The 125,102-nt window shown below is 46.9% G+C and overlaps 4 protein-coding genes across 10 annotated transcripts; 1 reads left to right on the top strand and 3 right to left on the bottom strand.

Moving 5' to 3' along the window:
* Positions 1-16,053: 16,053 nt before the first annotated feature.
* On the bottom strand, positions 16,054-82,588 carry tmem63c (transmembrane protein 63C). 3 transcript variants are annotated; one of them, XM_018764236.2, is made up of 24 exons: positions 82,369-82,588; positions 45,099-45,316; positions 42,394-42,473; positions 40,697-40,729; positions 38,911-38,998; positions 38,692-38,729; positions 38,040-38,182; positions 36,944-36,995; positions 36,030-36,138; positions 35,067-35,140; positions 34,179-34,259; positions 33,885-34,005; positions 33,373-33,506; positions 32,530-32,652; positions 24,258-24,411; positions 23,157-23,263; positions 22,548-22,634; positions 21,707-21,772; positions 21,305-21,467; positions 20,178-20,283; positions 19,229-19,396; positions 18,851-18,966; positions 18,660-18,734; positions 16,054-18,351 (listed from the first exon to the last, which is right to left on the bottom strand). In XM_018764236.2, the coding sequence occupies exons 2-24, from the start codon at positions 45,285-45,287 to the stop codon at positions 18,127-18,129; spliced, it is 2,532 nt and encodes an 843-aa protein (XP_018619752.1). In that variant the 5' UTR covers positions 45,288-45,316; positions 82,369-82,588; the 3' UTR covers positions 16,054-18,126. The 3 variants fall into 3 exon arrangements, with proteins under 3 accessions (XP_018619752.1, XP_018619753.1, XP_018619754.1); XM_018764237.2 differs by lacking the exon at positions 40,697-40,729 and having other exon boundaries at positions 18,651-18,734; XM_018764238.2 differs by lacking the exon at positions 40,697-40,729 and having other exon boundaries at positions 18,127-18,351.
* Positions 82,589-82,651: 63 nt separating this feature from the next.
* On the top strand, positions 82,652-87,977 carry zdhhc22 (zDHHC palmitoyltransferase 22). 2 transcript variants are annotated; one of them, XM_018764240.2, is made up of 4 exons: positions 82,652-83,291; positions 84,839-85,396; positions 86,001-86,281; positions 86,744-87,977. In XM_018764240.2, exons 2-3 carry the CDS (start codon positions 84,841-84,843, stop codon positions 86,273-86,275), a joined length of 831 nt encoding a protein of 276 aa, XP_018619756.2. In that variant the 5' UTR covers positions 82,652-83,291; positions 84,839-84,840; the 3' UTR covers positions 86,276-86,281; positions 86,744-87,977. The 2 variants fall into 2 exon arrangements, with proteins under 2 accessions (XP_018619756.2, XP_018619755.2); XM_018764239.2 differs by having other exon boundaries at positions 86,001-87,977.
* Positions 87,978-88,656: 679 nt separating this feature from the next.
* On the bottom strand, positions 88,657-94,508 carry cipca (CLOCK-interacting pacemaker a). 3 transcript variants are annotated; one of them, XM_018764070.2, is made up of 4 exons: positions 94,449-94,508; positions 93,232-93,396; positions 91,853-92,016; positions 88,657-91,700 (listed from the first exon to the last, which is right to left on the bottom strand). In XM_018764070.2, exons 1-4 carry the CDS (start codon positions 94,453-94,455, stop codon positions 90,834-90,836), a joined length of 1,203 nt encoding a protein of 400 aa, XP_018619586.2. In that variant the 5' UTR covers positions 94,456-94,508; the 3' UTR covers positions 88,657-90,833. The 3 variants fall into 3 exon arrangements, with proteins under 3 accessions (XP_018619586.2, XP_029114448.1, XP_018619587.2); XM_029258615.1 differs by lacking the exon at positions 94,449-94,508 and adding an exon at positions 94,168-94,433; XM_018764071.2 differs by lacking the exon at positions 94,449-94,508 and having other exon boundaries at positions 93,059-93,309.
* A 3,183-nt stretch (positions 94,509-97,691) lies between these two features.
* Positions 97,692-120,109, bottom strand: pgfb (placental growth factor b). 2 transcript variants are annotated; one of them, XM_029258677.1, is made up of 7 exons: positions 119,952-120,109; positions 102,278-102,317; positions 99,289-99,485; positions 98,959-99,038; positions 98,671-98,700; positions 98,288-98,353; positions 97,692-97,998 (listed from the first exon to the last, which is right to left on the bottom strand). In XM_029258677.1, exons 1-7 carry the CDS (start codon positions 120,033-120,035, stop codon positions 97,977-97,979), a joined length of 519 nt encoding a protein of 172 aa, XP_029114510.1. In that variant the 5' UTR covers positions 120,036-120,109; the 3' UTR covers positions 97,692-97,976. The 2 variants fall into 2 exon arrangements, with proteins under 2 accessions (XP_029114510.1, XP_018619632.2); XM_018764116.2 differs by having other exon boundaries at positions 98,288-98,350.
* Positions 120,110-125,102: the final 4,993 nt, after the last annotated feature.

Raw genomic sequence — 125,102 nt, 5'->3', positions numbered from 1 at the left:
TCAAAGTCAACTTTATCGTCATTCCCACAGTATGTTTAGAACATACAAAGGAGTGAAATAACATTTCTCCTGGACCATGGTGTGGCATAGAGGACAACATATACAGCATACACTATTACTACTACAGCATATACTATTACTCCTACGACAATTTACGATGATCGGCTAGCGAGCTAAAACACCATGGGATGAAGTGCAGTGGTGCAGTTGGTACGATAAATAGAAATGTAAACAGATTTAAAAGTGGTAGTGCAAAAAACTGAGTTTTCGTGGAATAATTCTTTGTGGAAAAGAGGGTTAGTGTGACCTAATGTAGGTTGATGTGGAATGTACTGAAGAAATACAGCAGCTACACTTGGGATGGACACCAATTTACATTTATTCATTTAGCTGATGCTTTTTCCAAAGTGACTTACAGTGTTAGTCTTCCTACAATTATTTACCTATTTATACAGCTGGGTAGCTTTACTGGAACAATTCAAGGTAAGTACCTTGCTCAAGGGTACTACAGCCGGAAGTGGGATTTAAACCTGCGACCTTGAGTTCAATCGCATCACCTCTAACCACTACACTACCAGCTGTCCCCATTAATTTAAGTGAGATTTCAGCAGAGACTGTGTCATGGCTGGGTCTGGAAGGAAGCGGCGGACCCAAGTGCAGAGCAGTATACGTGATGTCTTCGGGGAAATCCAAGAGAAGAGGTCAGAGAACAGGCAAATGGTCTTCGAGGTGCGAATGTCGTAACAGGGAGAATCCAAAAGGCGAGGTCGGTACACAGGCAAGAGGTCGATGATCATAAAGAGGTACAGGATCGTGGTAACAAGGGACGGGATCGGGGAAAGCGTTCGGGAACAGGAAATGGCTAGAAGGTCGCAAACGAGGAGGCTGAACAAGGTTCCGCATCAGCTGCTGGTCTGACGCAGCCTTTTATGCTGCAGTCTGCATTGCGTCCCAGGTGTTTCGTGTCGGCTCGGAGGTGTGGGCGTGGCAGACTGTCAGGGACCTGAGAGGGCAATCTCTGCAGACCATACTGAAATGGCTGGTGTCATTCTGGTTGGGTGGGTGTGGGTGCGGAGGCCAAAGTTCAGGATTCTGGTATGTAATGGATGGTTATGAATGCTAGAGAGAGTTCAGGATCCCAACAGCTTGAGGGAAAAAGCAGTGAAAGTCTGGTGGAGTCGGCTCGTATGCTCCTGTATCTCTTCCCAGATGGCAGGAGGCTGAATAGACTGTGGGGAGGGGTATGTGGGGTCACCCACAATTCTGGAGACTCTGCTGGCATGGCAGACGTGGTAGATGTCCTGCAGGGAGGGGAGTGGGGTCCCAGTGATCTTCCCAGCTGTAGTCACCATGCGCTGTATGGTTTTGCAGTTGGAGACATTGCAGTTTATACCATGCAATGATACCACCATGCACCCATACCATGCAATGATACAGCTGGTCAGGATGCTTTCAATGGTGCCCTGTAGAAGGTGTGCATGATGTGTGGTGGCACTCTCGTCCCCCTCAGCCTCCACAGGGCTTTCTTGGCCAGTGACGCAGTGTTGGTGGTCCAGGAGCGATCACCGATGACGTGCACCTCCAAGAATTTGGTGCTGCTGACTCTCTCTATGGGAGAACTGTCAATGGTCAGTGGGAGATGATGGGTATGGGCTCTCCTGAAACAAGTAAGATTAAAAATAAATTGGCATCCATCCATTTTCCATCCCGCTTGTCCTAATAGGGTCACGGTGGCAGTAGGGAGAGCAGAGAGGCCCAACCGCCCCTGTCCCTCGCAACGTCCTCCAGCTCAGCCTGGGGGATCCCCAGCCATTCTTAGGCCCACTGTGAGATATAATCCCTCCAGCGGGTCCTGGGCTGACCTCGGGGCCTCGTCCCAGGTGGCCGTGCCTGGTATACCTCCAAAGGAAGGCGCCCAGGGGGCATCCTTACCAGATGCCCGAACCACCTCAACTGGCTCCTTTCAATGCAGAGGAGTAGCGGCTTTACTCTGAGTTCCTCCCGGATGGCCGAACTCCTTACCCTGTCACGGAGAGTGAGTCCCAACAGCCTGCGGAGAAAACTCATTTCAGCCTCTTGTATCCACGATCTTAATCTTTCGGTCATTACACAAAGTTCATGACCATAGGTGAGGGTAGAGACGTAGATCGACCGGTAAATGGAGAGCTTCGCCTTATGGCTCAGCTCCCCCTTCACCACTACAGACCGGTACAGCGACCGCATTACTGCTGCTCCCAGTCTGCGGCCGATCTCATGGTCCCTTCTCCACTAACTCGTGAACAAGACCCCAAGATACTTAAACTTCTCCACCTGAGGCAAATTCTCTCCCCTTACCTGGAGGGGGCATGCCATCTTTTCCATGAGAGAACCATGGACTCAGATTTTGAGGCGCTGATCCTCATCCCAACCGCTTCACACTCGGCTGCAAACCGTTCCAGCACATGTTGGAGGCAACCATGTGACAGTGCCAAAAGGACATCATCATACGCAAAAAGCAGAGACGTCACCTTCCCACTCCCACACAGAATGCCCTCCTGGCCTCGACTGTGCCTTGATATCCTGTCCATGAAAACCACAAACAGAAGCGGAGAGAAGGCACAACTTTGGCAGAGGCCAACACCCACATTGAACGGGCTTGAGCTAATGCCGAGTATGTGGACATAGCTTTCGCTCCGTATGTACAGAGCCCGAATGGCCTGCAGTAGTGGCCCCGGCAGCCCATACTCCCTAAGCACCTCCCACAGAATTTCCCAGGGAACACGGTCAAAGGCCTTCATCAAGTCCACAAAACACATGTAGACTGGATTAGCAAACTCCCATGTCCCCTCAATTATCTGTGAGAGGGTGAAAAGCTGGCCCACTGTTCCACGGCCAGGGCAGAATCCGCATTGTTCCTCTTCAATCTGAGGTTCAACTATTGGCCGGAGCCTCCTTTCCAGCACCCTGGCATAGACTTTCCCAGGAAGGCTGAGAAGTGTGATGCCCCGATAATTAGCACACACTCTCCGGTCCCCTTTCTTAAAGATAGGGACCACCACCCCAGTTTGCTAATCCAAAGGCACTGCCCTGGAGGTCCATATAACATTGCAGAGGCGTGTCAGCCATGACAGCCCTACAACATCCAGGGCCTTAAACAGTTCCAGGCAGATCTCATCCACCCCCGATGCTTTGCCACCGTGGAGCTAACCAACTACCTCAGTGACTTCCACCAAGGAAATGGACTCTGACAGCCCGGAAGCCTCTGGCCCTAACTCCTGTAAGCGAGCCATATTATCACTTGGGTTTAAGAGTTCCTCAAAGTGCTCCTTCCACCTCCCTACAATGCCCTCATCAGAGGTCAGAGTTTCTCCACTTTTGCTGAGCACAGCCTGAGCGAAGCTCCTCCGACCCCTTCTGAGCTGCAGGATGGTTCTCCAGAACCTCTTTGAAGCCAACAGATAGTTGCTTTCCATGGTCTCTCCAAACTCCTCCCATGCCCCGGATTTTGCTTCTGCAACTGCAGCCGCTGCTGCCTTTTTCGCCTGCCGGTACCTGTCTGCTGAGTCAGAAGTCTCCATCCCCCGAGCCAACCAGACCCTAAAGGCCTCCTTCTTCAGCTTGACGGCTTACCTCACGACCGGTGTCCACCAATGGGTTCTCGGTTTGCCACCCTGGCTGGCACCAACAAGCTTTTGGCCACAGCTGTGCCTGGCTGCTTTCACAATGGAGGTTTTGAACAGGGTGAATTGTGTAAACACAATATGTGTTCAGGTAGTCAGCATGGTGGTGCAGCAGGTAGTACTGGAGCCTCATAAAGCCAATCTGGCTCTGTTTGTGTGAAGTCTGGGTTTCCTCTGGGTGCACTGCTTTCCTCCTAAAGATGTGTTTCAAGTGAAACGATCCTTTGAGTGTGTGTTTGTGTGTGTGTTTACCCTGCGGCAAACTGGTTCCTGTTCAGGGTGTACCCTGCCTCATGCCCGATGCATCTGCAATAGATTCCAGACCAACTAATCCGGCACTGGTGCACGTATCAATAATAAATTAATTAACAAAATGTATATATTATTCATGCAGCATACCCTATAACTGAAGCAGGAAGAGAAAATCAACACCATAATATGCAAAAACAGGTTATAAAAGACGTTTACCTCTTTCCGTCTGTCCATTGCTGGATCAGTTATGTTCGCTAATGTTCAGTAGCCAAAATGTGATCCGATATCTATTGAAAACTACCCCAAGCTGGTGTGAGTTTGTCACAAATCACAACACTGCAAAAAAAATATATCTATATTCTGTATTTTTTTGCTATTTTAATTTTTACTACGTCTACGTCCAAAAATATTGGTAATTACATATTATACCTTTAATCATATTTTACTGAGTTCAAAGCAGGGCTGACTTTGAAAATACAACCAAGCAAACCTAAAGAAAAATCTGGTTTTGAAATATAAATACATGCAAATACATTTGAAAAATATTTTCAGGGTTATTTAGTTAGTTACTGCCAAACTGGACACAATTAGTAATAAATTGTTATTTTTTTTAATGTCTGAAAAATAATTCAAATGCAGAAAATATATATTTCACGCAGGTCTGATAAATAGCACAAATGCCTTGTAAGCAAGCGTAGCATCTGAAGAGCTAAAGGGTTGCTATAGAAACCATAGCATAGAAATGTTTCACCAGTCACAGAACTGGCTTACATGCCTACTATCTCGCAAATACAGGAGGCACTGATGTTTATGTCTGATCCAGATCATGGTGACACACACAAAGACATCTCCCGCTTCTCCTGCAACACCGAACATCCCAGTCAAAACGCTGAGACATACTGCAGTGACTTGTACGTTACTCCTCACCCCGAAGGCACTCATAGGTGCACACACGCTCTCACGTGGGTCTCTCAGGGGGATAAGAGGCACCTTTGAGTTTTATTGGAACATGCGCAAATGACAAACTCACACAGACATGCATTATTTTTAGAAGTCTGCAATGCATTTTGGGACACGGGAGACTAGGCGTTTCTATGGCAACCCCCGTACTTGTTGAGGTGCGGGGTGCTGTTTGTTTTGTAGGTGCATGCTCCTGTGTCAGGCAGCAATATTGAATTAGCGGGGTCTTGGGGGAGAGCGGAGGGGTGTCAGTGGATGGTGTGTGTGTTAATAAAATGATGAGGTCAGTGCTCCACAAGCGTGTATTTCCATCTGTGGAATGGAATGAGGTGAAAAGAATGTAAACTACCTTAAGGTGGCATTATCTTACGCCATCTAGTCATCACCGAGTCGTAACAACTAAAAAAATCTAACATCATGTGATAGACGATAAATTTTAATCTTTCATTTACTCAAAAAAAAGAAAAATCTGCAAGGATTTGTGTGAAAAGTTATGGGAGAAAAAAAAAACTGAGGTTGTTTGTCAGTTTGGGAAGTGATATAAAGATGTTTCCATACAGTATTAACTTTATCGTTGCAATTCACAAAGTTGAAGGGAGTTATGAGGAGTGGGCAACCCAGATTATTTACTGTAGGATCAGATCAGAAGATGCTCGTGACCTTACGGCCATGAAGAACAAAAAGCTACATCTGGACATCTAAAGGCCGCTGTCAGTGTGCAGAACAACTGAGTTCATTATTGTAACATCAGCAAAAACGAAGAAGACCGTTTATTGAAGGGTAGCCATGAACTGCTTGTTGTCTCCAAAAAGAGCAGTTCTGCCTGGGTTAGATTTGCAAAAGAACACCTGAATGAACCACGACACAACCACAGTGGACCGCAGTTCTAAAATCAATGTCTTTCAGTCACTGGCTATGCAACTGAATGTTCCTCCTAATTCTAAGTGATGTTTTCCCTTCAAAATGGCAAACTGGTTTTAGGTATCTTTAGGTATCTTCTCCTCACTCCTCATCTTAATCATCTTCTAAACGCCAGCTGTTGGCCAGGAAGGAATAAGGTTAAAGAAGATCTGGCAGCATGAACCTCTCTACACTTACTTCAGTATTGGTTAGAATTAATGCCATGAGGATGAATATTTTGTCTCATCTGCTACAAATACTCCAAAATTCACCTTATAACAATGTCAGTCGAATTTTTTAAAAAGTGTAAATACCTCAATGTCAAGATCTTTGTGTAACAACAAAGGGCCCCGAATCAAACTGTACAAACTTTGCTAACTCTAAGAGATGGTTTGGCCTTCTGTCCTGAATATATGATTGTACTATTGCTTTGCACAAATTAAGCAGATGATGAATTGATTCTAGTTGTAGCTGGACATTCTGTGCAACGGTATGGAACTTGCTTCATGTTACTCAAGGCTGTTAAGACTTCTGCCTTTTATTTAGAAGTGTAACAATACATACAGATAGTCTGGAACTGCTTGTCCCAAGCAGGATCGCGGCAAACCGGAGCCTAACTCAGCAACGCAGGGCATAAGGCTGGAGTGGGAGGGGACACACCCAGGACAGGACAGGACACCAGTCCAACGCAAGGCACCCCAAGCAGGACTCAAACCCCAGACCCACCAGAGAGTAGGACCCAGCCAAACCCATTGCACCACTGCATCCTCCAGGGTAACAATATGCCATTTTTACTTAAAAATTGTTTTCAACACTCGTATAGTTTGGAGAGACATCAAGAAACACCTAAGGATCTGAAATGGACAATCATCATGGTCTTCTGTAGTTCTCAATCCACCTCTAAACCGACTGATTAGTTCAACTGGGCTTCTGGTTGTCTAAAGGGGTACTGGACATATCATATTTATTTTGCAGATGAAACAACGGTAAGTTTCAGCCACCTAAGAAATAATTTTATACACTTTATACAATAAATGATATTAATTGTATGTATTATTATAAAAATGAAAGGGAGGCACGGTGGCGCAGTGGGTTGGACCAGGTCCTGCTCTCTGGTGGGTCTGGGGTTCGAGTCCCACTTGGGGTGCCTTGCGGCGGACTGGCGTCCTGTCCTGGGTGTGTCCCCTCCCCCTCCGGCCTTACACCCTGAGTTGCCAGGTAGGCTCTGGCTCCCCACGACCCCGTATGGGACGAGCGGTTTGGAAAATGTGTGTGTGTATTATAAAAATTAATTATACAATTTATTTTATAAGTATAAAAACATTTATTCTATTTAATTTCTATTTTAACTTATTATTTATCTTATAATTTTTATAATATTATATACACACACATACACATACACATTTTCTGAACTGCTTGTCCCATATTATATAATTTTATACAAATTATAAAAACTATACCAAAACAGGTTGATACAAATACTGACAGCTACGTCATTTTATTGCAGCCCTAGAAAAGGAGAATAGACTATGGACAGAATTAAGTTCAAGTTGTTTTTATTGTCATTCCTCTATATATTCCTCTACATACAGTGGAACAAAATGTTGTTTCTCCGGAGACCATGGTCCAACACAGAACAGAGTACAAGACAGTAAATAAATACACAGGGCAGGACGTGGACGCGGACACGGACATGGGCTGTGAACTGTAGGCAGTTTGTAGTGTATGGCGTAATGCTAGGTTGGCTGTTTGGCTGTACCAGGTGAGGGTTGGGAGGCAGCAGGGTGTTGAGTAATCTGACTGCCTCAGGGAAAAAACTGTTGCGGATTCTGCTGATGGTGGCGCGGATGCTCCTGTACCTTCTGGCAGATGGCAAGAGGGTGAAGAGTCCATGAGAGGGATGAGAGGGGTCATCCACAATGCTGGTGCAGATGCACCGGTTTTTTTGTATGGTGGGTAGAGGGTCTCTTTTGATATTTTCAGTGTGTTTTTACAGCTCACTGTAGGGTCTTGTGGTCAGAGACTGTGCAGCTCCCGTACAACACGGTGAGACAGCTGGTCAAGACGCTCTCTATCGTCCCTCTGTAGAAGGTGGTGAGGATGGGAGGGGCGGAGTTTGTCTCTCTTCAGCCTCTGTAAGAAGCAATATATGAATCAAATACAAGAGGTTTAGAATGACCTCAGATGAATAGTTGTTGAGCCTCCTAAGACTGAAAAGAGTTAAAAAAGGATTTTTGAAAAACAGGGCCTCCATCAGCAGTTGATGCGAGTGGCACTGCCCCCTCACAGTGCTTGTGTGGTATGAGAGAACGTGGGTTAGAGTCCTTGCTCAGTCTGTGTAGAGTTTGCATGTTCTCTCTGTGTGGGTTGGGTTCCTTTGGGTTTTCCCACAGTCCAAAGACATGCAGTTCAGGTGATTTGGTAATGCTGAACTCTCAGTCATGTGTGAATGGCTACCCTGTGGCGGACTTGTGTCCTATCCAGGGTGGACTTACGCTCAGCCTTGCACCCAGTGCTTCTGGGATAGGTACCAGATCACTGTGACCCTACTAGGGGATTGTTTGAACTTGAACTTGACTGATAGATGCCCATCAATCCAATTAACTGAAATTGAGAAGAAGTTTGTTGTTCTGAATCTCTGAATTATATACTCTTTTATCAAGTTCTGGTTCTGGTTATTATGACTCATTGAGGGAGACTTGGGAAGAGAACCTTGACTTGCCATGAATTATCATGTATAAGTGCCAAAATCTTCCCTTCCTGCATTTCCCTCAGCGTCCAGGAACAAAAACTTCAAACTCATTCACAGAATTGACCTTGCTCTAGTCTGTCTTCATTGGAAGTTCCTGGGGCCATCTCGGATTTAAAATGTAAAGTCGCTCTTTAATACATTTATTCTGTATCTGCGACGTGTCAGTACACAAGTTTACTGGAAAGGGGTTAGGGTTAGGGTAAGAGCCCATGAGAGGGGTGAAAAGGGTTGTCCGCGATCCTGGTAGCTTTATGGATGCAGCAGTTTTTGTATGAGGTGTCGATGGTGGGTAGGAAGACTCTGATGATCTTTTCAGCTGTTCTTACAACTCGCTGTAGGGTCTTGCGGTCAGAGGTTGTGCAGTTCCCGTACCACACTGTGGGTGAGACAGCTGGTCAGGACACTCTCCATTGTCCCTGTAGAAGGTGGTGAGAATGGGAGGGGGAGTTTGGCTCTCTTCAGTCTCCATAGGAAGTGGAGGCACTGCTGGGCCTTCTTGGCTAGATGGGTGATGTTGAGGGTCCAGGAGAGGTCCTCCACCATGTGCATGCCAAGAAACTTGGAGCTTTTTACTCTCTCCACAGTTGTTCCATTGATGTGCAGTGGTGAGTGGTCTACTTGAGTCCTCCAGAAGTCAGCAATTATCTCTTTAGCCTTATCAACATTGAGAGATGGATTGCTGTCTTTACACCATTCTGCGAGCTGGTTCACCTCCTCTCTGTATGCTGACTCATCATTGTTGCTGATGAGGCCCACAACTGTAGTGTCATCAGCAAACTTGATGATATGATTTGAACTGTACTTTGCAGCACAGTCATGAGTCAGCAGGGGAAACAGCAGTGGACCGAGCACACAGCCCTGGGGAGGAGTTGCCGATCCTGACGGACTGTGGTCTCCCAGTCAAAAAGTCAAGGATCCAGTTGCAGAGGGAGGTGATCACACCCAGAGGCTCAGTTCTGTAATCAGTTTCTGAGGGATGATTGTGTTGAATGATGAACTGAAGTCTGTGAATAGCATCCTTATATAGTTGCCCTTTTTGTCGAGATGGGTCAGAGAATGGTGGATGGACGTGGATATGGAGTATGGATGGAATGACAGGGAGGAACAAGCTTTATGTTCTTTCCCTTTCCTGAAAAATCGTGACTTTCAGGTACAGTTTATTGTACAGGCTGACACATCAGCGAAAGGGGTTTGGCGTTTTGTCATAACCTTAGGATTGGAACTATAGGATCGGAACTATAGGATCAACACCCAACGGTGTACCTGAGCTAAAATCACCTCTGAAGAGAAGAGAGCTGAGGTACTCGTGGACTGAGAAGCAAGCCTTGGCAATCTCCTTTGGACTTACCTTCACCTTGGTCACCGATTATGCACCCCCTCAATGAAGAGCAAGGCACTGGAGCTTTAACCCTTGCCTCTGTATTGTGATTTTTGTCTCTTCTCCTTTCAGGTTCTTCAGAGGAGAGGGTGACTGCATTGGAATGCTGAAGGCCTGTCTCAGACCGGGTCACAAAGACCAACGAGGACCTGCTGAGGGGGGTGCCATGTGACCTGAAGAACACGACTACATCATCTAGAACAGCTCCGGATAGCGGGTTGTGTCAACACCAGGAGCTGTCCAGTTGCTACGCGTTTTAGGAGGATTCCGCGGTTACCCTGTCGTGTAAGAGAGCACAAGGGAAACAACGTGAGGATTCAGAAAAAGCATTTTTCTTTCCTTTCAAGGAACAGCACAGCTGGTACACCAAAGGCAGCAGTACTTTTATTTAGCTGATGCTTTTGTCCAGAGCGATTTATAGTGTTAAGCTATCTACAATTATTTACCTATTTTTATAGCTGGGTAATTTTACAGAACAATTTATGGTAAACACCCTGCTTAAGAGCACTACAGCAGCAGGCAAGATTTGATCCAAAGGCAGCAGGTCTAAGCAGTGAGCTATCACTTGCCCGAAAGTGGGGACTGCTATACCAGCAGCAGTAGACAAGTAGGCACCAAAGGAGACGACTATATCTCACTGTGGTGAACCAGGAAGGCACAGGTCCACACAGGACATTGTGGGATTGTAGTACAGACCCCTCTACTTACGTAAATATGACTTATCGTACGTAAATCCGGATTTCCGTAAAAAATTCCCGGCGTGCACATTATTTACGGATAGCCCTATTATTTTACGCAAAACATCCGAAATACATTAAGTGCAAGTCGGTGTAGCCAGACAAGGCAGGAAGCTGCATCTTCCCAGTTCCTGCGTGTTTCGAGCCTTGAACGCATCTCCTCTCCTTAGGGTAGTGCTTTTTTCCCATATTTTTTACCCTTTTCGTCATTCATAATGCCTGGTGGCATTATGATTTTGAGATGAAATTGAAAATAATAAGGCAGTACGAAGGTGGACATCGTCTATAGAATGGGAACCCGGTTTAGCCGTATCGACTATAAATATGATAGCGAAGGATGCTGCATGTATAAAGGAGCACGTGAAAGGAACAGCTAGTGTGGAAATGGCGATAATAATATGACAGACATCTAATATGTCTAACATTTACTAGAGAATTATATTGTAATTTTTTTTATACCTGTGTTTGCAACAAATTCCTAGACGAGGGTAGGGTAGCCTATGTTGAATGGTGGGGGAGGAGGGGGAATCTGACATACGTAACTTTCGACTTACGTAAGGGGCTGAAGAACGATCTATTTGCGTAAGTCGAGGGTTGTCCGTGCTTTGCATTTGTTGAACTCGGCCTTTCTTATGTTGTTTTCTGTAGGAAATTTTGCGGATCCCAGATTTTTCTTACCAAAATCCTGAAATACAGACTCTGGTCCTTTTCAGGGGACATTAATGTTGTCACCTCAAACCAGTTTAATGTCCTTGGTAAATAACAAACTTTCGAATGAATTTCTGAACAAGCTGCTAAAATGAAAATAAAATTTAAGATACAAATCAATAGAATTTTTAGGTGATTAGGTACCGAGCTGTAAATGTGCCTGGGTTTATAATGACAAGAGCGGTGCAAAGTCAATCCAGATGGGGACATTAGGACTGCAACCTCAAGGTGCTTCTGGAGAATTCATACAATGAGCAACAGGTGTTTGGCAGGAACGCAGGTAGTAAGACGGCGGGAATTTGCTCCTGCTATTCCTCTTTGCGCACCTTTTTACCACCTGGTACTGCCCACGTCTACCCAGACATTTATGGCTGAGGACATCGATTTCCCATTGGCCTAGAAAGGACAGATCCATGTGTTCTGACCCTTTAAATTGGGCGATGATCAGTTGGAATGCTGAGGACAAACACAAAAGGTAATCACTAATCTTGTTAAAGGAAGCAAAAAGGACAAAGCCAAACAAGTCACCGACGATCATTAGGACACTTTTTAAAAGGAAAAAGCAAATGGTCTAAATTCCAAGGCAAGTGTGGATCCTCCTGTAAAAATGACACCTTGTCCTCCATTGAGCTTTTTCGCTTTTTTTTATCGGGTAAACAGTGTAGACCCATTAGGCTCCATTAGCTTAGGCAATAATGATCGCAGCTGAGCATTAGTGGGATGTGATTCAACACGAGAGAGGATAGACACCAGGGGAGTGGCGAAGCATTTCACTGGGTCCACCTTTCACAAAGTAGGGCTCACTTGGGAGGGGGTCATCTGTCCCTTCTGCTACAGGTCGGTACCGGATGGACCAGGGCCAGTTTCTCCTGTTAGGTTGTCTCTCACTTATAACTTGACTACCTGTGACCCCGTATGGGACAAGCGGTTCAGAAAATGTGTGCGTACATAGATTTTGTGACTCATTCAAAGACTGTGAATACTTAAAGTAAGAAACTTGGTACAAAGACGCAACCCTAATGGGCCGAAGAACTCGAGAAATAACCATGAACGGTGCAGGTGCAAATTTCCTCTGCAGCCCATGCGGCACCACTCATGCAGCTCTTTGTATGCACATCTTCCAACAACTTCCATCTCTATATTTTGGATGTTGAATATATTTGTTTGAGTGGCACAGTGAGTGGCACTGCTGTCTCTCAGTGCCTGGTTGGTGTGAGAGGACATGGATTTGATCCCTGCTCAGTCTGTGTGGGTCTCCTCAGGGTGCTCTCGTTTCCTCCCACACTCCAAAGACATGCTGTTCAGGTTCCCCCAGAGAGAGTGTGTGTGTTCCACTGATCTATGGATGAGTGATCCATTGTAAGTAGTGTATCTAGCAGTGTAAGTCACCGCGGTGAATAAAGTGTGTGGGCTGATGACACTACATAGAGTTCATTGGAAGTTGCTTTGGAGAAAAGCGTCTGATAAATCAATGTAACTGTTTATTTCTTTTTCTGGAACTTTTGCCTTGCCGACTCCTAAGTGCAATGCATGTAACATCTGGATGTGAAATGGGCACAGGTGAATTTTACTGTAAGGTCTGTACACAAACATAGGAAGCAATGATCTCAACAGCAGAGTGTATGTCGAAGAGCACAATGGAAACCGGGAAATGAAGTGCAACGGTGACAGTGAACAGAGAATAAAGAGACGCACGGAGTGTTCTTACAGTAAGCGAAAGGAGTTTACGTGGACACAGCCAACGCGCAGAGACGAGGCGTGGACGGAGTTGGAATGTGGGATCTGGACAGAATTACACAGGATGGATGCAGACGGGATGAGAGCACAGGGCTTGGAACAGAAACACGCTGGAAAAGAACTCCGGAAGCAGGTCGGAGCAAACATCGCTAGGGAAATTGTAGAAAAGCAGTAAAGAACTGATTAATAATCCGCAAATCAGTGATGTAACTTGAGCCATTTTACCCAACTGGGAGCCGGTCAAGCGGTCAACCGAGGTCATGTGTGTCGATGCAGTTAGATTCACGGGACGTGATAACTCTGATGGACATCAGGGACTTCACCTTCGGGGTCATGACACTGTTCAGGGTTGTCATCCAGGGTGTTTGGATGGCAGAGGGACTCTTATTATTTGTCCAGGCACCGGCATTTGGAGCGGCGCGCAAAGATGACAGGAGTAGGAGACCTTCGGAAAGCTCCACTCCTTTTTTTGACCGAGAACTCTGAGTCTGCTGGATGACTAAGTTCTCACCGTGCACGCAAACCGCAGCGAACAGGGAAAAAGACATCTCCACCGGCCACGGGTGCGTGGCACCAACTCTCGTTTTTGACTGAGCTCCTTGACTCTTCAAAGACTCCCCCCCCAGAAAACCGATCCCCGGTTCGAGAGCGGTCATTACCGAGGGCAGAGCCCTTCAATCTCTGCCCTGCGTAAAATCCGCATTTAGGTCCAAATGACAGAATGTTTGTTTTCCTTTATTCTTCTGGGGGGGAAAAAAAAAGATTCAGCTGAAACTATAATTAGGATTTCAAGCAAGACACTTGCGCCCTCACCAATTTCCCGCAGGGGATAAAAATAAAGGCCGGATGAGTTTGAAAGGCAAGCAGTAGCAGGGAAACACAAGCGAATCACTGAGATAAACATTTCACCTTTAATTGTTCATGCTGGCAACAATTTGGTGTTTGTGGTATCACAGTTTGCTGGCCTGGCTCGCATAACCTACAATCTTAATATCTGAATCACAATTTATATATTCAGCCTTGGTAATTGTATCCAACTTAAAAACCTATTATTTGTTTATGCAAGACCACAGAGAAAATTAGTATTACCAGATAATTGATTTAATTGTGTTTAACTTTTTTTTTTATGGGCACAGTGTCTATTTCCATTGCCAGTTTCAGTAGATGGCAAAATATTTGAAAAAAAGCCTTAGTCATTTTTATTTATCTCTTGCATATATATTTCTACAAAGATGTTCTGAAATAGACTTTATTACTGTTTTTGGCAGCCCACCGTTCTGGCAGTCATGAAACGGAATGGATTTGCTGGAGATGAATTTTAACATCCACACAATAACTTCTGTGGGAGAAGTCCTAAGGACGAACACGGGTAGAAAGCGATGTGGGTTTTTGCGACAAAATCTGCGTCGAGTGCGTGCCTTTTAAACAGACTCCTGTCCGCTGTGGCACTTTGTCATTAGTTTCTCAGATGGCAGGAAAACCTAAGAATAGAAGAATATAATTTACTTTTTGAGGGTGTCTCTGCCCTAAGGAGAGCAGGATCTGGGTTCAATTCTAGTACCAGTGATTATTTCTTTAAAAACCCTTTCCCCCCCAAGAAACAAGACCCGAGCAGCATGCTCAGGCAGCATGGTCTAATTTAGCAAGCTGGCACACGAGTGCCGAAAGGAAGCAAGAAACGCAACCGAAATCTCCGCGCTCCACTTGGCAGCTGGAGTGCGAACCAAGAAGAATTCATTTTCTGATGTCCCTCCTGGGTCCAACAGTCTTAATATATCTTCAGGAGTTCAACGAGGTCTACCTGCTGTATTTCAGCTCACTTGTCTTTCCCATCCATTCTACACAACATTCTCCAAGTGAGGCTCACAGAGACTGGTTGGATGAACAGAATGCTCCCGCTGTACATACAGTTGGTGCCCAACTGAAACTTTTACATAACGTTTTCCAATCAAACGTTTCTCGAGAAAGTATCGAAGCTGACGAAGCAATCAAACCGTGCGCGGAAGCGTCACTTAGACGTGACAATCGGTGATCACGAACAGCAAGTGCTGCTTTAAGTTTTTCAATGAAGACAAGAAGGTGGAGAAGCAGCACACAGGAGAACAAGCTTTAGATGATCCTATGCCTTCTCCACCTACCACTTTTGAGCCCATCAAATGAAGTACCGGCGCTCCCTCAACCTCCCCTCCATGTAGTACTTCCGGCTCTGAGCCGATGTCTGTCGGCATTGCCTGGATCTCTCCCATTTGTGCTGTAGATGAGCACTAACACTCTAGCCCTATTTACACTGTGTCCTAAAGACTTCTTCTAGGGGACTCAACATGAATAGGTGCACGCATGAGCTGTTCCAGGAGAAATGGCTGTGCGCTCCAGGACTGTCCACGAGCTGCCGAATGGGAGAAAGAAACATGCCCCGGTGTTGCTCTATTCGCATCCCAAAAAATCCCCGCTCTTGCCTCCCCCCCCCATCCATTTAGCAGATGCTTCTATCCAGTGACAGAAAACTCGGCAAACAGAAGTTTAGAGTTTTCTCCAACAGAGAGTTATAGATGCAGACACGCAGTTCTCAAAGTAGTCACTTAGTCTAACACAAGCGTTTTTGCCGGTTGCGTGAGCGTACGTTACATTACACGAGTGTGCACATTAAAAGAGCAGCTGCATATATATACACGAGTGGCATGATGGCACAATGAGTAGCGCTGCTGTCTCACAGCACCTGGGTGGTGTGAGAGAATGTGGGTTCGATCCCTGCTCAGTTTGTGTGGAGTTTGCATGTTCTTTCTGTGTCCGCGTGGGTTTCCTCCAAGTGCTCTGGTTTCCTCCCACACTCCAAAGACATGCTGTTCAGTGTAGTGAGTGAGAGAGTTCCACTGATGTATGGATGAGTGACCCAGTGTAAGTAGTGTATCTAGTAGTGTAAGTCACTGCGGTGAATAACGTGTGTGGGCTGATAACACTACATAAAGTTTATTGGAAGTCACTTTGGAGAAAAGCATCTGCTAAAAAAAAAAAAAAAATCCAAATATAGACTGGATAACAAGCAACTGGTTCTCTTCATTCTACTTTCAAACTTTTTGAGTAAAGAGCTGACTCCTGGACAGATTAAGGTCATAAGATGGGGATCAGCTGTGCCCGAATTGTGAGCGGACTGCAATGAGTTCTTGAAGATGCACAGCTTGTTAGACCTTTGCAGATGTTGCCCTGCACTATGAGTGTTGAGTGGATAACAATAAGACAGATACACAGAGGAGAGCTGGAATACCGGGGGGGAGGAGATGCTGCCTTTTCCTTACCATTCTGGAAAGGTGCTTTTCTTACCTCTTGCTGTAAAACCTGAAAGGGGTGTATAAATCAATCTCCTGCATAATGCAGGCGATGGTAAGTTAAGAGAAGCTGCAGTCTAGTCATAACAAGGTGGAGTGTTGCGTGAGATCGGCCCCTCGTTCCCAGCTCCGTAAATACAGTTCATGCAGCATTTGTCAGGCCATGCTGGATTGTCAGACGAAGGACACATTTTCTTCAAGGCACAGCAAGAGAGCATAAGGGAGAATACAAACCCAGACCAGTTTACATTCATGTTTGAGGGAAGGTGTCCGCCTGCCCCATAACAAATCCCATGGCGTTACAAAAACAGAGCCACGACAGAGGCAAAAGGATCAGAGTTATAGAAACGTATACGAACTTTACGCCGCAAAGCACTGGCACCAGTGAAAAGGACAGGGGAGGAAGGGAGTATGGCTTTATGGAGAGCCTACACACTGGGAGATGTCTTTGCGTGACTGGACTTCATACTTTCTCAAGCGGCGGTAGCATGGAGGCCGACAGAGCTTCCCCGTAAAGAACATGCAGCGGGAGTCGGGGATCTGCAAAGAGTTCGGACTTTGCGTACTAGGGAGCGGCGGGGATTCGTGCCAGACCCGGCGACATGCGAGGTGGTACCCTACGCTCGTAATTTTTCTTCCACATCAGCATATGGTGTGCATCGTTTTGGCTTGGTTTTGATGCCTTCGAAAGCATGTCTTTGCCAGAACATTCTTGGTTTGACTTTTTTTTGTACAAGTTCTTTAAATTCCAGCTCATGCCTTTTGTGTTTTGTTTACAAGATGAATACTTCACCACTGACATCACATATCACTGGTAATAATAATAATAATAACACAACATTAGTTGCAAGTAAAATATGGAAAAAACATAACACAACAAAGCCGCTTAAAGCAGTGGGTATCTCCGTTCTCTTCCTCTCTGCAGAGCGTCGAATATGGCATATTCCAACCACCAGCCACATTTTGCCCTATAAGGCCACTGTCTGTGTGCATGTTCTCTCAGTACAGATGGCTTCACAACCCTCAGAGCTGCTTCTGACAAGTGGTAAAAGACACACTTCTCTAAGTGCTTTGAAGCCCGGTCCCCTCGCCTCCCAGAACCCGGGGAAGGAGGGGGAAAAAAGTGTCCTTAAAGTAGCCTTTTATTCCACACATCTGCGCAGACGCTGCAGTCAGAACCCAAAGTGGCACGTAACTCGACACAGCTGTCCAGGCACCTCCATCACAGACTAACAGATGTCCAGATTGTCCTCTCCATAGTATGACGTGATCCCCAATGGGGTGGGCTTCCGAAGGGCAGAACGAAAGAAAAAGACGAAAAGCAAAGAGGCTAGACTAGGGATGAAGGAGACCACATGATGTGGTGCGGCAGAATTATCTATGAAAGAAGCTGATGTTTTTGAGACCTTTGACCGTTTTTTGGTCCTGAATCTGGATCTGGTAAGACCAGGCTTTCTTCCTCCCCTTGGTCAAACTTTCGTTGGCTGTGGCACCAAAGAGCTCAGCCTTGGGTCCAAGAGGCTCCATCAGCGGCCCAGCAGATGGTCCTTTGCATTAAGCTGTACTTCTTAGGTTTTGAGGCAGCAGGGGCTTGATTCTGAGGTTGGAGGAACGTGGCGGCATACTGCTAATTCTTTCTTCGGTGCGTCAGTTTCGGGGAGCTGCATGGGGATGAGGCTCACGCAGAGGGTGAGGAGTGGGTGGCAACTGGAAAGGCTTACTGGTAGTCTAACTTGCTGTCCATGAGGGGGCTAGAAGCAAAGGCATCCTCGGGGTCCTGGGGGTCCTGCAGCTCAGTCTCGTAAGTCTGCGATTGAGCTTCCTCCTCACCTCCACGTGCCGAACCCCGCCGATTGCCCATGGCGCCATAGCTCAGATGGGCTGGTGATGCCATGGGTGTGAGGCCCAGTTCCGGCTCTTGGAGCACAGCTGCCACAAACAGCTGGGAGAATAAGGAGGAGAGGCAGGCAGGGCAGTCAGAGCCGAGCAGTTCCAAACTCATTCGTGCCACATTAACAGTACCACTTTTCTCATTCCATCTCATTCACCTTGAGCAAACAGGCATTTTAGTACACAGCCTTAAAAATTAGTCATTAATATTGCAAAGACCTTCACTAAGGGTTATTAATCCCCCAAGGTTTCAATAGCATACATCTGCACTGAGTGTTAATTGTAAAGGTTCAAATGTGAAGACTCTCCCACAACTCTTAAAGTCAGGAAAATGCACTGTAAAGAAGTTACTGTATGTACGTTGGAGTTCGGGGTAGAGGAAATGCTGCCCCTCTCAGCGTCGTTGAAGACCCCCTCCGCTGGCTGGTCAGACATCTGGAATGCACAGAACCACTTGAGACTCTTAAACACATACAGAGAAACTGCTCTGGAGCTATAATTCTATCAGCCCTACAGTGCATTATTGGCTCTCCAAATGGTCCACGGCTGACCTGGTAACTGGTAGGCTTGGCAGGCTGCAGTTTCCTTAGACAGAGGCCAAACAGGGAGAAGGCAATGCAGAAGAGCAGAGACACAAAGGTGAAGAGGGTAACAGGGCGCAGGGGACCTGGGCAGGGGAAAAAAAGACCTTCCATTAGTGGACCGGTCAACAAGGAGATGGAGGCTAACCGAAGAGCACAGGGTTCCCTACAAGCAGTGGCTCCCACCCCTTGGCCCCAGAAGATCCTAATGGAAACTTAGTTTTTCCTACCAGACTATTTCATTAGATGCCAAGAACCAGACATTTCTTCTGAAGCTGGTAACCACACATGCCCATAACCAGTCTCACAACAACCAATTGCATTAGAAAAAGAGGAGGCAGGAAGTACCGAGCCTCAGTACGGAGAAGAAGAGCAGCCAGAACATGCAGAGGATGGGTGCCACGACCACTTGGCTGACTGCAGCATAGTGTATGCGCTGGTTGAGTTTGGTGGGCACATAGGCGTAGTAGATGTTGTAGCGGTCAACCATGTGCTTCAGGACAAGGTAGAGCAGCCCTGGTGGTAAAGAGATACAGTCAGTCTGAGAAAAAGTCTTCTCAAGCTTAGTGTAAACACTGACAAGCCAGTGATGATCAAGCTAATGATCAACATAAAACATAACTTTAATTTGTGTCAATATGTTTTCACTGTGCAAGTGAGATCACATATTAGTAAGGGTTGTTTCTGGAGAAGTGTGATCCTAGAAGCCAAAGGCTCCTCAGAAGGTACAAAGAGCACAGCTTTGGAAGTAAACGTGGTGTTGCCCCAGCTGGGAGCACTCAGAAGTAGCACGGGCAGTATGGCTCTCAGCAAATCCCACTCGGCAAGAGGAGGGGGGTGGATGTGTTGAGGAGATTCCACCTGTCTCCACATGGACTGCCACTCCTTCCCATCCTTACCCTGACCTCAAGGTCTTCTGATGACTCTGGACCTGGTGGATTTCTTTTCAGAAAGATGCCCCTGCTCAGCTAGAAGGTTTACCAGGTGCATACGAACAGCTCCAGCTCACCAGCTGTCCTACACAGGTAACAACTAAAACTGCCCTCATTTTGTGCTCTCAATAGCAATAACTGTGATTACGACATTGTTCAAGGTCAGCTATGGTCAGAAAGCTACTGTGCAGAAGATCCAAGAATGATTCACACGTTGCGAACGCAGTGAAATATCCGGTTATGTATCTGACAACCTTGCTCTCCTGTCCACAGACCTGCTCATCAGTTGATCGAGCTACAGAAAGACAACAAAGACACCGAAACTCGAACTGACGGATATTCTCCTCTCAATGTGGGAAGCTCACCAAAGGGCACGATGATGGGACAGGTGATGCTGTAGGTCATGCTCACAGCGAAGATGCACATTGTCCAGGCGTACTCCAGGCCAAACTGGAACTCGTAGGCTTGGTTCTGGAGGGCGGGAAGAGCGGAATTCAGTGTTCGTTGTGTCATTTATTCTTCTGAATAGCTATGGCCCGATACGGTTTCATGGCTCCTTCAGATTTACTCCTCGATCTCCAGTTATGGAGCAGATTCCTCAACTGGAAATACTGAGGCGACAGCTGAATAACTTCGTCCCCTGAGATGCACAGAGCTGCTCATGAAATGGATGTTTTTACACTTTGCCGACATTGATACCCCGGACAGTGGCAAATGATCGTAATAAGACAACGGAAGTCTGAAAAAAAATAACTGTCCACACACTTGCGCTGTATATGTGGTGCAGTCTTGTCCTGGAGTAAATGAAATACAACGTAACTGAGCCCATTGATACTTCACCAGTATTTATAGCGGTGCTTGAATGTTTGTGAACCCTTTACAGTTTTCTCTGTCTCTGCATAAATACGACCTAAAACGTGATCAGATTTTCACTCAAGTGCGAAAACTAGATAAAGGAGAATAAACAAACGAGCAAGTGTAATGTTTTTCTCTCATTCGTTTAATCGGGTTGTCGATCTAGTTTTAGGACTTGCGTGAAAATCTGATCACATTTTAGGTCATATTTATGAAGAAAATTTTCAATTTTTTTTTCAAAAATCAATTTTTAAAAAAAAAAAAAAAAAAAATCTGTTTTTCTTCAAATTTTTTCAAAATTTTCCCTCCCGATTTTTCAAAATTTTTCTGAAATTTTTTTTTTTTACGCACCTACTCCTGTGATGAACTTTGGTTCATATGGTGGAAAGAAACTACCTGCACTTAATCACGTGTTGGCGTCTAAGTGTCTCTTCCTGCTAATGTAATGAACACGTATTTTCTATGAGATGTTCGTCACTTTCGAGAAAAGCGTCTGCTAAATGAGTACATGTAAGAAATAGAGAAAATTCTGAAGGGTTCACAAACTTTCAAGCACCACTGTGATTTAAGATCAGGCCTGTGTCAGGCTGGGTAACCCGCAATGGGAGCAGGTGCCGGGAGTCAACAAGAGGCCTACCCTCTTGACGTGGATGCGCTCGGCCTCGGACTTGGCAAAGCAGAGGCGCAGGGCGTAAACCATCAGGGCGGGGATGCGCAGCAGCTCCATAGCAGTGCCGATCAGGCTGGAGGTGATGACGTAGTTGACGAAGAAGGCTCCGTTGTCAGGAAGGAACACACACCTAGAGGGTTTAAGTTGGATTTCACGCACTTCTACAGTGTATTTCATGAAATTACACATTCTTGGAGTATATTGCCGTCTCAAGATATTGATGTGGCACAGGTCAAGACGACTTTCACACCCATACGGACATACGTACTTACGTGTATCTGAAGTCTAGAAATTCAGTTCTTAATGTCAGAGCACCCTGCTAAAAGAACTAGAATGACACAGAAAGCATTCAGACCCGCCAAGACTTACTGGAACTTCACATCTTTTTCGTCGAGGAAGTGAAGATCAAACAGCCATCTAAAGAATAAATCCAAACTACGGGAAAGGGAAATAGGTGCTTAATAAAAATGTTAATTATGAATGATTTATTACATTCACGTTACATTAATTTATTAATAGATATTCATCTCTAATAACCTTATCAACTTTGAAAGAATCTCCTTTGTGACAGGTCTCTTAATTCCGCTCTAAGTGGATTCCCCCCCCCCCCCCCCCATGAAATCAATATCATGCTCCAGTTTGAGAAATTGGGAATAACAGTAATGAAAACAGTAAATTACCTTTACTCTATAATTACTATGCACTCAAATTACACACAATAAAATATATTTTAGATTAACAGTGAAGAACTGGCATCCTGTAGGGTGCACCCTGCCAAGCCTAGTGCCCTATGCTTCGGTTATAGGCTCCTCACCACTGTGACCCTTCATTATGATAAGAGAATGAGAATGAGTTAGGCCTGCTCTCTCGTAGGCCTGGGGTTCGAGTCCTGCTTGGGGTGCCTTGTGACGGACTGGTGTCCCGCCCTGGGTATGTCTCCTCCCCCTTCAGGCTTGCGCCCTGCGTTGCCGGGTTAGGCTCCAGCTCGCCGCGACCCCGCTTGGGACAAGCGGTTTCAGACAGTGTGCGCACGCGCGTGCGTGCGTGTGTGTGTGTGTGTGTGTGTGTGTGTGTGTGTGTGTGAGAGAATGAGTTAGTAGCTGTGGGACTCAAAATTGAAAAAATAAATGACATCAATCAAAACAAAAATATCTTGACTGGTTACATATGTTCCCGATGCGGTTTTGAGAACTTCAAGACGTCTACTTACCTTGAAAGGCCCAGCGAGGGCAGAATGATTACCATGAAAATCAGCAGCAAAAAGCACTTGTGCATCGTAATCTGGTTCTCGCTGGACCTGCAACGCAAACACACGAGTGTTCCCGGAGGGCAGGGCCTGACCAGACAGTGTTCCCCATTCCCCATGTCACACAGTGTTTTTTCCGATGGATGACACTATGTGTCTCATCACGGGCGTCCATGACCGATGAGCCACGGAGCTGACTCAATGTCCTGCTTGATGTATCCGACCCAACGTCCGCTGCCACACAAGCCAGAAGCGCTCCGTGATGGAGAGGAACGCGCGGGGCTGCTTACATACACACATGCTGCATGGCGACCGCACCGCATCTCATTATCCCTGCGTGGGGATCGCTATGACAACACAAGCACATGGGAGAGGGAGGATGAAAGTGGAGAGAGGGAATCAAGAGGGGGAAGAGAACGAGAGCAAACAAAACGGATGCAGAATACAGAGCAGGACAGAGTGCGGCAGGGATGGGGATGGCTGTCAAGCGAGGAGCGGTGGCCACTGGACAGTGCGTCTGACCCCGAGTCTGAGGAACGGAGCAGCACTAAGAGCGTGGCTGGCTGCCAGTACCTGGTCCAGTGAGATTCGAAGAATGCCGAGTAGTACACGATGAAGGGCAGCAGCACAGAAAATGCCCAGAGGAGCAAGGTGGGGAAGAACTGTGTGACGACTGGGTTCTGGAAGGACAGAGAAGACAAAAGCATCCATCACCACACAGACAGTCCCAAGAGAATTTTCAAAAATCCTCTGTCAAGGAAAATTGAAAAATCATGTTCTAGTTCTGGGAACCCAACGGACTTCTTTCTTTGCAGCAGCAAGCATTTCGTAGAACCAATCAACTGGATCACTATTGTCTTGTTCATATGTTCATCTTTCGCACTTGAAGCTTTTTTGTTTTCATTTCCTCACTTGCCAGATTGCCAGCTTCACTGTTGTTCATTAGCAAGGCTGCGTCGCTTGATACCTACTTTTAAACAAGCACTGAAGGGTCGAAGGGCCACAGAGGTGGAGCAGGGAAAGCTGGTGTCTCGCTGTAGCTCAACTATTCAGTCAGTGTGATTTTGAACTGAGCTCAGGGACTGTGGAGTTTGAATGTTCTTACCACGTTTGCCCTCCACGAACATAAATAATAACAACAACACATATGTTGGCTTAACATATTCTATGCAAAGCACAGATTTATGTTAATTATATTTAATACTGGTGCAGTAGTGGTTAGTGGTGCCTCTTTGTACTCGAGGCACTAATGTTTAAATCCCAAATCCCACCTGTTGTTGCAGTAGCCTGGAGCAAGGTACCCCCCCTTACCCTGAATTGCACCAGTAAAAATTGCCAAGCTACATAAATGGCAAAAGTGTTGTAAGTTGCTCTGGAGAATTTTCTCAGCTGAACAAACGGAAATGTTTGACACGTGTTGGATGTACTATTCGTACTATTAACCTGTAACTCCTTCTGAGCATCTCCTGAATGAATGAATGAATGAATGTAAGACTGATGTAAATGTTGGTCATCTGTGAAGAAGCAGAGCTGCACACCCATTGGCCCTCCAGTGCCAGGACTAGACACCCCTCGATCCAAAATAAATGCTTTGAGTGTCACAGTATACTGCAAGGTCAATAATTCTTGGTGCATGCAGAGTCCTCGATAGTGGAAACGACGGGAGGCACCGACCCGGAGGCTCTCCACAGGCCGAGTGACATTAAACTTGTCCATGGTGTTGACAATGATGGCTGGCGTGGTGAGGAAGAAGAGCAGGAGGAAGAGGAGAATGTTGAGCAGGGCACAACGGAGCCACCAGTGAGAGCCACGCACCGACAGGTTTTCCCTGAAGGAGGTCAAAGACAGTGGGTGACTCCAGAAATGCACAGTGCCCTCCCCAGAACACACACAGCACTCCAACACATTTAGAACACACTTCCATCTGTATCACAAGGAGGTGAGAAGGCCTAGTGTCACCCCCCAACAACAAACTAGTGGACACTCCTTGTACATATCCCCCCTCCTCATCTCACTCCATTGGCTTCCAGTAGCTTCCAACATAAAGTTTAAGTTCTTATTACGGTCCACAAGTCCCTAAACAGATCTGCTCTCTGATATCTACACCATCTGATCACTCGTTACACCCCAACCAGACTGCTACGCTCCTCTACTTTCGCCCTGTTGGTGGTCTCATGCATAAGAGGTCCAAAATAAAAAAAAAAACACAAAGGTTCTCGGTTCTGGCCTCCCTCTCTCACTCAGAACTGCTGAATCCTTCTTAATGTTTAAGACACATCTCAAAACATGTTTCTTTCAGTATCATTTCTTTCCTGGTCTGCTATCTTCTCGACAAATTTGCATTATAGCGTTGAGTATTTCCTACCAGATGCATATGATGCTACTCATGTAATACCACTGTTACCATTCTGAAATTTTCAAATCAGTTCTACAAGTAGTTACCCATGTGATTTATGATTATTTCTAAGCTGACTTCAGACAAACTGTTAACATGGGCAAAAATTCTAAGAGTCCTTGCCCAGAAGTGTTGGCTAAGTGAAAAAATTGCATAAAAAGCCACATTAGAACATCTGAACAACATTCATAATACATGGTGCTTAAATAAATGTAATCTGAGACTGTACACTACAACTGCAGCAGCGGATATGAACGTAGTTTTCATTACATGTACATTTATTCATTTAGCAGACCTTCTTCAAAGCAACATACATCTCATAGAAAATACAATGTGTGTGTGCTACATTAACAGAGAGACATAGATGCAGACGAGTGATACTTAAGTACAGTTAGTTTCTTTCCACCATATGAACCAATGTTCATCACATGAGTAGCTGCATAAAACTTCAGAATATCCACGATTCCAAATCACCTTCCTAGTAATACACACACACACACACACACACACACACACACACACACATTTTCAGAGCCGCTTGTCCCATACAGGGTCGCGGGGAGCCGGAGCCTACCCGGTAACACAGGGCGTAAGGCCGGAGGGGGAGGGGACACACCCAGGACAGGACGCCAGTCCGTCGCAAGGCACCCCAAGTGGGACTCGAACCCCAGACCCACCGGAGAGCAGGACTGTGGTCCAACACACTGCACCACCGCACCTTCCTAGTAATATTTTTTATATATACATTTATATATAAAGATGGAGTGTAGGGGGCTCTGGATAGAGGTAACACCTTTGTTTTTCGACAGCTGCATCCTACTAATAGGATGGACAGAAACACTGGTGCCCATCCATCTCCTAAATCTCTCATGTGTTGGCTCCGATCGCCACACCCTGGGCAATGGCTTCAGCTGGCTGGCCAAACCATGTGAGGGAGAGATGCCAACGCTGCATCTCCGGGCACATGATTCTCCACGATGAAATCACCGGAAGGGTGAAAGGGACCCACAGAGAACTCAACGATCAAGCATTCGTAACCAGGGCGCGCCACCAGTTAACAGAACTGTAACTATGGCCTGCCAGCTATGGTTGAAATAGGACAGGCAGACCTCTTCAGCTTTGGTCAGTAGTCTGCCTAGGAGAGGGAAACTCTGACATAAAACCTATGGCCTGAGGACCTCGTCGTCACTGTCCCAGCTTGCTAGGCAATGGCAGATGAACCTCCAGCTTAAAGGGTGGGATCAGTTCTGTGCACGCTGCATTCCACCTAAAAGGTCGTTTGCGCAGGCTTTAAGATACATCCACGACTCCTTTAATTCAGGTCCTGTAGCGATGGGAAAGAGGCAAAAACGGCAGGTGGAAGATGTCACTAGAAGCTGCAGTCTCAATCCTGCATACAGGCGGCTCAGGTGTATGGGCCGTTTGACGTTGACCCAGAGATGACACGATCACCCGGCAGCACCCTGACCTACCAAGCAGCCTTCTTCAGGGACAGCACTGCTTGCTCCACATGGAGATGGACCTAGGAAAGCTAGCCTAAACAAAGATAATCTGCCAAACACCCAGTTAGCTTACCCTGACCAACGGGCATCTTAAACTGTGGTCAAAACAAAATAAAGAGCCATATTCCACCCAGAGGTGGAAAGGGACTCAAGCTCACTTGCTGGAACATCAGAACCATGCTGGACTCGAAAGACAGCAATCGTCCAGAACGTCGTTCCGCCTTAGTTGCACTTGAACTTGCCATGCTGGATGTAGACATAGCTGCTCTCAGCAAACTCTGAGGAAGGTAGTCTACGAGAACATAGTGCAGGTTACACCTTATACTGGTCAGGAAAACCGGAAGCAGAAAAACATCTATCCGGCGTCGGCTTCATGGTCAGGAACTCCATTGCCATAAAGCTTACAAACCTGCCATCTGGTCACCTTCAGGCAGACCCTGTAGAAAAAGACAGATTCCATGATAACTTGTGCGGTCTGTTACAGAAAGTCCCTGCCAGTGACAACGTAGTCATCCTTGGTGACTTCAATGCCAGAGTGGGCCGCGACTCCGAAGGCTGGAAATGCGTGCTTGGTGAACATGGAGTAGGTAACTGTAACAATAACAGGCGCCTACTTCTTGAATTCTGTGCTGAACAACAGGTCACCATGACTAACACCATTTTCCAGCAGAAGGACAGTCTGAAGACCACCCAGATACATCCTCGGTCAAAACACTGGCACCTGATAGACTACATTCTAGTCCGCCAACGTGACCTGAACACCTGGACAACAGAATGATGCCCTGTGCAGAGGGTCATAGAGACCACCGTCTCATCGGCTGCAACCTCAGCTTCAATTTTAACCCTAAGCCAAGGAAAGGAAGCATCCTAAGGAAAAAATTGAAAGTAAACTGCTTCCAGAATACTGAAGTCAAGGCACAGTTTTAAGAGAGCCTACATTTGAGACTTGAAGACTCAAGTTGCGCAGATGACTCATCTCCAGAAACTTCTTGGAACTACATCAAGACTGCCATTTTGCAGACTTCAGAGGAAGCACTTGGCTTCAGCACAAAGAAAAACAGAGACTGGTTTGACGAAAATGACCATGAGGTGCAGGCACTGTTGGACTTGCATGCAGCACCCTACAGCGAAAGCTTAGAGACATCCAAAACGCGTGGTGGACAAACCTCACAGTCAAAAACCCAGCTCTGCGCTGACACTGGCGACTACAAGGGTTCCTACAAAGCCTTGAAAGTGGTCTATAGACCATACTATCAGATTCAGAGCCCACTGTCGAGTACCGATGGAAAAGAGCTGCTGACTGACAGGAATCTATACTCAATCGCTGGAGAGAGCACTTTCACGCTCTCTTCAGCACCAATCGCACAGTGCAAGATTTAACTCTGGACCGCATCCCTTAGCAGCCAGTGAAGCATGAGCTGGACGAACCACCAACACTGGAAGAGACCATGAAAGCCGTAAAGCAGCTAAATGTGGAAAGGCCGCAGAAATTGACGGCATTCCACCTGAGGTTTGGAAGGATGGTGGCTCAATGTGGCACACCAAACTTCACAAACTTTTCGTCCGCTGCTGGGAACAGGGAAACCTCCCCCAAGATCTATGAGACGCAGTCATCATCAGCTTGTACGAGAACAAAGGGGAGAAGTCAGACTTAGTAGTTCGAACTACCGTGGAATAACCCTTATCTCCATTGCTGGCAAAATCCTTGCAAGAATACTGCTGAACAGGGTGTTACCAACTGTCTCAGAGGAACATCTCCGAGAGAGCCAGTGTGGATTTAGATCTAATCGTAGCACAACTGACATGGTGCTTGTTCTGAGAAAAATCCAAGAGAATTGCCAGGAGCAAAACAAAGGACTATACATCACCTTTGTTGGCCTGACCAAGGTGTTTGATACCGTGAGCAGGAAAGGGCTCTGGCTAATCCCGGAAAAGCTAGGTTGCTCACCAAAGTTCCTGGAAACGATTGTGCAGCTCCACAAGGACCAGATCGGCCAGGTCAGACATAGAAACAACATCTCGCAGCCTTTTCCAATCACAAATGGCGTAAAAAAAGGTTGCGTCCTTGCCCCCATTCTGTTCATCCTGTTCTTCAGCATGATGCTCCAGCAGGCTGTCCAAGACCTCAATGACGATGATGACTTCACATTCGGTTCCGCACTGATGGCGGTCTATTCAACCTGAGGCGACTGCAGGCTCACACCAAAACCAAGGAACAGTTGATCCGGAAGCTTCCGTTTGCTGATGATGATCCCTTGTTGCTCACACTGAATCAGCATTGCAGCGCATATCATCCTGCTTTGCAGTGGCTACCCAGCTCTTTTGACTGGAGGTCAGCCTCCAAAAGACAGAAGTCCTCCATGAACTCACACCCAAAGAAGAGCACAAGCCCCCCAGCATCCTCATCGGGCAGACAGAGCTAAAATCAGCCCAACAGTTCTGCTATCTGGGGTGTGTGATATCCTGTGATGCAAAAAATTGACAAAGAGGTGGACAACAGACTGGCCAAAGCCAATAGTGCTTTTGGCAGGCTTCCCAGGCATGTTTGGAACAACAAAAACCTGAAAGCCGACACAAAGTCAGGGTGTACAAAACCATCGTTATGACTACCCTGTTGTACAGCGCTGAGTCTTGGGTAACTTACCATCGCCACTTGCGACTTCTTGAGGACTTTCATCAGTGCCGTATCCGCACCATTCTCAATATCCGTTGGATGGATTGTGTCACCAAAGTCCTTAAAAGAGTAGAGTGCACTAGCCATGCTCCTCAGGATACAGTTGTGGTGGGCAGGGCATGTTTCCAGGATGGACAACCATCACCTGCCTAAGAGTCTACTCTATGGCGAATTCTCCACAGGCTATCGTGACCACGGGGCACCATGGAAGCGATACAAGGACACTCTGAAAAAGTCCCTCTCGTTCTGCGGTATAGATCATTGTCAGTGGGCATCCCAGGCTGCTGACAGAGACTTGTGGCAGCGGACAGTCCAGCAGGCTGCTGCATAGTTTGAGATAAACCGCAGGGCCAGCACTGAGAAGAGAAGAACGCAAAAGAACCCTATTCCCTCAGCACCAACCATAAACCAGTCCCTCCCATGCAGCATCCGTGGCAGACTGCCTGTCTCGCATTGGCCTCATCAGTTGCCAGCGTGCCTGCATCAGACGTGGATCCTATCCTTCTTAATCTTCGTTCACAAAGTCAAACCAAGAGTGTGAGTGTAGGTATGTGTGTGTGTGTGTGTGTGTGTGTGTGTATATTTACATGTATTCCTATAGCAGATACTTTTCTCCAAAGCGACATACATCTCAGCAAATATAAAATTTGTGCATTACATTAAGAGAGACATGGCTACAGAGATGCGATTCTTAAGAAAACCTAGTTTTTACTTTCCACGTGATGCACCGGTGTTCATCACTCGAGTAGGTGTTTTCTTTCCATATGTCCTTATAATTTATGTCATAGGCTGCTGAGAGGATTCACGGAGTAAGAATTTCATTGTCTGGTGTAACAAACTGCTTACTGTACATGTGACAAACTCTTGAATCTTGAATAAAACTCAGGATAGATGAATCCTGATAACCTTCCTACAAGAATTTTTTTTTGTAAGGTACGCAAACATTTACATACAATGCAGGAGTAGCATCTGTATAAAGGCTTATCTGGAGATGATCATAAAGTTACGGTGCATGAATATTTACACCATACATGAGCTGGAGAGATCTTGGGCAAAGTGAGTCTGGAAAAGGTGAGTTTTCAGACCCTTCTTGAATGTAGACAGAGTTTCAGCAGTTCTGAGTGACAGGGGAAGGTCATTCCACCACAACGGAGCCAGAACCGAGAAACTCTATGCTTTACTTTTCGTAATATATATATTATTATAAGGCTGGAGGGGATGGAGACACACCCAGGAAGGGACGCCAGTCCATCACAAGACACCCCAAGCGGGACTTGAACCCCACACCCATCAGAGAGCAGGACCCAGTCCAACCCACTGCACCACTGCCCCCCCCCCACAACACACACACACACACACACACACACACACACACCATTTATGTTACATTACAGGAGTAGCTGTGTAAAGGTTTATCTGGGCATGATCTCAAAGCTGTAGTGCATGAACAATTTTCACATTAGATGAACTTAGATCTTGGGAGAAGTGAGTCTGGGAGAAGTGAGTTTTAAGACCCTTTTTAAAATGTGGATAGAGATGCAGCAGTTCTGAGTGTGTGTGTGTGTGTGTGTGTGTGTGTGTGTGTGTGTGTGTGTGTGTGTGAGAGAGAGAGAGAGAGAGAGAGAGAGAGAGCGCGCTTGTCATATGTACAGTAAACAGTTTGTTACACCATACAATGAAATTCTTACTCTGTGAATCCTCTCAGCAGCCTATGACATAAATTGTAAGGACATGAGGAAGAAAAAACACAAGGCATAAATCACAAATTTTCAAAAATTACTATTAGCGCAAAGAAGGAGAGGTTGTTCCACTACAGTGGAGCCAGAACCGATAACCTTTGTGCTTTTTGTTGGATGTATGTAGGGTTTGTTAAATATGAAATGCACATATTGCACATCGCTTACAGTAATTAAATGAGCACAACTTAACAGGCAGACTCAAACATAAACAGGTTGGAAGGGTGTTTAGGGCAGGGGAAGTACCACTCATATGTTCTCACCTCATCACAGATCTGCCCACTCTGGTCACATACACCGATCAGCCATAACATTAAAACCAATGAGAGGTGAAGTGAATAACATTGATTATCTCGTCACAATGGCTCCTGTCAAGGGGTGGGATATATCAGGCAGCAAGTGAACAGTCAGTCCTTGAGTTTCATGTGTTGGAAGCAGGAAAAATGGGCAATCGTAAGGATCTGAGTGACTTTCACAAGGGCCAAATTGTGATGGCTGGACGACTGGGTCAGAGCATCTCCAAAATGGCAGGTCTTGTGAGGTGTTCCTGGTGTGAGGTGGTCACTACCTACCAAAAGTGGTCCAAGGAAGGACAACCGGTGAACCGGCGACAGGGTCATGGGCGCCCAAGGCTCATTGATGAGCGTGGGGAGCGAAGGCTAGTTCGTCTGGTCCGATCCCACAGAAGAGGTACTGTAGCACAAATTGCTGAAAACCTTAATGCTGGACATGATAGAAAAGGTGTCAGAACACACTGTGCATCGCAGCTTGCTGCGTATGAGGCTGCGTAGCTGCAGACCGGTCAGAGTGCCTATGCTGACCCCTATCTACCACCAAAAGCCCCTACAATGGGCACGTGAGCATCAGAACTGGACCATGGAGCAACGGAAGAAGGTGCCCTGGTCTGATGAATCACGTTTTCTTTTAGATCATGTGGACGACCGGGTGCGTGTGCATCTTTTACCTGGGGAAGAGATAGCAGTAGGATGCATTATGGGAAGAAGGCAAGCCGGTGGTGGCAGTGTGGTGCTCTGGGGATGTTCTGCTGGGAAACCTTGGGTCCTGGCATTCATGTGGATGTTACTGTGACACGTACCACCCACCTAAAGATCGTTGCAGACCACGTACACCCCTTCATGGCAACGGTATTCCCTGATGGCAGTGGCCTCTTTCAGCAGGATAATGCTCCCTGCCACACTGCAAAAATTGTTCAGGAGTGGTTTGAGGAACATGACAAAGAGTTCAAGGTGTTGACTTGGCCTCCAAATTCCCTAAATCTCAATCCGGGATGTGCTGGAAACACAAGTCCGATCCAAGGAGGCCCCACCTTACAGGACTTAAAGGATCTGCTGCTAACGTCTTGGTGCCAGATACCGCAGGACACCTTCAGAGGTCTTGTGGAGTCCGTGCCTTGATGGGTCAGAGATGTTTTGGCGGCACTAGGGGTACCTACACAATATTAGGCAGGTGGTTTTAATGTTGTGGCTGATCGGTGTATGTTTTCACATGTTCTCACATGCATGCTACGCCCCCGGTGTTGCTCATATGGTGGCCAGAGAATGAACCACCATACTTTCCTGTATCCACATGTGGGTGATTCTGTGGGGCCAAACCTTCCCTCACACACCCTGTCCCTTACCAGATGATGTCACTGGGGGCAGGGGCATAGTCCACCTCCCACTTGTGAGACTGGACCACAGTAGTGATGCTGGACTGCTGGGGTCTCCGGCGGCAGCGGGTCCGGCTGTAGTCCTTCACGATGCTGCTGACACACACACAGACGCACACACACACACACAGAGAGAGAGAGAGGCTAAGTGCGTGGAACCTCTGACTCACCGCTTGGATTGTATGATCGAGGCGGCACCCTTTGTTAAATAAAGGCAGTGGATTTTTACTATGGCCAATTTACTCCTGCGGTGAGGGCAGTCTGACTTGTTACCCACATTGCCTCCTCAACCAAGGATATTCATTCCTGGTCTCTGAGGGCAACCACCCCAACTGTTTTTTTTTTTTCTGGGCGGGATATTGGACAAGGACCATAAAGACATGCCATTTCAGCTGTCTTTAGGGTACGTTTCCCGTGCTCGGGATATGAATACACAGCGTTTAACACGGGGAGGTGGGGGGGGGGGGGGGGACTGCACCCTTTTGCTGTAATCCAGTCCATAATATCTAGGAGCACCGTCTGTTTTCCATGTCAGAAGCCCTCAAAGAGTTTCCAAATCTCATTACCTCTTTTCCATGCCCAAGTCGGGTTGAGGCAAAATTAGATGAAGCCATTAAAGGCAAACGAAGCGTCGCACTGACACGGTGTTTGCGCGAGAGACAGAACGTACGACACGTCGTGTGTCTCCGAGACAGCGAGGCCCGGCAATTTCTGCCGCAAAAGGGCTGTATCCAAATGCAAAGTGCGGTCCCGGTGCAGAGAAAGCGGGGCTGTGCCCCGCGGTCAGAACCGAGGCGCGCTCTTGGGTCTTACACGGCGGTCATCCGCTCATCTCGGAACGTGACGAAGGCTACGTCCAGCTTCTTGAGGGCGATTCGGTTCTTCTCGGCGTTGAATTCGTCCGTCAGCTTCTCCTCCAGCTCACTGTAGTACTGCTCGGCGTCCACCTTCGAAAAGCAGCGACAGGCACAGCGTGACCGCGGTGGTCCTCGGTACGAGAAAGGCCACCAGACGCGTGGGGAAAAACGGCAGGGATCGTCACGACCGGTCTGTTACGGCTCAGCCGCGCTTCCAAATGACTTCGCCCAACTGCGTTTTGCGTTTCGTGAGAAAAGCACAAGTCAGAACAGACGCATGAGGGGAAGACACTTTGGCTGCAGCTATTTAACTGCAGTGCACAGCGCCCCTCGAAGGACGCGTGCCGCAATTACAGCAACGGCATCGAGACATATATTCTCCGGGCCGAATCGGCTTTGAGCTGCTCCATTATTTCACACGTAGCCAAAATGCAAATGACAACGAGATCACGTTCCCCACTGCAGTACCTGCTGAAATTCACAGATGTCGCAGCAGAATATCTGGGCGCACGGGTGAGTCTTGATCATGATTTTTCCCTCTTTCTGGGCCTTGCCAGTAAAATACAGCCTGCCCTTCATTGCCTTCCGCCTGCAGCGAACCACGTTAGTACTTTGCACACGGTTTGACGCCACTGAGGAGCAAAATGCTGGACAACACACAACTGCAATATTTTGAGAAACGTGTTCAATGAGAAAAATTCATTTTAATGAAAGCCTTTTTAGACGAAGGATATGGACGTCCCTTTCGAAGGGTCTCCTTACCTTTCGGAGTCTAGTTTCATGAGCTTCCGTACGTCAAAGCAAAAGCGGATGTCTGTGACCGTACAGCTGGGGTATGCTTCGCTGGGAGGAGGAGGAGGGGGAATACGTTTTCACTGTACATACCGACATCTCTGAAGAACCGCAGTCGATAGTTCACAGCCACTTAGATACTGTACTTACTGTTTCGAAAAACCTCCGTGCGGCCTTCCGCTTTCGGCCAGGTCCGCAGTCCCTTATCCGAAACCACTGGCATTAGATGTGTGGGAATTCGTAATTTTTGGGTTCGAGAAAGGTAATATGGCACACGAACGGTACATTAACGCTCTCGGGGCCAAATTAATACTGGCAGTCGGAAAAATAATTACCAGCTCACACTAATCCGCAACGTCTGCCTGGAAAGGGTTAAATAACATCTCCAGCGTGGTCCGGGCAGCGACCCCCACCCCCGTAATCGAACGCATTAATATTTCTGCAGCGAAACATTTCAGTGTTCACGCTAAGTGGCATAAATGAAGACCATAGATAGTATTACAGTTTATTGACAGTTTACGTGAAAGCTTTCGACTTTCGGAGCTTTTCAGATTTCGCCATTTCGGACAAGGGATTGGGGACCTGTAGCATAAATGTACCGAATGGCTGGTTTAATGAACTAATTGAGACAGGGGTACTCTGGGAGAGTCGAGCCGGTGTTTAATGAGCTCAGCGGTCACGCTTGGCCGGAGCTCGTGACCGGAGGTTCCGGCACAGGTTCTGGCGAAGCGCGTTCCAAGGCGAAAAGGGTCACGTGACCATGAGCGTCTCAGGATGGAGAGAGGGCCTGGATCTCACCATTGTGCCCGCTTGTATGTTTGCTGAGCAAGCAGAATGGCCCAGCCTAGTCCTACTCACTGGAAGTGCTTGGTGATGAGCCCTGGGTCTGAGATCTCCTTGGGAATAGAGGTGACCATAAGTGTCCTTGCAACCTTCAGAAAAGCAGAGGGGAGAAAACCAGGTCAAGGGGGCGATTATCACACGCGAGGAAACATTAAAGGAGCCGAAAGAGCGGCTTTAGAGGCTTTGACGGAAATTCGGTGCTGCCCCCTCTAGCTTTACAAGAGTTCAAGCAAACCGACGTCGCCATTCTTCAACACAGCGGGTCCTCTGTACCCAATGGAGTCCGAGAACAGATCCGTGCCGGAGTACCGTACCGGCATCGGTACCACACGCGGCCATTGCGCACCTAACATCGTACGCGACCGGTCGGCGCACTAACGGTGCCATTTTCGGAGCACGTTCACTAAGGCTCACTTTCGGGACCGCGCTCATCACTACGTATTCATTAAGGCTCACGTTAATAAATGAATCGACGCCGTAGTGAAATATCCACATGCTGATATTTCCCAACCGCGTCCGAACCGAAACGGAACTGGCGATCTCGCAGAACGAGGCGTGAACGGGGGACGGGTGCCGTTACCGGCAGCGCTCAGTCCTTAAGCCTCATTTTAAGCAGGCGATGACCGTGCTGTGCGGGTGCACAGTATTGTAACAGTAACACGGCGAGGGTCAACCGCGCACCGGAAAAGTGAACCTGCTCTTAGTTATTATTCAGGGAAGGACTGGCGGATGAGCAAATTATTGGATAACCAACGCGCTGGATGCAGAGGACCAGGTGCGTTGAGGCGGAGTCACCGCGCAAGCAGTTATGGTTCGATTCTGTGCGTGTGCGCGAGTGCGCGAGACAGAGACGGAGTGTGCGTTTGCTCAGCTTTTTATACATAACGCTTGGGCAAATGCATGACGGAAGAGCGCTCCAGTGCCGCGCGACTCGGAGAAAAGGCGGGAGCGGACGCGCGCGTGGGGCACAGGACCCACCTTCTCGTCCTCCCTGTACTCCAGCCGTGAGGAGTGATGCGCCATGCACAGTGCGGTGATGATAAAGTAGAGCAGGGCAAAGACGCTGTGCAGCCACAGGAAACTGTCCCTACGGGGGGAAGAAGCGCAACAGGGTGCGTCAGCCGCCGCGGAGGGGACACGTGCCGTGCGACGACCACGGGGACGCTGTGCGGTTAAGGGCACCGTACGTTCGCAAAGAAGGTGCGGGTGTTGACCAGCGGGGGGAAAAATTCAATTTAATTCCATGTATTTTATAGGGCTCTTCTCACGCAGTGACACAGAGCGCCTGAACGCAGGCTTTAGGAAAGGAAACAAATACATCAACAAGGAAACAAAGAAGAAAGCTGACTACAGCCTAGAGTAACATAACTCTAATAACTGCATGGATAATATAAGTATGCCTACTGGTCATGGAGGAAAGGAAGAAAAAATTCCCAACTGAAAGTCAAGGGAGGGAGAAAAAGGCTCTGGGGGTCCAAGTGCCAGTCTCTGCCCACCCCTCCTGGGCATTCCAGATTAAATAAGAATTCTAATTCAGTTTACAGGTAACAGTGGCACTGCAGTGGGATGGGAATAATTGGGGGAAAAAAGTCCCAAAAAAAGCAGAGCGAGACCTAGATGAGTAAGTCAGAGCTGCGTAAACAAGTACTTCCCCACACTCTCACTTTTTGTCGAGCTGCAGTTCCATCAATGCACACTAATAACGCTCTTTGTGGATATATTTTTTCGGAACACCTTATAGGGGTCTTGTAAAGAGCTCTCCATCAATAACGCTGGCCATTAAATTTAAAAAAAACTCCGAAATTACTTTGCGGAAACTGTGAATAATGCACTCGACAAATTCCATCCCCGGGTATAGAAGAGGAAAAGAGGAAACAAAACCGTCGACCTACTCGGCAGGAACATTAGCTACAGTTATCCTCCCGAAATTCGTAGGGCTGTCCTCTGGAAGAAAGGAAAACAGACAGAAAGCATGAGCACACCGGGATAATGAAGTGACTTGTCTGAGAAGTTCAGACAATGCGTGGTGAGTGAGTACTACTGAAATAATATCAAATACAGGCGGTCCCCGATTTACGATGGTTCGAATTGCGATTTTTTTCGACTTTACGATGGATTCAGTAGAAACTGTACTTCGAATTTAGATTTTTTCCCATGGTAAATGATATCTGGAGCGATACAATCTCGTGACGCTGGGCGGCGATCCGCATCTCCCAGTCTGTCACCCGGAGGTGTGTATCGGGTCTATTAAATGCATTTTCGACTTACGATATTTTTGCGTTACGACGGGTTTCGCGGAACGTAACCCCATCGTAAATCGGGGACCACCTGTGCGCTTGAAATATTTACATGACGGTGCTGCAAAGATTTCCATTTAAAAAACAGACTCAAATGCCAACAATATTTAGATTGTTTTACATTGAAAATTTTTGCTCTTTAGAGATTTATTGTCTATATGAAAACCCCCAATATGAATCAGCTGGCCTGTGATGTCATTGAATCCTTTAACTGGCTAAAAAAAAAAAAAAAAAATCATTACAGCTGACTGCTGCAGGATTAAAATAATGCCATTGACGTTACCGGTTTACCGTAGTTCTGTTTTAATGTCGCACCTCGTTAAGAAGATTACAGCAGGTTTAAAGACACTTTAGTAAGTGAGACGGGTTTGTCGGTTTACTAACGGATGGGTGAGGCAGCGAGCGACCCTCATGGAGCTGCTGTACGCCAGCACGGCTCGGGCCTTGCGCTAAAGCTCTCGGCGCTGTCTGGTGTCTCACTTTGGGACATGAAGTCAGTGCTTGTGACCACAATCGCTTCAACAGGTGCTCTTCAGCTGCAACCCACACAGCCCCAGGTCTGAGGACAACCTTGGCAGAACATGGGTGCGAGGTCAACGTGTGGTCGTCGTGTGGGCTGCGCGAGTTTAAGGCAAGCCCCAGACCCTACGTCAACGGCCAACGGACCAGCGGGCCCCAGGCTCAACATTACCCAGCAGGTTCCCGGAGAAGTTGATGGGCAGGATGACGGCCACCGACAGCAGGCACAGCACCACCATGAGCAAGATGATGTGGCGCTGGAAGGACAGATAGGTGGTGGCGTCAAGGCCGCACTTGCTGCGAATCTCTTCATCCCTGGACGCAAACAAACGAACAAAGGGAAGAGGCTGGAACGAGGAGCCCAGACGCGACGCCGCCCTCGGCACAGGAGGCGAAACCGCACGGAAGCCCAAGAACACAGCGGGACGTTGGGGAAGGGTGGAGTGGCGGCATCGGGAGCGGACACAAAGGATCTGCGGCCGGTGGCTTCGTGGTGGCCCACCCAAGGTGACCCCAGGGTTAGGGAGCCCTCTTTCCCAGCAGCCCACAGCAGTCAGGCCAACCGCTATCATTCCCAACCCAAAATAACAGTGGGGCAAACCGAGGAAGCCTTGCCAGCTACTACTTCCCTGGAGTTAAAACCTGCCATCTCTTGAACGCGTGCCCAGGCTACGTGGAGCGTGGAGGAGAAACCGCGGCGCGTATCATCAGGAAAATGCACATTTTTTAACTGCTTAATGAAGTTTAACGTGACATCAGCGTCTAGGTGCGGCGTGGTGAAACAGGACGTGGGGTGGGCGCTCTCTGCCTTGCGCCGCACTCACTTCATGTGGTACAGGGACGTCAGCCAGGAACAGAAGCCCTGAAGGAGGAGAAACGTAAAACATTTAAGCTGCCTGCTTGAGACAATAAAAGACACGTGCGAGGACCAGAAGGATAACTGAGCCACGTTCGAGGCGCCCCCTACAGGCGGGCAGGCACAGACCGCACTTTAATACGTCGCGTCAGGCGAAGACCATCAAGCGACCGTGAGGCCGACTCACCACGTCCTTGTTTTCCGCATCTGAGGGGCTCGACTCCGAGGGCGACTTCTCCTTCTCGCTCTGCTCCCCGTAGAACAAGGATGTGAGGCTGCAAGGGACGGGGGATGGGGGGGGGCAGGGAGTAAGATGTGAGGGCAAAACCAGGTATTTTATATTGCTAAAGATCATTAGTGACATTTGGCATGATGAGTAGGGTCATCGTGGGATGTAGATGTATGGATACTAGCTCACTGGTAGGGTTAATATCAGCGGAACTGGTATTAATAAAGTTCTCTTTCTTTTTTGTTTAACTCCCCAGTTGTCTCTCCTTCCACGCCTACTCGTCATGCTGTTGCACTTCTTCTGCCTTGGTGTTCATTCACAGCAAACCCAAGAACATTCCTTCCTCCAGCCTGAGAGCAGAACACACCCGAGGAGAAAGCCCAGCGTTCCAGCAAGGGAACAGACAGGCAGGCAGGTGAAATTGCACGAAAGCAACAAAGCGAAGCCCGAAAAGATCGTCGTGAAGGCTCCACAAAGCGTAGAACAGTCCACCAGGACACCTGAGACAAGGCTCATCAAAGCCCACCACCCTCACTCAGCAGGTGCATCTCACGGAGGAGTGCGAGGCCTCCGGCTTCACGCCAAATCAACGGCGATGTTGGGCTTTTCTTGAGCCGCATCTTTCAGCTTGGCGGTCACTGCGCCGACCAGAAGGAAGCGAGACGAGAGGCAGAGCATCGGGGGTGGCCCAAATCGCTCGTCCTGGCTATCGGTGGACGACAGCAAGCGGACCCCATCGCAGAAGTTCAGCACAAATTCACGGTCCCGGCAGGAGAAGGAGCAGGAAGGTGTACTGCTGGTACCTGAAATCACTGATCATCCCTGTCACTGCAAGTGTCAAACCAATACAGGGTGTCAGAATAACACTTAGATTCATGGCCCACCTCCCAGTCCATTACCCAGCTGAGTTTGTGGGGACAACTTTAAATTTTAATTTTACCTCTCCCTCTGCTAATGCGAGCTTGGGACCCCTGCAGAGATGTGACCTCTTTCAAGTGGGAATCGCCTTTAAACGATTATTAAGACTGTCCCCGTGGATCCGGATGAGAGCCCAGCGACCGCGGCACAGGGGTCTACGCACACCATGCCAATCACGCCTAGAGCTCTTTGCTTTCCCCCCCACCTTCAATCACAGCATCCGATAAACTCCTCCCAGGAAACAGGCAAACCTCACGTCTGTCTTAACGGCCTCCGTGGGAACGGCTGCTGCGGGCACTATGGAGAAACAAGGGGCCCCTTTAAATCACTGCATCACACTTACATATCGCACTGTATTTTGTTGCAAAGCCAGCATTGCTTCGCAGTTTGACACATTAATCCGTACACCCAACCGCTATTAGCAGCCACTCGTCAAGCTGAGGGTTGCAGTGGTCCAGAACCTATCTTGGAGACACTGGGCTGTGTCCTGCCAATGGATGCCAGTCCACTGAAGGGCAGGACACACACTCATTCACTCAGACATACAAAAGCAGTCACCGGTCGAAACACACATCTTTGGACATATTTACATGGCTGGATGTTCCAGGGTAAGAGGTGCGTCTAACCGCAATGTCCGGCCACTGCTTTGTGACTTCAGCCTACAAGTCAGTCTCTGAACTATGCTGGTAGCTGGCCTGTATGGGCCAAAATTTAATTTTTGGGTTTCAAGTCTGGCGTCGCAGTTCCTCGGTGAAATGCAGTCTGCTGAGTGTCGGATCACAGTCCAACTGAGGCCCAGAACCACAACAAGAGAGGGGATGGTTACTCATAGGAATGCAGCCGGCGATGGTGCGCAAAGCTGGTGGAGGGAGGGCAAAATAAGAGCATATTAGAATAATTTCTACAAGTTGAATAATTAAGAATAAAGAATAATTATCTACAAGACAACAGGGGGTGCGGTGGCGCAGTGGGTTGGACCGCAGTCCTGCTCTCCGGTGGGTCTGGGGTTCGAGTCCCGCTTGGGGTGCCTTGTGACGGACTGGCGTCCCGTCCTGGGTGTGTCCCCTTCCCCCTCCGGCCTTACACCCTGTGTTACCGGGTTGGCTCCGGTTCCCCGTGACCCCGTATGGGACAAGCGGTTCTGAAAATGTGTGTGTGTGTGTATCTACAAGACAACAGGGGGCGCGGTGGCGCAGTGGGTTGGACCGGGTCCTGCTCTCTGGTGGGTCTGGGGTTTGAGTCCCGCTTGGGGTGCCTTGCGACGGACTGGCGTCCCGTCCTGGGTGTGTCCCCTTCCCTCTCCGGCCTTACGCCCTGTGTTGCCGGGTAGGCTCCGGTTCCCCGTGACCCCGTATGGGACAAGCGGTTCTGAAAATGTGTGTGTGTGTGTGTGTGTGTGTGTGTGTCTACAAGACTTGATCAACTGCTACACCCCAACTGCTATGCTCTTCCACATCTGCCCACCTGGTGGTCCCGCGCACAAAAGGTAAAGCCTGGCGGTTCTCGGTTCTGGCTCCGCTCTGATGGAACGACCTCCCCCTCTCCCTCAGAACTGCTGAATCTCTGTCTACATTTAAAAAGGACCTTAAAACTCACCTCTTCCATACATCACTTCGCCCATCATCTTGTAAGTTCATAGTGAATATTCATGCACTATAACTTTAAGATGATGCTCGGATAAACCAGCTTTACACAGCTACTCCTGTAATGTAAGGCAAATATTTACATGTAGCTCAAAAAAGAAAGAAAAAAAAATTCTAGGAAGGTGATCAGGAATAGTGGATATTTGGATATAGTTTTATGCAGCTACTTGTGTAATGAACTTTGGTTCATATGGTGGAAAGTAACTAACTGCAGTTCAGAATCATGCGTCTGCAACTACGTCTCTCTTTTTAAGGTAATGAACATATTGTATTTTCTATGAGATCTATGTCACTTAGAAGAAAAGCATCTGCTAAATGAATACACACACACACGGAGCCTAACCAAATAACATAGGGCGTAGGGCTGGAGGGGGAAGGGACACACCCAGGGTGGGACGCCAGTCCATCACAAGGCACCCCAAGCGGGACTCGAACCCCAGACCCTCCAGAGAGCAGGACCCGGCCAAACCTGCTGCGCCACCGCACCCCCCGTTAAATGAATACTTGTAAATTTAAAGTCTACTTTTCTGCCTGCTGGTCTGCAGACACTACCTCAGTACGATATCATACTGTACAGTACGAAGGAGACAAAGTGTGTTAATACATGAGGACTGCAGGCTGCTCAATTAGTGAAGGCCACACAGTGGTGCAATGTCAACTGCATCCAGCAGAGGGCAGCACTGAGAAACATTTTAAAGCAACAAACTGCTTATTATCTGAACTCAGCTTTTCATATTGAAGGTCAAAGGTGAGAAAACAAATAAGGCATTTATTTTAGTAATAGTCTGCATGTTTATGGGTTGTATCTGTGGCTTTCTTTAGCCCTAGTGCAGATGAACCGACAACAAAGTGTAATGTTAGTCTATGAGGGCCGGTCTACCTGTCGTTGTCCATGAGCAGTGCCAGGCGTCCATAGTCCCAGGCGGCTTTCCGCAGGCAGGAGAAAATCAAGAGCAGGAGCTGCAGCAGAGAGTGCACAGCAGAGGTCACTAGGCTGGGGTAGTGCTCTTTACAAAGCACACAAAACGCATGTTAGCATCTGTAAATAGGAGATGGGACAGCTGGTAGCGTAGTTGTTGGAGATGCTGCCTGTGGATCCAAGGGTCGCAGGTTCGATCCTCACCTCCGGCTGTAGTACCCTTGAGCAAGTACTTACTCTAAATTGCTCCAGTAAAATTACCCAGCTGTATAAATGGATAAATAATTATCTTAACATTGTAAGTCGCTTTGGAGAAAAGTGTCAGCTAAATGAATAAACGTAAGCACAAATAGAAACAAATCTTAGTATGGCGATTAGGGTGGTCACCTTTTACATAAAGGATCCAGGTTTGAATCCCATGTGCTTTTGTAATGCCCTTGATCAAGGTACTTACCCTGAATTGCTACAGTAAGAATTACACAGCCATTTTAAATGGGTGAATCACTGCAAGTAATTCAGTGTATAAACTTAACATTGTTAGTCACTTTGGAGAAATGCATGAGCTAAATTAAATAATAACAGGCACACACACACACACAAGCATGCAAGTCAGATGCATGTCAGCATCAACAAAATGAAATAGGCATAAGACATGCACACAAACATACACACAACTGTACACGCAAACACTCTAAGATCGTAACAAGCATACGACATTGGCACAGAAAAAAAATAAATCCTATTCAGTATAAAGATCACAATAAACCCTTAATGGATGCAGCCAGACATCCTGTCCTCGTTTTCCCTTGCTCAGACCTGGGGCACAAATGAATAACGTTAAAGAAAAAAATAAACAAACATATGCAAAAAGCATGCAATAAATAAATAGACACCCAAAAACTTAGATACTGCAACAAAACCCTAATGAAAATAAGGCTGACAAATCAACGTGTGCGGTGTTTCCTCCGATATTGGCTCTGCTGTGGCTGTCCGACTCCCCTTCGCTGCACCCCAGTCAGCAGCACTCAAACCTTTTACAGATTCAGCATGGACCAGGCCGTTCTCCCAATACTGCAGTATGAGGTCCAATTTCACCATGGTCAATTAGCTTTTAATTTAATCACAATTACCCAAAGCAGACCTCTCTTGACTATTCCATACGCCTGTGTGTTTGCAAAGAAAATCACCTTCAATAGTCTCTTTCATGGAACACGCTGCAGCGTTTTGGTTCACCGGGAGGTACGACCACGCTTGTGCAAACTATTTTTGTTGACATAACAACAGGCACGTCATAAATAGGAGCACTGGGGACAGGGAAGAGAAATTTGAGACACCAAGTCATGGTAAACAAATATATGGAAAATGAGGGAAAACAAGGGCTGTGGGGTAACTCACAATAAAACAGAGTAAGACACAGTAAACCATAGTAAAACACAGCTCACTCCTATAGAGCTGGGTCCAGAAACAGCCAAGGAACATCTCGTTGGCAACTGCCGAGTGGTGAGTTGTTGCCATGGAAACTAACTGGGAGAGGTCACGCGTGCGCATGTGCTGAGGAAGAGCTCGCTGGCAGGGGAACGTAATGAGATACAGAGCTGAATCTGAACCGCATGGGTAAAGTGGCTTTTACACCCCAGTCTAAACCTGGAGAGAGACAACGTCAACCGATGACACGACGAATATAATAATGTAATCGGCTCCATGCCTCCGTCAACGCAAGGCAACAATAAACCTCAATGTGTGCTGTTACTAAAAATTAGAAGGCATAACGACTTTTTAATTACTTCCTTACCGCCAATATGATAACAATGGTCAATGTTCCAGGTAAGGCCTCGGAGTCAAAGTGATGGCCAATTATCCCTGACCCTTCTACCTCTTTCTGTCCTAAATTTGCATTGCACAGTAGGATCTTCTTGGCTATAAATGCTGATTCATTGGCTTACCCAACACAATGGTCAGAGAGTCAACAGCAGACACATCCCAAACCACACAAAGTTGACAGGTAATTAAGACCTGCCCGTCATCCCCACTGTCATGGCAGTGATGCATGGTCAGTGTGGCTGAGCCAACTAAAACATTGCAAAATGCTGCGTGAATGGCAAGGTGATGCTGTTTCCAAGATGAAGGCCAGCACACAGTGTACCGTGGAACGAATGAAGACATCGGGTTGAGGGATGGCAGGGACTTAATTCACTCATCCTTCTTGGCATAAAGTAACAGGCAACGGCACACCAGCACATGCGTTGTCCTCATCCTGCCCTTCGATGGAGGTGTGTTCGAGGACAGACATGCTTACTATGGAACGGTAAGTAACCTACAAACTGGCAGAAGGTCTGCATATGAGCAGGACAGAGACACACAAGCAGCTAACAGCTTTACACCCTCCTGCAATAAACTGGCATAAGGAAGGAGGATCACAGAAGCACAGAAAGGAAAAGTATAAAAAAACATCCAAAATAAAATAAAAAGGGCTGAAAGAGAAATAACACGGCAAGTAAGAAAGCAGAAAAACAGCAGAACGAGAAAAGAAAAACAGAGAAGCTTAGGGAGATGCTACAGTGAGAAGAATAACCATACTGATGATATGGCTTCAAATTTTCACCTCATCTGCCATATGGCAGAGGGAATATGGCAGGAGGATGGTTTAGGGTGGAAAGATCACTCACCAGCCACATGACGACATTGATGGCAAGGACAGTGGGCACTCCCCCGAAGGGAAGACCTTGCAGGACACTACTTCGTGAGTGGGAGTGGTAGCAGCGCTCAGCTGTGGTGTTGTTCAGCCCCAGCGTGTCCAGGAAGCTCCGCACATCCAGTCGCGTGCCGCCTTCCAAGCCTGCCGTGAACCCCCTCATGCCTTCGGACTCAAGTCATACAGCCTCTGCTACGGAAGAAACCAGTTAACCAGATCAGCAGATCAGTCAGCAGCGGCAACCCCATGGATACCAGTTTCATAATTGCAAAAAACACTCTTAAGGTTATTATAATGCCAGTAATGCATATCTGGAATACCATGTCGGCAATTTGTTACTCTGCACTGGTTTGTCCTATAGTGCATTCTACCACCCTAGCTGGTGTACTATACTACACTCTGCACAAAGAAGCCTCAGAAAGAAGAAGAAGGAAAAAAAAAAGCCATACAAAACCAGCCTCAACTGGATCCAAATTTTAAGACGTCAGATTATTACAAACTACTGTTGGATGAATTCCTGTCTAGATTTGACATTTTAAGATGTGCAGCCACTTTAAGTCATCACCCCCTGTTGATTTAATATAAGGAAATTTATTAAAGCAAAGTTATCTTTAAAAGCCAGAAAAATACTTAAAACCACATTTCGCAGCAATAACAGTTTGAGATTTTTAGGGGTAACCAGCTCTGAACAATGTTCTAGTTTTGTTTAACATGATACTTAGACCTTACTGATGAAAAGCACCCCACGGCATGATGCTGCCACCACCATATTTCACAGTATCCGTTGTGCTTCTTAAGGAATGGGCTACGTTAGGTTTGTGCCACACGTAGCGCTTTGAATTTTGGCTATAAAAGCTCTGTCTTGATCTCATCTGACTATGAAATTTTTTCCCCACATCACAGCTTAGTAATGCTCATGTTTTTTGGCAATGACAGTTGTGAGGTGGTTCTTTCTGAGTAATGGGTTCTTTCGTGCCGCTTTCCCATAGAAAACAGTGTTATGCAAAGCTCTTGATATGGCTGAGTGGGGCACCATTGCTCCACTCTCAGTTGCTGAGCTCCGCAGCTCCTTCAAAGTGATTACTGACCTCTCCGAGGCTTCTCTCTAACATATATTTTTCTTGTTTGCTCACTGTCTTTTGAGGGACAGCCTTTCCTAGGCAGTGCCTACATGGTGTCATATAGTTCTCAGTTCCCAACAGATGCAGCAGTGCACACTGGGACATCTAAACATCTTGGTATCCAACACCATTTTCATAATTTATCCATTTGTTTTTAAATGAAATGCTCTATATTCTTCATTTTCACAACTTCCCTTTAGATTCCCAATTTAACTAATGATCCTTTAACAGCGGCGGTTTTTGCCCAGAAAATGTGACCGTTGGTTTAATGGTTTCCAGGGTCTGAATGCTACAAACAGTATATTTCATTTTTTTCTTAAGAAAAAGAAGAACTTTCAACATAAAACAATATCACATTAAAGTGCTGAATTCTGAGTTTGTGTTTTGAAGTAAAATTTTATCTGCATTGTACTGTATCCTTTGCAATTCAGTAAAATGAAAGAAGTAATCAAGTGTGTGAATACTTTTGGGCTGCCCTTAACTCAACACAGAACACAACAGGTTTTCTGTAACAGAACTCTGTAGCGGGGCTCCGGTAGTCCTCGTTACCCCACATCACAATGAAGGATCTTCTGATGCTCCACTGTGCTCGCCCCATGTCGTGCAGCGAGTTAAAAGCAACAGTGGCATCACTAGGGGGGAGGTGCAAACCGCAGACTGCACCGGGTGACACCAAAATGACTGTCTAGAAAATTGTGCAATTTTTCAGTAGAAATGTATTTTTTTTATAAAAATATTCCTTTAGTTATAAGAACAAAAACATTTTCGTAATAAAGCCCAGTTTACATGTATCAATATACCTACAAGGATAAAACTCTGTGCCCATTTACTTTTTGAACTTTTTACTAACATTAAAATAAACAAATTTTGATGTAGCCCTTAAATGTTTTTGCTTCGAATTCTATTGTTTTCTTACCGAATTTTCACTTTAACCACATGAAACTATGTAAATACATTTAGGCTGTGCGTATGATATTGTAATTTAAAGGTGTAATTTTAATTTTGATAGTTGTTTATGCTACTGCTGTTGCCGTTACATTCAATGATATAGCTACGGGAATTATGATTTACGAGTAACATTAGTAGAAAAAACATGACTAAGGATTCTGTACGGTCTGGTACGGGAGGAGGTCCATGGGGGGGGTGACAACAACCCTAGTGACGCCACTGAAAAGCAAACAGAATACTTATCAGTAACCCATTAAACTGTCAATGTGATGACACTTTAGAAAACCTTTCCAGCTATTTAGGGATCATTCTGAGCAAAGTGCTTTATTAGACCTGGAAGAGGAGAAAAAAAATAATAAAAAAATCAAGTTCAGAGGAATGGGTTTCTTATGAATTAATAATCCCTGTCTATTTGTGCCAAGATTGCGTAGTGAGTCGCACGGGAAAGAAGTACATCCTTCCTCTGGCTTCAACAGTCAGACACAGGATAATGAAAGATGTATTGTGAGCCGGTGGGCAGTGATACTGTGGCAGAGGGGGCAGGATTAGTGTGATGGACCGCTCCCTGGTACTGACCCCTACCAGGCCCTAACAAAACAATGACGGTCAGCTGCTGCTAATTGAAGGGAATCAGGAAAAATTTAAAAGCAGCTTGCTGAGGACTTTGTGAAAGGACTGGGAGGGTTATTTGTATTTCTGGTCTCCCTGAAAGGGGCCAAGTCCCTGTCTTGGATTCTTTTGCTTTAATGTAAAAGCAGTTTTCTTCGATCGACCTGTTGTTCTGTGCCTTAATGCCCATGTGGCCGCCTCTGCGCAACCAGCCACATTATTTACAGCCTGATAAGTGGACCGAAGGATTATTACGTTTTCTACCCTTTTAGCTGTAGGATATGGCAAAATGTCAGCAGTAACTGAAATGTGATATAAATTCATGTAATACCAGTTCATCCAAGACTGAAGCGCATCTGTCTCACCTTGACAGATTTCTGGGTGGATGATTTAGAACAAATTCAAAGATCAGACACCACCGAGTGGCCCAGGCCTCTTTTCACTTTTCTCCTGGTGTCTCAGACACATCCATTCAAAAGGACATCGAAAGATGTCATCACGGTCAACACTGGGCAGTCAGTCTAATAAGGTCATAGACATTTCATACATGGTGAATTAAGGAGAGCACAAGCTTAGGTGACCACCTCAGAGTGTGTTCAGGAAACCACCAGCACTCCACACCACTCCCTGTACTCCCTTTGTCTAAAGATCACAATGGTGCTGACAAGTGTCTTCCATGCAGCTCTGTTTCCATGGTTTCCCCCATCCCTCCCATCCCCAAGAACATCATATTTCTCACTGTTTCCTTATTATACTTTCTGGACAACTCTAGTACCCACACTTCACAAGCTGATATTCCAGGTCTGGTTCCCAGCATCAGCGATACCATGCTGAGAGTCGATCCTGCAAATTCACGTTGGTGAAGTCGCCTTTTATCCTCCATTGATTTCTCTCTGTACGACTCAGCTTACATGCAGTGAATTTCCAGTGGTGAAAGCAGCCTCCGTTCAGTCCATGGACAAAACACGACTCCGAGAACTACATCAAAACTGTAGATAAACAGTTGACCAACACACAAAATATTTAAAAAAAACTCACATATTCACAAACATTGTGAGCATATCAGTATCAAATATTGGCGTCAATTTCCATAGGTCTTCATCTAAAAGGAAAAAGTAAGACAACTGGTATCCAGAGAAGCTTATCAGCTGAGGAAAGGGGCAACACTTGACAAGGGAAATTTGGCCCTTGCAGTCCGCGATTCCGACTGTCAGCCCCAGCAGGCTCCATAAAAACCAATTAGCAGGATATGGCTGAGGTATGAGGACGACGTAACTGGTTTAAAGGTGAAGTATTACGAGGCATTATTTCTCAGTGACGCCATTCAGAGTAGCTGTGAAGCTGCAGACAGGGCATATGGCCCATACTGAATGAGCCTTGCAGCCCTCTTTAATGCTGCAATCAGACTGGATAAACTGGGTACTGTGCACCAATTTATGTTAATGATGCAGAAATTAACATAAACCTCCATTCCATCCATCCATCCATCCAGCCATCCATCCATTTTCTAGGCCACTTAGTCCTTCTAGGGTCACGGTGGCTATAGGGAGAGCAGAGAAACCCAGACGTCCCTGTCCCTTCCTCCAGCTCAACCTGGGGGATCTCCAGCCGCTCCCAGGCCAGTTGGGAGATATAATCTCTCCAGCAGGTCCTGGGCCGACCTCGGGGTCTTGTCCCGGCTGGCCGTGCCTGCTATACCTCCAAAGGAAGGCGCCCGGGGGGCATCCTTACCAGATGCCCGAACCACCTTAACGGGCTCCTTTCAACGCAGAAGAGTAGCGGCTTTACTCCGAGTTCCTCCCGGATGGCGGAACTCCTCACCCTGTCATGGAGAGTGAGTCCCAACACCCTGCGGAGAAAACTCATTTCAGCCGCTTGTATCCACAATCTTATTCTTTCGGTCATTACCTGAAGTTCATGACCATAGGTCAGTGTAGGGACATAGATCGACCGGTAAATGGAGACAAGACACAGCCTTGGCAGAGTCCAACACCCACATTGAACAGACTTGACTTAATGCCGAGTATGTGGACACAGCTCTCACTCCGTGTGTACAGAGACCGAATGGCCCGCAGTAGTGGCCCTAGCAGTCCATACTCCTGAAGCACCTCCCACAGAGTTTTGAGGAACACGGTCATAAACCTTCTCCAAGAGGGTAAAAAGCTGGTCCACTGTTCCACGGAGGGAACGGAATGCGCATTGTTCCTCTTCAATCTGAGATTCAACCATTGGCCAGAGCCTCCTTTCCAGCACCCTAGCATAGACTTTCCCAGGGAGGCTGAGAAGTGTGATACTCCGATAGTTGACACACACTCTTTGGTCCCCTTTCTTAAAGATAGGGACCACCACCCCAGTTTGCCAATCCAAAGGCACTGTCCCCGAGGTCCATGCAACATTGCAGAGGCATGTCAGCCATAACAGCCCTACAACATCCAGGGCTTTAAGCAATTCCGGGCGAATCACATCCATCCTCGGTGCTTTGCCACTATGGAGCTTTCCAACGAGCTCAGTGACTTCCACCAGGGAAATGGACTCTGACACCCCGGAAGCCTCTGGCCTTGACTCCTGAAAGGGAGGCATATCTCTCGGGTTTAAGAGTCCCTCGAAGTGCTCCTTCTACCTCCCGACAATGTCCTCATTTGAGGTCAGAATTTCTCCATGTTTGCTGAGCACAGCTTGAACGATGCTCCTCCGACCCCTCCTGAATGAAGATCCAGACTAACACAATCCAAAAAACCTCTATGACGAACGTAAACAAGTCAACGTTTACCCTGCCCAGACTAGGGTCACAGGGACCTACCCTTGCAGCCAGGCCTGGGGCTAGTCCTCACTAGCCCCAGGCCTGGCTGCAAGGGTAGGTGCCAGGGCTCAGCCTGAAAACACAACGTGGGGAGGCCATGTGGGCTCACTACCTACAAGGTCCAGCATGGGAGTCAGGTGCAAAGCCTTTCAGGCAGCAGGAGGGGGCAGGATGACATGGCAGAAACATAAACCTCATTAAGAGTTAGTACTGTAAGCCAGCTGTCTCCTTCCAGGGTTCAAGAATGTTTGCATCGAAACCAGAAAACACCTTCAGACAAGATTGTTCCATCGACGTCTTACAAGAATAGGGAATGTTGGGAAGGCTGGCAGAGAAAAGCCACACGGCGGCATCACTAGGGGGGTACGGATTGCACCGAGTGACACCAAAATGACCGTCTATTAAATTATGCAACGTTTCAGCACAAATGCATTATTTTTTTGTAAAAATATCTCTGTAGTTAGTTATAAGAACAAAAACATTTTTCATAATAAAGCCCAGCTGACATGTATCAATATATAAAACTCTGCGCTCATTGACTTTATGAACGTTCTAATGCGCTCCGCTCACAGCTCTCATTATTACCCAATTACAGTGACGCGTCGAATCACGTGGTTTCATCTCCACGCGCTACAAACACGCGCTCTTGTTTCCGTCGCTGATTTTGTCACAATTTTCTGGTATTAGCTATAATATTGTGGTAATTATTATTTGTGAACTTATATCAATAGCGCTAAAATAAACATCATTTTGATGTACTTCTTAAATGTTTTTACTTTGAATTCTATTGTTTCCTACCAAATTTTTCACTGTAACCACAGGAAACTATTGTATTTAAATATATTTAGGCTGTGTGTATGATATTGTAATTAAAGGTGTAATTTTAATTTTGCTAGTTATGTCACTACTATTCACTATTTCACACATTCAGTGATATAGCTACAGGAATTATGATTTATGAGTAACATTAGTAGAAAAAACATGACTAAGGATTCTGTATGGTCTGGTACGGGAGGAGGTCCATGAGGGGGGGTGACAACAACCCTAGTGACACCACTGAAGCCACACCACTGGTCCAGCTCACAAGTAGTGGAACATGTGAGAAACACCTTGATCTGCCTGAATTCAGCTACAGTGGTTGGCTTTCCAAGCGGTGAGCTTTCTGAAAGTGTCTGCTGTCTGTCGATGTGGCAGGCTTTCCCTCTGTGTAACGCCTCCCTCGCTCCTTCCCAACCCCAACGGTTTTAGAACAAGATCATGTGTTGAGAGGTAAGCTTAAAGCTTAATATGAGCGAACAAACATTAAAGAGGATACTGAGCACAAGGAAAGCTGATGGAATTCATTTCAACTGCAGCACTGTTATTCGCAGTGGAAAGCATAGGCACTAATGAATGAAATATAGCGATCCAGCAGGGGGGCAGGGATGAACAGAGGGTGGTGCTGCTGCCTCACAGTACATATGCTGTGGGTTCAAATCCAGCTCAAGCTCTCTCTGTATGTACTATGGATGTTCCCCCTTGTTTGCATGGGTTTCCTCCAGACACAGCGGTCCAAAAACACAATTTAGCTGCCTGCAACTGCCCCTATTAAGTTCAAGACACTGATTATGACCTAAAAGACCATCATTCTTAAAGACCTACGGGACCTGATCACTTTAAAATTGTAGAAACGTTATTAGCTGGGGCTAATCACTGACAATATTTCTTCCTCCGGATTCAACAGTGAAAGAGAGACGGAGGAGGAGAGCAGGAGCGAAGAGACGAGCACAACCCAGATCACGACCCCGGTACCGATCCCGACCCCGTGCACGACGCCGACGAGATCATGTCAAATCCCGTCTACCCATTTCCGGTTCCCCCGTTTCCCCGCTTTGCCTCCTCGCTGTTGACGGGTGAATAAAAGATGCCAACAGGCGAGCACTGCACCTACTGCCTCTGGCTTTGTCTGCTGCAATGAGCCATTACCAAAAAGTGTAATAACACTCAAACCTAAAAAGGTGAAAACACTTAACCGTCTATCTTTAGTTAGTGTATGCCTTATTATTATTATTTAGTGCTGTACAGGTGTCTGGGTGAGTGATTACAGCCAGTTTACTGTAGTGTATCTAACACCGAAAGTGACTTAGGAAAAAGGTGTGATCTAAATACTAGCCATTTTAAGCAGCATTGGAGAAAAGAGTCTGAGATAAATGTAAATGTCTCGTGCTGCTCAGCTGTCAGAAGGTGCACTAAATCCCAACTCGGTGCTTGTAAACTCAAAAGAAATCCTTTGGAAGCGGAAGTCGGGGTATTGCATTATTTACTTAGCAGATGCTTTTCTCCAAAGCAACTTCAAAAAAACTCCACATAGTGTTATCAGCCCACACACCTTATTCACTGCGGTAACTTACACTGCTAGATACACTACTTACACTGGGTCACTCATCCATACATCAGTGGAACACACACACACACACACACACACACACACACACACACACACACACACACACTCTCTCTCTCCCTCTCTCTCTGTCACTCACACACTATGTGTGAACCTGAACAGTATGTCTTTGCACTATGGGAGGAAACCAGAGCACCCAGAGGAAACCCATGCAGACACAGGAGGGAACATACAAACTCCACACATACTGAGTGGGGGTCGAACCCATGTCCTCTTGCAACCACCCAGGTGCTGTGCAACAGCAGCGCTACTCGCTGTGCCACCATACCACCCGTGCTTAATAAAACGCTTTGAAAAGTCAAATTCTAGTAAGAGGAATGGGCCTATTTCGGGGGACGACTATAAAGTAGCCAGGAAAAAAATACTTCAAGCTGTGGCCCCTATGGTGCTTTAAGCGCTCAGATAGTGGCCCACCTCTCTAACTGACAGGGTGTGTGAATATAAGAAGATTAATTTGAGTATGGCAGATGGTGATCCTGCCCATTAGGGCTTGATAGACTTCCTGCTAAAGCCCTGTTGCTTCCTGAAAGTTTGACTTCACCACTATCTCTTCCGTGCTCTGTGTACTGAAACCTCACAAATATTTTATAGCTGCAACTAAGTGACTGAAGTCCGGCCTTTTCCCACATAAAGGTGTTCATAAACCATCCGGACACTCCACGAGTCCAACGTTACTGATTAAAACAATACCGCTTCGACGCAGAATTCGGGGCTTGGTCTTACTCTCGGTGGACAGAGTTTCTAATAGACATCACCATCTACGATGGATGTGGGGTCAAAGATGACAGCGAGATTTCTCCAGCTACCACTGAGGGACTACAGGAGAGCCCATCCAATAAAACTCACCCAAACCAACTGACCATTCAGATAAGATAAAAAAAAAAAAAAAAAACGATGCCAAATTAATGAATGCAAATGCACTGAATGAATCAAAAAAAAAAAAAAAAGGCAGTGCACAGCAGACGGATGCAAACTCATCGGTCTGATGTCATCACCAGGATGTTAGTGTTTCGACAAGGCCTTTTAGCCCCTGGTTTATCTCATTAAACTAATGTCTTTGATGAGTTTATGCAAACTTCATGTTACCAGACGCAGTGGGCGTACGGGAAAATCAAATCTGCAGTGTAATTAAAATGTACTAATGGACAGAACTAATATCTACAGCCAGGAATGCGTCACGCTGCTCGTCGCAGTTGGCCAACATTTAAAAGATGAAACTCTTTCCTTCAATCACCATTATTGCTTGGGCAAACCCACTTTGGCCTAGAACCATGCTGACCCGGACTGAGCCGTGATGCTGAGCCATCACTCCACCGCAGACGCAGTTGGTGACGTCACTTCCAGAGCAGCACTTCTGGGCACTTCAGCCCAGGCTCCGTGCCAACGCGTCCCTCTGGCTCACTGCAGATTCTCCGCTACTATGGCTCTGCTGGAACTGCGGAAGACGAGGGAATGTGCCCTCCTGTTTTCTTGAGGTGCTTCCAGGAACCTCTCTTAACCTTAAATGGCCTTTGCGGAGCGGAGCTGCCCCGATAGTGGCATATTTGCTGCGTCAGAAGGCTGCCACAACATCAGAACGGCCCAGGGAGGTCACAGCCACTCGGAGACAGAGGCGCGGTCAACCGTGATGAAAGTGAAAAAGAATTAGACCCCTCAGTCTGTGGCTCTGTTTGACGTTGCACGTGCTACTAATGCAATCGTATGCCATGGAATCAAGGAAACACTAAGATTTGATATAACCATGATCCTGTCTACTGGAGTCGGGAGCCTGTCTGCACAAGGTGCCCAAGGGCATTTTGCTGATTTTCACAGTAGAAGAGATGGGGCACACCAGGAGAAGGGCTCCCTAGAGTCAAAAGTTGTCAGCGAGCTGGAGAATGCGAAGCAAGTTGGGCTCCCAACCCACCGGTCCTCCATGTAGACAGCGTGTGTGCTGGGGAAGTAAGATGACAGTAAAGAAAAACGACCATACCGGAACAAGGCATCCTTAGCCATATAGTCACCGAACACTTTATTAGGGACACTAATACTGGGTAGGGCTGCCCTTTGCTCTCAAAACAGCCTCATTTCTTTGTGGTATAGATTCCACAAGATGTCGGAAAGATTCCGTTGATATTCTGCTCCATGCTGACATGATTGCATCACGCAATTTCTGCAGTTTTGTTAGCTGCAAATTTATACTGTTAATCTCCCCTTCTCATACATCCTAAAGGTGTTCTATTGGATTCAGATCTGGTGACTGGGAAGGCCACTGAAGAACATTGAACATTATCATGCTAGAAGTAGCGATTACAAGATGGGTAAATTGTGGCCATAAAGGGATGCAATAATACTCAGGCTGTGGCAGTGAAGTGACGAGTGACTGGTATTAATGGGTCCAAAGTGTGCCAATCAAACATTCCCCGCAACATTACACCACCACCACCAGCCTGGACTGTTGACATAACGCAGCTTGGGTCCATAGACTCATGTTGCTGATGTCAATTTCTGACCTTACCACCTGTGTGCCTCAGCAGAAATTGAGACTCATGAGACCAGGCCTCGTTGTTCCAGTCTTCAACTGTCCAGTTTTGCCGCACCTGTGCCCACTGCAGCCTCAGCTTTCTGTTCATGGCTGACAGGAGTGGAACCCGATGTGGTCTTCTGCTGTTGTAGCCCATCCATCTCAAGGTTCAACGTGTTGTGCATTCTGAGATGCTTTTCTGTTATCCGAGTTACTGTAGCCTTCCTGTCAGCTCGAACCAGCCTGGCCATTCTCCTCTGACCTTTCTCATCAACAAGGTGTTTCTGTCTGCAGAATTGCAGCTCACTGGATGTTTTTTGTTTTTCCACAGCATTCAGAGTAAATTCTAGTGACCGCTATGGAAGAAAATCCCAGAAGATCAGCAGTTACAGAAATACTCAGTCCAGCCCGTCTGGCTCCATCATTCCACGGTCAGTCACTGAGATCACATTTTTCCCCATTCTGGTGTTTGATGTGAACATTAACTGAAGTTCCTGATCTGCATATGCACGATTTTATACATTACCCTGCTGCCACATAATTGGCTGATTAGGTAATTGCATGAATAAGCAGGTATACAGGTGTTACTAATAAAGTGCTCAGTGAGCATATGATTAACTGCCACCGAGATGCTAAACAGATAGATCCCTCCTCCACTCTTCATAACGGCGTATTTTCTTGGTCTTGCACGCACGCACGCACGCACTATAACCTTGAAGCCTTCACTTCCAAGTGGCGTCAACGCCTGACTGAAGCTGAATAGTGGGGCTTGATGATCTTTCGAATCCAGCTCAGTCTGTATGTTCTCATTGTGTTTGCGTGGGTTTCCTCCTAGAGACCAAATACATGCAGTGTGAATTGGTGATGCTAAATAGCTTGTAGTATGTGTGTATGGCTATCCTGCAATGGACTGGTGTCATGTTCAAGGAGTACCCCTTCTAGCCTAGCGCCCAGTGACTCCACAATAGGCTGTGGACTGCTGGACTTTCCTGACCCAGATAAGCGTTTAACAAAAGTGAATGATAATAATATTAATTATAATAACACAAATTACCTAAGATGCATTATTGTTCTTGAGAACACAAGAAAATACAGTACGAGCTACAGATCATGCAGTGGTGAGGATTTTTAACCTTATATACAGACAGTCCCCGACTCACGATTGGGTCACATTCCGATAAACCCATCGTAAGTGGAAAATACATTTAATACAGCTAACCTAACAAACATCATCGCTTCTTAACCTTTAAGATCGTCGAGATCATCGACTGCGGAAGTCGAAGCTCACGTGCAATGGCCATTATGGGCTGGCTGCCTTCATGCTGGGCAATTATCTTGAGTTTCTCCTCAAGAGTAACTGCCTTCCACCTCTTCTTCTTGCCAGTAGCAGGAGACACAGATGGAGGTTTAGTAGACATGATGGACGCACAAAACACAACGTAGATACGGGGGGGTATCCAAAAAAACGCTTGAAACACAGAACACTGTAGAGTATCAGTTTTATGCACTAGTGACCGCGTGGCAGATTGGGAGATGCTGATCACTGCCACTGCCCAGCATCACGAGACAGTATCGTACCCCATAATGCTTGGCCAGGAAAGAAAGAAAAATTCAAAAGTATGGTTTCTGCTGAATGCGTATCGCTATCGCAAAGTCGAAAAATCGTAAGTCTGCAATTCCTAACTTGGGGACCGTCTGTATACACGCAATAAGGATGAATGCCACATACAATAACTATGTATGCTGTATGTCAGCAATTGTTGATTTCATCACTAATGTTGATAAACTTTTAAGGAGACTGCAGACTACTTCCACAGCATGTACATTTAATATATAATTATGGTTGAGTCTATGATCTGTATTTGGCAGCTGAAGACCTTCCATTATTTTTCCATCAGTGTATGCAACGATGTGTTGGAGTCTTTCCTGTGAACAGACCCCTTTCCCCCAAGGGTGCCTTGGACAATGCGAAATGCATCTGGCTCATCAGCCTCGTTGCCACAGGCAACAGCTCCAAGAAACCCCACCCCCGCCACCCTACCCTGCAAAGCTGTATTTTATTCACCTAATGGCTTGCAACATTGTGCTGAAGTCAGAGTAATTTTCACAGCAATGAACTGTGAGCTGAGTGCAGCACGGTGGTAAAGCATGTAGTGCTGACTTTTCACTGCTCCTGGGTGGAGGGCGTGGACCTGGGATCGAAACTGGCTCCAACCGTTGAGTCCGCATTCCCTCTTTGAGTGGGTTTCCTTCAAGTGCTGTGGTATTCCCCCAGTCCAGAGACATGTTTGGTGAACTGGTGAATCTAAAACTGCTCTTAGAGTGTGCTCATGTGACCGACTGAGGACACCGAAAAGAACTTGCTTATCATCACTGATGTGTGCATATGGTCTTAATATACGGATCGAGTCCTGTCAACTGGATGTCTTCCTGCAGGTTGCACACTGTTATGGACTAGTCCTGCCTATCGCTAGTTCCCTGGGAAAGAGGTGATGGAGACTTCTAATAGCATCAAGTAAGGACTCCTGGGTGCCGTGACGCATCCGATAGCCGTGAGCGAACCTATGACTCAGAACTTACAAGTATTACACTCCTTTCTGACACTTCAGGGCATCCTAGATAATATGGTAGGAAGGCCTAGAGGGTAATTTGGAGAACCGGCAGACTGCGGGAGTCGGGAAGGACTTCTGTTACAAGTCTTGTGGAGAAGGCAGGTGGAACACATCTGTTGTGTGCATTTCTCCTCCAGGTGCATGAGGAATGGAAAGTGCCATCCGTGATAAAACCGAGGCCAAGCTTGATGATCCGCAGTTGCTGAGCTCCGACAAAAAAAAAAAAAAAAAAAAAAAAAACCTTTGCAGAAAGCATAAGCTTTTAAAGGTTGTGGGAAGATAAACAAAGCTGGAGAACAGCAGGAGAACTGAGAACAGAAGAGACCAGGATTCCCTCCCACTCCAATGTTTGAAAACTCTACGTGCGAGAGACCTGAACACGCTAACCCACAGAAGAGTCTATATACCAGCTGATTAAATCCCAGTTGGACTTACAGGTGGAAAAACACAAATATACATGAATCTTTCTCTCTACCTCAATCTGTTTTGCAGAACCCAGGTCTGGACTTGAAGGAGACACCTATGGGATGCAACACATGTGAAATTTGTGTAGCACTCACTGCATCCAGTCAGATTTCCTAACAATCATAGTAAAAACCCAAACACATCCATCCACCCATCCATTCATCTTCAGTAACCGCTTGTCCTGAGCAGGGTCACAGTCAACCGGAGCTTATCTCAGAAGCATTGGGTGCAAGGCTGGGGTGGGGGATACACCCTGGACAGGACGCCAGTCCATCGCACATTCACACATTCAGCATCACCGAATGACCCAAACTGCACGTTCTTGGACTGTGGGAGGAATCCCACACGGACACGGGGAGAACATGCAAGCCCCTCGCAGACCGAGCTGGGATCGAACCCACGTTCCCTCGCACCACCCAGTAACACACAAACTGTACAGTGAGGCAGCAGGGATAAACCCCAAACCACACTCATATATAATGGTAATAAGCCTCAGGAGTTCATGCAAGTCCACAGATCATGAAGAAACTACAAGCTAAAAGCTTTATATCAGAACTATATGTCGCCTAAGGAGCCAAAAGATTCCATGAAGAAAAGAAATTCATTCTAGCAGAACTTTCAACCCTTAAAGATTCAAGAGTTTGTTATGTGTACAGTAAACAGTTCGTTACACCATAGAATTAAATTCTTACTCTGTGAATCCTCTCAGCAGCCTATGACAAAAATTATAAGGACATAAGGAAAGAAAACACAAGGTGTAAATCACAAATTTACAAAATTACTATTGGTGCAAAAATCCAAGAAATTAAGGTATATGCATATATAAAGTGTGCAGTGTGCAATGTAAACATGGAAGATGTACATGTGCAAAGTCCTGCAGAGGTAGATTGGGTCTATTCACAGTTGAAAGGGGGTGTGTGTTTGTGTGCGCAAGGTATGCGGAGGTAGTCTGTGGTCTCTGTTATTGGCGTTGTGTTTGTGTGTGTGTGGGAAGGATGGGGTAGTTCACATCTCTCAGGCTGAGTGGGTAATCTGTGTCTGCCGTGATGGGTGGAGAGGCAGTGGATGGGTGTCATTCACAAGCCTGATGGCCTGTGGGTAAAAACTGTATTTCAGCCTTGAAGTTCTGGCTTTAACACTCCTGTAGCGTCTGCCTGATGGTAAAGGTATGAAAAGGCTGTGCTGGGGATGACTATTGTCCTTGATGTTAGTGGCTCTCCTGATGGTTCTGGCCTGGTAGAGCAGTGGCTCTCCAGTGGTGGTAAGGACGTTCCAGAGATGGTTTGAGCAGCTTTCACCACTCGCTGTAGCGCCTTATGATCCTGTACTGCGCAGCTTCCAAACCACACTGTGATAGACCTGGTGAGGATGCTCTCGATTGCACACCTATAGAAGCTTCTGAGGATTCGGCTTGGCATGCCAAATTTCCTCAGCCTTCTCAAGAAGTGTAGATGCTGACGTGATTTCTTGACCAGATGTGTAGTGTTGTGAGATCTTCAGTAATATGAACACCCAGGAATCTGAAGCTGCTCACTCTCTCCACCACTGTCTCACCAATATGCAGCGATGAGTGTTGCTCCCTCCTTCACCGTGGATCGACTATCAACTCCTTTGTTTTGTTGACATTGAGGGAGAGATTGTTGTCGTGGCACCACTTCACTAAGTCAGCTACTTCCCTCCTGTATGCAGACTCATCTCCTCCCGTTATCAGTCCAATGACCGTCGTATCATCGGCAAATTTGATGATGCTGGTGTTCTGGGAGGCCACACAATCATAGGTGAAGAGTGCGTAGAACATGGGGCTCAGCACGCAGCCCTGTGGAGTTCCTGTGTTTATGGTTATTGACCTGGATGTGTGGTTCCCAATTCTAACGGACTGGGGTCTGCCCATTAGAAAGTCCAGAACCTAGTTGCAGAGGGTGGGTGGCACACCAAGATTGTGAAGCTTGTTGATGAGCTTCGAAGGTATCACTGTGTTGAACGTTGAGCTATAATCAATAAACAGCATTCGCACATACCTGTCCTTGTTTTCCAGGTGGGTGAGGGCAGTGTGTATTGTTGTACTGATGGCGTCCTCTGTGGATCTCTTCCGTCTGTATGCGAACTGGAGAGGGTCCAGAGCATCTGGAGCGATGGTCTGGATGTACCTCATGACGATTCTCTCGAAGCACTTCATCACTATTGGAGTCAATGCAACGGGTCGGTAGTCATTGAGGCAGGATACTTTATTGTTTTTTGGCAGCGGCAGGATAGTGGTCCTCTTTAAGCAGGTGGGAATTGAGGCTTATGCAAGGGACAAATTGAATATATCCGTAAAGACATCAGCTAACACCGATGAGCAGGTTCTAAGTACCTGTCCAGGGATGTTGTCTGGGCCGGCTGAGTTCCGTGAGTTTGTTTTCCCAAAAGTCTTGCCACAACTGCAGATGTGACCATGAATGGTGGGTTCTGTGTGTTCCCACCAGTCAGTTTAATACCCAGTGGTTCGTTGTTGAGAACCTCGAAACGGGCAAAGAATTCGTTGAGTTTGTTAGGTGTGATGCGGCTGTCAGTGATCTCACACCTGCTTCTGCCCCGATAGTCTGCGATATTCTGTAATCCCTGCCACGTGTGCCGGGTGTCAGCCGTAGTGTAATGACACTCCAGTCTCAGTCTGTATTCCCTCTTGGCAGCCCTAATGGCTCTTCGAAGATCATACCTGTCCTTCTTGTAGTCGCTGGCATTGCCTGAGACGAATGCAGTAGAACGGACACGCAACATGGATCGAACTCAACAGTTTATCCACGGCTTTTGGTTGAGGTATGTCCGGATCTTATTTGGTGAGCGCAATGTTCTCGACGCAGGTGCCAATGTAACTGGTTACTGCCGACGTGTAGTCATCAAGGTCAACAGTACAGTTCTCGCGCATGGCAGCATTTTAAGACACCTCCCGATCAATGCAGTCAAACCAGTCCTGAAGCACATCATCAGCAGGGGCGTAGCCAGAACTTTTTCCAGGGGTGGCCAGGTAAGACCCAGTGATTTCATTGGGGTGGCCAAAAAAAAAAAAAAAATAAAAAAATAACTGATTATGGCATGCTGTACCAAAAGCAAATTCTACAGACAGAAATTCTATAAATAGTACAGAATTTATTACAAATGTACACAAGAAATTAGTGACAGTACTTAGAAATGTCTGTAAAAACATTATAATATCATTTGATACAATCCTTATTCTACATTATTTGTATATTTAGATGCTAATGACGCAAATTGGGCATCGGAAATTTTTTTTTTTTTATGTTTACAGATACAACTTATGTAACCTACATCCCTGGGCAACGACTGACTACATGAGTGTTTCTGCTCATCTCCGATTCTGGTCTGATGTGTGTTGTGTCTGTAGAGCTTCTCCGCAAGCTCCCTCTCGGACTGTATCTCTGCTCCCTCTTCGTCCGTCTTAGCAGCACACGTTTCCCCTGCTTCTTCATCCGTCTCTGTAGCATTCGTTTTCCTGCCTCTTTGTCATTTTCAGTTTTACTGCTACTAGTCCTCTTTTGTGGGGAAAAAAAAAAGGAATGTATTTTCCCATCTTCCCCTGCTTTCCTTTTCACGCTCTCTACAGTTTAGACAAACACACCTATCAAGAAACGCTTCTTAAAGTGAATAGCTACTTACAAAAAACAGTGACAAGACTGACAATGTAAGCGTATCATGATGTAACGTAATTTTTAAAAATTAGCTAGCTAGCCGTTGCAGTAACTTTAGCTAACGTTAGCTAAATTACGCGATATTAACGGTAAGCTAACATCGCAGTACCTCGACTACAAACTCTCACGAAATGAAATGTAGGTAAACAACACTGATTTTACTCTCCCGAACAGCGTATCCTCTTGCGTTGCTCGCTTGCGCTGGACTTTGTACCGAAATTGAATTTTGCCGCTCTACTCACCCCTCCTACACACAGAGGTTTGTGCCGTTGGGACGGTTCGCAGCTCTTCAGCCCAATAGCGCCGCACACCATGTGCGTCATACGAGTTTGAGCGGCGAAAAAAGTCACCTGTCAACGTGGTCAGAGTGCTTTGCGCAACAAGGGTGGCCGAGCTTCAGTCAGGGGCGGCCTTGGCCACCCACGGCCACCACGTAGCTACGCCCCCGTTCATCAGATTCTTCAGACCGCACTTTTACGGTTTTCCCGAGATGTGATCGGACTGTCCGAATTCGGGGCGGGGTGCAGCCTTGTACGTGCCCTTCACGTTACTGTACACCTGGTCCAATTTGTTTTTCTCCCTTGCAGGGAAATTAACATGTTGGTTATATGTAGGGAGTACATTTCGTAAAGTACAGTGGTTAAAGTCGCCTGCGACGATAAACACAGCGTCCGGATGTGCGATTTCTTGCGCGTTTATGGCGTCGTGCAGAATCCCGAGCGCTACCGTGGCCTGTGGCCGGGAGAAATACGGCGGGAAACTCCCTCGGCGGATAAAAGGGCCTGCATTTCACTACTGAAAGTTCCAAATCACTCGAACAGCGTTTGCTGACCGTCCGAGCAACCCTAACCCTAACGCAAACGCACGTTCCTCCACCTTCACGTTTTCCGGACGACCGGCGTCCGCGCGTCTTAAACGTCACGAACCAAGCCATTTGGCAAGAACACCTCTGAGCACACCTCAGCTGCTCAGCATATCTGAATGTAGGGACGTACAGCTCCGATCCTCGCGGGCCGAAGTTCTCGCTTCCGTCGTCTCAGATTCAACACGCCGAAGTCGAAACAACTACACGGTCGAGTCACATTATTATGACCACCTCCTGCATTTGACGTCGGCAGCGCGTAGCCCATGAAGCTGGCTTGGTGGGTATAAGGCATGCGATAGGCCGTCTGCCCACAAATCACTCGTTGCTGTCGTGGGTAAAAGGGGCGATTTAGCAGAGTTGCAAAAAGGGATGATTATCGGCTTTCGGGCCAAGGGTGGCAGTATTTCTGAAATGTCCGACAGCGGTTGGAAGAGCACGACGAAGACTTCCAAGTACTTCCCTGGCCCCCTAATTCCCCAGACTTGAACCCAATTGAGCATCTGTGGGACCACCTCGATCGTCGCGTTCGCTCTATGGATCCTCCGCCACGCAACCTCCAGCAGCTGTGGATGCACTGCTCACTGCGGTCATCATGGCTCCAGATACCTGTGACAACCTACCGGCACCTTATTGAGTCACTCCCAGCCCGTCTAGCTGCTGTCCGTGCTGCACACGGCGGTTACTCTGGATATTAGCTGGCGGTCATAATAATGCGACTCGACCGTGTATTTATGGCCAGTGAGGTAAAGCCACAAGTGTGACGGTAAACAGTCTGAAAGCAAGAGCAGAACCACTTGGACAAGGACAGCCCAGACTGCGAAAACACAGGTGTGTGTTTGGCCAGGGCTGCACTTTGAGACACACACTCCAGGTTTTAGTCTGGTGATATGAACCCCTGTCTGCTAGCAGCCTCACCAGAGGCCTCGGAGGGATGGCGGGAACTGCTAGATCTAACAATACACTTTCAATTAAACACCTGTCCCCCGTAGGGGCACGCCGAAGATCTCGTCGAGATGTCACCTTATCCATATTTATCAGCAGCGAGACTGGTACGGTTGTCTACTTACCATTCCATTCATCATTGATATGCTTACAAGTGTTGCGAACACCAGTCATTTGGAATCGAAACACCTCCAAGGCCTCGTTGCCCATGAATAAACATGAGCGAAGCAACTTGTTAAGAGACTGCTTTAAAGAGACCTTTCCGAGCAGCGCTGGAAACAACGAGACATTTGGAACGAACGCAGAAGTTTGTCTTCCAGCACTATCAGGACAAGCCGTTGTACGGGTGGCTCTTTGGTGCCTCGCAGTCCCAGGACACGTTCTTCCGGCGAATGCGTGATCGTTCATGTGCGTTGCAACTTTCCCATGGAATGGAATCCTGTCCAGGGTATAGCCTGCGTAACTTCGCGCCCCATGTTTCCAGTAAAGACCGGAGCTCCGCAACCCCGCCCAAGACGAGTGAGAGATTCTTAGCTTAAGGCGAGAATTAATTGTGGCGGCTTACCTAGCAATGCCACTCAAAATCATGAACATTGAGAAGTTTACAAAGACATTTTATGCATGATATCTTTCGAGCAGAACTTTCCAGGCAATATGTCATCAGTCCCTCGCTACTCCCTTGCACACACATTCCGCTTGATCCCAGGTCATTACAACATGTTTACAGGCACCAGGCACCGCGAGCGAGAGTTTCTTCACCATGAGTCAAGAGATGAACTTGAAAATAATCAACCTTCCTTCTGCAAACGCAGACAAAATAAATTACATCACCAAATCATTTGGCTGGCATGCTGTCAGGAAGGATGACATATAGCCAGACAGCTAAAGGACAATACCTGGGCATAAAGGTCATCTGTTACACCCCAACCGGACTGCTACGCTCCTCCACCTCTGCCTGTTTGGTGGTCCCATGCACAGAAAGGTCCAAAAGCAAAAGCACGAAGGTTTTCGGTTCTGGCTCCGATGTGGCGGAACGACCTCCCCCTCTCACTCGGAACTGCTGAATCTCTGTCCACATTTAAAAAGGGTCTTAAAACTCACCTCTTCCAGACTCACTTCGCCAATGATCTAAGTTCACGTAACATGTAAATAAATGTTCACGCACTATAACTTTGAGATCATACCTGCTGAACAATGGATAAACCTTCACACAGCTACTCCTGTAATGTAAGTGTTAAAAAAAAAATTAATTAGGAAGGTGATTAGGAATCGTCGATATAGCTGTATAAAATTTCATGCAAATACTTGTGTGAAGTACATTAATTCATATGGTGGAATGTAACTAACAAATTATTTTAGAATCACGCATCAGCATCCATTCCTTCCTGCTAATGCATGAATAATGTAAAGATTGTACATCTCATAGAAAATACATCGCTTTGAACAAAAGTATCTGCTAAATGAATAAATGTAATGTATAATGTAAATAAGGACATCATACTATGACGGGGGGGGGGGGGGGGGGGGGGGGGGGGTGTGTGCCACGAATACAGAAAGAAGCTTGACCTTATGGCATAACCTGCTGTCTAAAATGAGACAACATGCCCTTTAACACAAGTGTTAAAACTGTAGTCTGAAATCCCTGTAGTTCAGAAACAATGTACGTGAAAATCAGTGCAGAGAAAAGCTCAAATTCCATCATGTAGCGGGAAAAAAAAAAAAAACTGTAGGTTATAGAATTCATTTATCTGCTGCCAGACAAGAAAGAAATGAACGAAATAAAATAAAAGGTACAGCGCAGTGGGTTGGACCGGGTCCTGCTCTCTGGTGGGTCTGGGGTTCGAGTCCCGCTTGGGGTGCCCTGCGACGGACTGGCGTCCCGTCCTGGGTGTGTCCCCTCCCCCTCCGGCCTTACGCCCCGGGTTAGGCTCCGGCTCCCCGCGATCCCGTATGGGACAAGTGGTTCAGACAGCGTGTGTGTGTGTGTGTGTGTGTGTGTGTGTGTGTGTGTGTGAGCGAGCATAACAAAATGAGTGAATTATATAGTTTCCTTCATTTCTATACCTTCTAACTGACGTCACCCTGAAACCTTTATAACAACAAGTTCCAGTTTCTTAGGAGACGTGTGGAAAAAAGCCACGTCCTGATTTCCACCAATGTTTGACGCCAGGATTTTCATGTTTTCTAAGGATCTGTGACAAAGGCCAAGTCTCCGCTATTAAATACAGAGTATTTTTTAAGCATTTTTCACCTCGCACGGAACTAGATCGCACAGAATTGCTTACGTTCATCCACACCGTGCCGAGACCCTTCGAGGACGACATCGGTTCAGCGCTGCGTGCGCAGCCTCGGCGCAGCGTAAACGTGCCCTGCGGTTCGCTCATCCTACCTGGACCACGTCCGCATCATTCCCCAAGTGCTTTGCCGACAGTTTAGTACCATCTGATATATCTGAACTTCTTTCACTTTTATTGAACTTTCAAGCATTTTTTTGAACTTATTATAGGGTGTTCCCCTATTTACTTTTTATTTTGCTTACTGTGAGGGTGCAGCTGGGGATAGTTCGCTGTAGGAGTAGGTTGAAGCAGTCTCCACCTGGCACCTGCACGTCTCATCGTACCTCGGAAGTGGATTTGGGGTTGGGACTGCTGGGGTTCCTGCTCAGATTTACTTTCTTTCCTCTGCTTTGATATTCCGCTTTCTTTCGTTTCTGCTTCGCTGGGTCACTTCTTTGTTTGGGTGGCTACCCCACACACACACCATCTGAAGCCGCTTGTCCCATACAGGGTCGCGGGGAGATGGAACCTAACCCGGCAACACAGACCGTAAGGCTGGAGGGGGAGGGGACACGCACCCAGGAAGGGACGCCAGTCCATCACAAGGCAATCCAAGCGGGAAAGCAGGACCCGGTCCAACCCACTGCGCCCCTGGTGGCTATTATGCCTACATTTATTTATGTATCTGATGCTTTTCTCCAACATGACTTAAAATGTTGATCTGCCTATAGTTTTTTACCCATTTGTACAGCTGGGTTTTTTTTTTTTTTTTACTGGAGCAGATTAGGTTAAGTACCTTGTTCAAGGGTACTGCAATGGGAGGTGAGATTCAAACCCGCAACCTTCGGGTCCAAAGGCAGCAGCTCTAATAACTACGCTACCAGCAGTCTCTTAATATGTCAGTTTGTATCACCAGGTTTATGCCATTATTTTACAGTAAAATTATAGGAGTTAAATCTGCTACTTGCAATGACAACGTAATTTAAAGGTTTCAACATTCAAAAAAAATGCTGTTGCATTACGGCAAGAAATTCATATCTGCTCTCAAAACTGCGTGACTCGCTTGGTAAAGTTTATTTTTCTTCCCTTAAATAGAAATAGTGCCATTTTAATAAGAGTTATGCTTAAGGTCCATTCACGGAATTTACCCTAACTCTGGTACATCTTGACAGGATATTTATGCAGAAATCTCAGCGGTGTTTTAAATATAAGGTTTGCTTTAAATCTAAAGCTGCTCCAGGGACTTTGACACTTTTATTCTGTATTCACTTCAGTTTTCTCAGCACACCAAATGTCTCGGTACTGTTGCTGTTCGGACCTGGTAGGCAAATAATAAAAACAGCAAATTTAAAACAACAGAAAGTGAATCCGGGTAATTTGACACCCGAACAGCTTGTTGAGCTGAGTTTCTTTTCCCCGATTATATTTCCTCAGGTAGCTGAGAAAAGCACATGAAGTAAAAAGTACCTTCGCTTCGGTATTTTTTCTTGGCCAATACACCGAGCTCTGCTCCTGTCATACCGTGGTATACCAGGTACCGTTAGCTGATCGGAGTGCAGTCAGTCTAGAGTGAATGTGAAGACTGAAAAGCTGTTAGTAAATCTGGACTTTCTCCTTGCCTAGATTTGTAGTCATAATGTCACTGGTAGCACTGGGCACCAGTCCTCTCCGGAGCTGGAGCTAAAAGGGCGCCAGAGAAATGACGAGTGGCCGGGGGGAGGGGGGGGGGCAGCAGGCTGGGTCTCCTGATGTCAGTGCTGCATTTCTAGATTTACATTTATCTAGCAGACACTTTTCTCCAGAGTGACTTCCAATGAACTCTCTGTAGTGTTATGAGCCCACACACCTTATTCACCGCGGTGATTTACACTGCTAGATACACTACTTACACTGGGTCACTCATCCATACACCACTGGAACACACACACACACACACACACTCTCTCTGTCACTCACACACAGGGAATTTCACCCTTCAGCTTCCATGACTCAGCAACTGTGCAAGAACATCCCATCCTGCTGGACTCATCACCCCACTGCCACCGAAGCTGATTCACATGAACGGGAGGATGCTGTTCCTGCGTTTACAGACTCAAGGCTGAAATGATCTCCTTTTACTAAAAAGCAGAACAGACAGAATGGTTCTCGCAGCCCCACACACACACACACACACACACACACACACACACACACACACACACACACAGTGAGTTAAGCAGCTCCACCGGCAGCAGGTGTCAAGGCGCCGGCCAGTCTGCTGTCCGTCCTTGCTATGCAAATATGTACACCTCAGCTTCAGCTCCATCTGCCAAACCGCCCTCCCCTACACACCAAGCCTGTCTGTTTGGCCTCTGTGAAAAGCCCAAAAGTTGGCCGGTCCCCCCGGCAGACCTCGCCTCTCTGGATCCATACGCCACCAAAGAAACGGAAGCGGCCAGGGATCTAGACCGCGGATCCGCCCTGGCCGCAGGGGCCGTTCCGTACGCCCGCAAACTTTAAAAGGCAGATGGAGAAACCCCGATACGGGGGTGTACCGCGTACCCCCCAAACTACCGAGGTAACGGCAGCGCTCGTGAAACTAACCGCTACGGGAAGGTGAGGCCGTTCGTTTTTTTGGAAATTTATCCAATACCTTGGGCTGTCGGGGACATCTAAATAGAGATCTTTCCAAATGACGAGTATCTGGGCAGCAGCCGACGTTTCCGTTTAGCGTGACGTGGGGCGAGGAGAAAAGGCTTCGGCGCCGGGAGCTGTCCCGCTGCCTCGATATCGGGGCGAATGAGACGGGCGAAGGAAGACGGGAGGGGGCACTCCGCCCCGCAGCACTAAAGAGTAAAGAACGTTACTTGATCCGCCTTCTAGGTCACGGGGAACGCAACCGCCGGAGCAGCAGCAGCAGCAGGACAGAGCAGGAGTAGAGCCCCGAGGTCAACTGTCTACCGATGAGGTCAATCCAAGGGGCAACCAACCCCTGGATCTGGTGATCACAGCAAGACTAACCCCAGTGGTAAACGCCAGCGTTCCTTCATCGTTTTGGGTTTTTTTTTTTTTTTTTTGAAAAACTTTCTGTATTCTCCAGCAGAGGACAATAAGTGGTCCAGAGCGGACACGGGGACGTTGCACGCTGCAACTTCTGCTCCCGTTTGCCCTCTGGCACGTAACATCACGTTCGTTCATTTAGCCGACACTTTTCTCCAAAGTCCCTTCCAATGTTAAATTGGTTCGGTTAAAAAAAAAAAAAAAAAAAAAAAAAAAAAGACCCCGCTGTATAAATGGGTAAATAATTGTAATCTTGTGATCATTAACGTTAACATTGTAAGTTACTTTGGAGAAACGCTTCCGCTAAATGAATAAATATAAAAAAAGTAATTACGGGCCTCTCCAAAACAATACAAGCGGACTTATCCGCGAACTAGGTAAATTAAGATGGCTGTACTGCCACTCCGCTTGATTTCTGCAAACATATTTTTTGCCCATAATTAACCTTTTTTTTTTTTTTAAAAAAACATCCATATAAACAACTGGAACGAGCAGCAAACGGAAATAGGAAAAGCGTTCCAAATCCTGCACTAAAACAGCGAAGCGTACAACTGACAGGCCGCCGCGAACCCTGCGAGAATTACCGCAATAACCGGGAGGCTGTTCGAACGATGACCGGTTACGAAACCGCGCTGGGCGACCGCAGGGAGCCGTGCCGCCGACTGAAACGCCCACGCCGCGACGGGTTTGGGAACGGGAGGCGAGCTTCCCGCCCTCGAAGGAACACGCGGGAAGGAAAGGAGGAAGGGACGAGGCGGAGGGCCTGTTCCGAAAGACCCCTCCCGAGCGGATAAACATCCGCGCCGTCCAAGATGCCTCCTCTTTAGGAGCACGACTCGCACCGAGGGGGTATCTCTGCGGACTCATCCCCGCAACAGCTGCGCGGATCCATCGCGGCTTACCGCCCTTACAGCGCAAACGAAGGCTCTGTCCCCGTACGGCCTCGCGGCCGCCGTGCCGCCTGCTCCCGTCCGCACCTCGATATCCACGGCAGCGAGGCGGACCAAAGCCCTTCGCCGCAAGGCTACCTGCTACGTATTAATGCCTGCTTTGTTTACCTTCCAGTGACAACAGAACAGCATGCTTGAGTAAACAAAAAAAAAAAAAAAAAAAAAAAAATCGATAGCGCAGTTCCTGGTCGCTGTAGCCGTCGGTCGGATTCGAGACACGGGCTCAATAGGCACCTCGGCGGACAGGTGGCACCGGGGGGGGGGACTGAGCACGGGAGACACGGGCCGTAAATAAGGTGCGTTCGAACTGACTGGATGGCCGTGTCTGCGGCGCCGCAATCGAGGAGCTTTGGAAAGGAATCTCAGGAGCTTCGCCATCACGATACTTAACGCTCAACGATCATTCACAGAGCATACCACGTTTTTACATGCCCCCCCCCCCCAAATCATGTGCTTACATCCTTACTCTCATAGAGGTAGTTCTACAGCTCTGGAGCAGATGTTGGGGGCTGCGACTCTAAATCACCCTGCTGTACAGATGGGTCAATGAGCGTAGGGTGTTTGGCGTAGCCCTCCAAGTCATCTTTTACGGAGTCCGCTAAATACTGGTTATCGATCGCTGCCTCTCGCTTCGGAGGAAAGCGTCCGCAAAACGAATAAAAGGTACCTGCAAACACAATTCGGCTCCGAACGTGGGCTGACGCGCACCCGGCCACTTCGTCTGTGAAGCGGAGGGCCTATAAATATGCGCGACTCCCCCACGTTCTTCTCGTTAAAAGGTTTAATAACACGGTGCGACTTCTTATATTAGCGCGGGAAGAGCCCAGCAATTAGACCCGCATACAAGGAGAAACGGTGTCAGACATGACTAAGAGCGCGTTTCTCCCGCGATCCCCGCAAAGGTTCGAGAATTTCAAGGCTCGCCAGTTGAGCCCTGTTATTTAGAGCACGGACGGAAACCTTCCAGCGCACCCAGCTGCTGTTTCGGTACCTTTTAATTATTGATCATCGTGCGACAACCTTTTGATGGCAACTCTAGAACATTCTATGCAACCAGGCAGCAACCCGAGGGCAGAAGACCCTGGGCTCCCTCAGACGTGGCTGCGCCGCACAGCTTCGCCACCTCACCATCTGTCACCTGTCTCTACGGTATACGACAGAGGCCTCAGGGTCCAGAGTGCATTGAAAAATTAAGCCATAAATTGTGTCTAGCACACTTTTGAGTCGAGCAGTAGCACAGTGGTCAACGGTGGAACACTGGTCCAAATCTCCTCCCTTAGCCTGGAAGGATCTAGGCTTGAATCCCACCTCCTACTGTAGCACCGCCGTGCAAGGTACTTGTGCTGTAGGCCTACCCGGTAAAAATTACCCAGCTATATAAAGGGGTAAAACATTGTAAGATGCTTTTGGAGAAAAGTATCAGCTAAATGAATACATTTAAATGATACCCAGCTCTTCCTTTCCTTTCCACCTGGAGCGTCAGACATTTCCACGCGCATTGCTGGCTGCCCGTCGGTGATCAACACCTACAGCTCAACCTTCCCAAAACAGATCCTACACCTCCCAGCTGGCCTGTCCTCCTGTCATGATCTCCCTACGAAACTAGACAACTCACTCATCTTGCCTACCTCCTTGGCCAAGAGTCTGGGAGTGACGACTGACTCAAGTCCATCTTTCTCTCAGCACATCGAAGCCACAACCCGGTCCTGCAGGTACAACCTGCATAATACTCGTGGGATCCGTCCCTATCTCACTACTGACTCTGCCCAACTACTCGTCCAGGCCATGGTGACGTCCCGTCTGGACTACTGCAACTCTCTCCCGTGTGGCCTTCCTGCTACTGCAATCAAACCTCTGCAGCTTCTACAGAATGCTGCTGCCCGAGTTGTTTGGCTTGCCAAAGCGTTCCCATGTATCTCCTCTACTCATTTCTCTGCACTGGCTTCCTATAGATGCCAGGATCAAATTCAAGACCCTGGTTATTGTCTACAAATGCATCAATAGAACCTGCTCCCAGCTATTTACAGGTCTTGATCAACCGCTACACCCCAACTAGACCCCTTCACTCGTCTACTTCTGCTTGCTTGATGGCCCCGCGCACAAAAGGTAAAGCACAGAGGTTCTCTGTTCTGGCTCCGTCGTGGTGGAATGACCTCCCCCTCTCACTCAGAACTGCTGAAACTGTCTACAATCAAGAAGGGTCTGAAAACTCACTTTTCCTGGACCTATTTCACCCAAGCTCTCTCCAGCTCACGTACGGTGTATATGTTCATGCACCGTAACTTTATGATCATCCCCAGATAGGCCTTTACACAGCTGTTACTCCTGTACTGTATGTGAATGTCTGTGTACCTTTTTTTTTTTTTAAAAAAAAAAAAAAAAAAAATGTAGGAAGGTGATCAAGATTCATCTATCCTGAGTTTTATTAACCTACTCGAGCGATGAACGTCGGTGCATAAAGTGCAAAGTAACAATCGAGGTTTACTTAAGAATCGCACGTCTGCAACTATGTCTCCTTCTCCTAATGTAATGTACAGCTTGCATTTTCTCCGAGATGTACGTTGCTTTGGAGAAAAGCGTCTGCCAAATCAATAAATGTAAATATTCTAAGTGGCCAGCAATGCCATAGCTCTCTCAGACCAGCTGCAACGCAATATGATGCGACTAACGTTGCCATGGCCACGGACCGACAACATCATGACATCCAAAACACTTTAGAACACAAGCGAACTTTAGTCCTGAGCCTCAGTTGACCCGCACGCAAAGAACAGCCCCTCCATCTGCACACGTGGTGAGAGGTTCCCGGGGAGCCGCCGATGCAGCCGTGCCCGCAGGGTGGGGGCGCCATCTGCTCCACCCGCCTCTCGGGCATCAGGGAATACTGGCCCACCTCCAAAAGCCAGATCTGTTGGCTCAAGGAAGTGGGATGGAAGAGATGAGAAGACGACGAGATTCTGAACCCTGACCCTGAAAGCACCCCCCGTGATAACACTGACACTTCACTCTGACATACTGACTTTCACACCCTCTTACTGACCTGGAAAGATCTCCAAGTACTCTGCCCAACATTCGGGACCTCTGTATCTCCGGAGCCCATAAGCGAGCAGAGATCATAGCGACCCCCTCGCACCCAGGCCACCGCACATTGCAAGGTCACAGGATTTGTTAATGTCATTAAACAGACGTAGAATTAAACATGTATTTTGTGTAGTAAGAGAATATTCAGCAGAGTCCACACTTTCTGCAGACTCAACACTTGGGATTCATAATATCACCAAAAAAAAAAAAACCCCCAAGAAAAACAACCAGAAAACAGGCTCAAATGAACAGAGCGAAACAAGAATATGACGATCAAAACCAGCAGCGTAATTCTCTCGGCAAGAACCTCAAGACTGAACACCAATTCTGAAGAAATTAAGTCTTCTTGTGAAATTCAGTTTTACCGGAGAGGTGAAAAACACCCGTAAGCGCATTTTTCGGATAGCTGCCGAGCCCTAAGATCACTAACGTCGAGCTAATTGTACGACACGGAGAAACTTAGCGAAGCCACTCAGCGGTTACCCGATACAGGAACATCTCAGCAGCCCGTGAAACCCCTCCCACACAGCGTAGAAGCTTCCGGGCCTCTCTAACGGAGGAGTACCTGCCGAGGGGCCCGTTTACAGTTGCGTGAAGGACAGGAACGGAAGGAGCAGGTCTGGCAGCTGTGAGGGCTTTTGCACTGATCTGTCTGTCGATGGCCATGACCAAAACCTTCGACTCCGACTCCAGCAACCCAACGATCGCTTCCGACTCCATGACTCCAACTCTACAGCACTGCCCAAAAGTTGCACGTTATTTTGGGGGATATAGCCCTAAACCTATACTACACCTTTCATTTCTGGGGGGATCGACTTATACGCCGGCATATACGGTACATTTAGTTGGAATCGGCACATTTTTACCGACTCCAGTAACCCAATAACTGCTTCTGACTCCAGCTTTACAGCACCGTCCAAAAGTTGTACATTATTTTGGGGGTCGACTTATCCAGCGAACGCAGCCCTGAACCTATATTACACCTCTAACTTCTGGGGGGGTTGACATATATCAGCATATACGGTACATTTAGCCAGAGTCAGTACTTTTTAACGACTCCAACTCCAGTAACCCAATGATTGCTTCCGACTCCATGACGCCAACTCTACAGCCCTTCCCAAAAGTTGCACGTTATTTTGGGGGTCAACTTATCCGGCGAATGTAGCCCGAAACCTATATTACATCTCTAATTCTGGGGGGTCGGCTTACAGCATATGTCGACATATACGGTACATTTAGTCAGAGTCGGTACATTTTACCGACTCCAGTAACCCAATAATTGCTTCCGACTCCACAGCACTGACCACGAGGAGACCGGATGCAACCGCTCTCACTCATTCAGTCTACATCGCATCTCCAAACAGGGGATCGAGTCAGATGTGATGTGGGAAATATGCAAGAACAGCGAAACGTCGCTTTTTTTGGCTCAACGTCTGTTCCGAAAAACTTCGTCCTCGTTGAGAACGGGATCTGCTGTCAGCTTCCACAAGTAAGAGATTGCTGGGATAGCACTGCGGTCGCTATGTCCTTGTTGAGTCTGTGACACACTTTAAAACACAGCTCAATGTCTTTGTCTAAATGAAGGTTTAAACGCATACTGACCACAATATTAATCATGGTACACACAATATGCACACACATGGAAACACAGTCAACGCCAGAATTATTGGCACCTTTCCTGAAAATGAGCAAAAATCAATATATAAAAGCAACAACATATGCAGTGGGCAATATTTTGCGGCTTAAACGTATGGGGAAGCCAGACATTTATTTTAACTATTTTTTTCAAACAAACTGTTTTATTGAGTAGTTCTGTTTTTTTCTTCAAAATTACTGGTACCCCCAAAAATGGAGAAATTTCCCCCAAAGGGCACTTGGAGCTTGGACAGCATCTGAGCCAGTGGCGGGGACGTATGTGACAACATTCAGCGGAGGCTCTCACTTGGACACAGCCTACAATTATTTACCCATTTATACAGCTGGATCATTTTTAGTGGAGAAATTTAGGGTAAGTGCCTTGCTCAAGGGTTCTACAGCAGAAGATGGGATTTGAGCCCAGGTCCTTTGGGCTTAGCGGCAGCAGCTCAAACCTCTAACGGTAAACACTGCCAGTTCCCATCCCAGAAGGGCCTCAGCAGCATTACCAGTGACAAAGTAACTTGGCCCAAACTGCTTGGAAAAAGAAAAAAGAGATAAAAGTGCAACTCACTCCAATAAAATACGTCCCGGACAAAATCACTGTACATGTGTTCCTGGATGGAAAAAACACCCTTATTCCTCACCCATCTGCGCACAACAGAGCGGTTAATACAGCTGTTTTTCGTACCCTCTTGCGTACAGTGGCGGTGCTGGAGCTGCTGCATTTGGACCCAAAGGTCGCAGGTTCAAATCCCCCCTCCAGCAAGGTACTTATGCTAAATTGCTCCAGTAAAATTACCCAGCTGTATAAATGAGTAAATAAGTGTAAGTACCTTAACATTGTAAGTCGCTTTAGAGACCAGCTAAATATAAATGTATCCATACACTGCATGCGTTTCTTCTATTCTACATATTATTGGTTTTTATTCCCTGCACAGCCAGGACTCCTGCACTGTTCCCATCCCTTAAAGTTCGAGATTACAAAAGGACAGCAAAAGTGAAATTCTCATTAAGGCTGTTTTAAAAAAAATTAAAGGTTCGGCCCCAGAGAACGGGATCCAAGATGGGTTTGCCGAGCGCGCGGGATGCAGGACATTCGGATCCCCTACGAATTAAGCGGACTTGGACGTACAAAGGACCCGGATGGATAGAAACAACGATATTATATTAACATTATTAAGGTATCACTGATGTGTGGTTTACCAGTTTGAACAAGGACAGCTGGCATGGGGCTGAATTTCTTTTCTGGACACATTAGTCACTCAGGGAAGGGAATCCCATCCGTTTGTGTAGGCACAATGAACCCCGCATTGCCTCTCCTCTAGCTGATACAACAGCAGTAGCAATCAGCCTCCAAACCGGAAATACGCTACGATCACTTGGCACGGCTCAACTCGGAATATTTCCCTTTTATGCATTGAAAGGGATCCGAATCTTTATTTCGCTTAAGCAGTTCGGTACAATCGCCACACGCCGCGGCTCGAGCGCAAGGTGCTTTGCAAGATGTCAAACTTGATCTTTAACCGCTCCGTTTGGGCAGCAGGTGGCGTAGTAATTGGAGCTGCTGCCTTCTTTGTTCATGACCCCATTTCAATCTTTCCTGTGTCAGATTTTTCTTTAAACTTAGTACTTTGTAGTTGCTATCTATACTCCATGTTTCTTTATACATGGAGGAGCCTAGCAATGAATTTTATTCTATGAGAAAAATGTATAAATTGATATTAATGACAATTCACGGCTACATACTCTTTCTGAAAGCAGACTTGGACGATGACAGTTGATCGCTTCTGAGAAACACTAATTTGCAACCTTTGATTTATACCTGTTGCGGCTGTGCCCAGATTTATTCTATGTTATTACCTTTGTCACCGTGACCCAGTTGCTGTTGCTATAATTAAGAAAGACCTGCCACCTTTGAATCTGAAGGTTGTGAGTTCAAATCCCACCTCCTGCTGTAGCACCCTTGAGCTAGGCACTTACCTCAAATTGCTCCAGTTCAAATTACCCAGCTGTATAAATATATCAATAACTAAGTAGACTGATGTAAGTCGCTTTGGAGAAAAAGCATCGGCTAAATAAATTAACGTTAATGTAACCACCATGTACGAGAGCAAGGATGTGAACCAATGTCCCCTTCAAGTTTCATAATTGAGTTTGTTTGTGCTCTTTATCTGTATTTTCCTACAGCTAATGAAGCAAAGCACGGTTGCGGGAGCTTCCCCGAATGCTCATCCATCGTTTCCGGGCGTGAAGGGGAAGAGGAGTTTCCAAAGCATCCCGGTTCCCAAATCCATCCCAGCGAGCATCAAGAGTACTCAGTAGACACAGCTTTCCCTGGGGGAGAACTGATTTGAGCAGCTGTGCCCCCACCCCCACCCGATGGCCCTCTTGGGCTCCACGGTACTAGGCAGATGCACCGTTCGGTCAAGAACGAATCGTCCGGGCAGCGGACCCGTGCTTCCCAGTTACCCTCAGCACAAAGGCCACCCGGCAGCTCTTTTCTAGGGACGGCGCAGAAGAAGCTCTAGTTATCCACAGCGAAAATAGTCATTACCACCCACTCACATGCCACCTTCCTCCACAACATCCTATAGGGGCTTCAATTCACATAAAGCGTAAACAGCGGTTAAACACACGGAACCGATGGGAAAATCTCCGCATCTAAACAACCGTCCGCGGTAGCGTTTTGTTAAAACGTTCAGTTCAAGTTGCCCAAAGAGCAAATTGCTCCATTCACCAAAAGACATGCGATCACAGACACTTTGAACGCAGCAAAGCTCCGACAGCGACGCGCTGTAAAGAACTGCGACTGTGAACGGTACACAGAGTGGTGGAGAAGGAGCTGAAATGCAAGGTAAACAGCGCTGGATCGCGGAAACATCACCGCAACACTTACGTTGGTTCATTTAGGGGACGCGTTTCTCCAAATGACTTACGGCGTTCAGCTATTTACAGCGACCTACTCATTTATATAGCCGTGTCATTTTTACTGAAGCAAATCAGGGTAAGGACCTGCTCAAGGCTACGACGGCAGGGGGTGAGAATGAAGCCCGACGGAACTTGCACTGTGCAATGGGAATGTTCCGGTAACATCCATAGTGTACCTGCTGGATACCGTATGGGCCACCTAGGTCGCTATGGATAAAGTTAAGTTTTTTTTTTAAAAAAAAAAGTTTGAAAGTGCATTGCATGCCATGCTGCCTATGGAAAGCGACTTCCGTGTCCGCGTTTAATCTCGTTCTTTAGTGGCTGGAAAGCCGTTCGTGGTTCAAGGGAAGCACAAAGCCCTGTGCCATTTAGAAAGGTGGATGTATCTAAATTAAACCCATTTGTCTTCATGTGCCACTGTGCAGCGCTGCCTTTGCCTGGCACGTTCTCCAGGGAGCTCCGCTCAATAATCGGAGGTAACCGAGCCTTAAGTGGAAAGACAGTAGCTGGGGGTCAAAGGGAGAAGTTTTCTTTTGGTTTATTTCACTTTCTAGAGTATAAAACCTGTGGAAAAAGGGAATCACCCATGAAGCTAATTAAACTTGTATAATTCTGAGCCATGGATCCTCTCCTTCTGGGGACAAAGGGCCAAGCAGCACATTCCAAGTGCCCTGTCCATAGAAACCACACGAGCACCAGTCAAAGGATGTTATAAGAACGCACTGATTTCGATCATTAATGCGAAGCAGGCAACAGCCATAATTAAAATCTCTCAAAGGGCGTGAATGCTTACAGAAAGGAAAAGCTTCGCCCCGAAGTTCCGGAAACCACCAAAACTCCAGCGCCTGGATGTAGATCCTGGCTCAAGTCAGGTGCGAGAAAAATGGTTTGAGCTTCTGCTCCCTGTAGGACCGTCCTGTGTAAACCCAGCGCGGATCCTTCACTTTCCATGGGTTAACCCCACCAGGAGTGAAGTGGACCTTGAGGGATCAGCAACCCAGGGAGTGACCTGCTGAGATTGGAGAGCTCACACATAGATAAACCTGGAGTCCCTCACTGTCACCCCAGCGGTGAAGAGGCTTGATGATGGGTCCTACTGCAAAATGATGGGGGGGGGGGGGAGAGGTGAATCTGCTAGCAGTGCCCCAAAGGCCCCGCAGGGACACGATGCTCGAACCAAACTCCTGCAGTACCTGAGACACCATGAGGTTAGTGCTCCCATCCCCTCCCAGCCCTCAGTTAAAGCCTGTTAATTACACAATTCCCTCACTATAGTCACGTGGCTTGGCAGATGAAGTTCTCCTTGAAATGTTTAGTCCTGGTTTTTCACAGCATCATTATGCTGATCCTTCTGGATCCAAAATCCTCGTACGCATATTAAATATTCAGGCTGCGGCGTACAGAAACCGCTATATTTTGGTTTATCGGCACGTCCCGGGTGTTTTATTCTAGGGGTCAAGACAAAAGCGGCGAGCCAGGGTTCTAAAACCCGAGTCAGTTCTCTCATGGGTACGCGACTGATGCTGCACGTGTACTTTTACACTCTTCCCTAAACAAAGATTCTGACTGATTTCAGACAAGTATGGACAAAAGGTTTCAAAATGACTCCTGCACCCAGATTAGAGGTCTTTGTCAGAGGAGGGCACCTCCTCACATTGTGTAGATTGTGTAAAAAAAAAAAAAAAAAAAACATCACCAAGGGGTGCATCAGCTGAAAGGATGTAACGAGGGGGCAAACTGCTAGTTGTGGTCCTTGTGATCATAACCAATAATGCTATTAGAAATAAATAAAGCACAGACCCTTAAAACGCTAGTAACTGCTTTGCTGCCAGTTGCTAGCATGAAACTGTAGGGGGGTATTAAAACATTTCCAGTAAAGGATATTTACGTAACATGTCCCTTCTAGGAAAACCATTAGCCCACCACCTACTGGGAACCGCTTCACTTCCCATCAGCAGAATATAATGGTTTTTTTTAAAAGCGAAGGCAAAATATTTTGCCATCGGATGTAACGTGATCACCGCAAGTTCTAAAATGCATTTCTTGTGGGGAAATTTCTGTTACTGCATGATACCATCTGAGTAATTTCTGACATGATGATAGAAATAGCTGCATGGGGTTCAAATTAAGGGCTCCGCACAGCACGCTGTCCCTTGGCAGTTCGTCACGCAGTTCACTTTTCGTTAAAGTAATTTATTGGGTCGGGTGCTGGCGGCACATCGCCTTCAGGTATGTTTTAGGACCGGTCCAATAGCCACTGAAAGAGAGGCAAGCAAACAGTCCAGGCAACATCAGGCTGTCAAAAAACCCCTCCCTTCTTAGCATGTGGGGACATGAGACTATTGATCAGAAGCGATCCCTTCCATTGCAGGTTGCCGCTCTGCAACCTGGAGCTCGCAGCCACGCGGCACCAGGTGCACCAGACACCGACTAAAATTCCAGCAGAGCCAAAGAGCCATGTCAACCCCTTGATCTTACGACCAATTAATTTTTTACAGGACCGGGAGAAAAGCACGGAGCGGTGTTTCTGCACAATGCGATGCAGTATCGCATTTCAATCAAAGCCAAAAGCCTGATAAAATATTCATTTTCTTGGCAGAGATTCCTCTCTGACAATCACAGCAATGAGAGCATGAGCAATGAAACTAAACTGTCTTTCGATGACTTGTCCTTGGTACTCGCATTTCCTTGACATTTATGTGAGAAGTCCTCACGAGAGTCTTGCTTTTCCCACAATGCACTGCAGAACACTTCGGTAGGGGCCATGGGATGTAAGGAAGGACATGGTAGAGAAGACCGATGGTGCCGGGCTTCTTAATCCAAACTGGAAGGTAGGAAATATTATGCTAAAAGCATGTTGTCAAACAAAAAACGGGCTTCAACTCCTACAAGGAGAACTGTGAACATCATAAAAAACTACTATATTTTTTGACAAACAAAATAAAAGTGACCACTCGCTCCCTTAAATGTGTAATATACATAAACCACCTATTCTAAATGATGTTTGTCAAATGGGAATATTAATTTTGATGGCAGGCATACAAAGTAAGATAATTAAAAAAAAAAATGTATGAGCCAACAAATACATAACATTTGAACAGGAAAAGTTGAACGCGTTGCTTCGAGAAGACATATTTCAAAAGCTCCAGAGTTAATTTGCTCGAAAGCTTGGAATCCCCTCAAGATGCAGAAGAAATACATCTCCGTTTTTACTTGTCAAGGCTGCATTCTGAAACCAATGCTCGGCCTGGGATACTGTACATATTCATAAATATCAAACTCAACAAACTACCTAGCTATGTCTAAACAAAACCTGTTTCTGTTGACAGAACAAGATTTGTAGTCTCATATTGCAAGAAGGTATCATTTTCATATGTGGTGTTTAATAAGTGAAATATATATATATTTTTTTACTTTGTATAAAAACTGTTTTTGCAATACACATTGACTGGCCTTTCGCTACTTTTTTTTTTTTTTTTACCTTGTTTCTACGTAAGAAGCATTTAAAACATTTTCTGGTTTTATTTATAGGCTTATTTTCCAACTAAGCATTTAATAATAAAGATACTTTCCAGGAGCTGAATTTTTGCCTAACAATAATTTTTTAAAAAAAAAACGAAATACTGTGTTTATATTATGAGAATTGGATGTGTTTGTATGTGAAATATTGTCCACTGGGAAATTTATCCTGCGAAGTAACAAACGGCTTGTCGATACGTGGAGACAGTCGAGTCGGCGGACTTATTTTATTATATATTGTTCTGCATCTACTCCATCGGATTAGCCATATTTATGCTGATATAATTTGTACCATTTCAACGTGCGCTGGAAAAGAAGGCGAAAGTATTTGTAATTTAGTAGTAAGTTTGAAGGAGGGAGAAAGAAGATGCGACGCCGACGGTGAACGAAGAAGAGCGCGCCGTTCGGAGCCTCTGCGCGCGACCCCCATGGGCGGAGTCGCTCCGTCCGTCTGCAACAGACCGAGTTGCTCTCGAAGAGCAGCAATAATAATAATAATATTTGCAATAATAACAACGGCAACAATTCCGTCTGAGGGAATCCGGCGACGGGGAACGCCGCGTTTTCCACGCCGCCGCCGGGGACGCGGAGTCGCGGCCGCGGCGCGCGTCCGCCGTCTCGTCTGCCGCCTCGCGGCTCGCGCTGCAGCGCGCGCGCCCAACCGACGCACTGCCGCTCCTTTCGCGTACCCGCTCGGGCGAAGCCGAAGGTGACGAGGACGAGAAGTTCGCCCGCGGCGAGCGCCAGGCTTCTTTTCTTCTCGAGGGCGCGTGGGCTGTGCTCGTGGAGTGCGGAGGGAAGAAAGAAGAGGAGCCCTACCTGCGCGGCAGTTCGCTGAGCGCTCCGCTCCGGTCCGGTCCGGTCCTGTGGTCCGGCGCGGATGCTCCTGCTTCTTTGCATCAGCGCCGAGGTCCTGGAGGAACTCCCACCTGGCGGGGAGCGTCTGCAAACTCACCACCCAACACCGAACTTAGGGAGCGTCGTCAAGTTCACGATCCTATCCTCGCTCTCTCTCTTTCTCACACACACACACACACACACACTCACTCACTCACTCACTCTCTCTCACACACACACACACACACACACTCACTCACTCTCTCTCACACACACACACACACCCCTTTATTGTTACAAAGACGCAATCGCACACCGTTCCGATCCGATATCACGAGGATTTCCCTACTAGGGCGGGCGCTGTTACTTTAAAATTCGACTCAGCGCTCGTTTCAATTAAGACGAACGCTGCGCTTGCAAACACCAAACACGAACTGTGTGTGTAAAGAGGAGGGCGCGAGCCCGGCGTGCGTGATTAAGAAAGGAATGCTGACACCCTTTGGCGAGGCTCGCTCAGAACAGCGTCTCCGACGCGCGACTTTTCCGTATAGGAGCGAGGCAGCCTGCCGTAACTGCGGCTCAGCGAAACATCTGCGTGCTTAGAATTTATGAATCCCTTGTTCTGAAACACATTTCGTCCCCTTCTCTCTCTCTCTCTCTCGAGAAAAACGCGGCGGATACGATGGACCCGCGACCGTGCTCCCACAATGTTTCACGCAAGACCACGTCCGCGCCAGCGGGGGGCGCTACACGATCCGCCAGGAGGCCGCGGCTGTCGCGGGAAGCCGCTCGCATCTCCTCCCCTTCCAAAGGGTTAATGATCCATCCCTGCGCAAGCCGAGCGAGCGCACGGCGCGTCTGGTCCTGAAGGAACAGCTCCGTGGAACCCGGCGCACCGGCAGCAGGTAAGAGGCGGACACCCGCTTCGCGAGCGCATCGTGCGACACCGCGATCTAGGACGGAGTGACTCACACTGGGGGGTCTCCTGCGCTCAGTGCGGTCACCATCGCTGTCAGTACACACAGCCACGACACGACAGTGTCACATGATCCACGCTGTTGTTTCGCGACTTAGCTGTTCTGTCTTCTTAGTACTATGGTAAAGCATCGGACTGTACTGTATGTGTCGCTCGGTGAATGTACTGCAGTGCGATGCAGAAGAAATGAATGTACAGTGCGGTGGGCTGCCGGGGGACCACCGACAGGGTGCCGCGCGCTCTGGCAAATGAAGGCACTGACTTGTTGTGTCAACTTGTTCAACTTTGATCTCCGTCTATGTCATTGTTCCCACGCAGGCAGGGATCCCGTGTGTTGCGACAGTGCTTTCGGAGTACATTTCTACAGATACGGGTATGATTGTAGTAAATCGTGATTTTCGTCCGGTTAATAAATCCCACACACACACACACACACACACACTGGCTGAAACCGCTTATCCCGTGTGGGGTCGCGGCGAGCCCGAGCCTAACCCGGCAGCAGGGCACAAGGCTGGAGGGGGAGGGGACACACCCAGGACGGGACGCCAGTCCATCGCAAAACAGCCCAAGTAGTACTCGAACCCCAGACCCAGCCAAACCCGCTGCACCACCGCGCTCCCCTGGGTTGATAGATGAATGGGTCGAAGATAAAAAGATGAACGGATATTTATAATCAGTTACTTTTCATATATATATATATATATACACACACACAATATAGAGAGAGAGAAGTAAAGAGCGCGCATATTCCCATTTGCCCCTTTGAAGGCAGATGTCTCAGCATCTGCATTTAGTCACTGAAGACATTAAAGAGGCTATTTTTAACTGAAATTAACGCGGAAATAGGTCGTCAGGTAACTGAATGCCTGCATTAGCCTATATATCTATTAACAGTTTAATTACCAATCTTAAGGTGCCCGGTGTTTTTTGTTTGGTTTTTTTTTTTTATTTTAAATATACTTTAAATTCCTTTGCAGAGAGATTTCACGCATCCACATCCTGAGCAGCATGAGAAGTACAAATTAACATTGATAGTGGTACTAATTAGTATTACTGGAGATCAGGACAGGTTTAAATTGAAACTTCGTTGTTTCCACTGGCCTCAGACCGGTCTATTAATTCATTATATTGTGAATGGGTAACATTCATATATTTTGTTTTTGTTGTATTTATTTTAGTTCAATTATATACTTATTCATTTGAGAAGGGATTTGTTCAGCTTGTCACATGTAGTGGTTAGAGCTGCTGCCTTTGGACCCAAAGATCGCAGGTTCGAGCCCCACCTCTAGCTGTAACACCCTTGAGCAAGGTACTTACCGTAAATTGCCCCAGTAAAATTACCCAGCTATACACATGGGTAGATAATTGTAAGTACCTTAACACTGTAAACAGCTTTGGAGAAAAGTGTCAGATAAATGTATTAAAAATAATTAAGAAAATGTTAAGTAGCCTATTATTTCCTTCCTTTTGCCACAGACATGCATATCAGGATGCTGAAACTGAGGCTCTTGAACGCCATCGCTCCAGCCTACTTCTACTCGGCCACTGCCATCACCTTCGCCCTCCACTTCTACCTGTTCCTACCCACCATTTTCCCCTCACATGGCAGGGGGTTCAGTAGCACCACTGTGCTCCACAGCATCATCTTCCTGTACCTGATGCTCAACGCATTGGGGAACTACACCATGACCATCCGTCACCCGGCCGAGAGCCCAAACGAGAAGATCGTTCCTGTGTGTTCCCCGGACTGCCCGGACCGAGTGGACGCCCACTACCTGCTCAACGGCCGACACTTCTGCAAGCTGTGCAAGAAGGTGATCCTGAGGAGGGACCATCACTGCTTCTTCACCGGGAACTGCATTGGCAACAGGAACATGCGCTACTTCATCATGTTCTGCATCTACACCTCCTGCACCTGTTTGTATTCCTTGGTTCTTGGAGTGGCCTACCTCACGGTGGAGTACTCCATCTCATTCGAGAGCCCTTTGACCTTTCTCACCCTCCTCCCCCTGTCCACAGGATACTTTTTTCTAGGTGAGTATCGCCGGTGCCTCTTGTCGCATGAGCCGCGCGTCTGGCCGTAGGGTGGAATCCAGCTCACGGTGGGGGTGCGCGGATATTCACAACCCAAAGATACGTGCCAAAGGCAGCGATGGAAAACGTATGTCATACCTTCCCAGATGCCGTGAGTCCAATTTGGCTCAGTGGCACTTACCATCTACCCTTTACTTTCAAGGTACTCAAATTAGGTTCATGGTATGAACCATGGTATTCCTCTACAACCTTACAGCTGTGAAGAGATACAGACTGGACTGAACCTCTCCAGTCAGTTGCCAACCAAACATCTGAGTGGTTTACCAATTGGCACTTGTTAATTTGAATATGAAAGAGTTCTCCTTACCTTTAATAATCACTATAGTTATTACCTTACAAAGACTATACATGATCCTCCCTTCGGGTCCGCATGAACTGGACTCTTCCGGAACTGATTTAGTCGTGCAGGTTCTGCTGTGTATCGGTTCGTTTCTCATGGCAGCTTTGCACTGATGTTCACCTCACTTTGATGAAGGGCAGCATTGAATGATATGATATGGCTTTGGAATGTAGCTCTTACTGCCATTTTGGGTCTCTACCGCAGGTGCCATCTCTGGTCTCCAGTTCTTCTTGGTGCTGATGCTGTATGTTTGGCTGGGCATTGGGCTTACCTGCGCCGGCTTCTGCTGCCAGCAAGTGCTCCTGGTGGCCCGGGGCCAGACGTGGTGCCAGATGCGTAGCGGCCGGCTGGCAGAGTCCGACAGCTCCTGGCGGGCCAACCTGAGCGATGTGTTTGGGAGCCGTTGGGCGTTGGGTTTCTTCTTGCCTGTCCAGACAGTGGAGGCTTCACATGGGGATGCCGCCCACGAGCATGAGTAGACCCAGGTGATACGCCACCTCTCCCCCAGTTAGTCCACATTTACATTTACTTGTTGTAAGTCAAGCTACTTAAGAATGATTTACCGTATGATACAGCTGGGTAACTTACTGGAGCAATTTAAGTACCTTGGTCAAGGGTATTTATAGCAGGAGGTAGGGTTCAACCCTATGACCTCCAAGTCCACAGGTGGCAGCTCAAACTACTATGCCACCTACTGCCCCACAAATTAGGTAGCGTCTTTTCTCTGGAGTTCTTTTGCCGCAATTCCTGCAGTTAGCGGTCGTCAGCTGTCACGCAGAAACGCCATCGTCGCATTTCTATCCGATGCCTCAAATCATGCTAAAGCGGGAAGCCGTGCGCTCTTCGTGTTTGTTCCGCCACATACCTGGTTGGATTCGATCGTGTTCACGCGCCATCGTTTGAGAACACTGCAACTCAGTCCGGTACCCATCACATTCATCCTCAAGGAGCTGGCCAGTACTAAAATGGTGCACACCACCCTTGCCTGCGAGACGGCGTTCGCCAGCCACGTGCGCAGAGCTTGAGCGGATTTCAAAGCTACGAAGAAAGGGTGGAAGGACATCACCACGGAGTTACGTCAACAATGGTGTTGGTCACCCAGGTCATCGTAAAGGAATCTGCTACCTTGGGTTTTACACGCATCAGTTTTAGTCACAGCGAGTAAAAGTGTTTCACACATGTCCACACGCTAGTGACCACCCCTCAATCGGGATACAGGATACGGTATTTATAGTATAGATAGAGGATACTACAGCCAGAGTATAATTTTCAACTCCTGGGACTTCATGTAGCAAATTGTTGCAACAGTGCTTGTGTTCTGGTAGAATACTGCAGTAGAAGTCCGGCGAAATTAAACGTGCATCTCCATCTCTGCAATGTGAGACACATTCATTACACAGATCATTCTGTGCTACATAAGTGTTCCTGAGAAAACCCACTTAAAAACAGAATTATTCTTACTATTATATAATGGTATATTATTCCAATATACAGAACTGAAAGTTTCTTTTCTCACAGCTCTTTAAAAGTGTATCCGGTGAGAAATTTCCATTGATCCGCACGTAAAAACGTAGATGTTGTTCGTTCCATTTCGGGGATTAGTGTCCTGTGGGGTCCGTCATAAAACCAGAAGGGCTATTCACATGAATATTTTAAACAGAAGTGTTTAACCCCAGGAATAACAAATACAGAAGCTGTTACATGTCTGCGCTGCTAGAGAGAACACTGTTAAGACAACGGTAAACCTTCAGTCAGCAGATCAGATGAGGTCATGTGGAGTCTTTGATGCCTTTGAATTCAAGAATTTTTTTGTGTAACAATGCAGAGTGACTTTAAACAAATAGCCAAAAGGATAATTGTTCAAAACTAATATTAATATACACCCTTCTCAACTTTTGCATTGAAAAACAATTTAATACTTGATGAAAAATAAGCGCTACATTATTGTACCTCACTAGAACTTTCTTGAAACCTGAAATGCACAGACATGCAACTTAACTACAGGTTTGTTAAAACGTAAGAGGTGTCAACCTAAAAAAGGACCACTTCATCTCTCTCATCCACAATGGCCTGTCTAAAAAAAGGCTTCGTCTGAACTGTAGTTCTCATTTCTCATATTTCTAGAAGTAGAGGCAACGTTTTTGTTGCTTTGTAGATGTCTTTCTAGTGTTTTACACAATATTTAAGCAGTACATTGCAGAATATTTGCAGATACAACTAAATTTGTTCTAAATACTTGCTTTGTACTTTTTGTCTTTTGCTGGTTGTAATAGGTATTTATGAACAAAAAAATAAAAGAAAAAAAAAAAAACTCGATCTGCATCTTTTTCTGCTTTCATCTGTATATCCATCCCAAAAGATTAGACAAGAATTTTTCGGAAAATAGTAACTGATTTAGTTTATTAAGCTATGTCAGTGAAAATTATGCATTTCAAAAAAGTACAAAAAGTGCACTTCAATAAACCACAAACGATATAAACGGTAGCATACTTTTGTGCCAATGTTAGTCAGTCAAGGTTGCATAGCTTTTGAACATGAAAATCTTGTCATAACAGATCTTGTTCCTTTTAACTTCACCCTCTCGTTTTGGATTTAAAAGCATCCTACTTTCCTAAAAAATACATATTCTTATGTACTGAGATTAAATTAAAACAAAGGACAACATCAAGGAAAATATTCTGCCAGACTCCTAACCCTAAAGTAAAAAACAGCAACATTGCCATAGGTTTCTGGTCACATCAGTTTCTCCACAAAGATGGATGTTTGCAGTTACTGAAATTATTTATTCTACTAAAAGCGCTGAGCCAATCCACAGATCAATGGATTTGCTTTCCTAAAGGAAGGTAAAAATTTATTTACAAAAAAAATTGAGAAACATTCTTACCTTTGACAATCAAGTACAGTAATGTGTGTTTACACAGATATATTTAGCCGTGCTCTTATGACTGACAAATTTTCGCAGCTAATAAGTACTTCACAACTAATAAATTACATTTGAAGCCCACAACTGTGCGACAGCGACAACGTTAAGACAAACATCTTATTGTACTGTATATTCATAAAAATTATAACTTAGACCATAAGAGAAGCAACTGAGGGAAATTTATATACATATATTGTTTAAATTCACTCAAGGAAACAATAAAAGACTGGATGGTATAAAGCAATCATACATATATCAACGATCAGTGAAAACCATCACACTTACACATTTTACCACAACTACGGTGTAAGCACTGGTTCAATATAGAAAGACTGAATGGACTGTACACCAAAAAATAAAGAATTTGGGCAGCTGAAACCCTTACAGGGTAGTCTTTATGTACAATGTCCTTTACAGGAGATAATCCCACAGACTTCACAACATTATTCAAAAGCAAAAAAGGAAGACAAGTCTCTAAGACGACCATCATTTCAAAGTGCCGAAGAGATGGCAGATATTCAAGACGCCTACGAAGCAAGTCGGACTTAACTGGCAATTTCACATCCTCCCTTTAAAGATGGATTCTCAGCCAGCAAACGAGGAGTCACTTGACCTCTACAACTTCTACAGAAAACTATTTTCATAAGCTACACTGCTGAGTGCCTATTAATGGAACATGTTTTTTTTTTTTTTTTTAAAAAAAAAAAAAAAATATAAAATGCCTATGATGCTTATTCTAAACTTAGCCCAGAGGTGGAGCGTACAAGGCTTGACACATCAGGGACCTGTAAAATAGGACATCTTTCAAGAGGTAGCTGACATGGAGTCTAACACGTTCAAAGTGGGATATAATGAGACAATCATGAGCATAAATTGCATTTTTTTGCAAAGCCAAGACAAAATGATAGTAATATACTGGTGACATGTATCAGTTACATGCTAACTGAACAACCACAAACTGTTCTTTCAGTTGTACTGAGTCCTCAGTCCCTTTTCGTGTCATTTAAGCGACACAGACATTTGTAGCCCTAAACAAATGGTGAACTGTGTAGACTTTCAAACAATACTTACAAATCTAAGTTACTGCCAATGGTTCAAATTCAACAAATGCTAGTTTTAGAAATATACCTGTTAGTCATCTAATGATTTGTATTTGTTTTAAGTAACATTATAAATTGTTTTCTGCACTCCGGTCTACCCTTTCAACCAATATGTTAATCTATCCCCCCTCACTCTATTGTTGGAAAGACAACGGAAAAACAGCAGTTCATGGGAAATTTCATAAAATATATTAAGGCCACCCAAAACCAAATTTGCAAAAAAAGGTACAAGCTTAATGTCATGAACATTAATTCAAATGAAAGTCACGAAAGTCCTTTCTTCAAATCCACTGTGCTCTACAAAACGTAGTACACACATGCACTTACACAAGTTTGCTGACAGCTATCTCAAGGCTATGGCACCAAAATTAATTTGAACCTCATCAGCAATCAAATTTAACAAAAGTCAGGAGTTTTGACTTATTTTTATGAAACCTGGAGAAGGCATCGTGGGTTAATTTTGTGACAACTGACTCTCTTTTTCAATTTTGAAATAAGGAATGACCAAAAAAAAAAAAAAAAAAAAAAAAATTTACACACAGGCATTCTGTGGCACTTGATCCATAACACCAAAGCGCAGAAGCAAGTCATACCCAATGAATGAGTTAAGTTTGCTTTAGACCAAACATGCTACATATTTATAGTCAGAACTACAAAAACTTTTTCTAGTGAAATAAATTATGCAACCTAATACAATATACCTTGTTACAAGTTAGAGTCTATTGCTGTGTTCACTAAATGACAAACGCTACCATCCTATACAGCAAAAATGGAAATTTACTGCAACACCACTTGAGCGGTCAAGTTCCTAGTCCCCTCCCCCATCTTGCAAGACCCATATACTGCTCCCAGAGTCTGTAAAAGCTAACTAAAGGAGCATTTAAAATGACATGCAGCCCACCCCATGACAGGTAAGATATAACACAACACCATGAGAAAACTTAAGGCTACAATGTGCTGGTCTAAGAATGCAGCATGGCATTTGCCCAAAATATGATCAGACCCACTGGAGACTCAGAATTGGTTGTTCTGAGCCTCCTCTTTGTCATTGTCAACATTCTCCTGCTCATCCACTGCTCCTGCGGTACCTGCCTCTAGCATGGCCAGCTGTAGCTTGGCCCAGACCTGGGGGTCACCACTGTGCACAGCCTCCACGAAGAGGCTGGTCTGCTGCTGCAGATGGTCCAGCTGGTTCTGGGTGTGGCGGTTTAGCCTGATGAGCTCCTTGGTGCGCAACGTGATTCCCAGTAGCCCTGACCTGTGAAGAATGTTGTACGTGTTGCAGAAGCGCTTGCGCTTGCTCTGACCGTCAGATGGGATGTCCTCTAGGCCCTTACCCACTGGGGGTGTCACTGGCAACCTGCAGGGCGATGAAACTCTAGCCTCAGGGATGGGTGAAGCAGGTGCACCTGAAGGTAAGGTTAACTCTTGAGACTGTGCAGCCTGAAAAGATTTGTCCAAGGCCTGGACCTCCACAGCATTGGTCTTGGGGCGGGTGTGCTTGGGTGAAGCCGGCTGGGGGTTGACAGGGTGGACGGACCTAGTGGAGCTCATCAGGGAGACTTGCTGTCTGTCGCGGTGATGGTGGCGGCGGCGGTGGTGGTGGTGGCGCCCGCTGCGACTGGAGGCTGAACTGCTCTGCTCCGGGGAACCAGAACTGCTTTTTTCTGTGATGCTCTCTCCAGGGTATGGAGCAATCTTTGGGTACGATTTCAGGATGGGTAGGTACTTCCTGGACCGCTGCTTGCTGCCAGCAGTCTTCATAGATTTTCCGCTGCCACTCGAGACCACTGGCTGGAGGAAGACCACCTGGGGTTGAGGAAGTATTTCCAAGGCAGACTGAAAGCCCCAGGGCTTTACTGTTGGAGCTGCAGGATTTGGCTGTTTATAAAGACACAGACTGTCAGGTATAAGCATTCACGTTTTCCAAAATGCCCATACCTCTAATTTGCATGTCAGAGAAGAGCACAACGGCAAAGAGAACACAAGCAGCACAGGTCTCACAGGTGTGGTGGACCACCTGTCATTCCTACCTGTTTGAGGACCACATTGTTCATGATAATCATGGGAGACAGGTTGGGATAGGAACCTGCCACCACAGCTACCCGGGGCCCCGACTGCGTGCTCCGTGCTCCCGTTCGGCTTGCATCCTCCGAGTCTGTGTGGTCCACGGCACTCAGATACCCGGAGCTGGAGTCTGAGGGCAGCAGAGAGGTAGATGTGTTAGCTTTGACAGAGAGGGGGTAAACTGACTCCTTAAGCTGCACTTGAAAGTGTTCATCAAAAGCCATAAGACTTACCCCATAATTTTATTTATTTTTTTAAAGTTTCAAACTGCATGTAAAATTTGATTCCAAATTCTATCATGGGAGAGATGTGATAAGTAGCTTTTTGTGACTTTTCAGCTGCAGGACTACAGGCAAAACACAACACTGTCAAATGCAGGCTGTTTCAACCAGAAAAAGGAAACCGGACATAAAGGCTCTGATGGCAAAATGTGACTGTTAACTTCCAACATATGTCAAATTAGGAATGTTGTGTTTTATTCGTGTATTGCACTGGATGGCAAAGGGCCTTGGAAGGAGTGTTTTATATATAGGATGAAAAAGCTGTGCATGTTGTATGACGAAACCATAGTGTGTGAATTAAAAGAATAAGTAACTGAAGACACACCATGTTAATGCTTGAAAGGTACAGATTTTAGGATGTATCAAATTAAATGTCTTCCTCATATAAAGCTAGAAAAAAAAAAGAGATAGATGTGTGGTTCCCAATACATTACAGGTGTTTTTTTTTTTTCTTCCTTTTTCCCCTAAGCCAGGGAAGTTAAAATACCACTCAATTAATACCGTGTTATTCACTTAATTGGTTTTGCCTCTCATGGTTTCGGAAGACTAATTCCAGGTGCCCGTATTCTACTTTGTAAAAAAAAAAAAAAAAAAAAAAAAAAAAAAAAAAAAAAAAACTTTTCATTACAAAAATTGTGGGTTTTTAATATTCATTCATTTACTTCTCCATAAATTAATAAGGGGGTGGAGGGTTGAATGTTAAGCTTCAAAAACAAGTCAGCAGTTAAAACGGTACAAAGCTGTTAGATGACACTCTAGACAACAATATGGGTCATTCTGAAGAGATGCGCGAGCTTCCTGACGCTTGAGCAGAATACGGACAAACGCGCGAGTTCCCCTGCAGCCATGACAACAAAATCAGTTAGGCCACGTGCTGTGCCTTAAACCTACTTTTTCGAGATGAGGAAAATGAGGCCATCGATGGCGAGGGGAAAAACACAGCGGCGCAAATGGTGACCCAGTTCCGGGCAGGACAAAATACCGTCCCTTCGGTGGGACGGGAGATGTTTGGCGCTGTGTGGATGCTTTGGGCGGAGGCGTGCGGACACGGGTCGAGGACAAACCCGAGAAGCTGCAGTCTTTCTCCGCCCGGGACACTTTGGGCGCATCCGTCACGCCCGCGGTCACTCCCCGGTGACTCCCCCTCGTCGTCTTGCCGCTCATGGCTGCGTGGCCCCGTGATGCGCCCACCTTCAGTCCAACTGCATGTCCCTTGTGAAGGCAAGGGGCTAAGAGCGAGGCGGAGGGAGAGAGAGAGAGCGAAAGAGGGGTGAGCGTCCAAGTGATGCAGCAGCACCTGCGGTCAAAAACCAGCAAAAAACACACGCGACCGGGTGACGCCGTTCGACCACACGAGCAAGGCCCCCGTCAGGGTGTTTCGGCCAACGCTGCGGAAAGCAGCGAAATTCACCTAGTGTCACACACTGGAAACTTTCCACATGGCCAGCAGTAGAGCTTTGGGCTCCAGGTATGGAGAAGTGCGCCTCAGTCAGTGCCCATCACCCCTATATGAGCAACTGCCTACTGCAGGACTGCTTTGCTCGGCAACCTCTCAGGGTCCCCCTGTGATGATGACGACCCCCACCACTGTACCACAGAGGGGTAAAAACAGCGTAAACCAGTGCGGCACACGTCGCTAGACCACGACCCCTCCCCCCCCAACTCGTATACAGCATCTCCTCACAAGCCAAGGTGACGACTGCGTTTCTGTCGTGTTTTAATCTTCTATTAAGACATATTTACTGTATATAAATTAAAAAAACAACAACCTGCACAAGGAGGTTTACCCACGCACGAGGCTAGTAGGACGAATTACGGCTGGCACCAACAGCCCAGTATATAATATTCTCTCTTTTTTTGCTCTGCCCGTTCGTTCCTTCACTGCGACAACTGTCTGCGCCTTCGTTCCGGGCGAAAAACGTTCGGTTTAATCCGGCCGGAAGCCGCGCGAACTGGGCGTCTCGTGGACCCTCCGCGAGCGTCTGCGCACGCAGCCTTACCGCGCTCCGTGCTCCGCGAGCCCCCCAGCAGTAGCAGCAACGCGCGGCCGACGATCGCTGTCACGTAGCTCGCGCGCGCCACGAGCTCGCACACGGTGCAGAACACGGGACCAAGAAACCTCCCACTTCTAACCTCGCGGTCACATGCCAACGCGAGCGGCTCCCCTTTTTCCCACAAACTATGGCTTTTCTTTCTCTCTTATCTGCATATTTACTTCAGTCCCGCCACCGCGTAATCACGTAAAACACCTTACGGGTACCCCGGACACCCGGAAACTTACAATTCATCTCTTCCCCATTCACCTTTACGACGTCGTTAAGTGGTTTACGGCGTCGCTGCACAAGCGTTGCCGGGACAACCCATAAAACGTCATTTAATTTCACATGCAAAGGCCCGCCCCGCGTAGTTTCCCGCGTCTCCTATTGGTGGACGATGATCGAAGCGAGCCCGAAAACGTGACCCATTTAACGAACAGCGTGGTTAAAGAGAACATAGCGTTCTGCTGTTAGATGAGTAATGTTTCTCTGCGCGTTACATAATACAGCGTTGTGGGAACAGCAGCTGTATTCGCGTTATGCTAAGTAGTGCTATTGCATGCTAATAATGTCGCATTTTGAAGAAGAACGACAAAGATCATTCACGATTGAAACTTGTTTCGTTGATACAGCTTTACCACATTCTTGTAGGGATCGTTTCGAGGTGACGTCATGTTCCCTTTTTAGCGCCGACAAATGATCGCAGTATTTAAAAATGAATCTGGCCGACTGGTTTTGTTCAATAACTGTGAAAAGACTATTGACTGATATGAGTTCCAAGCTTGACAGGTTTGAAAAGCTGTCTTAAAATATTTGCAATGAAATGAGGAAAAAAAATATTATTTAGATCAATACTCACTGAACCTGAGAAAATACATTAAAGGTTAGGAACACAATGAAAATGTGGAGGCCCAAAATTATTGATAACTTGAAAATATTACATTTGACTCAAACTGGGGTTACTGGGCTGTCAGTGAGCATCACCAAAGGGCAGCGCAGGTGGGTGGCACAACCATGAATGACTTCTTGCAGGGGATTTAATCCCATTAACCCTTCTCTCCTCTATGGCATGTGGAGCTGAGTGGCTAAAAGTAACTTTTCGAAGTCCAAGTCCCTGCCTCAAATGCGTGGCACAATGAGTAGTGCTGTTGTGTCACAGCACTTGGGTGGGGTGCAAGGATGTGGGTTTGATCCCCACTCAGTCTGTGTGGAGTTTGCATACTCTCCTCATGTCTGGGCGCTCTGGTTTCTTCCCACAGTCCAAAGACATGCTGTTCATGATCACCCATAGTGTGTGTGTTCCACTGGTGGTATGGATGAGTGACCCAGTGTAAGTTATGTATCTAGCAGTGTAAGTCACCGCGGTGAATAAGGTATGTCGACTGGTAACACTACATAGAGTTCATTGGAAGTCACTTTGGAGAAAAGTGTCTGCTAAATAAATAAATATACATGAGCTACAGCAAGACTTTGAGACAACCAATGAGTGTATCTGAAGTTGCACAGCTTGTTTCTGGGTCCCAGATGGAGTCAGACCATATTTCTGACTTGATAGACACATGTTAGAGGCCACTTGGAAAAAAAAAAAAATACTTGCTAATACATTTTTGTTATTTTTTTTCTAACAATAACAAACTTTTATGCCATGAAATGATTATTAGCGTAATTCCCAAGGAGTTATGGTTTGGGAAAAAGAAGGTTAAAAAAATTCTAAAAGCTGAAACTCCAAAATTTATTTTGCATAGAGGGGCAAATGTTGCTGATGATTTTAATTGACTTTTTTTACTTTAGCAGTTGGGTGTGAGCATCACAATTAACACAGTTTTCCAGTAGCATTACTCATCATTACTGTCATATGGACATGTGGAAGACTGATCGCCAAATATAGCTACTGATGCTGGACTGACGCTATATGAAACCCAATCCGGAATGGAGAGTCACGTAAGAGAGACATTTACAAGCAAAGTGGCGTAAGAGGAATACTGAGAGGGTCACTTATGTTTTTTCCCCCAAGTCAAATATCACATCTCATCCATTTTAGCTGCCTAATGTAAAAACAGTTAAGCAATTAAACTGCCAACATGACTCTAATAGCAAATAAGTTTGCAGTTTTTTCATGTTCCTCATCGATTAGGGTGTCCAGCATTTTGTTTGTGTGTCACCTGACCAGGCATTGTTAGATCTGATCCTGACTACCATAGTAATTACAGTATCCTTTTACATTCCTTTAGTGTCTGGTGTTGACACACACCTCAGCTGGGGTGTCCTGGCAACCCCTTTTCATTCATCCATCCATATGTCACTCCAGTGTCCTTTCTGTCAGTACTTGCTCTATCTATCTATCGACAGAAAGGTCAAAATAAGCACATTACATATACTGTGTTCTTTATTAACAGTAGTACATTTATTTATATATGTACAATATACATAACCATAGAAATACAGACCTTTCCTACATCATACATCCTCAACACTGAATAATCCTTCTTTTTTCAAAGGAAAAATGGATATGTTCACTCCTATAAAAGAACCACCAAAATGGAACCACCAAAATGACCAAAAGGGATGAAGATGACTGCTCTAGAGACACAGTTACGTTCTGCTTTTGGTCCCTCTTGGGGGGTGCCTTGTGATGGACTGGCATCCCCTCCTGGGTGTGTCCCCTCCCTCTCCAGCCTTGCGTCCTGTGTTGCCGGGTTAGGGTTCGGTTTGCCACGACCCCACTTGGGAGCAGCTGTGTGTGTGTGTGTGTGTGAGATCCATCGCCTGCTGTCACAGAAGTGACAATACTAACCATTGCCGCTAGGTGTCTAAATCCTTCAGTTGCGTCACTGAAAACAACAAAACCCATGTCCCCAGAATGAACCAACCAATGCCTACAACTGCTTGTCCCGAGCGGGGTTGCGGTGACCCAGAGCGCAAGGCCGAAGGGGGTGGGGACACACCCCGGATGGGACGCCACTCCACCACAAGGTACCCCAAGCAGGATCTGAACACCAGACCCGCCACACAGCAGACACCGGCCAAACCCACCGCGCCTCCGCTCCCCACAGTCAGCTTTAAATATTTCATAAAATTATTTATTGGTTTATAAATTGCCATAAGTTTCACAATTTTTGAATAATATTTTTGATACCAATATGCTTTTCTCACTGCTTAATGAGTGTTTGACTCAGTCGGATCTTCACACGGCTCAAAGTTTTGGTCTTGATGTCCTCGTTGTTTCACGGTCCTCATTCAACACACGCGTAAATGTTGACTTTGTGATGTCATATCAGTCCAAGGAAAGGCTCTGTACAGCACTGTTCAAAAGTTTAAATCACGATCTTTGTTACAGTTCTCTGTTTACTATATTTTTAGCAATAAATATTGGTTTTTAGACAGATGTAATCCATAATAATAATAATAATAATAATAATAATAATAATAACAACAACAACAATAACAACAACAACAACTGTCCTCTGGATTGTTTTTTCAGTCTCTGATTTTGAGCTTCTTCCTTCATTCTGCTCCTCCTTTTTGAGCGTCTGGTGACAAAAAATGTCACGTACCCCCATCGAAAACGCTCTTCCACCGATCCCACACAGCCATGCCCCCCCAACCCCCTTCGGGCAAGCGCTGTCCATCACCACGACAACCCACAGACCGAGTCCCAGGTATAGCGAGTGACACAGTGTCTGAAAAGTGCTGAAAAGTCCACCAATGCCGTTATTGCTGAGCGAAGAGGACAAATAAATACAGAAGGAGGTCACAGCCAGGGTGGGTTACAGTTACCTGCGAGGGGGCTGACACCTAGGAGACAAAAATAATTTTATTTGGATTTAATATTAACAAACATGTACAAATGCATAAGCTTTCCCAAGGCCCAGACTGCAAACAGCTCGATAAATTACCGATTTACCTAAACAATGACTGGCTTTTAGAGGTGTAAGTTATCATAAAAAAAACTAATTAGTGACTGTAAATACAGTACAGAGAGGCCCTGCAATACCTGAGGAAAATATGTAATATATAATTATATAGTAAATAACATTAGCAAAATAATAATAATAATAATAATTAAGGAGAGTGCGGAACTCACTGGTCACAGCCTTTCATTTTCTGCTTCTCCTTCCTCTTCCTCCCTCTTCCCTTCCCTCTTCGTCTGCTGGATGAAAAAGGTGTTTGCTGCTTGTTACAGGCAATCTACAACTGTTAGGGTAACAGTGACTGTGGGGTCTACAATTACCTCTGATAGCACCACCAATACCACTAACACACACACACACACGTGCCGGAGCCTAACCCGGCAACACAGGGCGCAAGGCTGAAGGGACACACCCCGGACAGGACGCCAGTCCATTGCAAGGTATGCCAAGCAGGACTCGAACCCCAGCCCCACCACACAGCCAGCCCCGACCACACCCGCTGTGCCACCGCACCCCCCTACTGCCAATACTAAAGATTTTAAAATAATACACTTACCTTCCGTTTTTCAGCATGACCTTCTTGGGTCTGTGGGCACAAACGCATCAGAATTAAAGTGATACGCTACCCAAAAATTCTGCAACACGCTAAGGAATCATGTTTAAAATGAAATCTGAAATTTAAGGGATGCAACAGTTGGAAACACAAATCTTTAACACCTAATTCACAGAACGGAGGATTGAAGTTCACTAAGAATATGAGCAGCACGGTACGGGTACCGATGCCCACGGGTTCCGTGACCCCCAGCATCCCATCTTGGTGCACAAGAGCCGTGGTTTTTCTTACCTGCATTCACATGCTTTATGTTCCATAAAAGCCATGTCAACATATTCCTGATGTACCTCCGCTGGTTTGATTTTCAGCAGCTGAAAATATATGAGAGAGGATAAAATTCAGATGTGACACGAGCCCACAAGTACACATCGAAGGAAACTAGCAATCAGTTTTGTTACCATTATTTAAAAAAAAAAAAAAAACTTGGCCAAAACTCTGGGTTTTCTGTTCCTGTTCCTGAATGTTTCTGTTCCTAAACCGTTGTTACATAAATAATGTCCCAGAATTTCATGGTGGGTGGGTCCTGTTGCCGTGGAGGGGCTGACAAAAGGCATGTCTCACCTGCATGGTGACGTTGGAGGTGTGCGTGGGGTAGCACTCCAGGTTCTCGTCCCCACAACAGCCAGCACAGCGCACCAGTGGCACACAAGTTGGGCTGAATATGTGCTCCACCTCTCCAGGGTACTCCTGCACCACTTCCACCAGCTTCTCAATGGTACGGCAGAAGCTCCGCTCCCACACCTCTTGAAAGGGCATCACTGAAACAGGAGGGGACAGGAAACTGGGGTGTCTGCAAAGGGTATTTGAAAAGCACCGGATGTAGAGGGTCTCGATTCTACACTGTCTCCAGAATTATAAAAATGTTTGAGTTTATTTATTTTCACTTGCATTTTCTAAGCCATTCTCTTTTGTATCATTTCTGCCTGCTGCAAAGTGAGAGCAACCTGCACTTCCACCACCAGCCTTTAGGGGGCAGTAAAACGCACTTAGAGCAGAAACAGATGGGAGTCTAGGACCACCATCATTCCGAGCCATTTCACTCGTTCATCTCACTTCCACAGCTCATGCCTGGTGTTTGTGAGTGTCGAGGATCCAAGAAGATGACAAATGATGAGCATGTTTATGGGATGAATCGGTCACCAAGCTACACTGAACAGGAGTTTCTGGAAACAATATACTGTATTATTGTTTTCTGTCATTTTAAATGAGCTTGAAGTTAATAAAAGTTTTTTCGTAGCAGATTCAGGTGAGTCGTTAGGGCGGTGTAGAGGTGCTGGCATTTGAACACGAGCCCTTTAAGCTGAAAGCAGTCATACTAACCATTACGCCACCTGCTGCCCAGACACCACAGAATGCTCTTGGACACGTGAAATTTTTAACACGTCCCCAGCATCGTGGCCCAAACCCCCCTTTAAGAAGAAGCTATTTTATATTATCATAACATGCCTTACATCTCACTCACATTCCTGATAAGGGTTATGATGGTCCAGAGCCTATCCCAAAAATTACTGGGTTCTAGACAAGCAGGGGTACATCCTGCATGGGATGCCAGTCCATCGCACATGCCTCTCATCTCTCGAATTAGCACATTTTTTTAAATGACACAATGATAACCCCTCATAAACAGCATTCTTCATCTTGTGTAGCAGATAACATAGTGCTTGGAGCGGCAGCCTTGGGATTCAAACGACCCCCGTTTGGATCCCACCTCCTGCCTTAACATCGTTGACTAAGGCACTTGCCCTGAACTGATACTGTAAAAATGACTAAATGGGTAAATCACTGTAAGTATCTGAACCCTGTAATTTTCTTTGGTGGAAAGTGTCAGGGAAGTAAATAAATGTATTTAAATGCTGTACGGCACAGTGGCGCATTGGGTGGCACTGCTGCATCACAGCACCTGGGCTATTCAAGTAAACTGGATGCTCGAAGTTGCCAATAGTGTGTGTATATATATGCATATGCGTGTGTCTGTGATTACCCTGTGAGGGGCGGGTGTCCTGTCCTGGGTGTACCCTTTGTAGCCTTGCACCCAGTGATGCCGGGATAGGCTCCGGACTGCTATGACCCTGACAAGGATAAGTGGTTAAGGAAATGCTGAAGCTGCTGCCTACACAGTGTCAAGGTCATGCGTTAGTTGTGTGTTCTAACAGCAGGGGGCAGTGTTGTAGCATTGTTGGTGACCCTTGTCAGAAGAAACGCACGGAAGTAGATAGACGCTGAGCAAGCGCACAATCTAGGCTGCAGTACGAAGAACCCAGGGGTCTCTTTGCCATGCGTCCTATCTCTGTTTTTCCGAAGGTAAATCTCCTTTTAGAGTTGAGGTTCTTCCCATCCGTTTCTGAGCGCAAGGGTTTGAGGGGGTCGATGCTGAGCAATGACAATCCGACTCTGGTCAAGCAAGCAGCAAATGAATAGAGAAAATAAATGGTGAAAGAGAACGTGGGAGTGCTTAATCTGTGCGGAGGTGCTGGAGATTAACACCTCTACGGGTGCAGCGTGACCACGTAAATCCACGGCTCCAGAGCAACCGTTTAGAGAATAAGCATTTTGGTCAAGGATGCTACAGGTGGGATTCAAACCTCTGACCCCTGGGAACAAAGGCAGCAGCTCTGACCACTACACTGCCAGCTATTTCCAGTGATCCACGTTCATTAACTGCTCGTCCTGGTGAGCAACCCGGACGTCTAAAGCTAAAGCTGCTCTGTCCTCACACACCCCTTCCTTAACTTCATATCTGTAGCCTGGGTTCACTCGAAAAAAATGTGGTTAACGGTTAATCGAATCGTTCAGACTTGAAGAACGACCCTCATCAGCTTTCTCTGAATAATTTGAAAACGTACAGGCACTTAAAAAAAGTTGTTTATCGTTTCCCACAGTCTATATTGTTTTCAGAAGAGCTACAGTTTGGTGTTCTTTCCTTGGTGGCGACTCGGTGTTCCTTCCCAGCACGTAGACTGTGCTCACAGTGTGCAACCGTGGCGGTCCAGCCAGGGGGATGTTGTCTGTAATAACATGTGGCTGAATGAAGAAGGATGACTTGTCTTCTTGGGGTGTCATTGGGTGGGGGTGGTTCGAGTGTGTGCCCTTGGTTGTTGGGCTAACCACCCACCGGCTGACCGCGGTCTTGGCAGCACGGACTCTGTGCACGGGCGCCAGATCAGACACCGTCAACTCGCGACTGGCAGCACGCCATCTCTGGAATGTCCCCGGAGCACTACCCTGCCGCCTCTTGTGGACCTTTCCAATATCACTGCCACGCTGTGACGGTGAGGTAGGGAGGCTGTACAAGACATTTCAATTGCCAGGGACTGGGTTTGTCATCACCCCTCAGGACACGTTCCTGCCGTGTCATCCTAACCCAGATCTGGGCACTTTTTGAAATAAGCTTCTCAGCAATTTCATATACTTATTGTTGGAGGCATATGGTATACTGCACGTCCTACGTCAAAGGTGCTGGGAATCTTTCAATACGGCACAGGGGGTGTGTCATCGTTCCTTTTGTGTGTCCGTTCAGGACGTAACGTTCCGCACACTGACAGCTTCTTACCTTCAAATGAGCTGTTCTTGGCACGGGATGATAGAAAAGTCTGCGAAGGACAAGAGAAAGAAAAGAGGGTTAGAAGCACCAACTAAATTCCTCATCAATACTGTTATGATATTTTAACGAGAATGTTCCATTCCATTCCGGAACAATAACTCTTCAACTAAAACAAAGAGCACAAAGTGGCGAGTTTTTTTGGACCTTAAAAAATGCGATGACGCTTAGAGCACTTTAAAGAATCAACGTGCGTCTGCTGCAGTTCAACACAATACCGCCCTCTCATGGCACAAAGAAAAGTGTCTGGCCTGCAATGAGGAAAAGTCTGGGCTTTTTCAAGATGTTGGGTGGTGTTTCTCCACAATTGCTCCTTTTACAAACACCCTCAAAGATACATATATTTTCCATTATCTACACAACTCTATTTTCTAAAATTTGTCTGCGAGGTGAGAACAACCTGCACTTCCACGTCCAACCATTAGTGGGCGGTGAAACGCACCTAGAGGTTAATATGAGTAAAGGGCCTTAATTCTGAGCTCTTTCATGCGTTCAGCTCACTTCCACAGTGTTTGCAGCTCGTGTCTGGTCCTTGCGTGTATCGGTGATCAGCGAGATGACGAACACCACACGTTTCATGGGATGGACTGGTCAGAATTGTAGTTCGTAGAAGGATTGTGCTTTGGATTTCAGTCATTTCAGTTTCAGTTGTAAATTAGCTTGAAGTTTTGTATTTACATTACTTTTATTCATTTAGCAGGTGCTTTTCTCCAAAGCAACTTCCAATGAGCTCTATGTAGTGTTATCAGCCCACACACCTTATTCACCGCGGTGACTTACACTACTTAGACTAGGTCACTCATCCATACATCAGTGGAACGAATACACTCTGTCACTCACACACTGGGGGAACCTGAACAGCATGTCTTTGGACTGTGGGAGGAAACCAGAGCACTCAGAGGAAACCCAAGCAGACACGGGGAGAATATGCAAACTCCACACAGACTGAGTGGGGGTCAAAGCCACAATGTATTTATTTTGCTGAAACATGTTCCCAGAGTGACTTACAGTATAAAGCTCCTGACAATGATTTACCCTTTTATACAGCTGGGTAATTTTTACTGTATCCATTTAAGTACCTTGATCGAGGGTCTTACAGTAGGAGGCGGGATTCGAACGTGAGCGCTTCGAATTAAATGCTGCAGCTCAAACTACACCACCTGCTGCCCTGCAGGAAGCTGAAAGTTGCCATTTGATATGTTTATGTGATGAATCAGACACTGAATACTTTACATATATTTTATTTTCAGTAATTTAATGCAAGTTTTAATTTCGGTTTGAAGTTAATAAAAATAATAAAATAAGAGGGAAAAACAGTGCAATTGACTCACGTCCGGTGCAGGGTGTACCCTGCCTCACGCCCTATGCTTCCGGGGTAAAGCAGACCTCTGTGATCCTGCACTGGACAAGCAGTGATTGGTAATGGATTGATGGAAGCGGTGGTAAAAGTGACTCGGTTACAGAGTTACAAACCGACTTGTGTGTTTGTAAATTGAAGAAACGGTATATCATGCCCCCACATCAGTGTTAATCTCTGCTTTTTACTTTTCCATCTACGCCTCCTCTCTTTTGACAATCCTCTTTTAAATGCTGTAAACGTTATATTCTTTACCCACTCGACCACAAAAACAGAAGCCTGATCTCTTGAGCCGAATAATGGAAATCTTCTCGTAAATAGTTTTAACGAGGGCTCCGACGGGCCTCCTGCCAGTGGAAAAGAAAAATCCTGAAATGCTGAGGAGTGAAAGTGCGGTGCACTTTGCTGGATCTCGCTCTCAGCTCTGAGCTCCGCTGAGAGGCCACTGCACTTGGATGGCTGACGCCCACATGGAGCTCCATATCCCCTGTAATTGCGCCACAAGTCCTGGGAGAGAACGGCCCCACGAGTAACTTCGAGTGGCCTTTTCCCTGTTAATCTGTACGAAATCCATCTCGAGGACCCGGCCTGGAAAGGTCACAAATGGGATCGTCTCCTGGGAGAAACTGCCCTCCCCGGGTTCGCCTCTGGCTTCCGCGCAGCGTTCGACTGGAAATGTGTGAACCGCTCAGCTGAACTGAGGTCAAAGCTTTGGCAGGTGCTTCTCCCCCCGACTCTTGCGTAAAGTGCCTCACAGCTCCACGCGCAGCCGAAGTGACAGGGCAGGGTGTGTAGGAGTGTTCGCCGTGTGACCCCCATACACATTCCGTGCAGATAAGCGGAGGGAACTCTTGTGTCCATCCCAGAATTGGGGGGAAACTTGCTGCAGGGAAGTGAGGGACCTCCTGTTTTTATTACTAATTTATTTATTAAACAGTGCATACCTGAATATTTCATTTGATCAAGGTTAACTGAATTTAACAGGATTTGTTTCTTTGCCTTGTGCCTTTGTTCAAGTGCTTTGCGTCACTGCATGAGAAGAGTGCTGTAGAGAAATAAATTGAATTGAAGCAAACTGAATTGAGGGGGGGCGCGATGGCACAGCGGCGCAGCGGGTTTGGCCGGGTCCTGCACTCTGGTGGGTCTGGGGTTCGAGTCCCGCTTGGGGCGCCTTGTGATGGACTGGCGTCCTGTCCTGGGTGTGTCCCCTCCCCCCTCCAGCCTTACACCCTGTGTTGCAGGGTTAGGCTCTGGTTCACCATGACCTGCCTGGGACGAGCGGTTCGAGCCAGCATGTGAGAATTGAATCGAATTTGACCCATCACAGAACCTTGTTCATAGGCTCTACACATACACCCCTGGATCTGGAACCCACAAACTCCTGTGTACACCTTTCCTTCACATACCAGGCTCCTGTACAGTCAAGAACCGCTATGGAAAAGACACACCCCTTTTTCATAAAACAGGCTTCTTTTTCAGGGCAGCGGCATCTTCCTGCTGAAATGTGGTCATTTCGTGTCCACAGCAAGTATGTTACTCACTGCCTGCTCCGTTTCACTCAGCAAATCAGACGGACGCCGCGGTCCTTCCGTACCAAATCTAGGTACTGTACGTACTGCACACTTCGACTCGCCCTGATCACAGTGTCAACTGATCGCGACATCGATTACGATGAGCCTGATCCTCAACTAAAACAGCAGACCGAATACAAACTTTTGCAAATAATCCGTATAAAAATGGAAATATTAAAATTATTTGTAACTATGAAATCACGTAAACAGCTTTTATAGCACGAATCCCCTCACGCTGTCGCAAATTAAGCGTTTCCCCCGTTTTCTGACGAGGTGACGCTGCCTCTGAAATTATTCACTCCTCCGCACAATTCCCGGTACCAGTTTTAATCATCTGGACAGTAAGTGATACAATTCAGTCACGTTTATTACACATTGCATAAAAATGCTACTTTTTGGTTGATTTTTAATTATACAGATGTTGACAAATATCGATCCGGAAGCCAAATATATATTTTATTTTTTTTCTTCCAGGGGAAACTGTGAGAAGACTTGACCTTACGGGGTGATGCCACGGAACCAGTTAACGCTGCCGGGTGAGCGGTGCGTTCACTTGAAAGCCACTTGCTGCTGTGCGAAGCAGTGGGCGCTGAAGCCCGAGGACGTGATATATTGGAAGATGCTTGGTCTTCCCACACTTGTGTGTAATTTGCTCGTTCGGCGCACCAGGTGGTGAAACCCTTCTCGTTGCGACTTGGTCGGCGCGCTGAGCTCTGGGTGAAGGCCCAGGGTGGGGTGTTCCAAAACCCTAGCTCAGCTTCCCCATGTGGCCAGACGCTCACGCCTTCTCCCCCCGCTCATGACGCGGAGGGCTTTGTGAGGCTTAAGCCACCGGGATGGATGTGGCATCCTGGGTGCGGCCGGCGTGCGCGAGGAAGCTCACGTAGCCCGCTCCCCTCCCTCTCCTACCCACAGAGTTTCTCCCCAGCTCAGATGCACAGTCACCAGGAGAACCAGGCAGCCAGACTAAGAGAGAAGCAGGAAAAAAGCGAACCGCCCCAATGATAAAGTGGAAAAAAAAAAAAAAAAAAAAAAAAAAGAGGAGGGAGGCAGAAAAGAGGAGAAGGAAAATCATAATGTTAGGGGCTCCACTTTGAGAGCGTCTCACATTCATTTTCCCCAGACGCATTTTCAGCCGCTGCAGCCATACTGGTGACGTTACAGCAGCTCCCCTGCGGTTTGCAAGGTCTCCACCGCGGGAGATCGTCCTCTGTGGCTAATTAAGATGCTGGCGGAGCTGTGGGGTTTGTGCTCTCCGGCCCGTTGCGGACAAGCCACCGGGCGTCCTACCGCCGCCCTATCATTTCCCATCCTGGGCTTTGGCGTGGTAATCTGCTCAGGAGGCACCCATCAATCAAGGCCCATGCCGAAAGAGCTCACGTAGAGGGAAAGCAGTGCGGAGCGCGTCATCTGCGCGACGACCCCGATCGGCCGTCGCAAAGCAAACGCAGTTCGGTCAAAGATTCGCAACAAAGGGCAAGGATGCGGGCGTTGCTGATGGGAGAAACAAGATTGTTGGAAGTGTGGGAGAAATGCTAGAGCCAGCAGGTGGAGGAGTAGTTAGAGCTGCTGCTGCCTTCCGGGTTCAAGCGGCACCTCCTGCAGTAGCACCCTAGAACAAGGTACTTAACAAGGGACTTAACTCTAAATTAAGTTAAGCATGGTTTTTTTTACCCTAAATTGCTCCAGTAAAATTACCCAGCTGTATAAACGGGTAAATAATTGTAGGCAGACCAACACTGTAAGTTGCTCTGGAGAAAAGCGTCAGCTAAACTAAAAAAAGTTAACACAACAAATCTGCAATCATCATTCATCCCAACACACACCCCCACTGCACATTGTCGTACATTTTGTATATAATGCACTGGTTTTAATAATACCTGTTCTGTCGTCTGCATTTATTGTTTACCGTCTACATCTGCTGTGTGTCTGCAGTCATTGTACTGTGTTTATTATTTGTTATTGTATTTATTTATTGTCAGTGTGTATTATGTCACGGTGTGAAGGAGACACAAATCTCCTAGTGTGCTGTGCACATGACAGCGATAAACTTACATTCACATTTATTGTTCGCAAACGTTTTTCTCCGAAAGAACTTCCAGTGAACTCTACGTAGCGTTATCAGCCCACACACCTTATTCACCGCGGTGACTTACACTGCTAGATACACTACTTACACGGGGTCACTCATCCATACATCAGTGGAACACACACACTATGGGTGAACGTGACCAGAATACCTTTGGAGTGTGGGAGGAAACCAGAGCACCCGGCAGAAACCCATGCAGACAACATGCAAACTCCACAGAGGCTGAGCGAGGATCGAACCCGTGTCCTCATGCACCACCCAGGTGCTGGGAGACAGCAGCGCTACTCATTGTGCCGCTCAAACTTGAACTGAACCGATGCAGTAAAAATAATCCTGCTTTATAAGTAAGTAGCTGTAACTATCTTAAAGGCTCTTAAAAAGATGCTGAAAAACAGCGGCTTTGGGAATCAATGTCGCCGGGCTACTTGCTGCCCACTGGTGCTTGAAGGCCAGTATTTATGGCTCTGAGTTATGTATGCACCATGCATGGCCAGTTGAACGTGTTCCGCCCCCTGGAGACACTGGAGTGAGTCCTGCACTCTGGACTGTCTCCGTTTACCGCGTTCCTTGTAAAAAATCCCTGCTGCCCCATAGCCTGGAGCACTTTCAGTTTGCGCCTTCTTTCTCCAAGAGAGCTGAATCTGCGGAGGACTTCCTGGAGCAAACGTTCACTCCTTCCCCTCCCCCAGCCACTTGGCTCCCGAACCGGGGACTCGACCGGTCCCAGGGTGGCGGGCGGCCCGGGTGCGCTGGACGGATGCAGCCGACTCCCCCTCAAGCCAAACCGCGTCACATTTAATCTCTCCTAATGGTTTCTTCTGTGGGATGCGGAACAGGGAGTCGGAGAGGAAAACAAAACCAGCGAAGGCCAAAGCAAACGGCTGAGTCACGTTTGTCTCACTTGAGGCTTTCGATTCGGTTCCCTGCTACCTGCCAAAACCCAAAGCGGTGTCTTCCTCTAGGCTCTTGCACGTCTAGAGCAGGGGTCTGAGAAACAGCTCATTTGGAGCAACGTGTATCACTTCCAGCCGCTCCCCCAAGACCAACCAGCTCATTTACTATAGTACATAATCAACCTGTTGAGCTTAATGTACATTTTCCCCGGAAGAGCGCAGTTAAAAAATGCTATTTCATGAATTAAGAGCCTAGACTCGCTTCCGTGACATGTATTGATTAACAGAACAAAAACACACATCAGGTTAATACTGCGGTACAGCTGAGATGTAATATGTCAGAAGATAAATATGTTTTTACATATGTTGTCGTAATCCGCTGCACTGACGGAAATTTGGGTTCATGGCAAAATTTATCGGGGGACCACAACGGTTGAGATTTTTGCGCATGTAGTGGAGGTGGTTTAGCTTTCTCAGTCTGTGTCATTCTGTGCGTGTGAGACATAACAAATGTACACAAACAACACATTTTTCGCTGTGGTATGAAATACAGGCAGTTTCGAGTTACGAACATCCGACTTACATACAACCCGTAGTTATGAACCACCATCCGTAAAGCCTATTGTATTAAAAATTCCAGTTACACACAATGATTCGTAATAACAAACGGCGCTACTTTGAGACGCGCATCGAAACATTGAGTGTCTACAGCGGTTCGTCGGCCCGTGAGCCCGAGGTAGGACAAATATTCCTATCTTTTCAGTCGGACCACGTCGCTGTTAAGTGTCTTGTGTGTTACTGTATTTGGCTTTAATTTTTTGTTTTTTCCCCTCCTAACCATGGCACTGAAGCGTAAATATTATGCAAGCGATGGTGATGCATCAAAGAAAAGGAAAACGATCACAGGTGAAACTGAAGTGGAATTAATTAAGCGATCGGAAAAAGGTGAAATGCCAACGAACATTGGAAAAGCCAACATTAAAGTTTCTTTAATGTTTTTTATACCCACACACACACACACACACACACACACACACACACACACACATTCTCTCTCTATATTAAATGTTACTCCAGTATTTCTATTATTATAGTTATTACTGTACTGTTATATTAAAGATGTTTTAGTGTATCCGGAAGTGTTTAATGTTTTTTTTATGCAAGAAAAGGTACACTATATACTAACACAAACATTTTACTGACTGACGTTAGATACGAACTGTTCCGACTTACGTACAAATGCGACTTACAGACAGACTTAGGAACGGAACTCGTTCGTAATCCGGGGACTGCCTGTATGGTTTCAAATATCTCTGTTGCCATAGCATTTGGAAAGCAACGGAAAAGAAACTGGTTATTAAAAGATTTGATAGCTAAATCGTAGATGCAGCAAAATTAATGTAACCTATAGTCTTTATACAGTATAATGTTATTACATCACATCTAAATCCTGACTAGTAAACAGGATTTAAAGTGCAACCACAGGTGTGGTGAATGAAGCATGAACTTTGCATGGTAAATTTGCAAAAAAAATGCATGGTGGTAAAAAAAAATTAAATTCCTCGACTAAAGGGAAAACCCCAAATTCCGCAGTAAATGACTTAATTGAGTCTGGGGCTAAAAAAAAATGAATCAAAGGTTTTCAGTGACACCGGAAATCGGTGTGAAACTTGGCAGTTTTTCGGAATGACCAAAACAAAACCGAATTTGGCAGAAGATCTGAACATCCAAGCCCCGCATCTAAGTTCTCGCCCATAATCGGAGATCTTAGTTTCAACGAGATCAAAGTTATTGAAGAAAACATTGATTCGGACAGCAATGCAGAACAAAATATGAAGAATAAATTGTAAACTGATAGTTTCCATAAGTCTCTTTAATCATATGGTTGTATACGTTCCCTTCTGAATTTTCATAATAAGCTAGAAATTACGGTATAAGTGTTTCCAGTCCTTTCTTACCCAAGGATTTACTTTTTTCTTTTTCTGCAGAGCAACTTTACATCGCTGCAATTAGCCCAATAGAATGTAGTAACCAAAAAATACTTATTTTTGCCAAACCTAAAAATCCTACTGCAATACCTGCAGCCCCAGATGCCACATATAGCCCCTGGGAAAAGTGCTGCAGACCTCAGGTCTAAATAAATTCCACCTCTCGGTTCATCACTTGACTTCTGGTTAACATGAATGATGCTCACGAACATCATTGGTATTTCCAGCGAAAAAAAACACAGAAGCCCCACATACATGGACAAACAAAGGACCCTCTCCCTTCCTGGGGTATCTCAGCAGTACTGGCTAATATGACAATAATTTCTAAATTCTAATGAGAATAGAGAGAATCAGATCAAAAGTAAGAGATATATGGCTATCTTCATCAGCCTAGTTATTCCACACACACACACACACACACACACACATTGTCTGAACCGCTTGTCCCAATTGGAGTCGTGGGGAGCCAGAGCCTAAGCCGGTAACACAGGGCGGAAGGCTGGAGGGGGAGGGGACACACTCAAGACAGGGCACCAGTCTGTTGCAAGGCACCCCAAGCAAGACTTGAACCCAAGACCCACCAGCAAGTAGGAGGATACGGTCCAACCCACTGTACCACCCTGGTTAGTCTAGGGATCTTGTATTTTACTCTTTTGTTTTGTCCAGGTCATCATAAATTAGTCTATTTATCTCACAGTATATGAAACTGGGGGGGTGTGGTGGCACAGTGGGTTGGACCAGGTCCTGCTCTCTGGTGGGTCTGGGGTTTGAGTCCCCCTTGAGGTGCCTTCCGATGGACTGGTGGCCCATCCTGGGTGTGTCCCTTCTCCCTCCAGCCTTACACCCTATGTTGCCAGGTTAGGCTCTGGCGCCCTGCAACCCTGTATGGGACAAGCGGTTCAGACAGTGTGTGTGTGTGTGTGTGTGTGTGTGTGTGTGTGTGTGTATATATACACATGACACCAATAGGAAGTTACAAAAAAGAAAATTCAGGGGAAACAAAAATCCTGCCCACACCATCCCATCAATCACTCAGTATAAACACCACTCACCTCCACAGTTATTAATTTAGCTGACATTTTTCTACATGGCAACTTGTAATGTCAATCAACTAACAATTATTTTCCCCATTTGTACAGGCGGGAAACTTTTTTACTAGAGTAATTTAGGGCAAGTACCTAGGATATAACCAAGAAGCAAGGATACAACAGCTGGAGGCGAGACTTGAACCTGTGACCTTTAGGACAAAGGGCAACAGCTTTAATCACTATGGTACCAGTTACTTTGGCACTGCCTACTGGGACATGCTGTGTTCTCGGCAAACCACCATAACTCCATGTCCACCTTTCCTCTGACCACAGTGCCCAATAAAAGGGTTAGTACAGGGAGCATCTGAGCAGAAGAAACGATCAGAGCTTAACGATACTAACTGCTCAGAGGTAAGGTAGGAAGCTCCGAACTCAAAAACGCTTCTGGAAAAAAAAAAAAGCACGACTAAGGCAAGGATGCTGCTGAAAGCTATACAGAAGGCCAGTTTGGTAGCATGCACCCAGAATCCGACCCCTTTCGAGCGTCTCTCAGAGATGGGGGGAAGGGAGGAGCAATCACAGCACGGCAGCCTGTCTCCAAGCACGGTCAGCAAGGACAGGGAAAATGTACAGGAGCGCTGCAATCCCCGATACCAAAGCAAGTTCTCATCCAAGCAGCTCGGGTACACCCCACGAGCAGCTGCCTTGTCAAGGCTACACAAAGCGCCAGACCGACCCAAAGGACATGCCACTCTTACCATTATTCTCTTAGAACTTAGGAGTTGGGTTAGGGGTTAGAGTTAGTTGAGGTTTGGGTTAGTGTTAGGGTCGGGGAGATTCTACTTCAGCCAAGAGTACCTCAAACTACCACAGGTGTCACGCGGAGACGGAGGCACGGGGGCGGCTGGACCCAAGTGCAGGATTGGTCGTCAGCAACCAAGGGATGGGGCAAGTTCTCGGGCGAAGAGTCGGTCGATCGGCGGTCAGAGTGAGAGCGAGGATCCATGGACGTGGTCAGGGGACGAAGCGAAGGGTCGGAAGCCGGGGGACGGAGATGGGAAGCAAGGGATGAGGAAGGCAGGACGTAGCGCAGACGGGACGGTTTACTCAGCGAATTTCCGCAAGGGAACGGGAGCGGAAGAGGGTCTTCTAAGGGTGTGTGTACTGATTGGTGTCAGGTGCTGTCGACTGATGCGGGCGTGGATTTGACAACAGGTCATTCAAGCATAAAGAAAAGCAACCCTTCAGTGTACATGCAGAGACACAGTCAATGGAGGGGTTCCGGACTGTAGGTCAATGACCATTAAATTGGACATTGAGAACAGGCTCAGGCACTGTGTGCATCTTTGGGCTCATTAGCAGGGATTACCTCTTCGTGTGCTCTTTACTACACATGGGTTTCTCTTGATATTGGGCCCAGAGTTTCTCCCAGCCCTGCGTAAGCGGTGCAGCACCGCCATGTAAGGTTTCTCCCAGACATTTCCCGTTGGGCAAGTCCCAGAACGCTGGCACTCTCGACTGAAAAACGACAGTTACGGATGACTGAGGAGTCTAACTTGCTTCTGCTAGGAAAATTAACATTTGATCTGCATGATGTCTGCAGCATCTGGGCACCCTTCTGGAACGTCTTAGCTAGTGCTATGTGACCATACCTGTGGAACGCTGTAACTGTTTCCCTTTATTTAACGTATGTGGATGCATTTGCGGTTTCTCATGTGCACTCGAATGATTTTTTTAAAGCGAAAGCAGAGCAAATATTGATGAGTGGCAAAATGCAGGAATGGTGCCAGATTCTTTGCTTGTGCTGCATACGCGCGTAGACTCAACACTCTTGCCTGATCTGCAGTATACTTTGTTGGAACTGACCCAGTAGAGCGAGGCCACTGAAAAGGGTTCTAATGCGGAGGTCAAACGGGACAAAAGGCACGGCTCTACGCGACACTGTGCTCAAAGTAGCTCTGAAGTGCGGGCTCCCGCACTGGGGGGTGGCCAGTGAATCGAGCTTCCGCCCCTTTGCTCCAGTGCACAGGAGGACCCACCCGAATGGCCCCAGCTTGACGCTCCTGGCGAGCTCCTATTTGCGGTGGGACCGGAGCAGAAACACACAGGTCAACGTCCTGTCCACGACTTTTTAAGCATGGATACCACATGTGAGAACGAGCACGAAGGGAAACGCACGGAGAAGCAAAGCCCTCACAGTCAAGTGAACTCCCAAGGGTGCAAATAGGGTTAGAGTTCAGGTTAAGCCACTACGTCATGGAAGGGATTCCAGAACGTACCCAACGGGGGAACCTCATCCTGGATTCTTAGCCCATGCTACGAGCCCAGTCCGCCATATGTACACAGAGGAGCCCCATCTGGGCCCCGTCAGACCAGCCCTGAGGCTCCGGTCACGAGCCTCGTGTCTGCTGATTTTGCACAAAACAGGATGCAGCCGTCGCACTTGAGGCACGACGCTGACTGCTGAAAACGGAGAACTTACCCTCTAAGGGCGACACTCACAGTACCACCAGATCCTTGTCGGACGACAGGAATAGGATGCGTCATCTTATCCTAACCTTAACCCTTACCCGGAATAACCTTTTTGACCAAGCTTAGCGCAGACCAGCGAAGCCTTTACTAATGCTGCAGAAGAGGGTCACATCATATGCGCAGCACTTTCAATGCCAGGTATCTTCTCAGTACTTGAGCGGTGCAGCAGGTAGCAGTGTTCACAGCAGCTTGGCCAGGCATTGGTTTAAATTTGCCTCTGTGCTGACTTTGCATGTCCCCCCCCCGCATGTGCAACTCAAAGACTTGCGCAGAAGAAGGCAACGGTCAACCCCATGAGCGGTCGCCATGAGTCGAATTCGACTCAACAGCAATTACGCTTATCGGCGATGTGCTTTCCGTGGAAATAGCGAGCTCTTAATAAATTCTGCTGAGATTTTTATGTTCCACTTCCAGGAAGGGTGGATTGAGGCCAAGCGGTTAAATTCAAGTTACCATAATCAAAACCCTTCCTTGGTGTTAATGCCTCACTGTGAGTAACCTGCAAGTGAACGTAGATAAAAAAAAAAAAAAATTGGTCCAGGTCTATATCAATTTGTTAAACGCTGTTTTAGCTTAGAGCTCATTTCCCTCCACGAATACACAAACGTTCCGATAAGGCCGGGGTAATTGTCATCCCTATTACAGTAAACGCTGTGCTCCCTGTGTAAACCACAGTAAATTACCACCAGATGGGAGATTAAAGCCAAGTGGAGGACATGGCAGCCCCCTCTGCCACTGCTCCTTCAGGGAGAAGAAAAAAATCATATTTCCTGATTGCGGTTGCACCTTATTCATTGGAACCACGATGGCCACAAGTCCCCATGTTGCATGGTCACCAAAGAAGTGGGGGGGACACAGGTTGCACATGGGCAAACATTAATGTATTGGGACAATGGTCAGATACGCAGGAAACACACACACACACACACACACACACTCTGAGTCCATGTGACTCCTAAAAAGCCCCCATCGAAGTGCTCTTTCAGGGGGTCCTTTCTTTTAGGGCTGCTGTGACAACTGGCAGCCTTGTGTCATGGTTGTCCAAGACTAATTTCCCAGAAATGGGACAATAAAGTATATTCTATTCTATTCTACAAGATAGGCCTCATGCTTTGGCACCCAAAGTCTGGGCCTCTACCATGGTCCTGTACCAGCCCCCATCCAGCACCCTACATTCATTCTTGTTTCGTGTATAGTCCCATTTGGGTCCTACGGAGCCCCGTTGACGCGGCCAGGCCCGCAGCAGCGTGATACCGAGACCAGGGCCTGCACATGGTACCCTGGCAGCAAGGTGGGATGTTCAACCTCTCCACCCTGGTGCCGTGTTTCAGACAGAAACTGGTGGGGGGGGGGGATCCTAGTTAACGGAGGATGAAGCAGTCAAAAAAAAACAGCGAGAGCTTTTCAAAGGGTCTACAGACCATGTTGTGACAGCTTCAAGTCTTACAAGAAGAGGGAAACGCGAGTGTCGGCCTCGCTTCCACGTTTAAGGCATGGAACTCCCAGTTTACCATAAGCGGTGTAACAGAGGAACGAACAGAGTACAGGATAATACGGCACCGTTATCACCTGAGCACTCTGCTGTTTACTTTCCCGGATAGCCGGCCACCCGCCCCCATGCTGCCACGTCTATAAATAGTTCTCTCCCTGGGGTGATGGCAGCTAATTGCCTGAGGACGGTGCAGATGGTCAGTTTCAAGTATTGTTTTGTTAAAGTGTTGATGTAAAGGAAGCACCTGTACCGAATCACTGCTTTAAAGTTAAAGGTCCTGGGCTCAGGACCACTGACTGCTCCTCTGTTAACAAAGCCTCTTAACCATTGTTTACATCTACATGTACTTATCTAGCAGATGCTTTTCTCCAAAGCGACTTCCAATGAACTCTGTGTAGTGTCATCAGCCCACACACCTTATTCACCGTGGTCACTTACCCTGCTAGATACACTACTTACAATGGGTCACTCATGCATACATCACTGGAACACACACACACTCTCTCTGTCACTCACACACTATGGGGGAACCCGAACACCATGTCTTTGGAGTGTGCGAGGAAACCAGAGCACCCGCAGGAAAAATACAAAAATACAAACTCCACACAGGCCGAGCACGAATCAAACCCACATCCTCCCGCTCCACCAAGGCACTATGATACACTTAGTTTTAACGTTTTTATGTTCATGTGAAATGAACTTAAAAATCTATATCCATCACCTAAACTATATTACCTGTATCTTTATTTATTATATCTATAGCCAAGATTTTTGCAAAGCGTTACCTGTTACTAGTTTTTGTTAATCGTGTAATATTTGATGATCATTACATTTATTTATTTACCCGACACTTTTCTCCAAAGGGACTTCCAACGTTAAGCTACTTGCAGCTATTTATCCATTTATACGGCAATTAAGAGTAAGTACTTTGATGAAGGGGGGTGCGGTGGCGCAGTGGGTTGGACCGCAGTCCTACTCTCCAGTGGGTCTGGGGTTCGAATCCTGCTTGGGGTGCCTTGCGGCGGACTGGCGTCCCGTCCTGGGTGTGTCCCCTCCCCCTCCGGCCTTACGCCCTGTGTTGCCGGGTTAGGCTCCGTGACCCCGTAAGGGACAAGCGGTTCTGAAAATGTGTGTGTGTGTGTGTACTTTGATGAAGGGCACTAGAGCGGGACCCAAAATTGCACACTTTGGGTGCGCAGGTGTCGCCTCTAACCGCTACACCACCTGCAGGCAAATTTTAAATGCCGCAGACCTCCAAATCCACCAAGAGGAAAAACAAACATACGAAGTTCTGTTCAAACCCTAACCCTTTTCTTCTCTTGCAAAGTGGATGAGAAATGGAATCGTATTATTTTTGGCTCGTTTATCACTATGGCAAATGCACAACCTGCCACACGCAAACACACACCCGTAACCCCCTCGCACAAAAGAGCGGATCGCGGGCAACCCGGCGACAGCCGACACAGCCCAACACAGGATGCCGGTGCTGATAATGTCTTCAGCCCCACGGCGGCCACGTCAACGCCGGGCAGTGGTCCGACACCTCTGCTCCATAGGCAGGAAGTGGCGGCTAAGAATAATCGGAGCAGGAAGCGAGAGAACTATCAAAAATGGGAGTCAAAACAGCGGAGAGCGATAAACATGGCGCACCTGTCGGGTTCGTGGCCGGCCGCAGCGGCTGACCGTGCTGGAAGGGAAGGGAAATGTTGTCGCGAATGACTATTGTTCTGTCTGGGAAATTGGCACAGGTGCTTCCCTGGGTATCCGCAGAGCGGTATTCCCTCGTCCCTGGGGGGGGGTCAGCGCCTCGGCCACAGTCACTTCCACCGACCGCTCGGCTCGACAGGTGCAGGACCGTACGACTGCCGTGCATGGGATGAGCAACGGCTTGGCAGGAAACACAGTGTCGCTGTACACGAGTCCTGGGAAAACTGCTCAGTCTCGCACCGCCAACAGAGTTCTGAGGGTTTGCAACAAGCGTCACGCAGGGCAGCACTACTCATCCAACCCAGCAGGAGATGGTCAAAAAATCTTGGCCTGCATGCAAGTTCCCATGTAATTGTAAGGAGAGTCATACATGGGGCAAAGCCAGCCAGTGGGAGGGGCCTGGATGCCAGCACGACATCCCGGTCCTGCAGCTCCCCCCTTCCAACCTGTGTGCCCACCGGGATGGGCTACAGGACCTGGCATCTGTGCAAATATGTAAATATTCAAGGGGCTTTTTTTGGAATCACAGAATATGTATTTTCGCATATGCTATATAGACATAAGCCTGTATCTTAGACATGCCCCTACATCTCCGCATGTTTGCCTTTCATGTGTAATATGCCTCATTACATACCCAACATGTAATTGTCTTGCATGGATAGAACTGCTGCGATGCAAAAAAAGTGAGCAAAGTTTGACAATGCAGTTTAATCGTACGGGATCGTATCACGAAACATAACATAACAGCCTTTATGACTTAAAGCGTAAGCAATCTTGACGTTGGAATATGAGTCCTTTAAGTTTTATCCGAAAGTAACAGCCTGTCTGGGTTTGTGCATAAATAGCTTTTGGGCGCAATACAGATGTGAGTTTTAAAACCGGCCGACTGCGGTCGCACAGGCAAAAGTGACACCAGCCGCCAGGTAACGTAAGCAGTTTGCAGTGCTGCAGCTCAGGTTCGAGTGACGGATTACAGGTGGAGATGCTGGATTTTGAAAGAAAATCAGTTTTACCAAACAGTTTAGGCCTCGGAGAATGTCCAGAGCTGGCTCGCGACACGATCGCACCGGACGTGGAGAAGGAAGGATTTCTGGCACAGTTCACCGGAGCAGCAAACGAACTCCAGACATCCTTCACCCTGGAGGTCCAACACCTCTCCCTCGTCACACCCTCCTAGGAAACGTTCGCTGTCCCTAACTAACTTCCCTGCCCTCCCCTAACAAGTGCGGACGTGGAAGTTCCCGGGAGGCAAAGGAGCCGCGGGCGCGTTCGCGGAGAACGCAGTCCGACAAAGTGCTTCCCCGCATCGCGCCGTCCTGCGAGAAAACATGACGGGTTTCCCATACTGCGGCAGAACTTTTGCCAAAGACGAACACGGAGAGTTCAGATACGAAACGAAAAGCTGACGATAAACTTCTCTTGCCGGACGACCTCACACTTTCTTTCCTCCTTCACACAGTGTGGATGTAGTTTAACCAAAAAGTTGGACATTTCCTGCTTAATGACATCCTCAGGAATCAGCAGGGAGATGACTGATATCTCCGTTCAGCACAGCGCGAGTTTTCGCTTCCACTAAGTCCAGCAGAGTCGTTGAGCCGGACGCCCCTTTGATCGGAGCACTTGACAAAAAGCACAATGGGCCCGAACGACCGCTCTCTTGCAGGGGCCACGGGTTTCGATTGTGCACCGTGCGCTCAATGCTGGGCCAGGCTGTGCTGGTGAGGAAACCTTCCCTCCGCTCTCGGTCTAATTGGCACCCCATCCTTCCATGAACTGCCACACAATGGCAGTGAATGGACTTAGGGGAGACTGCGCCTTGCATTAAACATGAGAGGCAGACCCAGTGTGGTGTGCAACGCCGGCGTTTCTCCAGCTAGGAAAGGAAATGAATGGAACTGAGGCACAGCGAGTGTCCCAAAAGCCTGGTGGTGGGAAGCCCAACGGGAGACAGGCGAAGCAGGGCTCCCTTGGAAGACTGTGTGTCTTCGGTGTAGAATGATGGAAGATGGTGTAGGATGTCGGAGTGCGTGTGCGGGGGGACCATGGCATGCATACCCAGGGATTAACTCATATTTAGCTGACACATTTGTGTGAGGTCACTTAGGAAAAAACTACACAACTCTTAATACCCTACAAATGTTCACTCATCTATACACCGAAGCAGCGTAACAAACACAGACGCACACACAGTGGCTAATTCAGACCCACTAATCCAGCTAAAACATATTTTTAGACTGTGGGAGAAAACCAGAGCACCCTAAGGAAAGCCATGTGAACGCGGGGAGAACATGCCGCCTCCACAGAGACCGAGCTGCATTTGATCCCATGCCCACGTGCGCCGTCAGGTAGTTGTCGAAGGTGCGTCATCAGTCCCAGAGGTAGAGCTGCGACCCGGTGCGGTCGAAATCGACCGCGACTGGCAGGGCCGCACACTTCTTGCTCTACGAGAACAGGGGTTTTGAACACTGCGGCGTGCGAGCGGGTACCGGGCGTTCAGAGGGAACCCCGTGAGCTGAGGACTGGTGTCGGTTTCATTGTGGGGAAACAGTTATTGAGCGCTAGAAGTAGTGCACAACTGAGATTGCAGCAGAGACACCTTGAAATAACAAAATGACATCAAAATGAGCACAAGTCAAATGTGAGCGAGTCCAGCTGGCAGAAGTAGGAACAGGGTGACAGCTCACATTTGGCACATCTGGCAAGGCGTGGTGGGGAGCTCTCTCTACTGAGAAAGAGGCAGATGTAGTAGAGAGTGCGGCGCTGTGGTAAAGTGCGGCTATGCACACAGTCACGTCTCACTGCATGACTCAAACAGGGGGGATCAAGTTCTGCAGGAGCGACACGGTGCGTGGGAATGGAGTGCCCAACATTGTACGTGTCCTCACGAGCTCAAGCGCACGCACACACATACACACACACACACACACACACACACACACACACACACACGCGGGCGCGCGCACACCTACCTGCGCAGGTAACCCGTGGAGCTGCAGCACCGCGCTGATGTGGACGATGTAAGCAAAAAAATTCATTTCGCGTGCAGCGCTCATCCAAACTCCAGCAGTGTCATTCAAAAAGAGAGTAAAATCCCCCTCCCAAGAGCGGAATGCAACTACAAAACTCTTACTGGAAACTTCCAAAGGACGAGAAAAAAAAAAAAAAAAAAAAAAGGGAAAAAAAAGGCAGAACCGCGCGCTCGGCCGGTGCCGCGTCCGGTGACGGCGCGCTCCCGTCCTCCTCTGCTACGAGCGCTCTTTCACATACACACACACACACACACACACGCGCGCTACACACGGACACGCGCTCGCACGCTGACCCTACACGTCTCCCGTCGGAACAAGTTGCGCTCGCAAAACCCCTTGGCTGGAAACGCAGCGCTGGCACGAGACGCCCGACGCGAGTAAAACGCGTTAAAACCCCCTTTGAACTACAAGTTTGTAGCGTTCGCGCGCATTTCGGACACAGTTCCTAAAGAAACGAGCCAGTGTGTCAGTTCATATGGCGGGATGAGGAGACTTTGCGAACAGGTGACTGTGGATGGTGCCGATGATGATGATGATGATGATGATGATGCCGGTCGGTCGGTCGGTGCGCTCCTCTCGCGCCGCGCATCTCCACGCTGTGTTACATACATGGCACTAATGACTTTTCACTACCTCTCAGCCTGGGCAGCCAGCGAATCTCCTCCCCTCCGAGCCTCCATCCCTCCCTCTTTTAAAAAACTTTTCTGATTCAGCAAAGCTCACCCCCCCTCCACCCCTCACGAAGCAGAAATGACAGCCATAAAGGTTCCTCAGTATATTAAATTAATTACTTTAATTATGAGTTTCGTTGACTTTGATGTCCTGAAGTCTAAGCTGTCTGCTTTATTCCTCTTTCATTTTTTTTTCTCTCTCTCTCTCTCTCATTGCAATGCAGTATTTCACACTGCAGCAATCTGGCATCAGTTTTCACTTTCAGTCCAATATTGCAAATAATGCTGAAACGCTCTTCTTGCTGTTTAACAGAAAGCGCTGCATTCCACATATCTTACCTTTGACAATAATCAGCAGTGAGATGTTACGAGCTTTGCAGCTTCGTGTCCTTGGCTGCTCCACCAGGGACAGGGATAGCTGGGCAATCTGTACGCTGGGCATCAGTGACCTCAAGGTGCAAAGAACAAGCCCTGTTTGAATCTATATTTACATTTATTCATTTAGCATACTCTTTTGTCCAAAGCGATGTACATCTCACTTAGACGTAGAAGTTTCAGAAAACAATAAAAAAAATACCACATAACACCAGCAGAAGGAAAGGTTTGGATGCAGACGTGTGATTCTTGAGTACAGTCAATTTGTCACATGCCACCATATAAACCAGTATACATTGCACAAGTTGCTGCATGTAGGCTTTTCTATGATAAAACGGATGACGAAGTACTTGCTTACGGAGCACAGACAACATCGGGGAGAAGTGAGTCTGAAGAAGGTGAGTTTCAAAACCCTTCTTGAATGTTGAGAGAGATTCAGCAGTTCTGAGTGAGAGGGGGAGGTCATTCCAGCACAAAACCTTTGTGCTTTTGATTTTGGACCTCTTTGGACCACAAAGTGGGAATCGAAGAGAAAATACATAGTGGCTCGAAATTGCCGAGCCCTTTCCACGTCGTCGGTGGAATCGATCTTTGTGACAAGAACTCTATTTTCGGCTCTTATTCTCACTCTGAATCCTTGGATAGGTTTACCATCCAGGCGCTGGGCTGCTGAGCTGGTGCATTAACTGATGGGTCACGGGCCTTTTTTTGTTGGACTGGGGTGCGAATTCCTGTGCTGTTTGCCCCCGGAGTTTATCTTCCGTACGGTGCTGCGTGTTTGCAGTGGTGCAGGAATGCAGGCGCTGAAGATTCCTTGCCAGCGTTCCCCGCATTCTTGTCGTGGAGCTTTTGTGCAGGCCACACTTGGGATGGGGGTGTTTGTAAACACCTTTAAGAGCAAGAAAGATTCTATGACCCCTACCCACCCTTTACCCTCTCCCCCGAAGCACATCCCTTGACCACCTTTGGCTGCTGTATGAACCCAGGGTCATTGCAAATGGAAATGGCTGATAAGGCTGTCTGCTGTACTGGATTAAAAGGCTTATATGGTCCAGGGAGCTGTTAGTCATCTATAATAAGAGTTTTTTGCAAAAAGGTGTCTGAATGCACAACAGAATGCTGCTGCCCAAGTTGTGCGTGACTTGCCGAAGCATTCCGTTGTACCTCCTCTACTTGTTTCTCTGCACTGGCTTCCTATAGCTACCCGGGTCAAATTTAACACCCTGGTTACGGCCTACAAATGTATCACCAGAACTGTTCCCAGATATCTACGAGGCTTGATCATCCACTACACCCCAACCAGACTGCTGCACTCTTCCACATCTGCCCGCTTGGTGGTCCTGCGCATGAAAGGTAGAGCACGGAGGTTCTCGGTTCTGGCTCTGTTGTGGTGGAACGACTTCCCCCTCTCCCTCAGAACTGCTGAATCTTTGTCCACATTTTTAAAGGGTCTGAAAACTCACCTCTTCCAGACTCACTTCACCCATCATCCCTTAAGTTTATGCAGGGTATAAATGTTCATGCACTGTTACTTTAAGATCATGGATCATTTCAAACCTATGCAGATACCAGGAGAACATGCAAACCCTACATAGAGTGAGCAGGGATCAAACGCACATCCTCTTGCACCTCCCAGGCACTGGGAAACAGCAATTTTACTCACTGTGCCACCCACACAGGTTGACAAGGCTTCTGTGGCACTGACCCTTTATCCCTCCAAATGTCTCCAGTCTGCTCAGGGAAGGTGAACATTGCGGGGAGACAGAACACACATTCATAAACACATAGCACGACAGAACACGCACAGACATACATGTAGCATGTGCAGAATTCATGTACACACATTCACCCCACACCACTATATATGGAACATCAAACACACCTACAACTTTTACACCTGGTTAGTTTTTAACACCTGGTTGCCATGACTCCCTTTAGTTAATCCCCTTTTTCTCACAATAAGACAACTGGAGCGAGAGATGGAAAAGGAATAGAGATCAAAATTTTGGCAATTTGAGTCTCTGTCCACAGTTCTGATTCTCTTCTCCTTAAAACCTCACCTGGCCTAATAGTTCCAGAATAAAGAGCAAGTGAAACTAGAAATCCTGAGTCAGTGTCCTCTTCTAGTACAGTTGTCACAAATGTTACCCAGAAAAACAGAATGATGCCAAATCCAAACTCCAGATGGTTCAAGTCTGTCTAGATGTAATCTGTATACCCTTGAAAAACGGGATTCTGGCAACCTGAGAAGGGCTCAGGGAAACCAAAAGGCACAAGCGATTATACACTTTGCACGAGGTGCACAGCTCATGTTAGTCATTCTATTGGATCATATTGGGAGCTCAGCCTTTGGCCCGTTCCAGTTCTCTGCTTAGCCTACAAGCGTGTTGGAGAGAAGTGCAGTGATTACAACTACTGCTGTCGAACCCCAAGGTAGCAGGTTCAAATCCTCCTTCCAGCTGCAGCACCTTCAAGTAAGGTACTTACTCTTAGCTGCTCCAGGAAAATGACCCAGCTGTATAAATGGCTCAATAGTTGTAAGTAACTCAATATTATAAGGAGCACTAGAGAAAAGTATCAACTGAACAAATACATGTAATACAGTAGTGACCCTGAGCAGGGTTGGTTTCTGCAAGTTCCACACAAAAAAGTTGAGAAGAAGGGGACAAGAAGCAGAATGCATACAGAAGTCCCTGAAGTATTCCTGCAGACAAAGGATTCTCTGTATGGAGTAAAGCAAGGGTATATGATGTTTCATGTTGCAACAAGGTGTTGGCAAGAGCACCAGGAGTGGCTGAGACACAGGGTAAACTTACTGCTTCTCTTCTCCCCAAGCTTCAGTGATTTTACACATCTCCTTTCAGATGTCCAGCACACATCGCTACTGAGACTCCTTCGGTCCTTGCTTTCGCACCTTAATTTTACGACTAAATAATACATATATTCCAAGCCTCTTGCGTGACTGAGCCACTTTCATTTTTCTGTGTAAAACACCAGTCGCAACCCTTAACAGCCCGCAGCCTCCGATACATGAGTTCAAGACATTCATTCTGGAAAAGACTAGGCATTTGCCTATATCTGCATCGACCGTGCTTCCTATTGCAGCACACGTGATTTCCTATCAAAGTTTGAGATGCAACTGTTCTTTGAAGAGCGGTTACGTGAGGATCTCCCTCAAACCCAGCCACAATGCAGGGGTGATTAATCCCAGCAGCGTCCGCTGCCGTGGCGCTTTGTGTGCACGCACAAATAGCTTTGCGCATAGGCAAGGCAAAATGAAGAGGATCTGTGAAAATTAAAGGCTAAAACTAACAGCGGCTAGGCCCAGTAACAACAGTGCCGTGGGCTGTATTTGTTCAGCAGGCAGACCCAGACACCCATCATGGGCATGCGTCAGGGCCTTTTCCTGGCTGCTGACTGATATATGCATGTTTTTAAAAGTGCACTGTATGATGCAGGCTAATTAAATCACAGCGTCTATTTTTACTGTAAACATCTGCTGACACGACAAACGGACTCGGGATGGTCGAAAGCACCCAGCTGATGAATGAGCCGCTCGGTCCCGCCGACTGGCTCTCGGACGTTCGATCCTTTCAGAAAAATTTGGGGTTGGTCACGTCCCTTCCCGTTGCCTCTGCATTCATTATAATCCCTGACATTCCGATGCGGGGCTAGCCTGTTACCGGCAGCCTTATTCCTCTTAAAAATACTCATGAAATTCCAATTATTCCAATTCAAACCTTTTGTGTTTTTTGGAAGCAAAAACAGGAAGCTGAAATCAAAGGAACTTTGAGCGTAATGGTGTAAACATCTGTGCAACAATGACACGGTTCCGTGATTTCAGAGCCGCGCAGTCTGCTGAAGAAACAACTGGATGGGGTATATTGGACGGTCACGAAGGTGACTAGTCTGCTGTCTCACCTGCTTAGGCCTGGGGCGTTTTGGTGGACAATGGCAATGTAAAAATAAAAATCGTTGAAATGCCTTGAGACAGGTCTTTACAACATGGAGCACTGGCAGCATTCCGCACACACTGCTGGGAAGA

This window comes from Scleropages formosus, chromosome 15 (genome assembly GCF_900964775.1).
Source record: "Scleropages formosus chromosome 15, fSclFor1.1, whole genome shotgun sequence".
NCBI lineage: Eukaryota > Metazoa > Chordata > Actinopteri > Osteoglossiformes > Osteoglossidae > Scleropages > Scleropages formosus.
The sequence above is the reverse complement of the archived record's forward strand: the minus strand, read 5'-3'. Positions and strand labels throughout refer to the sequence as shown.

Coding starts and splice junctions, on each gene's coding strand:
- tmem63c (XM_018764236.2), bottom strand. CDS start 45,287: ATGAGGGGGTTCACGGCAGGCTTGGAAGGCGGCACGCGACTGGATGTG. Junction 36,996..38,039: donor CTTCTCCGGGAACCTGCTGG/GTAATGTTGAGC, acceptor CCTTTCTTCCAG/AGGACAGCCCTACGAATTTC. Junction 21,468..21,706: donor GAAAAAGATGTGAAGTTCCA/GTAAGTCTTGGC, acceptor TAAACCCTCTAG/GTGTGTGTTCCTTCCTGACA.
- zdhhc22 (XM_018764240.2), top strand. CDS start 84,841: ATGCATATCAGGATGCTGAAACTGAGGCTCTTGAACGCCATCGCTCCA. Junction 85,397..86,000: donor CACAGGATACTTTTTTCTAG/GTGAGTATCGCC, acceptor TCTCTACCGCAG/GTGCCATCTCTGGTCTCCAG.
- cipca (XM_018764070.2), bottom strand. Junction 92,017..93,231: donor GAAAGACTGCAGCTTCTCGG/GTTTGTCCTCGA, acceptor TGCTGCCCTCAG/ACTCCAGCTCCGGGTATCTG. Junction 91,701..91,852: donor ACAATGTGGTCCTCAAACAG/GTAGGAATGACA, acceptor CTTTATAAACAG/CCAAATCCTGCAGCTCCAAC.
- pgfb (XM_029258677.1), bottom strand. CDS start 120,035: ATGAGCGCTGCACGCGAAATGAATTTTTTTGCTTACATCGTCCACATC. Junction 102,318..119,951: donor TCCACGGGTTACCTGCGCAG/GTAGGTGTGCGC, acceptor TGTCCTTCGCAG/ACTTTTCTATCATCCCGTGC. Junction 99,486..102,277: donor CAAGAACAGCTCATTTGAAG/GTAAGAAGCTGT, acceptor CTCCTGTTTCAG/TGATGCCCTTTCAAGAGGTG.